This window comes from Oncorhynchus clarkii, chromosome 19, assembly GCF_045791955.1.
Source record: "Oncorhynchus clarkii lewisi isolate Uvic-CL-2024 chromosome 19, UVic_Ocla_1.0, whole genome shotgun sequence".
NCBI classification, from domain to species: Eukaryota; Metazoa; Chordata; class Actinopteri; order Salmoniformes; family Salmonidae; genus Oncorhynchus; species Oncorhynchus clarkii.
The window spans coordinates 51613337-51757515 of record NC_092165.1 but is presented as its reverse complement, the minus strand read 5'-3'; the positions used below and the strand labels follow the sequence as shown (position 1 = coordinate 51757515).

At 42.6% G+C, this 144179-nt stretch overlaps 4 protein-coding genes across 5 annotated transcripts in view; 3 read left to right on the top strand and 1 right to left on the bottom strand.

The window, feature by feature from the left end:
• The window catches only part of LOC139375362 (14-3-3 protein zeta-like), a 15547-nt gene extending 8277 nt beyond the window's left edge, over positions 1-7270 (bottom strand). Inside the window, exons 1-2 of one of the 2 annotated variants that reach the window (XM_071117074.1) lie at positions 7073-7270; positions 5935-6370 (exon numbers count right to left, since the gene is read on the bottom strand). In XM_071117074.1, the coding sequence (XP_070973175.1) occupies positions 5935-6228 (294 nt within the window). In that variant the 5' untranslated portion in view covers positions 6229-6370; positions 7073-7270. Of the gene's footprint in view, positions 1-5934; positions 6371-7056 lie in introns of both variants that reach the window. The other variant, XM_071117075.1, reaches the window with a different exon arrangement.
• Positions 7271-45070: 37800 nt separating this feature from the next.
• Positions 45071-76866, top strand: LOC139374518 (GTPase IMAP family member 8-like). The gene is made up of 6 exons (XM_071115518.1): positions 45071-45081; positions 45323-45464; positions 45560-45751; positions 71928-71943; positions 73460-74167; positions 76082-76866. The coding sequence occupies exons 1-6, from the start codon at positions 45071-45073 to the stop codon at positions 76864-76866; spliced, it is 1854 nt and encodes a 617-aa protein (XP_070971619.1).
• A 2247-nt stretch (positions 76867-79113) lies between these two features.
• Positions 79114-92268, top strand: LOC139374516 (uncharacterized). Its single transcript, XM_071115517.1, has 9 exons — positions 79114-79159; positions 79318-79450; positions 81327-81429; positions 83325-83389; positions 83479-83693; positions 83784-84031; positions 86381-86506; positions 90740-90887; positions 91394-92268. The coding sequence occupies exons 1-9, from the start codon at positions 79114-79116 to the stop codon at positions 91708-91710; spliced, it is 1401 nt and encodes a 466-aa protein (XP_070971618.1). The 3' UTR covers positions 91711-92268.
• Positions 92269-110959: 18691 nt separating this feature from the next.
• Positions 110960-135969, top strand: LOC139375361 (grainyhead-like protein 1 homolog). Its single transcript, XM_071117073.1, has 15 exons — positions 110960-111122; positions 114133-114319; positions 115799-115878; positions 116390-116735; positions 117382-117464; positions 118008-118161; positions 118449-118560; positions 120569-120663; positions 123276-123522; positions 123745-123872; positions 128364-128392; positions 130134-130219; positions 132033-132118; positions 133417-133481; positions 133668-135969. Exons 1-15 carry the CDS (start codon positions 111103-111105, stop codon positions 133780-133782), a joined length of 1833 nt encoding a protein of 610 aa, XP_070973174.1. The 5' UTR covers positions 110960-111102; the 3' UTR covers positions 133783-135969.
• Positions 135970-144179: the final 8210 nt, after the last annotated feature.

Genomic DNA, 144179 nt, shown 5'->3' with positions numbered 1-144179 from the left:
ATGGTTTAAAAATCATATCACTATTATTTCAAATTTATGGGCAATTCACATATATAAATATACACATACAGTGGGGCAAAAAAGTATTTAGTCAGCCAATTGTGCAAGTTCTCCCACTTAAAGATGAGGCCTGTAATTTATCATAGGTACACTTCAACTATGACAGACAAAATTAGAAGAAAAAAAATCCAGAAGATCACATTGTAGGATTTTTAATGAATTTATTTGCAAATTATGGTGGAAAATAAGTATTTGGTCAATAAACAAATTTCTCAATACTTTGTCATTGCCAACAAAGGGTATATAAACAGAGGTCAAATGTTTTCTGTAAGTCTTCACAAGGTTTTCACACACTGTTGCTGGTATTTTGGCCCATTCCTCCATGCAGATCTCCTCTAGAGCAGTAATGTTTTGGGGCTGTTGCTGGGCATCATGGACTTCAACTCCCTCCAAAGATTTTCTATGGAGTTGAGATCTGGAGACTGGCTAGGCCACTCCAGGACCTTGAAATGCTTCTTACGAAGCCACTCCTTCATTGCCCGGGCGGTGTGTTTGGGATCATTGTCATGCTGAAAGACCCAGCCACGTTTCATCTTCAATGCCCTTGCTGATGGAAGGTTTTCACTCAAAATCTCACGATACATGGCCCCATTCATTCTTTCCTTTACACGGATCAGTCGTCCTGATCCCTTTGCAGAAAAACAGCCCCAAAGCATGACGTTTCCACCCCAATGCTTCACAGTAGGTATGGTGTTCTTTGGATGCAACTCAGCATTCTTTGTCCTCCAAACACGACGAGTTGAGTTTTTACCAAAAAGTTATATTTTGGTTTCATCTGACATTCTCCCAATCTTCTTCTGGATCATCCAAATGCTCTATAGCAAACTTCAGACGGGCCTGGACATGTACTGGCTTACGCAGGGGGACACCTCTGGCACTGCAGGATTTGAGTCCCTGGCGGCGTAGTGTGTTACTGATGGTAGGCTTTGTTACTTTGGTCTCAGCTCTCTGCAGGTCATTCACTAGGTCTCCCCGTGTGGTTCTGGGATTTTTGCTCAACGTTCTTGTGATCATTTTGACCCCACGGGGTGAGATCTTGCGTGGAGCCCCAGATCGAGGGAGATTATCAGTGGTCTTGTATGTCTTCCATTTCCTAATAATTGCTCCCACAGTTGATTTCTTCAAACCAAGCTGCCTACCTATTGCAGATTCAGTCTTCCCAGCCTGGTGCAGGTCTACAATTTTGTTTCTGGTGTCCTTTGATAGCTCTTTGGTCTTGGCCATAGTGGAGTTTGGAGTGTGACTGTTTGAGGTTGTGGACAGGTGTCTTTTATACTGATAACAAGTTCAAACAGGTGCCATTAATACAGGTAACAAGTGGAGGACAGAGGAGCATCTTAAAGAAGTTACAGGTCTGTGAGAGCCAGAAATCTTGCTTGTTTGTAGGTGACCAAATACTTATTTTCCACCATAATTTGCAAATAAAAACTCATTTTGTCTGTCATAGTTGAAGTGTATCTATGATGAACATTACAGGCCTCTCATCTTTTTAAGTGGGAGAACTTGCACAATTGGTGGCTGACTACTTTTTTGCCCCACTGTATACAGTACCAGTCAAAAGTTGGGACATACCTACTCATTCAAGGGTTTAGATTTTTACTATTTTCTACATTGTACAATAGTGAAGACATCAAAACTATGAAATAACACACATGGAATCATGTAGTAACCAAAAATGTGCTACACAAATGAAAATTTTATATTTCACATTCTTCAAAAGTAGCCACCCTTTGCCTTGACAGCTTTCACACCTTTGGCATTCACTCAACCAGCTTAATCTGGAACGCTTTTCCAACAGTCTTGAAGGAGTTCCCACATATGCTGAGCACTTGTTGGCTGCTTTTCCTTCACTCTGCGGCATGTATTCATGCATGTATACACTTTAAAAAAATAATAATGTTCTCTAAATAAGTTGTACAATTAAAAGGTCAAATACACTGCATTTCAAACTGTCAGAAATAATCAAATGAATTCAGGGCTCGTAAAATTATACCAAAGCTAAATATAAAAGTCTCCCACAACCATAAGACTAACTTAAGGTAATTATTTTTACAAAATAATTTAATGTGCTTTTTCTGCAATAATCACTGTCTTGGCTTTCTAGTTGGTTTATGAAAATGCCCTTGTTACAAATTTAACCAGAACTATGCATAATGCACATTCACTAATGACAAACAGGCATTATAGAAAATGAAAACAGATCTCAAACCATTTCTCAAGCACAAGCCCACATGCTAGTGAGTATCCAGCAAATCTGGACAGGAATCTTTATATAGTTCAAGTTGAGCAAACATGGATCTATTAGCCAGCTAACAAGGAAGAAAAGTTTAAATGTTATGAACACACCCTTTTGTCCATCTCCAACGGTTTGAACAGCATGCTAGCCTGTCCACATGTTGAAATCAAGTGGCCTACCTTATTTCTCAGAATGAGAAAGAGTTGCAAATTCCTTCTATAAGTTGTATTTTATGCTTATTGTACATTTATAAAATCTCACACTAGACAACTAGTATAACGCCGCGTGACAAACTGAGCATTTATTTTCCAGAATCAATGTTCATTGATACTCTCGTTTTAGTAGTGTCTGCTCTGCTCTCAATGTGAGCAGTTGAGACATAAAAAGGGTATTGTTAGAAAAGGTAACTTCTCTATTAGAGATAATAGATAGTAAAATGTCTCTGATTCTGTTGGCCCAAACCTCAAATAGCGAGTTTGAAACTGCTTGTCAGAGAGGAAGTGATCTCTCATCTTTGTTGTGTGAGTGGCAGGGGCTTGGTGTGTATGTAAACAGAGAGGAAGAGGTAAAGCCCAATGCATTTCTATTGACTTATTTTGGACCTAAGCTTGTCGCCTGCCTTCCCGCCTTTGGGACAAAAACTTCAATTTTTAGGGGCGGAGACATGTGCATCTCGTCATTATATACAGATCTCAGGTATAAATGGGAAGGTGCACACAGCACAGAAGGAGCGAAGGAGAGGAGACCAAAATAACAACATGAGAACAAGTAGACAAACAATTTGTTTTTTTTATAGAATAACATTTCTGCAATCTAGGCATTTGGAATATTGCACAAAATCTCATTTGAATTAATTTGATATCACCCAGCCATAACCCTGGTCTTGACCAACACAGTGCAAGCAGACAGAGTGGGTAAGGCCACAGCAGAGGGCAGCACAGTGTCTGCATGGCTGTGGGCAGCAGAGGAGAGACGGTCCACCATGTCCCTGTCCAGTCTGGCATGATGTCACCTTAGTGGAAAGTGAGTATCACATTATCCAGTCGTCTCGGCCACCAGGCTCACTTCAGCCCAGTGCAGACCAAGCCTGTCAGCTGAAAGTAGACATAGGAATCCCATCCCATAGTGGTTACTTGCATCAGTAGCCAGCCGCTGAGCAGAGGAAACGAGTTGGGGCAAGAGGCGTGAAACACCTTTCTAGGCTGACTCCACCACTCCCTCAGTCAACACCGGCAAGCGGCTGAGTCAGCCTAGAAGGGTGTGTTTCTCTCACACACACACACACACGACAGTGGCGTGTGAAAATAAGTGGGGTAGCTGTAAGGTGTGGTCAGAAAGCGTGACCATCTGTACAGTTTACAACATGACTCATACAGGAAAGGAGGGCAGTAATTCAACCTGAAGTACACCAACCATATCCTACAGTTAACTGCTTATCAGTTATGCCTAGCTACATATGTAGGATTATCCATTGTTTGCTTGCTCCCATGTATAGAGAACCACTATGCATATATGCCACCCAATCTCTGTTGGTGTCCACTCAGATTAGTCAAAGTAAACGACTTCAACCCAATTAGAATGGCAGCGGCAATGGAATGCGGTTTCATAGTTTTGAATATCTCCCTGGCTAGACATTCTAACAGAGAATGGATCCTTCGTCACTCTGCTGCCTTCATATAAAAAATAAAATTTAAAAATAAGTATAGACGTATGACCTTTCATTGTCGCAGCCATAACCGCTAATATGTATAGATAACTGCTGGATTGTGCTCCAGTGTGCTTACAAATGCTGCCCACCTCCCCAAACCCCACACATCCCAGACCTTGTGTCTAAAATCAGAGGCTCAGGGAAATGCTCAACCTCCCAGCTAATCCGGCAGAGATCCTCACTTAATCCACCATCAAGACCAAATAGAAGCCTTGGATTTAGCTGAAAACAATTGTCCCAAAGGAAACAATAACAGATGTAGAAAGTTGCTAGAAAGTTCAAGTCAATAAAAGTCAAATAATTTTACTAAAAACGAATTAAAAAAAAATATTTTCCTGCATGTTTCATGTTTAATAAATCACCGAGCGCCATAGCAATTCGGAGCATCAAATGGGTAGCTAGTTAGGTTAGTGGGGTTGAGAGACGTAGCCTATTGAGCAAACTGGCTATGAACTTCTTCACTTGGCTAGCTTCATTACAACTCATGTGTCAAATGAGACTGATTATGAAAACAGGAGGACACACTCCTCGTTTCAGGCCTGTAAAGGCATGGCTCTCGAACAGCCACCACTGGTGCTCTGCCAGAGCCTACCTCTCAGATTCTGACACACCTTGCTTTGCAGACACACTGGATTGTGACCTTTGTCAGTATGCGCCGTCACGTGGTTAAATCCCATTGTTCATTGTGACAGAATCCCAACAGGAAGGAACCGGGTAAGGGGGTGAAAATACAATACTTCCTTCTCATCAGGAGGCCAGGGGAGATACCCTTTTTAGACTGGAGGAACTCATTGAGGAAACCTGGGCCATGACATTTGACCCATAGTGCATTGAAACAATCTAATGTTAGTCTCTATTTTACAGTAATAGAAATGGGATGTGTGGTCTACTAAATGTTTCAAAATAAATTAATGGTTGGAACTTGGAAGCACTCACTGCTGATAATGAGACCAGAGTTGGGGTCACTTCCATTAATTAATTAAAAAGTCCACAGAAAAAATGCCTACATGTGCAATTCTACCTGAATTGAGAGAATTAAACCCAATCATGGTAGACTGGTCAAACACGAGAGGAAAAGTTGAATAGCTATGCTTTTGTGAAGAAATGGACATCTTTCATCATACAGAATGTATTGTTCACTGTTCAGAGAAGGCATTGCTCTTAATTTTAAAAGACTCGCTTTTCTAAAGGCACATTTATCCAGACATCATAGAGACAAGAATCCTGTAGCACTAGGGCTGGGTGAATTACTGATGCCTCGTGCTTTGCACTGATGCACTCAAATATGCCCCTGGAGGAGCATGAGGTGTGCAGTCCAAAGACCCAACAACAAAACACTTCCCAGACCTAGTGAGACATGACTAATCTACTCCCTACAATATGGACTAGAATTACTGAAATTCTATTTCAAATGAGCTATAAGTTTGTTGTCCAAATAAATTGCCTCATATACATATACAATACAAATCTGACCAATTGTCTGACCAGTGACCACACTTTCCCAGTAGCAACCTGTGAGAGGCAGTGAGAACGAGAAACAGGTGTAGTCAATATCCCGGGTCAGGGTTTCCCAAACTGTTTTTTTTTTTACCAGGTAAGTTGACTGAGACACATTTCCACTTACAGCAACAACCTGGGGAATAGTTACAGGGGTGAGGAAGGGGGATGAAAGAGCCAATTGGAAGCTGGGGATGTTTAGATGGCCATGATGGTATGAGGGCCGGATTGGGAATTTAGCCAGAACAGAGGTTAACACCCCTACTTATTATTTGAATCAGCTGTATAGTGCTTGGGCAAAAAACAAACATGCACCCTGGGGGGCAGCACCAAGTTTGGGAAACCATGTCTTAGGCTACCATACATTAAAATCCACGCCCATTTGATACAGTCAACATTTCCATTCAAATGAAGCTCTACTAGTACTACATACCAGTACATCGTTGCAGATATCTCTCAGCTCGCCCTCCACCTTCTCCCGGTATTCGTTGACCATTGCGAGCTTCTTGTCGCTTCCCCCCGTCTTCTGTCCGATGCTGGAGATGACCCTCCATGCCGACCGCCGTGCTCCGACCACGTTCTTGTATGCGACAGATAGCAGGTTCCTCTCCTCGTTTGACAGCTCGCCCCCCTGTTCCGTTACCTCCTTCATCGAGGCGGCCATGTCATCGTAGCGCTCGGCTTGCTCCGCCAACTTGGCCTTCTGAATAAGCTCCGCTTTATCCATTGTTTATTCTTTAGTGTGTAACCTTAGCTTGATTCGTCACGGACGGGTTAAAAACAATAGGAGTCCAGGAATGCAAGAGGGACTTGAAGATGGCGCTAAACGATAGAGAGTAGCGGATGCTGCGCAGTATTCCACCAAAAACCTGCAAATGTAAAACAGAAGGTTTATGTCACTAAGTCATTTTATTATAGAATACAGAATGTGACCAGAATGTACTGTACCTAGAACCAACATATTATACACTGCAGCCTTTAGAAAATAACCAGATACAGTAGTAATCCAGCTCGCAGAGGTTGTTACACGCGCTGGCAACATACGGATGGTGTGCGCGCGTCCTGCGTGCGTTGACGTGGTATCTGTCAAATTCGATGGGTCGCTAGCTAGTGGAAACGTAACTAGCTTACGCAGAAAGACTCGATGTACTTAGCTTTCTAGTTATCTATAAACTAACCAGTGGTCTCGGTTGCTGACTAACGTTAGTCTTACACTAGAGATAATCAGTTAACAAGCTAACTTACATCCCTGCTTAGGTGGACATTTATTTACCACAAAAACGATGCATCGGTCTTGCTACGGCCAAACAAGTCAGCGGAGCAAATTAGCCAACAACTAGCCATATAATTAACGTTAGTTAACTAACCACCTACGGTAACGTTAGCACACATATTTAACGTTAGTGTAGCTAAAAGCTACTGTAGTTAGCTACTAGCGTTGGGCCACTCCTTTCATTGAAAATGGATTGCTACAAAATAACATTACCATGCCATAAGCTTGATTACAACAGAACAATAATTTACAAATAGAAAACAAAAAATATTTTGAACTGACTTCTGAATATTCTAACCTTCTAAGGTCCCGATTTGTTCCTCCGAATTGATCCGCTGTGAGATTGGTATGAAGCAGAGCAAAAAACAGCAGCCTTGAAATTCAACCAGACATGCTAGATGGAGCAGCTCTATGTGAGAATGATTCTCCAATCACAAATAGACTTTTCTTCCTGTCAACAATCATTTCTAGTAATATTAGCCAGTAGCTATTTAGCGCGGGGAAAGGGGGAGGGAGTTCAGAAATGGGTTCGACTGGCGTGTAGGCTGCGGCTGGGGCCACGGGGTTTCCTCCAATTAGAGCAAGGGAGAAGACGTCACCATTGCCATGGTTATCCTCCATTCCTACCCCCTTTCACAAGTTGTAGCAGCATCAGGGAGGCCCGAGGCGGGCGTGGCACCCACTCATTATAGTGACCGAGATATTCCTATTTTCTCCTCTTGATACCCCTTTCCTTTTCCTAAGGTTTCCTTTTGTGCGTGATCAGCCATCCAACCTTGACCAGATGACCTTTGCTTAGTGCTCACTTAGTGCTCACTTTAATAATATTTTCACTACACAGAACACATTATGCTGGTGATAGGGCACACAGACAGCATGTAGTTTAATTAAAATCTTTGTTACATAGGCCAGAGTATATCAAATATTAATTTGCCTTTAACAATAATGTTTGTACCATGTTTTGTGCTGCTACCATGCTGTGTTGCCACCATGTTGTTGTCATGTTGTGTTGCTGCCTTGCTATGTTGTTGTCTTAGGTCTATCTTTATGTAGTGTTGTGTTGTCTTTCTTGTTGTGATGTGTGTTTTGTCCTATATTTATATATATTTTATTTTATTTGTAATCCCCCGTCCTCACAGGAGGCCATTTGCCTTTTGGTAGGCCATTGTAAATAAGATTTTGTTCTTAACTGACTTGTCTAGTTAAATAAAGGTTAAATAAAAAATTTATTAAATTAACTCAACATTTAATTTCACCCATGGGGAAATGTCCCTGAATCTTGATGGTGATAATTGTTATTCCTTGGATGATCAACTGGCTGGGTCCTCGGCAACCCTTGTGTTCATGTTGTATCCCAGCCATGACACATTGTAGCCCCTAGGTGAAAAGAAGACATCTGCGTCATAATTTGCTGTGATTGCGTAATACTGTGTGGCTTGGTTTGTAAAAATAGCATCACAATTGCAAAAGAGGTCTGCCGATGGGCAAGCAGGACTCAGTGCCCTAACTCCCTCTTATCTCTGGGGTCACATCTCTAGGTCACATGGGAGATCCACCTGTCTACTCAAGTCCTACATCTAGATGCATTCTGATAGCAGATGTCCACAGCTGGATATGCTATTGATAAATATTTCACCCGAGACCAGCTGAACAGGGGGTGTAATCGGGAGAATCCGTTTTCAAATTCAGACCTCATCCTGTGATTTATATTGGTCATATGTTCTTTCCGTGAGGTCGGAGATCAACTGATATTCTCTCTATCTAAAGCTTATCTTCACAACTAATTCCATCACTGTTTACTCAGAAATATAATCAGAATTAGTTTTCCATTGCGACCACTTTCAGCAGCCATTGTGTATGTCTCCGTTGAGTCTGTCTGCCCTGTGGTTTTATTGTCAGATAATTGGCAGGATGCATTAGCTGGACTGAAAGGCTCACAGTCTCTCAGGACGGTCCTGAATGCTCTCACACAGCGTCATGGGAACAGCTCTACAGTGGAAAACAGAGCATCAAAGCCATGTCCGTTCATCATAAAACCTGTGAATTTGTTGACTTTAAAGGGGCAGTGCAGTCAGCAAAGTCGGAGCTAATATTCTCTCTATCTTACAAGCAAAAATTCAACCGTGATGCACCAGTGACTCAGTCAATAAAAAGGTGGTCAGATGAAGCTGATGATGCTAAGCTACAGGACTGTTTTGCTAGCACAGACTGGAACATGTTCCAGGATTCTTCCTATGACATTGAGGAGTACACCACATCAGTCATTGGCTTCATCCATAAGTGAATCGATGGCGTCGTCCCCACACAACCCATACAGAAGCCATGGAACATCTGCACTGAGCTAAAGGCTAGAGCTGCCGCTTTCAAGGAGCGGGACTATAGGACCAAGATCGAATCGCACTACACCGGCTCCGACGCTTGTCGGATGTGACAGGGCTTGCATACCATAACAAACTACAAAGGGAATCACAGCCGAGAGCTGCCCAGTGACACAAGCCTACCAGACGAGCTAAACTACTTCTATGCTCGCTTCGAGGCAAATAACACTGAAACGTGCATGAGAGCACCAGCTGTGTGATCACGCTCTCTGCAGCCAATGTGAGTAAGACCTTTAAAATGGTCAACATTCACATAGCCGCAGGGCCAGACGGATTACCAGGACGTGTACTTCGAGGATGCGCTGACCAACTGTCTTCACTGACATTTTCAACCTCTCCCTGTCCGAGTTTGTAATACCAACATGTTTTAAGCAGACCACCATAGTCCCTGTGCCCAAGAAAACTACGGTAATGACAACCAATCCATAGCACTCACGTCTGTAGCCATGAAGTGCTTTGAAAGGCTGGTCATGGCTCACATCAGCACCATTATCCCAGAAACCCTAGACCCACTCAAATTTGCATATCACCCTAACAGATCGATTTGCACTCCACACTGCCCTTTCATACCTGGACAAAAGGAACCCCTACTGTATGTGAGAATGCTACTCATTGACTACAACTCAGTGTTCAACACCATAGTGCCCTCAAAGCTCATCAATAAGCTAAGGACCCTGGGACTAAACACCTACCTCTGCAACTGGATCCTGGACTTCCTGACGCGTCGCCCCCCAGGTGGTAAGGGTAGGTAACAACACTTCCACCACACTGATCCTCAACACAGGGGCCCCTCAGGGGTGCATGCTCAGTCCCCTCCTGTACTCCCTGTTCACTCATGACTGCACGGCCAGGCACAACTCCAATACCCTCATTAAGTTTGCCGATGGCACAGCAGTGGTAGGCCTGATCACCGACAACGTCGAGACAGTCTATAGGGAGGCGGCCAGAGACCTGGCCGTGTGGTGCCAGGACAAGAACCTCTCCCTCAACATGATCAAGATAAAGGAGATGATTGTGGACTACAGGAAAAGGAGGACCGAGCATGCCCCCATTCTCATCAACGGGGCTGTAGTGGAGCAGGTTGAGAGCTTCAAGTTCCTTGGTGTCCACATCACCAACAAACGAACATGGACCAAGCACACCAAGACAGTTGTGAAGAGGGCACGACAACACCTAATCCCCCTCAGGAGACTGAAAAGATTTGGCATGGATCCTCAGATCCTCAAAAGGTTCTACAGCTGGACAATCACTGCCTGGTATGGCAACTGCTCGGCCTCCGACCGCAAGGCACTACAGAGGGTAGTGAGTACGGCCCAGTACATCACTGGGGCCAAGCTTCCTGCCACCCAGGACCTCTTTACCAGGCGTTGTCAGAGGAAAGCTCCAAAAATTGTCAGACTCCTGCCACCCTAGTCATAGACTGTTCTCTCTGCTACAGCACGGCAAGCGGTACCGGAGCACCAAGTCTCGGTCCAAGAGGCTTTTAAACAGCTTCTACCCCCAAGCCATAAGACTCCTGAACATCTAATCAAATAGCTACCTCTTTTACACAGCGGCTACTCTCTGTTATTATCTATGCATAGTCACTTTAATAACTCTACCTACATGTAGATATTACCTCAATTACCTCGACTAACCGGTGCCCCCTTGAACTTTGCGACCTTTTGCCACATTTCAGGCTTCAAACATAAAGATATAAAACTGTATTTTTTTGTGAAGAATCAACAACAAGTGGGACACAATCATGAAGTGGAACGACATTTATTGGATATTTCAAACTTTTTTAACAAATTAAAAACTGAAAAATTGGGCGTGCAAAATTATTCAGCCCCCTTAAGTTAATACTTTGTAGCGCCACCTTTTGCTGCGATTACAGCTGTAAGTCGCTTGGGGTATGTCTCTATCAGTTTTGCACATCGAGAGACTGACATTTTTTCCCATTCCTCCTTGGAAAACAGCTCGAGCTCAGTGAGGTTGGATGGAGAGCATTTGTGAACAGCAGTTTTCAGTTCTTTCCACAGATTCTCGATTGGATTCAGGTCTGGACTTTGACTTGGCCATTCTAACACCTGGATATGTTTATTTTTGAACCATTCCATTGTAGATTTTGCTTTATGTTTTGGATCATTGTCTTGTTGGAAGACAAATCTCCGTCCCAGTCTCAGGTCTTTTGCAGACTCCATCAGGTTTTCTTCCAGAATGGTCCTGTATTTGGCTCCATCCATCTTCCCATCAATTTTAACCATCTTCCCTGTCCCTGCTGAAGAAAAGCAGGCCCAAACCATGATGCTGCCACCACCATGTTTGACAGTGGGGATGGTGTGTTCAGCTGTGTTGCTTTTACGCCAAACATAACGTTTTGCATTGTTGCCAAAAAGTTCAATTTTGGTTTCATCTGACCAGAGCACCTTCTTCCACATGTTTGGTGTGTCTCCCAGGTGGCTTGTGGCAAACTTTAAACAACACTTTTTATGGATATCTTTAAGAAATGGCTTTCTTCTTGCCACTCTTCCATAAAGGCCAGATTTGTGCAATATACGACTGATTGTTGTCCTATGGACAGAGTCTCCCACCTCAGCTGTAGATCTCTGCAGTTCATCCAGAGTGATCATGGGCCTCTTGGCTGCATCTCTGATCAGTCTTCTCCTTGTATGAGCTGAAAGTTTAGAGGGACGGCCAGGTCTTGGTAGATTTGCAGTGGTCTGATACTCCTTCCATTTCAATATTATCGCTTGCACAGTGCTCCTTGGGATGTTTAAAGCTTGGGAAATCTTTTTGTATCCAAATCCGGCTTTAAACTTCTTCACAGCAGTATCTCGGACCTGCCTGGTGTGTTCCTTGTTCTTCATGATGCTCTCTGCGCTTTTAACGGACCTCTGAGACTATCACAGTGCAGGTGCATTTATACGGAGACTTGATTACACACAGGTGGATTGTATTTATCATCATTAGTCATTTAGGTCAACATTGGATAATTCAGAGATCCTCACTGAACTTCTGGAGAGAGTTTGCTGCACTGAAAGTAAAGGGGCTGAATCATTTTGCACGCCCAATTTTTCAGTTTTTGATTTGTTAAAAAAGTTTGCAATATCCAATAAATGTCGTTCCACTTCATAATTGTGTCCCACTTGTTGTTGATTCTTCACAAAAAAATACAGTTTTATATCTTTATGTTTGAAGCCTGAAATGTGGCAAAAGGTTGCAAAGTTCAAGGGGGCCGAATACTTTCTCAAGGCACTGTATATAGCCTCCACATTGACTCTGTACCGGTACCCCCTGTGTATAGTCTCACTATTGTTATTTTACTGCTGCTCTTTAACTACTTGTTACTTTCATTTTTTATTCTTATTTGTATTTTTGGTTGCATTGTTGGTTAGGGTCTTGTAAGTAAGCATTTCACTGTTGTATTCGGCGCATGTGACTAATACAATTTGATTTGATTTAATGAAGCTATTTCCACACTATGAGGTCAAAATAACACTCTGAAATTGTGAAAATTATGATAATGCCCTTTTAGTGTGAGAGTTTGTGGAAAAAAATGCCTGGAATTTTAGACTGTTCAGGTGGGGTGGAGTTTTTAACCCACCATGACATCTGATTTGATTATTCTGACCAATGACCAGTAATTTTTTATTTGCACATGTATTCTCCAACTTTGAAGGGGTAAGCAGGGTAGACTTTAGAGTCTAGACGATCCTATCCGTCAATCATTGCTGTGTATGTCAGTATATTTAAATTTGTGTCAACACGCCCACGTAATCAGACTGAGCATTTTATTGGCAAAATGAGGCTCAGGAAAATAAATGAAATTATTTTCATGAAATAAACACACACTGTGATTTATTTGACATACAGCAGTGATTTAAAAATACAATTAAAAGTACTGCATGGGGGCTTTAAAGTACACTACTGTGATTTTGTTAGACTGAGACAAGTCTTAGATAGATGTTGAAAGTGTTCTGTGTGTCAGTTCTACTTCTTCATCATGCTCTACTCAGTCCTGACACTTTCGTTGCGATGGATCCTGCAGCAGTCCCTATGAATAGAGCAGGTTTGGATGTGCTTGATTGTTAGAGGGAGAATGGTCTATAGGCTATGCATCAGGGCGATTTTTTTTTTACAGTGGCCTCATATTTTTACAGTGACCTCACATACGGATAAGTCTAATAAATATATATAAAGGTCTGTAATGTCCCCTCACAAGCCCTGTAACTATAGAACCCCAATGGCTATGACTGAACAAACAAGGAAGGATAGTTATGGTATACTTTAATCTCTTTTTTGCCTTGAATCTTGACTAATTTCCCTGTAGATTTGTCTTCGCTTCAAGGGGGTTCATCTGTCCACTGAATGCAGACTTATTCACAACCTATGTGATATTGCAGAGATATGACAGATTTGAGGATGAGTTCATAGACAGTGTAAGGATAACACTTGAATTTGAGCATTTCTGCCTTTCTGGCCCATTTGAACAAATGGTTATCAAACACCTTTACATTCCACTCCGTGAGGAAGCTACCCAAAGGCCATTGAGGGAATAAATAGGAATCAGAGAAGCAGCAGCAATGGTTTCTAAAAGCTTATAGCCGCCTTAAGCACAAAAAACAGCTTTTTGTGAGGCACTAGGTGTGATGGTCAACGGACAATATCCATCTTCAATTTCCCCTTCTTGCATAAATTTCCCCTATCCACCCTCAGCACTTAGTGTGACTGCCACCCTGTCTCACCTCCAGTATGTAAAGTAGAGTAACTGAACAGGCAGGCGTAGGCTTACGTAACTCAGAGTCCCTTGGTTTTGTTTGTCTCTACTGAAACCTACCTGCCATGCAACAGTTCTACTGACTCTCATTCACTACCAGGCCTGCACAGATAGACGGGACGGATATGAATCCAATAAATGGCTAGGCTTGATTGGACCCTGAAAGTGCTAAATCAGAAATGTCCAAGGTAACTTCCATTATTTAGGCCGCTAGAAGCAGTCAGCCTAATAGGGTCTTAGTCATGGCAACCAGTCTCCAATGGCCTGTCCAAAGTGACAGAGAGAGATGGAGGGAGGCAGAGTGAGAGAGAGAGCTCTACGATGCTAGGGAAATCACGATCTTTGGTTTAAGGAGCGCCGAACTGGATGGCCGTCGTTTTGCCAGCTCTGACCCAATTTTGCTATTTTGTGATTCTTTTGGCATTTATTTTTACTATATTTTCACGGAATGTATCCGCCAGAATATCTTATAACCGACAATAACTTTTGAACATCAGATCAGCAATTACTTACCCCAAATTCGGCTTCAACATGGACTTTTACTCAACTGCCCTGGGCACTTTATGGTATTGGAACTAACCCTGTATATAGCTTCTTGCTTTCTTGTGTTCTTCTTATTTTTATTTCTCATGTGTTTTTGTTCTACCTTACGTAATTGTTTTGTACTACATTGATATTAATCACTGCATTGTTGGGTTTAAAGCTTGCTGTAACGAATACTCAGGGAGAAAAAGGTGTAGATTCACGCATTCAAGAGAACAAAGAAACAGGTCTATGTTAAAGAACACAACGAAACAGGTCTATGTTCAAGAACACAACGAAACAGAACACAAGGTGACTAAGAAAATAAATACAGAACCTTACAGTACCCCCCCCCCCTGTTTTTCTGGATTTTTGTTGTTGTTATTCTGTCTCTCACTGTTCAAATATAGACTGATAATTTCTTTGTCAGTGGGCAACGTACAAAATCAGCAGGGGATCAAATACTTTTTTCCCTCACTGTAGTTCTACATTGCCTCATTTTCCGGGATAGATAGGGGGTAAACACGGCCCTTCGGTGGGGACACCCCTGGGAGTAAGTCAATAGCACAGTCCCCTGGGCGATGTGGTGGCAGAGTGGAGGCCTTGATTTTGCTGAAGACATTGCTGTACTGGGCATATTCAGATGGTATGATGGGTGGCACTGCAGAGGCAGAGTCCTCAATGGTGGTGGCTCTGCAGGGTAGGCTGAGACAACTGGTGAAGCAGGTAAAAGTCCCACAATCCAACAAGCCCTCTACATACTTAGTAACCCCCTTCACGGGAGGGGGTTACCCATACTGGGATGGAGATTTGCTTCTGGGAGATATTTAGAAATAAGGAGACGCCTACCTGCATGGCAGCAGAGGGACCCTTCTCATCTCTCTGTGGGGGGCGAACAGGGCAATGGCTGAGTAGATGATCTTTCTCTCCACAGTATAGGCAGAGCCCTTTTTGGATCCGCCTTTGACGTTCGATACACTGGAGAGGAGCATGGGCTCTGGAAGACTCGGACAGGATGACGGAATCATGGAAAGAGAAGGTTTCAGGTTCCTGGGTGGCAGAGTTCTTCGGCGGTCGGCGATGTGGTGGTCGATGGAGATGGACATATGAATGCATTTATTTAAATCCCGAAGGTCCCCTCTACAGGCCAGCTCCGACTGAAGTTCCCTGCTGATCCCTCTTCGGTAAACGGTAAGTAAAGCAGCCTCACTCCATCCACTCCTTGCAGCCATGTTGAGGAACTCAAGGGCATACTCGGCAGCTGAATTGCGTCCTTGTTGAAGATCTATGAGGAGGTCTCCTATAGGACGACCGGAAGGAGAGTGATACCTCTTTGAAGAGGGTGTGGAAATGGGTCTTGGATCCGAGTTCTGTGCTGTTGGCAGTCCATATGGCAGTGGCCCAATCCAAGGCTTTGCCTGTGAGTAGAGACACAACAAAATCCACCCTGGTCTTGTCAGTGGCTCAATGTATTTGCTGCATTGCATCAGAAATCCCTGACGTTTCCCAGGTGAACCGTCATATTTTCCAGGCATGGAAATGAATGAAGGAGTGCTATGGGTTACGATACCTGGCATCGGAGGAGTAGGGATAGGCTGGCGGAGAAGATGGCAGATTTCCTCCATACGCTCCTCTTGCTGGGTTAGGCGCTGCTGTAGCTCCGCTGAATCCATTCAGTTTTTTTGAGTGAGGTATTTGGTAATGAATACTCAGGGAGAAAAAGATGTACAGTTGAAGTCATAAGTTTACATACACTTAGGTTGGAGTCATTAAAACTTGTATTTCAACCACTCCACAAATGTCTTGTTAACAAACTATAGTTTTGGCAAGTCAGTTAGCACATCTAATTTGGGCATGACACAATTCATTTTTCCAACAATTGTTTACAGACAGATTATTTCACTTATAATTCACTGTGTCACAATTCCAGTGGGTCAGAAGTTTACATATACTAAGTTGACTGTGCCTTTAAACAGCTTGGAAAATTCCAGAAAATTATGTCATGTCTTTAGAAACTTCTGATAGGCTAATTGACATAATTTGAGTCAATTGGAGGTGTACCTGTGGATGTATTTCAAGGCCTACCTTCAAACTCAGTGCCTCTTTGCTTGACATCATGGGATAATCTTAACACATGAGCCAAGACCTCAGAAAACATTTTGTAGACTTCCACAAGTCTGTTTCATCCTTGGGAGCAATTTCCAAATGCCTGAAGGTACCACGTTCATCTGTACAAACAACAGTACGCAAGTATAAACACCATGTGACCACGCAGCCGTCATACTGCTCAGGAAGGAGACGCATTCTGTCTCCTAGAGATTAACATACTTTGGTGCGAAAAGCGCAAATCAATCCCAGAACAACAGCAAAGGACCTTGTGAAGATGCTGGAGGAAACAGGTACAAAAGTAACTCTATCCACAGTAAAACGAGTCCTATATCGACATAACCTGAAAGGCCGCTTAGCAAGGAAGAAGCCACTGCTCCAAAACCACCATAAAAAAAACAGACTACGGTTTGCAACTGCACATGGGGACAAAGATCATACTTTTTGTAGAAATGTCCTCTGGTCTGATGAAACAAAAATTGAACTGTTCGGCCATTATGACCATCATTATGTTTGGAGGAAAAGGGGGAGACTTGCAAGCCGAAGAACACCATCCCAACCGTGAAGCACGGGGGTGGCAACATCATGTTGTGGGGGTGCTTTGCTGCAGGAGGGACTGGTGCGCTTAACAAAATAGATGGCATCATGAGGGAGGAAAATTATGTGGATATATTGAAGCAGCATCTGAAGACATCAGTCAGGAAGTTAAAGCTTGGTCGCAAATGAGTCTTCCAAATGGACATTGACCCCAAGCATACTTCAAAAGTTGTGGCAAAATGGCTTAAGGACAACAAAGTCAAGGTATTGGAGTGGCCATCACAAAGCCCTGACCTCACTCTTATAGAAAATGTTTTTGGCAAAACTGAAAAAGTGTGTGTGAGCAAGGAGGCCTGTGGAGGAATGTGCCAGAATTCACCCAGCTTAATGTGGGAAGCTTGTGAAACGTTTGACTCAAGTTACCTGAAACGTTTGACCCAAGTTAATCAATTTAAAAGCAATGCTACCAAATACTAATTGAGTGTATGTAAACTTCTGACCCATTGGGAATGTGATGAAAGAAATAAAAGCTGAAATAAATCATTCTCTCTACTATTATTCTGACATTTCACATTCTTAAAATAAAGTGGTGATCCTAACTGACCTAAGACAGGGAATTTTTACTATGATTAAATGTCAGGAATTGTGAAAAACTGAGTTTAAATGTACATGGCTAAGGTGTATGTAAACTTCCTACTTCAACTGTAGATTCACACGCAGAGCGCGGCAGGAGAAATCAATTAACAAAAATGAAAGACCGGGCTATGTTCAAGAACACAAAGAAACAGGGCTACATTCAAGAAGACAACGAAACAGAACACAAGGTGACTAAGAAAATAAATACAGAACCTTACACTTGCAAGAAAGGCATTTCCCTGTGCGTGACATTAAATCTTGAAACTTAGCTCCTGTTGGAATTGGCTTTAAAATCCCCCAAAACTCCCAATCCTTTACCTCAGATGCAACAAAGGCAGAAAGGTTTGTGAGAATAATGAATAAGGGAAATAATTGAGATTCTGTTGCTCTCAGACTACGTCCATTGAGTTTTATTTTGACTATTTTCCTCTTCACGGTTGACTGCAGCCTAGTGCTTCTACCTACTGCTTCTAATGACTGGGCAGACTGACTCAGACTGTCTGGAGGCTGGCTGGATTCTCTCCTGAAGCCTTTTGGCTCTGTGTGAAGCCTGATGTGGTTTGGGAGAGTCTGTCAAGTGAAAAGGCAAAAAAAACATTCTTTTTTTATTATAATAACAATAATATTCACCCAAACACCTCTATATTGTATTTGTTTATTTATTTATCTTGAAAACTTTTGTCATTTTTAAAGAAATTACTGAGCAGAAAACAGGTAATTACTGCAGCATGATGTGAGAGTCGAGGAGAAACCCAGGCCAAAGTAAACTCTGAGTACTGAGTATAGGTTATATTCAGTAGCTGCAGTATGCATTCATACTGTATGTGTGGGAGTAGGCATAGTATGCTAGGACCATTGTCAAAAGACAGTGACGAGATTTTACGAGGCGCGGACCTTTAGTATGTTGTTTACATAGCGCATAAGTCTATCACACTGTTCATGCTTTGATTAATAACCTGAAAATCCATGTGCAGGTTTACTGAAGATAGATAAGAAGATAAACACCAGCTCAACCCAATGTACACTGAACTAAAATATAAATGCTACATGTAAAGTGTTGGTCCCATGTTTCATGAGCTGAAATAAAAAGTTCCAGATTTTTTTTTCTCCATAAGCACAAAAAGCTTATTTATCTACATTTTCTGGCACAAATTTCAAATCAAGTCAAATTAACGTTTTTTTGTAAATGTGTTTACATCCCTGTTTGTGAGCATTTCTCCTTTGCCAAAATAATCCATCCACCTGACTGGTTTGCCATATCAAGAAGCTGATTAAAGAGCATGATCATTACACTGGTGCTCCTTGTGCTGGGGACAATAAAAGGCCACTTTAAAATGTGCAGTTTTGTCCCACAACACAATGCCACAGATGTCTCAAGCTTTGAGGGAGCGTGCAATTGGCATACTGACTGCAGGAGTGGGCCCGGTTGCCAAGTGAGTGGGCCTATGCCCTCTCATGGCTGCACCCCTGCCCAGTCATGTGAAATCCATAGTTTAGGGCCTAATTTATTTATTTCAATTGGTTGATTTCCTTATTTGAACTGTAACTCAGTAAAATTTTGAAATTGTTGCATGTTGCGTTTGTATTTTTGTTCAGTACACCTAAGGTTTTCAGTGTCAGTGAGAAAGACAAGGGTTGTTTTCGAACACTGGGGGTGGAGTTAGGTGCTGGGCAGACCTACTGTTTCAGTGAATGATGATTGATACGAGATCGGTCTATAGAGAAGTATAGAGTAGTGGGAGGCCTAAAATCTTGACCATTGGTTGTAAATGTTGTATCTTGCCTGAATAAATGGATACCTACATACTGTTGGCAGTATGCCTAGTGTGCAAATTGGCTATGTGTAAGCTAGGGTCCTGCAATCAGGGGTGGAATGAGGAAAATTTACACTGAGAACTCTACAATTTTGAAAAATAAAGTATATGCCTGAGATTTTCAAGTTGGGAATTCTGTTCCCAAACATTCCATTCCCAATTCCACCTCAGACTATAAATCATGAAATCATAGTTGTACTTTGTATAAACAAAGCATTATTTTGTGGACTGCTGTTTCATATCAAAAGTAGTCAATGCTTAATGTACAGTGTGGGTGTTATTCCCCGTCAGGTTAACGACTGGGTAAAGGTGTGGCAGGATAAGTAAGGATATGAGAAAGGGCAATAGGTTTGCTGTAACATGCAAATACAGCAGAATAAGCAAGTTGATTCATGTACAGATGAATGACCAGAAACCAGACAAAAATCAAAGTACAAAACTCTTGTGAAGAAAATGCCTGGGATGGTGTAGGAAAGAGGCCTAAGTCCTCACTCTTGAAAGAATGGTATTGTCAACAAGAAGGTGTAGGTGGAGTGGAAGGAGGAAGTCGTGGCACCAGGAATATAGGTTTAGGATTACTCATTTTCTTGCAGGGCTCAAAGAGCGAAAGGTCAAAATCTTGCAGCATCTTTGTATAGAAAGAGGCTAGTTCCAAACCACTCTGCCAATAACAGCTCGTTTTCAGTTTCCACTTCCCACTCAGACCACTCCCAGACAGCCCTAGCAAAATTCTTGTTTGAGAAATAGTTTTTTGCTTAAAAGCTATTTTTGCCCATTTTAATGGAAATCTAGGTCACACTTTATTTGCATAGTCCAGATACTCCATCTGTATATGCTCTACAGATGGTCATACTATCAACAAGCTATGTGTTGATAAGGAACTGCTTGCTAAGGTTACCGTTATGGCTAGGGTTATGGTTAGCAGATAGTTAGTTGAAATGTTACTGATAGTCTGTACCCTTACAGAAAAAAAACATATGATTTCACATGTGGAAAACACATGACGTCACGTGCTCACATAAGATCACATCGGATCACATGAAAACACAAGGGTAGAGCATCTACAGATGGACTGCCCAAATAAAGTGTTACAGAAATGTATTACAGTAAGGTACTTCATTGTTACCAAGAAATTATTTGATATTGATAGAAAAATGGCTGCATTGGGCCTTTAAACGTTTGACCAAACAAACAAAACACTAGGGCATGGTGATAATCAGCCTTGACCGCAGCCTTCCAATCAGATTTTCAGCACACAGTGTTTTATAATTAAGCATGGCTGTATTGTATTTCCAACTGCGACTAAGAAGGTTGATAAGTTGGTTGAGTCATTGATTGATGCAGATAAGATTTGTTTATCTTCCTCTTATTATGCACTTGTGAAAGTCACATTGATCCTGGCTTAATGTGGCTTAAGTCATATTGATCAGGGGTTAATGTGGGTTAAGTCACATTGATCATGGGTTAATGTGGCTTAAGTCATATTGATCATGGGTTAATGTGGGTTAAGTCATATTGATCATGGGTTAATGTGGCTTAAGTCACATTGATCATGGGTTAATGTGGGTTAAGTCACATTGATCATGGTTTAATGTGGGTTAAGTCACATTGATCATGGGTTAATGTGGGTTAAGTCATATTGATCATGGGATAATGTGGCTTAAGTCATATTGATCATGGGTTAATGTGGGTTAAGTCACATTGATCATGGGTTAATGTGGCTTAAGTCACATTGATCATGGGTTAATGTGGTTAAGTCACATTGATCATGGTTTAATGTGGCTTAAGTCACATTGATCATGGGTTAATGTGGGTTAAGTCACATTGATCATGGGTTAATGTGGGTTAAGTCACATTGATCATGGTTTAATGTTGGTTAAGTCATATTGATCATGGGTTAATGTGGGTTAAGTCACATTGATCATGGGTTAATGTGGGTTAAGTCACATTGATCATGGGTTAATGTGGGTTAAGTCACATTGATCATGGGTTAATGTTGGTTAAGTCATATTGATCATGGGTTAATGTGGGGTAAGTCACATTGATCATGGGTTAATGTGGGTTAAGTCACATTGATCATGGGTTAATGTGGGTTAAGTCACATTGATCATGGGTTAATGTGGGTTAAGTCACATTGATCACGGGTTAATTGAGAATTGTTCCTTTTAGACAGTGGAGTGCCTCTTGTCCACCCCAGTGCTTCCAGTTTATAAATAGTGGCCTTAAATAGGCTGAATAATCCCATGGTGGGAGTTCTACTTTTGAGTTCTCATCTTGGATCTCAGCCAACATTATGGCAACTGTGTGCTGGAATTCATAAAAATTCAGTGTGGTGCTTTATTGCAGAAGAATAGAGTAATGGATTCGACCACTATATTTGTTGTGAAAATGATATTGACTAAGGCATGGGAATGTTCAGGGTAAGAGTTATTAAACTCTTCTCTTGGATGTCTTTGTCCGACACAGTGTATGTACCACAGGAGGTTGGTGGCTTCTTAATTGGGGAGGACGGGCTTGTGGTAATGGCTGGAGCGGAATAGATGGAATGGCATCAAATAAATCAAACATCCTCCTGTGGTATGTACTCATGCACTCGACAGGTCCATCTGGCAGTCCACCTGTGCCAGAGGAGTGTTGATGGAGTGAGCAAGCAGGAGGTGGTCTACACATTGAGGAGGCATGTTTAGGAGGGAAAGCATAGCAATTCGGCCTGTGTGTTCCAGTTCACCACCACTACTGCAATTAAAGCCAATTAAAACGCCCTCAGTCCGGGCCTTCTGTATGACTGGCACCAGGGTGTGTGTGTGTGAGTGTGTTTTGGTGTGTGTCTCTTCATATTGAGACTGACTGGTGGAGAGGACATCATTATTACTCATATTACATTACCCTCCACAGCTGCTTGGGTCTGGGATCTCATTATGAACATAGCAAAACTGAATAGAGCGAGGGAGAGAGAAGGGGGGGGACAGAGAGAGAGACACACAGAGAGATACTGAATAGAGAGAGAAAGAGAGAGAGAGGCATACTGAATAGAGAGAGAAAGAGAGAGAGAGAGGCATACTGGATAGAGAGAGAAAGAGAGCGAGAGAGAGAGAGAGAAATACTGAGTAGAGAGAGGGTGGGGGGGAGAGAGAGAGACTTAATAGAGAGAGAGAGAGACTGAATAGAGAGAGAGAGAGATACTGAATAGTTAAGTGGGATTTTTCTCTCTCTTGGTATTATTGACCTGCTTCCACCACTCCACCCTCCATTAGTCCTTTGATTCACACAAACATAGGCTAATGAGTTTAGCTAATTACTCACCGCTCTATTGTGCAAGAGGTGAAATGATGTGCATTATGCACGCAGTATGTGAAGTAGGTACGTGCATATGAGCTGTATTGTTTGGACTGTGGAGTATGTCAGGCACAGTGGGCACAGTGGGATGCTGTGTTCAGTTTGGTATGCTGAGAGGATACGGTGCAGCAGCACTCTGTCTTGCACTCTTTGATATCCCCCTGACTAGCTTGTGGAATAATGCAGACACAGTGCTCACCAAGTGTACCATTCTATAGAGAGTGTTCTTACACCACACCACTACTCTGTAAAGCCTTTCAATGGAGGTGTGTGTTTGTGAGAGTGTACAACTGGGTTTAGATGCATGACTGTCACTGTATCTACAGTATGGACCCCAGGAAGACCCCAGGGAGAGTAGCTGCAGCTAATGGGGATCCTTAATAAATACAAATGTGCAAGTGCCTGGGATGTTGTTGTGTGTGCAGTGAAAAAGTACCCAACATTCCTACTTGAGTAAAAGTAAAGATACCTTAATAGAAAATTACTTAGTAAAATACATGTAAATGCTAAAATATACTTAAGTATAAAAAATAAATAATTTCAAATTCCTTATATTATGAAAATATATATATATATTTTTTTACGGATAGACCGTGGCACACTCCAACACTCAGACATTTAATGAGTCTGCCAGATTAGAGGCAGTTGGGACGACCAGGGATGTTCACTTGATATGTGCGTGAATTTTGCTATTTTTCCTGTCCTGCTAAGCAAATGTAATGAGTACTTTTGGGTGTCAGGGAAAATGTACAGTGTAAAAGGTGCATCATTTTCTTTAGGAATGTAGTGAAGTAAAAGTATAAGTTGTCAAAAATATAAAGGGAAAAGTAAAGTACAGATATCCCAAAAAACTACTTAAGTAGTACTGTAAAGTATTTTTACTTAGGTACTTTACACCACTGTGTGTGTGTGTATGTGTGTGAGCATGTGCGTGCTTGTGTGTGTGTTATGTATTGAATCATGTGACCTTCACTAAGGTCAGTTGCTTGTGTTTTCTCCCCAGCTTGCTTTTATACCAGCACAGTGGAGAACACTCCTTTGAACAAATGAATAATAACATGGAGGGGATTCAAAAACCAAACACTTGCTTTGCATTAAAGAGGCAGGTTATTGTACTGAGTGTGTTAGAGATGGAGAGGGAGATCATTCAGTCACAGCACAGTGGTTTGAGACCTTGTATGAATACAAATGTATGTTTGGTCCTACCGTAGCTTGGTGTAATGGAAATGTATAGTCGTTCTCAGTGTAACGCTACCCAGAGGCACAAGACAACCTTCAGATAGCTTTAAGATATACGTCCGATAAGAGGCATGCAATGCATCACTGAGACCAGCCAGCCAGCTCAGACTGAGTTTATTGCTATAATGCTTTCATTTGAGGTGCAACAAAAGGGACATTTTGGTTTCTGTGCTAGCTAACTCTGTTAGCATCAGTGATGTCAATTGGCTAGCTTAGCCAGATATCAAAACATACATTCAGAAGGGCATTTTGGGTTTATGGTGAGTAGGCAGCTGTCTAGCACTTATCGGCAATTAGTGGCAATTATTCCCTGCAATTGTTTTATTCGGCTTGTCAATCAAATGTCCCTAACAGGAACATTAACAGGAAGTGAGCTGTTCTTTCCAGCTGCTCTTTCTACCAGATTCCTCGGCGATTGATTGACGTGTCCTTAATAGCTATTTCCTCCCAGCTGACAGGCCAAGACGGAGCCGATCAGAATCCAGGGCCGTGGGCCAACTATAGCACAGTCAACCTTGGGATCTGACTCTTAAAGGCTGTACAAGCGTACGGTCCATAAGTTCAGGTTGCCTTACTCCTCGGTTCTGTTGCTGTCACGCGGAAGAGAGAAAACACATACAGATTCAGTGGGCTGTGTCTATACATAACAATATGCAATCTCAGGTGCATTCATTATGACGTTTTGACCTTTAGGTCTTTATCAGGTGTCACGTGTTAGATGACGTGAATTTAAGCCATGTATTTGAATGGGAGAATATTGATATGCCAAACAGTTAAGTCAGAGAAGCTCTTCCTTTGGTTGGAAGTGGCAAGTGTAGTCTTCATTGACTGAATGCATGATACACATATCCAGCCCACTAAAAGATAGTGTTGAAAGATTCATTGGTCTGGGTTGGTTTTAAGGAAAGAACCTCTCCTCAGTTAAGTATTCCTCCCTTCCTGTCCCAGAGTCTATTTACCCTGCCAGTCTTCATGAATTACGCCTCATGGCTGATAGCGCCTGTGGATTGGTTTTGTTTAATTGTGACTGGTCCGTTTAGCAGAGGATAAATGGCCTCCGAGGCATAAGAAGGGAGGAGATGGAGGAGTCCCCAGAGCGACAGAGGTTAAATGAAAGAGAATGCTCTTATAACACCCTAACAGTCCTCTGTGCCTCGCTGGTAACCTCCTGCTCTGCTTTGCATTGCATTGGTGCTCCTTTAGTGCGCTAGTCTTACAGGGTTACAGGGCATAGTGGTGGCTGCTACTGCACCTCTCTCTCACTCCCTCCCTCTGGTTGGCTGACTCAGCTTCCCTTCCCCCATCCATCCCCCCCTCTTGCCCAAGCACCCTATCACATTCAGACATGTTCAACCTGACTCACATATGTGCACAATAACATACTCTCACAGAGGCAAGTCATGCTATGCGCTGCAAACCATTCTCATTATTTCCATCACTATCCCTATAGAATAATGTGTTATATTTTTCATTATAAACCGGGTCGTTCAAGCCCTGAAAGCTGGTTGGCTGAAAGCTGTGGTATATCAGACCTTATACCACGGGTATGACAAAACATTTATTTTTACTGTTCTAATTATGTTGTCAACCAGTTTATAATAGCAATAAGTCACCTCTGGGTTTGTGGTTCAGTAAATGGCCAATATATCATGGCTAAGGACTTATCCAGGCACTCTGTGTTGCGCCGTGCATAAGAACAGCCCTTAGCCTTGGTATATTGGCCATATACCACACACCCTTGGGCCTTATTGCTTAATTAACGCATCCCTGCTAACACAGACCCCATCGATATATCACACATGCACCCAACACACACACACACACACCAAATCAACACACACACACACACACACACACACACACACACACACACACACACACACACACACACACACACACACACACACACACACACACACACACACTCCAGGGCTTGCAGCTCTGGCTGCCAAGTTTCATTCCACATCATTGCAAAATGGAATAGGAGCTCTGAAGGCCCCTGAGCTGTTTGGGGTAACACACTCCAGCAGAAGTAAATATTCGACTGCATCCCCCTTCACTGTCAATCTGCTCCTGCTGAGCTGCACATAAACATGGCAGAGAGATAGAAGACGGAGAAACAGAGAGGCGGGAGGGAGGATAGAGATGGTGTTGATAAATGACCTTGAGTAAGCAGAGAGAGAGAGAGAGAGAGAGAGAGAGAGAGAGAGAGAGAGAGAGAGAGAGAATAATTAACATTTCCCTTACAACGTAAAAGTACAGAGTGCCTCTGCTTGAAGTTTGACTCTACTCACAAGGTGGTGGATCGGTAATGGCTTCTTATGCGTATATGGTACAATTAACATAACATTTGGTACAATTAACATGGTGCAATTAACATAACATTACCACAGAGACCAGCCAACATTTATATACCAACCACATTTAATTCCCAATCTAAACAAAGCTTTCAACATTCCAACAGGGTAACATTCAAACTGTTGACATTCTTGTTGCTGTTTACCTAATCCGATTTCAGAGCACTCTCGAGTGTGCCAGAGCGCAGAATAACTGATGAATTTACAAACCGCAACCCCGCTGAATATAACCGGTGTCAGTAAACGTCTCTAGATCACATGAAAACAGCCTAACAGCCTAACCAGCTCTGCAAGGAGAATTATCAGAGTGAGATGTTCTCTCATTTGTGTCTGGAAGTAGCTAGCAAGCTAGCCAACTTTAGTTAGTTAGCTTGGGTGCTTGACTGCTGGGGTGAGATCAGAATGCTTGGATCAACCCTACTCCTCGGCCATAGCGTCCAGTGTGCTCTGAATGTACAAACAGACAACACTCTGACAACACTCTACATTTACGAACACCCAGAGCACACTGAATTTAAGAACACAACCCTTATCAGATTTCCCAGTCCATGGAGGTTTTGTGCACAATCAAACCTTCATGGATATGTGTGATTGAAAGTGAGAGTTATGTCTTGCCTCCCTGTAAGGTAGAAAATATAGGGCTATTTTCTCCAGTCTCCATAGACACCAGTCACCTTTTCTGCTTGTGTGATGAGGGACCGTGTTGTGGAGCTGAGTAGTGCCTGATCCCTTTATTGTGTCGTTTTGTATCCGTACATCTGGAACTCGCAAACATATACAGCACATACATGGATGTTGTATAGTATGCATGTAATACATATGTCATATACATATATGTAAATATACTACATACTATACAACTTCCACTCAACACAATACCCATAACACCACAGAGTCAGGTATCAGCTTCCATAATGGTGACTGTGTATTGCATGCTTGTGTGCTTGTGCAGTAATATGTTTCTGGGCATCAACAGAATATCTGTATTCATACATTCCACTCCATTGCTGATGAGCGCAAGTCTAACGGTGGTGTGTTTGACCAGCCAGAGCATATGACCAGTACAGGCTACGCACCAACATAAACCTCCAGGCTACATGGAACCACATCTCCAATCTGTCACAGGCCTGCTATTGTAGTCGAAGGTCATTGTGTGGTCAGGCTGACTCAATGCCAAGTGATTGGACTACACAGTGGTCAATAGGGGAGCTGGGGAGGTGCAGGTGCCAAACCGGCCAAACCAATGCCGCAAATCAATGAGGCTTGCGTGTTTGTTGTCCTGTGTTGATTGAGAGTGGCATGCAGTGCGTCAGAGGTTGGGACTGAGTTTAGAGAATATGACCACCAACGCTGCAGGGACAGTTTTTGTGAGAATAATAGGATTTGTTATTGGCATACAGACATTGCAAGAACGAAAGCAGATAAATGTGACTGATAAGTGGTGCAGCGGTCTAAGGCACTGCATCTCAGGGCAAGATGTGTCACTAAAGTCTCTGGTTCGTATCCAGGCTGTATCACATCTGGCAGTGATTGGGAGTACCATAGTGCGACGCACAATTGGCACAGCATCATCCGGGTTTGGCCGGGGTAGACCGTCATTGTAAATAAGAATTTGTTCTTAACTGACTTGCCTAGTTAAATAAAGTTTTAAAAAATACACGTGAGAATCAAACCCTGGAACTCCAACCAACTAAGCCATCTAAATCACACCAGTGCAATGTTTGTGCAGAGGTATCAAATGGGCTAGATGATGCAGAGGGATAAAAATGGAATATCTTCCTGTTGGAAAGAGGCTGCTTAGAAGAGAAGGTCTGAGAGTAATGCTGGGAAAACTAAGGAAGGAATAAACCATGTAATAACTCAGTGTTCTGCAGAGTGTGGAGGAGGAGAGCGCTGTTACACAACAAGTAGGCATCCATTCCTCCCACCCAGGGACAGGCTGCTAGGTTTGCCTGCATGCATTACTGCTGTGTGTAGGTTGGAGTGGCTCTCTTGCTCACCCTCTGTCTATCTATGCTTTCTTTCCTCTCACTGCCTCTTTTCCCTCGACCGGTACACACTTTCAAACAGGCGACTTGTATTGGGAGAGGTTAGAGTTATGCAAGATCTCTCCCTCTCTCTCTCTCTCCCTCTCTCTCTCTCTCTCTCTCGTTCTCTCTCTCTGGGATCCCAATGTCATTCAGCAGCGACACACCCAAATACTGTGGAGGCAGCCAGCTGTCAAAGAAATCACACTGAGCTTCAGATCAACTCCTGCTTCAACCTGTAAAGCCGTAACATTTAAGACAGGAATGTAACTTAACAGGCAAGTAATAGAAGCACCAACTAAGTAATGGAAGCTTCAGGTGACAAAACATTTGGCTTGAGAGGGAAACAGATTTCTCCCAAAGGGAACAACATAAGGACATTTCCCTTAGAGGAAATGAAGTCAATGCATAAATATGTCACAGCTGTATAATCTGTCAGATTCACTGGCATACAGGAGCACTCAGGATTGGTTTGAAAGAAGCACAGATTCCTACCAAGTATAGTGTCTTTCCTGTGGTTGACATGAGGCAAGCCAACCAATGTGTAGTGTAGGATATCATCTATCCATTAGATTTACAGTTATGAGGGAGCAACGAAAGCCCTTCCTATGAAGTAGGAGTAAGTTACCAACAGACACTGATTTAGTTAGCTTTTCTATCTACCCTAACATGGAGTCACCCTGGACATGTCTTGGCTTATGCAGGGTGGTGCCTGGTGCACCACTGGCTGGCTGCTGAGCCACGCCCTTCAGCTGAGTCACCACAGCAATTGGTTGTTACATGTTTTAATACCCTTATATAGTTCTGTGTATTTAATCATTACTGTTGTAACTACAGTATTCATGCTTTTTTCCCTCAGTACTATATGATTTGATTTGAATGAACTCCATTAGTATTTTCTACGTCAATCATTTCTAGAACCTTGTGAGGAAATTCCGCCCACATAGCTTCCTTCAGTCTGGCTCTAATCATGAAGGGGCCACGCCTAGCCATTGAGAGAGCATTACCGACCACAACTATGACTGATGAGGATGCCTATGAACTCACCACAGGTAAACCAAACCACAGGGTGGGGCCCGTTGCGTGTCATGTGGTTTACTCTATAGCTTTAGTAACTTTCCATCTGGACTTACTCATGTACCAGTCTACTGCTATGAGATTTCTGACACACAGTGGACACCATGGTGGCAGCACTGCAGTGAATTTAAATAGGTATGGGTGGACCTTATCATTATCAGTCTGATTATACTGGAGGGGGGGGGGGTCATACATACATACATAAGTCACACAAACACCTGCAGACCCACACTGGCATGTTTTTCTATTTTTCTATTTTTACTTCACCTTTATTTAACAAGGTTGGCAAGTTGAGAACAAGTTCTCATTTACAATTGCGACCTGGCCAAGATAAAAGCAAAGCAGTTTGACACATACAACAACAAAGAGTTACACATGGAGTAAAACAAACATACAGTCAATAATACTGTAGAAAAATAAGTCTATATACAATGTGGGCAAATAAGGTGAGATAAGGGAGGTAAAGGAAATAAATAGGTCATGGTGGTGAAGTCAATACAATATAGCAATTAAAACACTGGAATGGTAGATTTGACAGTAGATGAGCGTGCAAAGTACAAATACTGGGGTGCAAAGGAGCAAAATAAATACATTTATAGATGGGCTATTTATAGATGGGCTATGTACAGGTGCAGTGATTTGTGAGCTGCTCTGACAGCTGGTGCTTAAAGCTAGTGAGGGAGATAAGTATTTCCAGTGTCAGAGATGTTTGTAGTTCGTTCCAGTCAATGGCAGTAGGGTAATCTCCACTATGATGAAAAGCGTGCTAGTCTGAAAAAGTCTGGATGCCCTCATGGCAGCTGCACATACACTGTGGTATTTTACATGTTTATTTAACTAGGCAAGTCAGTTAAGAACAAATTCTTAATTACAATGACAGCCTACCCCGGCCAAACTCAGACGACACTGGGTCAATTGTGCACCGTCCTATGGAACTCCCAATCACAGCCAGATGTGATGCAGCCTGGATTCAAACCAGGGACTGCAGTGACACCTCTTGCACTGAGATGCAGTGCCTTAGACTGCTGTGCCACTCGGGAGCCCCATGTAGGCCTGTCTAAGACCGCACCCAGGGGTCTCTACAACTGCAGTAATCTTGCCTAAAATATGCCACCAGCAAAGGGTTTTTGCCAGGTCAGGCTGTCCCCTTGTAGCCTGGACCCAGATCTGTTTGTGCTGTCTTGCAAACTCCTATGGTAATTGTCATGTTGCAAGACAGCACAAACAGAGCTGGAATTAGGCTAGTCCCTGCTTTTCTAAGCATACATCTTGAGCTGTCTGCATCCTCCTGACTGGTGTTTTTTTTTTTTCAGAAACTAAATATACTTCTCTGCATCTCTGCTAAAATCTGGGTAAAAGATTGAAAGGAATGTGAGTCTTATTCAGTAGTACATTTCATTATTGCTTTCTTTTCTAAAGTTTACCAACCTTGGCAGCAGGCATGCCAGCTAAGATAATTAGACAAGCTAGCTACTCTAACTTGATTGATAGCTTGAAATGGGGGTCATCACTAGTTACCAGAGGCACAAAGTCATAAACCCCGCCTATTTCTAAAATGTGTCTTCTTAAACTTAACCCTAACATGAACTCTAACCTTAACCAAACTGTATGACTAACCCTAACCTTAAAACCAAAAAACTATTTTTGTTTTCATTAATTTTTACAATATAGGCAATTTTGTCTTTGTAGCTGGGGTATCTAGGAGAAACCATAAAATGGCTTCTTGGTATCATGTAATGAGGTAGGGAGACTGGGAACCAATCTGGGCTAGCTAGAGCCAACTTCATACACTTGCTAGGTGGCTAGGAGTATTACAGAGAAACAACAACCAAAAATTAAACAAAAATAGTATTATTTCTTCACTATTATTATTATTATAATATTTTTTTTACAGGTCAAATCTGAGGGGGCACGTGCCCCTGTTCCCTCTATGGACATGAAGCCTCTGAGTCCCTCTGAAGGGGATGATGTCACCATATACTGTAGGTCATGACCTGTATTAGTTGGAACCAGAGCTCGTCTGTGTGTGTGTGTGTGTGTGTGTGTCTGTGTGTGTGTGTGTGTGTGTGTGTGTGTGTGTGTGTGTGTGTGTGTGTGTGTGTGTGTGTGTGTGTGTGTGTGTGTGTGTGTGTGTGTGTGTGTGTGTGTATGTGTGTGTGTGTGTCTGCGCACATGCAGGCACGTGTGTACGCATATGTGAGTGTGTGAGTCACGAGGTGGATTGTGACAGTGTCTTTGGCTCTGGGATGATCAGGCAGAAAATACAAACTGGAATCAATTGTATAATAATAATAATAATAATTTGGGGATGCTTATATTTGTCCTGTTACACACAGTGAGTATTGAAAATGTGTTTATTGCATATCCCAACTCCCTCTGAGACAGCCAGGGTCACCATTGTTAGGCATGGATTCCTCAACAGAGGCATACCATAGTTCTAACCCATACATTACAATCTCAACTAATTACCACCCTGTGACATTTAGTCCATGGTTTATAAATCATGCTAGCCATTTATCTCACTAGAATACAAGCACGGCCTGTGGAGCTAACCACATTGCATGATAGCTTAGCTACAAAGCTAGTGCACGTATGCCATGGCACTGCATTGTAATTTGCCTGGAACAAATGAAATGGTTTGGGTCCTGGGGTTAATTATTGGACGGATGAGTTATTAACTGTGGTTAGCAGGCGAGGGTCGGGGAGGTGATTGGAAGACAGCAAAGCAGAGGCACGGTAACGCATACTGTAATTGGGCAGTGTGTTGATTTCTAATGATGCTGGTTAGCGGGGTAGCAATCTGATGTCGTTGGAGATGTTTTATTTACTGAAAGGGAATTGGAGAGAGGGAGGGTGAGAAAGAGAGAGAGAGAGAGAGAGAGAGAGAGAGAGAGAGAGAGAAAGGGTTTTTTGAGAAGGATACTACATAGAAGCATGGGATGGCAAGGACAACAAAAAAAGCCCCTTGTGGGAGGAACAAGGCAATCATGAGTTTCCATCCCCGGGCCCCGTGGCCCATCCCCCAGCCCGCCTCACCAACTGACTGTCATCACTGTCTTTTCTGGGTTATGCTGTATGCCTGGGGGGGTACAGATCAGCACACAGATAGACTTAGCATCCAGCAGTGCCCTCCCTGCTAGCCTGAGTTAGTCTGAGAAATGGTAGCTACTGCAGCCCTTTCTGGTCTGTTGTTCTGAGACTAATTGTATTAGCATTGATAGCTGAAAGGCCTGTATATATTATGTCTGAACTTGACCAATTCCTTTTAGGTTAGTGATTGTGAAGGAAAGGAAATGAGGCGAGAAAGCTTTGAACGGACATCCCCTATTCTATTTCAATGTAAGAGACTGCCATGTGGTCAAAGTCTTTGACCCCTATTAGGACATAGCAGCCCCATAGCAGACTCTTACATAGAAATAGAATGAGAATGTTCAAAAGATTCTACTGAGGTCTCTTCTTTATACACTTTAGCATCCTCTCTGATTATAGGTACATGGAGTTATCTCAAACTGCACCACCCTTTGATGTAAAGGATGTCCCACTGCTTGCTTAGCGAGTACCGTTTACACCTGATTCAGCTCATACCGAGGTTCGAACTCAGGACCTCTGTCTCGCAGACACACCTAGGCCTAACTGCTTAGCTTTCTACCCAAATCAAATCAAAGTTTATTGGTCGCGTACACAGATTTGAAGATGATATCACAGGTGCAGTGAAATGCTTGTGTTTCTAGCTCCAACAGTGCAGTAATACCTAGCAATACAAAACAATGAGCACATAATCCATGTATATAATGATGGTGGGTATAGACAGTATGGACAGTATATGAAAAGAAAGATGTGTACAGCAGTAGTTATATAGGGTGAGCCATGACTGGTCCTGCCGTACATACCTACACATACATCACCTGACACAGGCCTCCTAATTGTCCCTAGAATTTCTAAACAAACAGCTGGAGGCAGGGCTTTCTCCTATAGAGCTCCATTTTTATGGAATGGTCTGCCTACCCATGTGAGAGACACAAACTCGGTCTCAACCTTTAAGTCTTTACTGAAGACTCATCTCTTCCGTGGGTCATATGATTGAGTGTAGTCTGGCCCAGGAGTGGGAAGGTGAACGGAAAGGCTCTGGAGCAACATGCCCTTGCTGTCTCTGCCTGGTCGGTTCCCCTCTCTCCACTGGGATTCTCTGCCTCTAACCCTATTACAGGGGCTGAGTCACTGGCTTACTGGTGCTCTTTCATGCTGTCCCTAGGAGGGGTGCGTCACTTGAGTGGGTTGAGTCACTGACGTGATCTTCCTGTCTGGGTTGGCAACCTCCTTTGGGTTGTGCCATGGCGGAGATCTTTGTGGGCTATACTCGGCCTTGTCTCAGGATGGTATGTTGGTGGTTGAAGATATCCCTCTAGTGGTGTGGGGGCTGTGCTTTGGCAAAGTGGGTGGGGTTATATCCTTCCTGTTTGGCCCTGTCCGGGGGTATCATTGGATGGGGCCACAGTGTCTCCTGACCCCTCCTGTCTCAGCCTCCAGTATTTATGCTGCAGTAGTTTATGTGTCGGGGGGCTAGGGTCAGTTTGTTATATCTGGAGTACTTCTCCTGTCTTATCCGGTGTCCTGTGGGAATTTAAGTATGCTCTCTAATTCTCTCTTTCTCTCGGGGGACCTGAGCCCTAGAACCATGCCTCAGGACTACCTGGCATGATGACTCCTTGCTGTCCACAGTCCACCTGGCTGTGCTGCTGCTCCAGTTTCAACTGTTCTGCTTGCGGCTATGGAATCCTGACCTGTTCACCGGACGTACTACCTGTACCAGACCTGCTGTTTTCAACTCTCTAGAGACCGCAGGAGTGGTAGAGATACTCTTAATGATCTGCTATGAAAAGCCAACTGACATTTACTCCTGAGGTGCTGACTTGCTGCACCCTCGACAACTACTGTGATTATTATTATTTGACCATGCTGGTCATTTATGAACATTTGAACATCTTGGCCATGTTCTGTTATAATCTCCACCCGGCACAGCCAGAAGAGGACTGGCCACCCCTCATAGCCTGGTTCCTCTCTAGGTTTCTTCCTAGGTTTTGGCCTTTCTAGGGAGTTTTTCCTAGCCACCGTGCTTCTACACCTGCATTGCTTGCTGTTTGGGGTTTTAGGCTGGGTTTCTGTACAGCACTTTGAGATATCAGCTGATGTATGAAGGGCTATATAAATACATTTGATTTGATTTGATGACTAGAATACAGTATATACATATGTAAACAGGATGTAAACATTATTAAAGTGACCAGTCTTCCATGCCTATGTACATAGGGCAACAGTCTCTAAGGTCCAGGGTAGAGTACCAGGTGGAATTCGACTAGTAACAGTGGCTAAGGTTCAGGGCAGGGTACTGGACGGAGGTTGACTAGTGGTGAATGTTTAACAGTCTAATGGCCTGGAGATAGATGTTTTTCAGTCTCTCTGTCCCAGCTTTGACTTACCTGTAATGTCTCCTCCTTCTAGATGGTAGTGAGTTGAACAGGCTGTGGCTCGAGTGGCTGAGGTCCTTGATGATCTTCTTGACCTTCCTGTGACACCAGGTGATGGAGGGCAGGCAGTGTTGGGCTGACCGCACCACCCTCTAGAGAGCCATGCGATTGTGGACGGTGTAATTGCCGTACCAGCCCGACAGGATGCTCTCAATGGTGCATCTGTAGAAGTTCATGAGGGTCTTAGGGGCCAAGCCAAATTTCTTCAGCCTCCTGAGGTTGAAGAGGCACTGTTACACCTTTTTCACCACACTAGCTGTGTGAAGGGACCATTTCAGGTCTTCAGTGAGGAACTTGAAGCTTTTGACCCTCTCCAGTGTGGCCCTGTCTTTGTAGTCCACGATCAGCTCCTTCGTTTTGTTGACTTTCAGGTTATTTTCCTGGAATCACTCCGCTAGGACTCTCACCTCCTCCCTGTAGGCCGTCTCGTCATTGTTGGTAATCAGGCCTACTACCACTGTTGTGTCGTCAAATTTGATGATTGAGTTGGGGACATGCATGCCCATGCAGTTATGGGTGAACAGGAAGTACAGGAGGGGGCTCAGCAGGAATACACATTTCAGTTGAAGGCGTTCAGTTGTACAACTGACTAGGTATCCCCCTTTCCCTTTCCCTAATGCACCCTTGTGGGGCCCTCATGTTGAGGATCAGCGTGGCAGATGTGTTGTGCCTACCTTCACCACTTGGGGTTGTCCTGGCAAGAAGTCCATGACCCACACATCTCTGTGTTCAGTCTACCCACCCAACACTTCTCTATTAACCCACACATCTCTGTGTTCAGTCTACCCACCCAACACTTCTCTATTAACCCACACATCTCTGTGTTCAGTCTACCCACCCAACACTTCTCTATTAACCCACACATCTCTGTGTTCAGTCTACCCACCCAACACTTCTCTATTAACCCACACATCTCTGTGTTCAGTCTACCCACCCAACACTTCTCTATTAACCCACACATCTCTGTGTTTAGTCTACCCACCCAACACTTCTCTATTAACCCACACATCTCTGTGTTCAGTCTACCCACCCAACACTTCTCTATTAACTCACACATCTCTGTGTTAAATTCTACCCACCCACTGACATTTGTCTGCGATAGCCCATAGGAAGAGCTGGGATTGTTATGTAAGGGGGAACTATTTGAAAGTAACAAGGCCCACTTCAAATGAAGTGTTGCCATCTACCCCATTGTGGTTCTGACACACTTCCTCTGTAGAGCATACAGTATGTGGGGGTGGCCCACAACTCTCTCTCTCTCTCTCTCTTTCTGTCTCTGCATCGCCATCTCTCATCTTTCTGTCTTTTCCTCACCTCCCTCTCTTTCTGTTTATCTCCTCTCCATCTCTTTCTCTGTTCTCTCAATATCCCACTCTCTCTGTCACCCTCTCTGCCTGTGACGGCAAGAAACAGTGTTCTTGTTACCATAGCAATGCAACGCTGACCAGCCTACGCCTGCTTTTGTCATGTAACTGAAGACTGCTCGGTTCCTAAATCATACAGACTTGATGAGGCTAAACCGTAAAAGCTTCTCATGCTTTATCCCTAACATACTTTTATAAGCACATTTTTGTATGTATCCTTTTCGTTTAGAAACTGCATATATACAGTGAAGCAGATTTCACGATGATAGAGTGCAGAGATTTTCCTGGCATCCAGACCTTATGAACCTAATACAGTGAAGCAGATTTCACGATGATAGAGTGCAGAGATTTTCCTGGCATCCAGACCTTATGAACCTAATACAGTGAAGCAGATTTCACGATGATAGAGTGCAGAGATTTTCCTGGCATCCAGACCTTATGAACCTAATACAGTGAAGCAGATTTCACGATGATAGAGTGCAGAGATTTTCCTGGCATCCAGACCTTATGAACCTAATACAGTGAATGTATATTTCAGTTGTTGAATATCTGACCTACCCAATATAAAGCTAACATCAAACCATTACATCATCATGGAAAGGACATCCCACAAAGGAAATGGGATCTTCCTGGAGACAATACGACATGAGGAAGAAGAGGAGGAACACTGCAGTGACCAGAAATAACATGGAAAATATGATGTGAAACTGTGACGTCAGGAAACAGGAATTTCCCTGACATAGAATAAGCCTAGTCCTAGACTAAAGGCCATCCTCAATTGATGTTTTCTATTGATACCACTTTTTAGTCCAGCACTAGACTTCATCTGTGTCTGGGAGAACCGGCCCTTAGACTCCCAGACCTTTCCAATCCGTATTTTTTCACACACAGGTTTGCCCTGCCAATAAAGCACCAAAGCAGAAAGCTCAGTGTGTAGTATCCAACGAAGGCTCATTGGAGGAGCTACAGGAGGACAGGCTCATTGTAATGGCTGGAATGGAATAAATGGAACAAGTCAAAGATGTGGTTTCTATATGTTTGATGTGTTTGATACCATTCCATTAATTCCATCCAGCCATAACAATGAGCCTGTCCTCCTATAGATCCTCCCACCATATCCAACACTATGACATATTATCTTACTGTAAGACCATGGTCTCTGCATATCCCTGTTGACATTGGACCATGGAATATGACTATGGAAAATACAGTTAACTGCCAAAATAAAGGAAATACTTAAGTAAATGAGGGATACAACATATATTGAAAGCAAATGCTTCCACACAGGTGTGATTCCTGAGTTAATAAAGCTTAGGGTCAGGTATAAAATGCCCAGTTGCCCATTATTTTGGCTACCATGGCTAGAAGAAGAGATCTCAGTGACTTTGAAAGAGGGATCTCAAAGGAGCCTAGGTTGTGTGTGTGTGTGTGTGTGTGTGTGTGTGTGTGTGTGTGTGTGTGTGTCAGTCACCAGATGTCAACCCAATTTAACACTTATTGTGTGGAAATTCTGGAGAGGCACCATCAACAAAACACCAAATGATGGAATTTCTCGTACCTCCAATAGAGTTACAGACACTTGTAGAATCTAAGCCAAGGTGCATTGAAGCTGTTCTGGTGGCTCGTGGTGGCCCAATTCCCTATTAAGACACGTTGTTGGTGTTTCCTTTATTTTGCCAGTTACCTGTAAATGTAGCTAAGGGGTGAAGATGGAAAACAGTAAGGGCTATTTACTCTTTTGACTCGATTATGATGAATGATTTTCCTCCACAGTCAGGAAGTGTTGACATTTTATATTCTGTCTCAAAGCTAGGTGTAACTTCACTAAAGGCTGAGGAGCACAAGCATTGGGTCGTATTTTAAAACAGGATCCCATCCTTAGGGCGTGTTCTGCTATGATGACCATAGCCGGACCTCCCCTCCCCGGACCTCCCCTCCCCTCCCCTCCCTTCCCTTCCCCTCCCCTCCCCTCCCCTCCCCTCCCCTCCCCTCCCCTCCCCTCCCCTCCCCTCCCCTCCCCTCCCTCTGTCACCTGACACTGTGCCAAAAGTGGAACCTTCAATGTGAACATGGAGAAGAAGGGCTCTTAGCAAACACTGTACACCAGCTTCCATTCAAAATGGAACAGGAATCTAACCATCATTTTATGACAAAACACATAGTTCCCCATCAATGAGCAGCAGACTTTATATTGTAGCTTTCCCATTACAAATGATTCAATGACCTTTCATTTGTCATGGCATTTTTGCAGTCTTCCCTTAGATGTCACAGTGCAGCCAAAACAAGATGACATGTTGTAATTATTCAGTTCTATGTATCAATTCCACCTGTGTATTTTCTGTAAGTACTGCATTTATTTCACCTTTATTTAACCAGGTAGGCTAGTTGAGATTTACAACTGCAACCTGACCAAGATAAAGAATAGCAGTGTGAACAGACAACAACACAGAGTTACACATGGAGTAAACAATAAACAAGTCAATAACACAGTAAAAAAAATGAGAAAAAAAAGAGTCTATTTACATTGTGTGTAAAAGGCATGAGGAGGTAGGCGAATAATTACAATTTAGCAGATTAACACTGGAGTGATAAATTATCAGATGATCATGTGCAGGTAGAGATACTGGTGTGCAAAAGAGCAGAAAAGTAAATAAATAAAAACAACATGGGGATGATGTAGGTAAATTTGGTGGGCTATTTACCGATGGACTCCAACTTCAGCGATTTTTGCAATTCGTTAAAGTCACAAGCAGCAGAGAACTGGAAGGAAAGGCGGCCAAATGAGGTGTTGGCTTTAGGGATGATCAGTGAGATACACCTGCTGGAGCGCGTGCTACGGGTGGATGTTGCCATCGTGACCAGTGAACTGAGATAAGGCGGAGCTTTACCTAGCATGGACTTGTAGATGACCTGGAGCCAGTGGGTCTGGCGATGAATATGTAGCGAGAGCCAGCCGACTATCGCAGTGGTGGGTGGTATAAGGTGCTTTAGTAACAAAACGTATGGCACTGTGATAAACTGCATCCAGTTTGCTGAGTAGAGTATTGGAAGCTGTTTTGTAGATGACATCGCCGAAGTCGAGGATCGGTAGGATAGTCAGCTTTACTAGGGTAAGTTTGGCGGCGTGAGTGAAGGAGGCTTTGTTGTGAAATAGAAAGCCGACTCTAGATTTGATTTTAGATTGGAGATATTTGATATGAGTCTAGAAGGAGAGTTTACAGTCTAGCCAGACACCTAGGTACTTATAGATGTCGGAACCATCCCGGGTGGTGATGCTAGTCGGGCGTGCGGGTGCAGGCAGCGAACGGTTGAAAAGCATGCATTTGGTTTTACTAGCGTTTAAGAGCAGTTGGAGGCCACAGAAGGAGTGTTGTATGGCATTGAAGCTCGTTTGGAGGTTAGATAGCACAGTGTCCAAGGAAGGGCCAGAAGTATACAGAATGGTGTTGTCTGCGTAGAGGTGAATCAGGGAATCGCCCGCAGCAAGAGCAACATCATTGATATATACAGAGAAAAGAGTCGACCTGAGAATTTAACCCTGTGGCACCCCCATAGAGACTGCCAGAGGACCGGACAACATTGCATCTCTGGCTCTGTGCAGTGGGTCACTCAGTCACTCACTGTTGTCATGGAGACGAAGGCAGGAGGAAAACACACTGACATGCTGACTGGCATCCCTGAGTCAACCTCAAAATGTGAGGTCATGTGTTCTGTAGAGAGGGGGAGGAAGGGAGAGGGAGAGAGAATGAGAGAAGGAGAGAGATTGAGAGAGTTCATGCTGACAGGTCAGTGCTCCGGCCAACACCGGGGATTCGCCCACCCGTTGTCGGCCAGCTGTGATATCTGTGATACACGAGCACGAGCACGCGCACGCGCACACACACACACACACACACACACACACACACACACACACACACACACACACACACACACACACACACACTGAGGAGGTTGGGGATGGATAGGAGGAAGAGGGAGTGTTTTGGCCTTTGGTATTTTCTGCATCCTAGTCAGAGAATGTGTTCCATACCATCAGCCTTGCTTTTATAGTCTCAGCCTAGTTCCACTCCCCAAAGTCAGCTGAAACATGGCTCAAGGAGAAATGTGGTTGACAGCAAAGAAATAGGATATTTCCAGAGCAGAAAAATTATAACTGACTACTCCACCAAGTGATATTATGAGCCATATTCTGTGTTGATACTACCAATGGTATTACAGTTACAACAGAGGCACATACTGTATATCTATTTTACACTATTGTTGTCATGGCAACGTGTTTTTGCTGTTCTGAGAATAGATAAATGAGCAATCCCTTTACATTTTCATAGGATGAACATATTACAATTCCGTCCTATGTCACTGGCAGTGGCCACAACAAATTGAAAGCAAACAAAAACAGAGTGCAGTGGTTTCCTTGACGACCAGCAGTATGCTGCTGTTACAAGTGGGCAGAGACTAACAGAGGAGTCCTCAGAGAAATGGAGGGGAATTAAAGAGCAACATCTGTGTGTGTATGTGCGTGCGCATGAGGGTGTGTGTGTCTTCATGTGCGTTTTGTCAGTGTATGTACTGCGTGCATATGTGCATGTGAAATATCCATGTGTGGGTGTATGTGTGTTTTGTATGTGTACCTACAGATGTAGGATCTTAACTTGATCACTCTTTTGGTGATGAGGATTTTGTGTAAAGTGTAATATATTTGATTTTTAAAAAAGCTTCTTGAGTTTAATTTCCACTTAGAAAATTCAGACTTGATTTGCCCTAGTGAAAAATGTATCAACCCCCTATAAAAAAATGCATTAATTATAATCCACATGATAATTTAAATTTCCTTTTGCTGCAGGATGATTTTCCTGCTGAAGCAAACTGGCTCATATATCTGTAGGTGCGCATGTGAATGTGTTTGTATGAGTGTTTGGTTGTATGAAATTGATCTCAAGCTTGGAATTCTTGGATGAATCCTCCAAACCATCCCTTAGACAAAAACGCCAGGAAGAGGCAACATATCTATTTACCATGACACCTCTGGGTGAGGATATCCAGATTGTTTAACAGTCACATGTAAAGGGTTGCAGGTTTGATTGCAGGGTACAGTGAAATTCTTAGGCTCCGAGCTCCAACATGCAGGACTAAGTGAAATAAAATGAGGAAAATGGTAATAAAAAGAACAGTAGAAATAGCACTATATACATCATAACAACTGTGGCAGTGATGACTAAATACATGTCCATTGGGGTAGAGGCAGAGTACAGATTGTTGAGGGGTTGTGGGGGACTGGCCATAGGGGGAGTAGCAGGGGGGAGGGGGGTAGAGGCAGAGTACAGATTGTTGAGGGGTTGTGGGGGAATGGCCATAGGGGGAGTAGCAGGGGGGTAGCTGATTAATCAAATCAAATTTCATTAGTCACATGCGCCGAATACAACAGGTGTAGAGCTTACACTGAAATGCTTACATATGAGCCCCTAAACAACAATGCCATTTCAAAAAATACAGATAAGAATAAACTATCAAAGTAACAAGTAATTAAAGAGCAGCAGTGAAATAACCACAGCGAGACTATATACAGGGGAGTAACGATACAGAGTCAAGGTGAGGGGGCACCGGTTATTTGAGGTAGTATGTACATGTACAGCTGAAGTCGGAAGTTTACAGACACTTAGGTTGGAGTTATTAAAACTCGTTTTTCAACCACTCCACAAATGTCTTGTTAACAAACTATAGTTTTGGCAGGTCGGTTAGGACATCTACTTTGTGCATGACACAAGTCATTTTCCCAACAATTGTTTACAGACAGATTATTTTACTTATAATTCACTGTATCATAATTACAGTGGGTCAGAAGTTTACATACACTAAGTTGACTGTGCCTTTAAACAGCTTGGAAAATTCCAGAAAATTATTTAATGGCTTTAGAAGCTTCTGATAGACTAATTGACATAATTTGAGTCAATTGTAGGTGTACCTATGGATGTATTTCAAGGCCTACCTTCAAACTCAGTGCCTCTTTGCTTGACATCATTGGAAATCAAAAGAAAATCAGCCAAGACCTCAGAATTTGTTTTTGTAGACCTCCACAAGTCTGGTTCATCCTGAACGTACCACGTTCATCTGTACAAACAATAGTACGCAAGTATAAACAGCCATCATACCGCTCAGGAAGAAGACACGTTCTGTCTCCTAGAGATGAACGTGCTTTGGTGCGAAAAATGCAAATCAATCCCAGATCAACAGCAAAGGACCTTGTGAAGATGCTGGAGGAAACAGGTACAAAAGTTTCTATATCCACATTAAAACTAGTCCTACAGTTGAAGTCGAAAGTTTACATACACCTTAGCCAACTACATTTAAACTCAGTTTTTCATCATTCCTGGCATTTAATCTGAGTTAACATTGCCTGTCTTAGGTCAATTAGGATCACCACTTTATATTAAGAATGTGAAATGTCAGAATAAAAACAGAGTGGCAGTGATGTAAAGAGGGTGTAAGGTGTGGGGGGGCACTGCAAATGGGTTGCCATTCCTAGTAACATTTCCCAGTCAGTTAGGATCACCACTTTATTTTAAGAATTTGAAATGTCAGACTAGGAGTCTTATGGTTTGGGGGAAGAAGTTGTTTAGAAGCTTCTTGGACCTAGACTTGGTGCTCCAGTACCGCTTGCCGTACGGTAGCAGAGAGAACAGTCTATGACTTGGGTGGCTGGAGTCTTTGTCCATTTTTAGGACCTCCCTCTGACACCGCTTGGTATAGAGGTCCTGGATGGCAGGAAGCTTGGCCCCAGTGATGTACTGGGCTGTTTGCTCTACCCTCTGCAGTGCCTTGTGGTCAGAGTCTGAGCAGTTGCCATACCAGGCAGTGATGCAACCATGCTATTGATGGTGCAGCTGTAGAACCTTTTGAGGATCTGAGGACCAATGCCAAATCTTTTCTGTCTCCTGAGGGGGAATAGGTTTTGTCACGCCCTCTTCACAACTGTCTCTGTGTGCTTTGACAATATTCGTTTGTTGGTGATGTGGACACCAAGGAACTTGAAGCTCTCAACCTGCTCTACTGCAGCACCGTCAATGAGAATGGGGGCATGCTCGGTCCTTCTTTTGCTGTAGTCCACAATCATCTCCTTTGTCTTGATCACGTTGAGGGAGAGGTTGTTGTCCTGCACCACACGACCAGGTCTCTGACCTCCTCCCCATAGGCTGTCTTGTCGTTGTCGGTGATCAGGCCTACCACTGTTGTGTCAACTGCAAACTTAATTATGGTGTTGGAGTCGTGCCTGGCCGTGCAGTCATGAGTGAACAGGGAGTACAGGAGGGGACTGAGCATGCACCCCTGAGGGGCCCCTGCGTTGAGGATCAGAGTGGTGAATGTTTTGTTACCTACCCTTACCACCTGGGGGCTGCCCGTCAGGAAGTCCAGGATCCAGTTGCAGATGGAGGTGTTTAGTCCCAGGGTCCTTAGCTTATTGGTGAGCGTTGAGAGCACTATGGTGTTGAATGCTGAGCTGTAGTCAATGAATAGCATTCGCACATAAGTGTACCTTTTGTCCAGGTGGGAGAGGGCAGTGTGGAGTGCAATGGGGATTGCATCATCTGTGGATCTGTTGGGGCGGTATGCTAATTGGAGTGGGTCTAGGGTTTCTGGGATGATGGTGTTGTTGTGAGCCATGACCAACCTTTGAAGGCACTTCAACGTGAGTGCTAAGGCACTCAGACGTGAGTGCTAAGGGTCGGTAGTCGTTTAGGCAGGTTACCTTAGTGTTCCTGGGCACAGGGACTATGGTGATCTACTTAAAACATGTTGGTCTTACAGACTTGGACAGGGAGAGATTGAAAATGTCAGTGAAGACACTGGCTAGTTGGTCAGAGCATGCTCGCAGTACACGTCCTGGTAATCCTTCTGGCCCTGCGGCCTTGTGAATGTTGACCTGTTTGAAGGTCTCACATCGACTGCGGAGAGTGTGATCACAGTCTTATGGAACAGCTGGTGCTCTCATGCATGTTTCAGTGTTATTTGCCTCGAAGCGAGCATAGAAGTAGTTTAGCACGTCTGGTAGGCTCGTGTCACTGGGCAGCTCTCGGCTGTGCTTCCCCGTGTAGTCTATAATGGTTTGCAAGCCCTGCCATATTGGACGAGCGTCAGAGCCGGTGTAGTACGATTCGATCTTAGTCCTGTATTGATGCTTGCCTGTTTGATAATTTGTCGGAGGGCATAGCGGGATCTCTTCAAAGCTTCCGGGTTAGAGTCCCACTCCTTGAAAGGGGCAGCTCTAGCCTTTAGCTCAGTGCGGATGCTGCCTGTAATCCATGGCTTCTGGTTGGGGTATGTACGTACAGTCACTGTGGGGACGACTTCATTGATGCATTTATCGATGAAGCCAATGACTGATGTGATGTACTCCTCAATGCTATCGGTGGAATCCCGGAACATATTCCAGTCTGTGCTAGCAAAACAGTCCTATCGCTTAGCATCTGTTTCATCTGACCACTTTTTCATTGATCTAGTCACTGGTGCCTCCTGCTTTAATTTTTGCTTGTAAGCAGGAATCAGGAGACCATCAGGCTGCTATTCAGCAGCCTGATGGTCTGAAGGTAGAAACTATTGGCCAGTCTTCCAGTTTTCTCCATGTCGCTCCTGTACTGACCGTGTCTGAGTGATGGAAGCAGGGAACAGGGCATGGCTCGGGTGGCTGGGGTCCCTAATGATCTTCTTGGTCTTCTTGTGACACCTGGTGTTGTAGGTCCTGGAGGGCAGGCAGTTTGCACCCACCCGGCTACGCGTATCACCCTCTGAAGCAACTTGCGGTCCGCGGTGGTGGAGTTGCTGTACCAGGCTGTGATGCAGCCCGACAGTATGCTCTCAATGGTGCTCCTGTAGAACCCTGTATACCCAAGACTGCGTGGCCTCATACAGTTCCAACTGCATCATCAAGTTTGCTGACGACACGACAGGCCTGATTACCAACAACGACAAGATGACCTACAGGGAGGAGGTAGACACTCTGTCAGCATGGTTCCAGGTAAACAACCTCTCCCTCAACGTCAGCAAAGCGAAGGAGCTGATTGTGGACTTCACGAAGAACATGGCTGGACAAACCCCTGTCCTCAACAACAGGGCCCCATGGAGACGGTCAATAACTTCGAAATCCTCGGCATACACACCTCAGAGAAGCTGGATGCTGATGAAATTTGGCCAAGGTTCCTTGGGCACAGGCCAAATTTCATCAGCATCCTGAGGTTGAAGAGTAACTGTTGTGTCTTCTTCACCACAGTGTCCGTGTGCTTTGACCATTTCAGCTTCTCTGAGGTGAATAATTTTGCACGCCCAATTTTTCAGTTTTTGATTTGTTAAAAAAGTTTGAAATATCCAATAAATGTCGTTCCACTTCATGATTGTGTCCCACTTGTTGTTGATTCTTCACAAAAAAATACAGTTTTATATCTTTATGTTTGAAGCCTGACATGTGGCAAAAGGTCGCAAAGTTCAAGGGGGCCGAATACTTTCGCAAGGCACTGTACATACGTAGTCAGTGGAGACCGTGAGTATGTAGCCCACGTTGTCATAGTGTGGCGTTGGTGACCGCGATGTAGCTGGCTTTCTTTTTGTAATCCATGATCGTTAGGAGCCCTTGCCACATACGCCTTGTGTAGGAACCACTGAATTGCTCCTCCACTTTGTCCCTTTACTTGTGTTATGCCATCTCAATCAATCTGTGTAGGTCGTATTTGTACTGTTTAACCAAGATCCTCGCTCTGAGTTCATCAAGTTTGTTCATTAATGATTGAACATTGGCAGGTAGTATGTTCAGTAAAGGAGGACTGGTCGCCCGGCGTCTTCATCTCACTAAGACGCCGCCACATCTGCCTAGCCGTCGGCGTCTTTGCACATGGAAGGAAGGAGTGATGTTGATGCTTGACTTCCTGTTCACATATCCTTTTTCCTGTTTTCTGATGGTTTTCCTTCTCCATCTGTGTGTGTGAGCATGTGCCTGCGTCAGTGTGTGTGTAAATCTCACTGCAGCTGCCCAACCCTTACCAGCTGTGCTCAGGCACTGCGAGAGAGAGAGAGAGAGCGAGAGAGAGAGAGAGAGAGAGAGAGAGAGAGAGCTGTGTCTCAGCAGCCCACTGTTTGACAGCTAGCTGCTGCCACCTCTCTCTCCCTGGCCACAAGCCACAGTATGGCGCTTCGGCTGCACCCTGCCACACCGCTTCTCTTCTCTTCCCACCTACAGGAATTGAGGAAAGCAAGGGAAATGATCCCTCGTAAATCCCGATAGAGGCTTGTTCAAGTTAACCAAGCTGATTATTGAAATAGAAAGGCTAAATTGTAATCAAAGACCATATTTTCATATGGGTAAGCGGACCATACTGTAATGTAGCTTTGCTATGTGTGAATGCTTCCTCAGTGTAGTGCCCTTCAAACACAGAGATGAATCATAGAGCCCAGGGTGTTAGCATTGCCAATTAGCATGCTAGCAGTGCCTCTGCTCTCTGCTCTGTTTGTGGTTGTAAGTGCAATGAATCCAGCTTTCTCCTGTGATCTGACCTGTGGAGACATAAATCAATATCATTATCAATCAATAGATCAATATTCTCCTCCTTTCAAAAGATGAAAGGCTGTGTAAGAAGGAAATGTATGACGAGAGGTAGCCCAGTCTGATCAGCAGCACATTAGCATTGAGCAGGAGGCTAGCTTCAACAGTGGTGATGAAAATTGTGAAATATTCATGAGTGTGTGCGTGCGTGTGTGCACTTGGGTTGGTGTGTGTGTGTGTGTGTCAGTGTCTGTGTGGTCCCTCCAGAAAGGTTTGAAACTCACCATAAAACCATCCTCCTCTCAACAGTCCCTATCTGTTCTATGAGAAATTTAACTACAAATAAAAGCAACACAGAAATGTCCCGGCCGAACAAGAGGCCTCATATCAAACTATGTATTTTACTGTATGAGGAATGGATGGTCAGTCACAGCTTGACATGGATCTCCATAGAAAAAGAGGCCTTATAGGAAGACATTTGCATGACAATATTGGGTCATTTTATAGTTGTAATGTCACATGCACAAGTACAGTGAAATGCCTTTCTTGCAAGCTCTCACCCCAACAATGCAGTAATCAATAACAATGTAATACTAAAAATAACAAGTTAGAACAAAAACACACAAGATATAAAAATAAGAAATAAGAAGAACACGATAAAGTAAGTAAGCATACTATATACAGAGTCAGTTCTAGTACCATATTTACAATGTGCAGGGATACTGGAGTGACAGAGATAGATAGAGATAGATACAGTATCTGTCACGTGTGCTCCCTCTCCGGCCTCTAGGTCACCAGGCTGATCGTTATGGCTCCTGTCACCATTGTTACACGCACCTGCTCGTCATCAGACTCACCTGGACTGCATTACTTCCCTGATTGCCTTCCCTATATATGTCACTCCCTTTGGTTCCTTCCCCAGGCGTCATTGTTTCTGTTTCTGTGTCATGTCTGTGTGTTTGTGTTTCTTGTTTTGTATTTAGTTGTGTTTATTTATTAAAACACTCACTCCCTGAACTTGCTTTCCGACTCTCAGCGCACTCGTTACAATATCGCCTTGATTTAGGACAGACACTTTAAAACCTTTCTCATGATTGTATTTTTTCACTGTCCTTTTTGCCATTATGAATGTGTTATTCAATGTGTTCCTATGGGTTTTTAGTAGTAAAGGCCAAAATCAAAAAATGTTTTAATATACATTTTTAAATATTATTGTAGAGTTTTATTTGTAGTACTTTTAGCCTACAATATTTAGAGTCACAGTCAATGTCTATTTCAATTGAAATAATGTATAATTCCTTATGAGCTTTGGAACAATGTTGTTCCAAGCGAAGTCGTAGCGCTGCCGTAGGCCTGAAACACACTCATGATTGTGGCTTTAATATTTGTGGAAATTCTTCAAAATTGGTGGACAATGAAAGCATGATATAAACAGTGGCGTGTATTCATGTATGCCAAGGGAAGCCAGGCTTCCTCAAATAAAATAATGTATATTTTGTCTCGCTCTGTGTTTTCATAATTTTCCAGCCTGGAAAATTTGAAAGTGGCTGAATGTCACTGGTGAAATCCTCCGAACGAGGGAAACAGCATCCCTCTGTCTCAGTATGTGTAGACCATGTATCTGATGCTGTCTGGACAGGGAAACAGCATCCCTCTGTCTCAGTATGTGTAGACCATGTATCTGACGCTGTCTGGACAGAGAAACAGCATCCCTCTGTCTCAGTATGTGTAGACCATGTATCTGATGCTGTCTGGACAGGGAAACAGCATCTCTCTGTCTCAGTATGTGTAGACCATGTATCTGATGCTGTCTGGACAGGGAAACAGCATCTCTCTGTCTCAGTATGTGTAGACCATGTATCTGATGCTGTCTGGACAGGGAAACAGCATCTCTCTGTCTCAGTATGTGTAGTCCATGTATCTGATGCTGTCTGGACAGGGAAACAGCATCCCTCTGTCTCAGTATGTGTAGACCATGTATCTGATGCTGTCTGGACAGGGAAACAGCACCCCTCTGTCTCAGTATGTGTAGACCATGTATCTGATGCTTTCTGGACAGGGAAACAGCATCTCTCTGTCTCAGTATGTGTAGACCATGTATCTGATGCTGTCTGGACAGGGAAACAGCACCCCTCTGTCTCAGTATGTGTAGACCATGTATCTGATGCTGTCTGGACAGGGAAACAGCACCCCTCTGTCTCAGTATGTGTAGACCATGTATCTGATGCTGTCTGGACAGGGAAACAGCATCTCCCTGTCTCAGTATGTGTAGACCATGTATCTGATGCTGTCTGGACAGGGAAACAGCACCCCTCTGTCTCAGTATGTGTAGACCATGTATCTGATGCTGTCTGGACAGGGAAACAGCATCTCTCTGTCTCAGTATGTGTAGACCATGTATCTGATGCTGTCTGGACAGGGAAACAGCGCCCCTCTGTCTCAGTATGTGTAGACCATGTATCTGATGCTGTCTGGACAGGGAAACAGCATCCCTCTGTCTCAGTATGTGTAGACCATGTATCTGATGCTGTCTGGACAGGGAAACAGCACCCCTCTGTCTCAGTATGTGTAGACCATGTATCTGATGCTGTCTGGACAGGGAAACAGCACCCTTCTGTCTCAGTATGTGTAGACCATGTATCTGATGCTGTCTGGACAGGGAAACAGCTCCCCCTCTGTCTCAGTATGTGTAGTCCATGTATCTGATGCTGTCTGAACAGGGAAACAGCATCCCTCTGTCTCAGTATGTGTAGACCATGTATCTGACGCTGTCTGGACAGGGAAACAGCATCTCTCTGTCTCAGTATGTGTAGACCATGTATCTGATGCTGTCTGGACAGGGAAACAGCGCCCCTCTGTCTCAGTATGTGTAGACCATGTATCTGATGCTGTCTGGACAGGGAAACAGCGCCCCTCTGTCTCAGTATGTGTAGACCATGTATCTGATGCTGTTTGGACAGGGAAACAGCACCCCTCTGTCTCAGTATGTGTAGACCATGTATCTGATGCTGTCTGGACAGGGAAACAGCATCCCTCTGTCTCAGTATGTGTAGACCATGTATCTGATGCTGTCTGGACAGGGAAACAGCGCCCCTCTGTCTCAGTATGTGTAGACCATGTATCTGATGCTGTCTGAACAGGGAAACAGCATCCCTCTGTCTCAGTATGTGTAGACCATGTATCTGATGCTGTCTGGACAGGGAAACAGCATCCCTCTGTCTCAGTATGTGTAGACCATGTATCTGATGCTGTCTGGACAGTGAAACAGCATCCCTCTGTCTCAGTATGTGTAGACCATGTATCTGATGCTGTCTGGACAGTGAAACAGCATCCCTCTGTCTCAGTATGTGTAGACCATGTATCTGATGCTGTCTGGACAGTGAAACAGCATCCCTCTGTCTCAGTATGTGTAGACCATGTATCTGATGCTGTCTGGACAGGGAAACAGCATCCCTCTTTCTCAGTATGTGTAGACCATGTATCTGATGCTGTCTGGACAGTGAAACAGCATCCCTCTGTCTCAGTATGTTTAGACCATGTATCTGATGCTGTCTGGACAGGGAAACAGCATCTCTCTGTCTCAGTATGTGCAGACCATGTATCTGATGCTGTCTGGACAGGGAAACAGCATCCCTCTGTCTCAGTATGTGTAGACCATGTATCTGATGCTGTCTGGACAGTGAAACAGCATCCCTCTGTCTCAGTATGTGTAGACCATGTATCTGATGCTGTCTGGACAGTGAAACAGCATCCCTCTGTCTCAGTATGTGTAGACCATGTATCTGATGCTGTCTGGACAGGGAAACAGCATCCCTCTGTCTCAGTATGTGTAGACCATGTATCTGATGCTGTCTGGACAGTGAAACAGCATCCCTCTGTCTCAGTATGTGTAGACCATGTATCTGATGCTGTCTGGACAGTGAAACAGCATCCCTCTGTCTCAGTATGTGTAGACCATGTATCTGATGCTGTCTGGACAGTGAAACAGCATCCCTCTGTCTCAGTATGTGTAGACCATGTATCTGATGCTGTCTGGACCAAAAGAGTGTAACATGTTGCAGCCGTAGCATTTGATTGATTGATGCCAGCAAGCATTTGGCCTCCCTTGATAAAACAATTATAAAATCATTTGCCAATCAGCTTTGAGTTGAGCTCAACTGTGGGTTGTCCTGGTGCAACAAAACGCCCCCAAGGGAGGCCAGATTGGATTTGGCTTCAGACCAATCAACTATCTAACTTAGCTTGTTCTGTGATTCATTGTTGCCCATGCAAGGAAATTAGGATAGCAAGCATTTTAGCTAGGTAGCCTATGACAACAAAAAATAAAAGTGTACTGTATGACAGAGCCATAGACCGTTTAGCCAGCATGAAAGAGAAGAGGATGGCATCAACTAGTCTACAAGTAAGGTGAGTCAACAAATGTTTATACTTGCACGCACACACACACAAACAGACAGAAATCAGTACCATGGACAGCCACATGTTTTTGTTGATTTCACGTTGAATTCATGCTAGTTGACAACTCAACCAAATGTAAATCAAAACTAGACGTTGAACTGACGTCTGTGCCCAGTGGCTTCCTCCTGTAGTTCTCGGCAGTATTAGCTCATCCATCAGTTCCTGTAAATGCAGGGTTACAACAGAGAAGTAAAATGATGATGCAGAAGAGAACCAATACAAAGTCAACAAAAACCTGGGTGGAAAGTCCAAACCAAGGGGAACCAGTGAAATTATGGAGACAGCAGAAGTAGTGAAAGGCAGCACAATGACATATAAGCTCTTTACCCACAACTGTGAGTATTTTGTTACTAACCTCAGGTAAGCATATGGCACTATGATTGGAGGAATATTCTACTGATGTTGTAATGTTTTGCCTAGAGAGACACTCCTTATGGGTATTTTCTCTGTATATTTTTCCCTTTAGGCAGATGACACTGCTTTTAGCAACAGCAGGAGGTCTAGGCCAAGTGTATGGTCCCACAGTTATTGCTACTGGTGTCTCTGCTCCTGGAGCTATTCGTTCTAGCCAAGTAAGGCAATAGGTCTCTTTGGCCTTGTATGAATCCAAGAAGAAATATCAGTGATAAAAATGCCCTTTCATAACAAAAAGTTAGTTTGGTCATTTTCCTGCATAGCAAATATATAGTTTATTATTACTTTATAAATTAAAACATATTATTAAATAAACACTAATCTTTCATTGTTCTAGACTCTAGATACAAAAATGACTTTTTGTATGTATATAATATAATTTTCTTTAAAAGTAAAAGCACACTCTGGACCAGGTGTGGTCCACAGCGGTTGGGCACTTCTGGTATTATTTGGTTTTACTCTGGGTCCCTGGTACTTTGATATGCTAAAAGTTAGATATTCCACATGACTGATTCTCCAAGTTAGAATCAGTCCCTGATTAAGGGAGGATGGAAAACCAGCAGCACCCACAAGGACTGGACTTATCCACGTTAGATATGTTACTTATCAACTGAACTGAAACAGGTAATCAGTTTAGTTCTTTACTTCACTTTGCTACCAAGGTACAGAGGAGGGTTGTCTCATGGATGCTTCTCAACCCTAGTCATCCATAGTCCTTAAATGGACATTTAGCTGAACACTTAAAAAAAGACTGATAATAAGCAATGAAAAACCTCAGGTTGTTTCACTCTGTTTCTACAGAGAGTGACACATATAACATCCTTTCAAATTACAAATAAATAATGTTTTCGTGCCATTATGGGAGGGTGGAGGTGGGCAAAAATAACACATAGTGTATCATATTCTCACTGTGTGTACTGTGCAGAGTCATTGTTTTGGCTACAACTATGATCAGTGAACAGCCTACTAGTCCGGTAACATCAGTCAGGTGTGTGTTTTTCTGAGAAGAGCTCTTTTTGATCAGATATTATTTGCGCAGAAAATAGAAAACATATTATGTAATTTGCTTTGCTTGTCTATCATCTTAAACTCCGTGTGTAACTGTGAGATGAGAAAAGTCTTCAAATGTTTTAACAATTGAATTGATCTATTTTAAGAAAGCATCTTGTAAAGGCACTTGTATTTAGCCTTTGAATTTATTTCAGTGTATTTATTGTGTTCTGATTGGCTGAAAGCCATGGTATATCAGAACGTATACCACGGGTATGACAAAACATTTAGTTTTACTGCTCTAATTACATTGGTAACAAGTTTATAATAGCAATAAGGCTCCTCTGGGGTTTGCACTGTAATTCATATCATAGGCCTAATAGTACAGTAGAGCTCTGTTTACTTGCACACAATATAGCTGGATCTTCTCATCCTGCCCCTAGGGGTCCACCGTCCTGCAGTGCCCCAACCCACTACAACCCACTCAGCTTTAGGATCTTAGTGAAACATGAGTTATTGGTTTCAGGTTTGTTAGGCCAAGGCCAGAGTGACAACCAATAGTACAGCAGACCTCCAAGGCCAGGACTGAGCAACTTAGCGGTAGGGATTGCCTAAATAGGTACAGTGGCTTGCGAAAGTATTCACCCCCTTGGCATTTTTCCTATTTTGTTGCCTTACAACGTGGAATAAAAATGGATTTTTGGGGTTTTGTATCATTTGATTTACACAACATGCCGACCACATTGAAGATGCAACATTTGTTTTACTGTGAAACAAACAAGAAATAAGACAAAAAAAACAGAACTTGAGCGTGCATAACTATTCACCCCCCCAAAGTCAAAACTTTGTAGAGCCACCCTTCGCAGCAATTACAGCTGCAAGTGTCTTGGGGTATGTCTCTATAAGCTTGGCACATCTAGCGACTGGGATTTTTGCCAATTCTTCAAGGCAAAACTGCTCCAGCTCCTTCAGGTTGGAAGGTTTACGCTGGTGTACAGCAATCTTTAAGTCATACCACAGATTCTCAATTGGATTGAGGTCTGGGCTTTGACTAGGCCATTCCAAGATATGTAAATGTTTCCCCTTAAACCACTCAAGTGTTTCTTTAGCAGTATGCATAGGGTCATTGTCCTACTGGAAGGTGAACCTCCGTCCCAGTCTCAAATCTCTGGAAGACTGAAACATCCATCATTCCTTCAATTCTGACCAGTTTCCCAGTCCCAGCCGATGAAAAACATCCCATTACATATGTTTTATGGAGTCTCCCACATGCCTTTTGGCGAATACCTAATGTGTTTGCTTATTTTCTTCTTTAAGCAATGTTTTTTTTTCTGGCCACATCCTTTACGGATGTGCCCAGCTCTGGAGTGTATGGCTTAAAGTGGTCCTATGGACAGATACTCCAATCTCCGCTGTGGAGCTTTGCAGCTCCTTCAGGGTTATCTCTGGTCTCTTTCTTGCCTCTCTGATTAATGCCGTCCTTGCCTGGTCTGTGAGTTTTGGTGGGCGGCCCTCTCTTGGCAGGTTATATAGGATTTAATAGTGCTCCGTGGGACGTTCAAAGTTTTGGATATTTTTTTATAACCCAACCCTGATCTGTACTTCTCCACAACTTTGTCCCTGACCTGTTTGGAGCGCTCCTTGGTCTTCATGGGGCCGCTTGCTTGGTGGTGCCCCTTGCTTGGTGGTGTTGCAGACTCTGGGGCTTTTCAGAACAGGTGTGTGTATATATATATATATATATATATATATATATATATATATATATATATACACAAAGACCATGTGACAGATCATGTGACACTTAGAATGCACACCGGTGGACTTTATTTAAGTAATTATGTGACTTCTGAAGGTAATTGGTTGCACCAGATCTTATTTAGGGGCTTCATAGCAAAGGAGGTGAATACATATGCACACACCACTTTTCCGGTTTTTATTTTTTAGAATTTTTTGAAACATGTTATTTTTTTCATTGCACTTCACCAATTTGTAATATTGTGTGTATGTCCATTACATGAAATCCACATAAAAATCCATTTAAATTACAGGTTGTAATGCAACAAAATAGGAAAAACTCCAAGGGGGTGAATACTTTTGAATGGCACTAGTACATTCTATGGATGGTCTTAAACTGCAGTCATTTATGTCTGAGATTATATGAACACGACTGGGCATTCAAACATATCTGTATCCATTCATCATCATCAGTAGTGGCTCCCAGGTCTTCCTCACATTTTGATTTTTTATGTTTTGTGTCATCGTGAAAAGCAAATCAACCTTACAGTTTGGAAATCAACTTTAGAGGTTTGTCAGACTATTTGAAGCTTCTGGCTTGTCCAGTATTGGCTGCACGGATAGAATAAAGTGAATAAAAGTTCACTTCAGTGCCGCACCAGAATGCTCTTCCCTGGTTGCCTGACCCTGCTGAGACCCCTGTCACCATCTGATCCTGCTCAGATGAGGCATGATGAAGAATTACCTTGGTGTACATTTATACATTATATTTTCCAAGAATAGAATCAAGTGTTAAATTATTGAAATGACCATTATTCCCAGACTGTAGCCTACCCATCAACTCAAGATGGAATTTTGTATCTATTAACTGATTGTTATAATATACTGCAAAATAAACCTGAGCTCCATTGACTGGTCTTCCCTGGCTGTCTGACCCTGCAGGGACACCTGTCACCATCTGATCCTGCTAAGACATGTTGAGTATAGTGTTGTGTACTAACTGTGCATCATGACAGTGAAGCCTGTAGAGTTGTTCATACAGTTTCAGTGTAAAAAGTCAGGAATTAGTTAGGGAAACTATCATATCAATAACGTTACATTGATGTACTGACTGTGATTGGGGCAAAAAATGATATCTAGCATCAGCCAACTTTTGGCTAGCTCTAATGGTACATCAACTGGAGGAAACAAGTCAAGTTCCTTTACTGCTGTTGAAACGGAACAAAAAAAAGTCTACAAAACATTTCCATACACACAACAGCTGTTAGACACTGCTACTTGACAGATAGCTGGAGGCTAGAGCTAAACTGGCTGTGGTAGCTACTAGCTAGCTAGCTAGTTCATTCACTTCAGACAGAACTTCAGTAGAGAGGGGATGAAACACTAGCTAAAGTTACATGTCAGTTACACTACTAGCTCAGCACCGGGAATAAATACTTGTTTTTTCTGTTAAATTAAACTGCAGTTACCTTGCCAGCTATATCAGTCAGTTAAGAGTACACCGTTTTTGCTCCACTTGCTTTTACAAATCAGAGAAAAAGCACAACACACAGACAACAGCTGCCTTTGTTCTCACGCTCTGTGGTGTCTGCTTGCCTAAATCCAGCCGTCTGAAACCACCAAACTGCCTGGTCCTAAATCCAGCCGTCTGAAGCCACCAAACTGCCTGGTCCTAAATCCAGCCGTCTGAAGCCACCAAACTGCCTGGTCCTAAATCCAGCAGTCTGAAACCACCAAACTGCCTGGTCCTAAATCCAGCCGTCTGAAACCACCAAACTGCCTGGTCCTAAATCCAGCCGTCTGAAACCACCAAACTGCCTGGTCCTAAATCCAGCCGTCTGAAGCCACCAAACTGCCTGGTCCTAAATCCAGCAGTCTGAAACCACCAAACTGCTTGGTCCTAAATCCAGCAGTCTGAAGCCACCAAACTGCCTGGTCCTAAATCCAGCAGTCTGAAACCACCAAACTGCCTGGTCCTAAATCCAGCAGTCTGAAACCACCAAACTGCCTGGTCCTAAATCCAGCAGTCTGAAACCACCAAACTGCCTGGTCCTAAATCCAGCAGTCTGAAACCACCAAACTGCCTGGTCCTAAATCCAGCAGTCTGAAGCCACCAAACTGCCTGGTCCTAAATCCAGCAGTCTGAAACCACCAAACTGCCTGGTCCTAAATCCAGCAGTCTGAAGCCACCAAACTGCCTGGTCCTAAATCCAGCAGTCTGAAACCACCAAACTGCCTGGTCCTAAATCCAGCAGTCTGAAGCCACCAAACAGCCTGGTCCTAAATCCAGCAGTCTGAAGCCACCAAACTGCCTGGTCCTAAATCCAGCAGTCTGAAGCCACCAAACTGCCTGGTCCTAAATCCAGCAGTCTGAAACCACCAAACTGCCTGGTCTGAAAGCACACCGATGCCGCTTTTTGTATCCCAATGGAATGATTCAACTGGGGGGGACAAACATTTCAAGAAGGGGGGGTAATTTCCCCCCCGTCCCTAGGGAAAGTTGCTCCCCTGTTTTTCCATGACTTTATTGTCTCAAGATTTGTTCCAAGTATGTTAAAGCACTGCTGAATTTTCTGGTAAAGCAGCCTGACTGTATTCTTTCTATGAAAAATCCATATGAACAAAGTGAGTGTTGTCTTATGTCTTGGTTGTCTGCCTTCTTTAGTTTGTTTCTGAGATGTACAGAGTCCATTACTCTAGCACTGTGTCATATTGTAGATTAACAAGCTGGTTTAAAAATAATTGTTTATTGAAAACAAGTATTTAAATAAATTCAGAGGATTGTTGATGCATGTGTATGCATCAACTCTCCTCCCTGTAGTGAACATGTCATGATGTGAAACCAAAGGCAGAGAGAGCATGTATAGTATTTCCTGAGTTTTAAAAAATGAATGGAAGTATGGAGCCAGTTTTGCGCCTACCTAAAATAATTTCTACCACAACAACACTGATTGTAATGAAAGCAGTCTGAAGTCAGGTCTTCCTGTAGGGGATTGTGTCATAGAGTTGGATGGGATGGGCCACAGAGGTAAATGCTGTTCCACATCTATTTTACTTTCACTTACTCGTTTTGTAGAATGTCTGTAGAGACGGTATGTCATGTATTCTTTATCTTTTAGAGTTTTTATTTAGTATTTGTTGGGAACCAGTAGGAAAATTATTTTTATCATAAACAATCAAATATATTTTAAACAGTTAATTGTAGGCATTAGTCCGCTAGTCCAGTATGTGACAACTATATTATGTTCACTCTACGTAGAGAGCTATCTCTCCCATAGTTATTATTTTCAGGCTATGAAAATGTTTCTCAACTTTAAATTACTCATTATTTTGTTAAGTGTTTGATTAATAATGATGAGAGGGAAAATTAAGACAAGACAACTTATGTTTATCAAAGTAAGACTATGATAAGAACTGACTAGGGTACTGTGCAACAACAGGAAGTTGGACTCCAGATCATACCTGCTTCTCATTTGCTCATCTGCAGAAACTACTTGACCCTCTGTGTGTAAGTTCAGCTGTGTATTTTATTTTTGTTGGTTGTTTTGCTCAATAGTTTCTGTGAATTAACAGAAGAACCTTATTAGGCCCCTTGAGTCTTAAGTTCCAGTCTGTAAAACAGCCAGGTGGCGCCATTTAGCCTTCAGATAGACTCTCCATACAGCACCCAGCCTTGTGTCATATGCAGTCTATGCCTTCTTTTCTGTCACGTGCTGACAGGCGGCAGGTCAAATCTATAGGCTCTCTTTCTGTTTTATAAACCACTGTGTCCTCATGAGGATGTACTGGACACATACTGTATCTTATCAGAAGGGTGTTTTTGAGAAAACATGAGAAAATAATATTAAATCATTTTCCTATCCGATCTACTTCAGCTGCAGGAGTAAATGACAGTTCCAGGCTGGAGGGAGGCAGAAGGAGAGAAAGAGATGCAAAAATGGCTGCCAGTGGATTACACACACCGTCAGGTAATATCTACAAATTAAACATAAATATTTTTATTTATTTTGTAGTCATCAAATGATGAATGGGAAATTCAGATTAGGAGCTTGGGATCACTGGGTGTAGAGACACACGGATGCCGACTATGCCCAATCTTACTGCAGATGATTCCAGAGGACATAAAGTAGCTCTTGACTATAATCGTCAAAGGAGAGTAGATGATGAATGGAAAGTGTCTGAGATAGTTAGTTTCCTACAGAGGAAGGTTCAGAGTAGGGAGAGAGTAGGGCTGTTACAGTGACCTTATTACCGCCACACCGGCGGTCACGAATCATGATGGCAGTCAAATTCCATGTGACCGTTTAGTCACGGTAATTAGGCTTCTCTGATGCTTTTCATTAGTAGCCTACCAAACTTGCTAACTGCCTGGTACTCATCACTCTATTGTCCCTCTAATCACTAATCACTGTCCCTCTAATCACTGTCCCTCTAATCACTCTGACATCAATGGAAATCTAATCGAAAATCTAATCAAAAACTTAATGAGAGCCCATTTCCATAGACTACGTAATTGTGTGAGAAAACAAAGTTTGATGACCTCTAATAAAAATAGGAGGACCTCATCAGCTTTCTATAGGCTAGGCCTACTATATTTATTTCTCAACTTTTTAAAATATTAACCACATTGCTTCGCTTTACAACATTAGTAGAGCCTCCCTGCCTGGCATGAAAATCAACCACGGGTAAAGCGTCCCTCATTCGCTATTTAAGTGCATAGATGACATGTATTTTTCCCCATACCCCTGTTCGGAAACAGGTGCATGAAAATGGTCCATTCTATATCAAAACTAATTTCACAAATATATTACTTAGTACACTCTACCAGTCAAAAGATTTAGAACACCTACTCATTCAAGGTTTTTTCTTTATTTTTTAAACTATTTTCTACATTATAGAATAATAGTGAAGACATCAAAACTATGAAATAACACATATGACATCAAATGTTGAACAAATCAAAACATATTTTATATTTGAGATTCTTCAAATAGCCACATTGATGACCGCTTTGCACACTCTTGGCATTCAGCTTCACTTAGAATCCTTTTCCAACCGTCTTGAAAAGTTTCCACATATGCTGAGCACTGGTTGGCTGTTTTTCCTTCACTCTATGGTCCGACTCATCCCAAACCATCTCAATTTGGATGAGTCGGGGGATGAGTAGGTGATCTAAAACTTTTGACCTGTAGTGTATATAAAGACAACATTAAATTAAGAAAAGTCTGATGGGTGACGATATTAGCCTATCACTTGTGAAGGATGTTTTATCACTTGTGAATGATGTCCAGCTTGTGAGGTAAGGCAAGAAAAGCCTTTTTTTGCAACTTATACAAATCATGCAAAGAGAAACTGAAGAAGATGGGAAGATGCTTTGTGTGTTTAGTACAGAAACTCATGGCAAAATATAAGTCAAAGAAGGGCCATGTGTAAAATGTGGAAGCAGACAACAGTTTGCTGTGTGACCCGGTAACAAGAGTGAGGTGCAAACTCTCACTGTTTCTGAAGATGATGAGGTTTCCTCACTTATTCCCTATTCAGTGACGATGAAACCAGATGGACAGAACACATTGTTGATATAAACTGCAAAGGCATGGGGGAGGGCCCATTGGGTAGGAAGATAGCTCTTGCTTCCTAGATGGGGGCAGTCAGAGAAAATTCCCTGATGAAAAAAAGACCAGCATACATTTCTAGCTGGTGCATGCTGGTCTATGCTGGTCAGTGCAGGTCTGATGCTGGTCAAACCTTTCTGATGCCATTCCATTCGCTCCGTCATGGCTATTATTTTGAGCCGTCCTCCCCTCAGCTATGCTCAGGGGCCTGATTGGTGTAACATTTTTGCCCCAGCCCCAGCTAACACACCTGACTTCAATAATCAACTAATCATGATCATCAGTTGGGGAATACAATTAGTTTAATCTGTTGTGTTTCCTAGGGATGGGGGAAAGGTGTGACACAACTCCATCCCCCGAGAACTGGGCTGCGTTCCATACACTTAAAAGACACACCCTCTCCCCTCAGCCTTCAAATTAAGTGGACACATCTGATGACGTACCAGGACGTCTGACGTGTTTACACTTGCAGGGCAAAATTAATTCTGAAATTCATCACTCATTCGACCTGCGATGATTGTGATTTCAGCCACCGGTAACTTGTGTGTGCTTTATATGTGCTACAGTCAATTATGAGTGCATGTCTACTTATATTAACTACAGTACATGTAACATTTCCACACGCATATTATCTAGTAAGAAAACAATAACTTAACACTCAAAAGAGTTACGTGCATTATCACATAGCGCAGCGTGTACTTTGTTCTTGGGGATTTCAAACATGTTCTCAAATGCAATTGAAATGGCAGCAGCGGTATGAGAACCAGCATATTCTTGAGCATGCAATATGGCTTTCCTTAGTACAAAATCCTGGTCGACCCACTGTGCTGTCAGACTCCGCATGCTCATGGGGCTGACATCGCTGGTCCAAATGTCAGTCGTGAAGCTTAAAGCAGTGATGCCCATAGCAAGTAGCTCATAGATGTGCTTTTCAACAATACAGTGTAACTCCGGTAGGTCAATATCTGAAAAATAGCGCCTTCTTGATCCACCAGTCGGTGAAAGCCAACATCATCCACTGCAGAGAACAGTTGATTGTCAAGGCCAATGAATTCAATTATCTTGGCATTAATGGATTTCACCTTTGATGATCATGAGGAAGGTGAGGGATCAGCCTCACCTTTAGTGAAAACATCATTCTTTGGGGATGCTTTTCTGCAAAGGGGACAGGACGACTGCACCGTATTGAGGGGAGGATGGATGGGGCCATGAATCGCGAAATCTTGGCCAACAACCTCCTTACCTCAGTAAGAGCATTGAAGATGTGTCGTGGCTGGGTCTTCCAGCATGACAACGACCAGAAACACACAGCCAGGGCAACTAAGGAGTGGCTCCGTAAGAAGCATCTCAAGGTCCTGGAGTAGCCTAGCCAGTCTCCAGGCCTGAACCCAATAGAAAATCTTTGGAGGGAGCAGAAAGTCCGTATTGCCCAGCGACAGCCCCAAAACCTGAAGGATCTGGAGAAGGTCTGTATGGAGGTGTGGGCCAAAATCCCTGCTGCAGTGTGTGCAAACCTGGTCAAGAACTACAGGAAACGTATGATCTCTGTAATTGCAAACAAAGGTTTCTGTACCAAATACTAAGTTCTGCTTTTCTGATGTATCAAATGCATATGTCATGCAATAAAATGCAAATTAATTACTTAACAATCATTCAATGTGATTTTCTGGATTTTTGTTTTAGATTCTGTCTTTAATAGTTGAAGTGTACCTATGATAAAAATTACAGACCTCTACATGCTTTGTAAGTAGGAAAACCTGCAAAATCTGCAGTGTATCAAATACTTGTTCTCCCCACTGTATATATTTATATATATATTTTATAATATAGTCTATAGTCTTTGTCTCTCAAAATCATTGCAACGTGGTTAACCTTAAAAATCATTCCGTTGCACTTGAAACATTCCCACAGTGAATGGCTAAGCCTGCTATACTATGAAACCACACACTATTGCAGAGACTTTGATATTACCGGCTGCAATTTGTCACGATCGTTATGAAGATGAGACCAAGGTGCAGCATGAATAGAGTTCCACATATCTTTAATGAACTGAAACTCAACAAAACAACCAAACGAAACGTGAAGCTATACGAATAGTGCAGACAGGCAACTAAACATAGAACAAGATCCCACAACAGAAAGTGGGAAACAGGGCTGCCTAAATATGATCCCCAATTAGAGACAATGATAAACAGCTGTCTCTGATTGGGAACCATATCAGGCCAACATAGAAATACAAACCCCTAGACCTACAACAACCCTAGACATACAAAACCCTAGACACACAAAACCCTAGACATACAAAACCCTAGACATACAACATTAGAGTACCCACCCTAGTCACACCCTGACCTAACCAAAATATATAGAAAACAGAGATATCTAAGGTCAGGGCGTGACAGTACCTGAACCTATACGGGAGGGTCCGGGTGGGCATCTACCTTCGGTGGCGGCTCCGGTTCTGGACGCAGCCCCCCCTCCTTACGCTGATCCCTCCGCTTTTGTGGAACCGGACCGTGGATCATCGCTGTAGGCTCTCGACTGCGGATCGTCACCTGAGACCCCGGACCGGGGAACCGTCGCCGGAGACCCCGGACCGGGGACCGGCGCACTGGAGGCCTGATGCGTGGGACCAGTACTGGTGGTACCGGGCTGATGACATGCACCTCAGGGCGAGTGCGGGGAGGAGGCACAGGACGTACTGGACTGTGGAGGCGCACTGGAGGTCTGATGCGTGGTGCCGGCACTGGTGGTACCGGGCTGGGGACATGCACCTCAGGGCGAGTGCAAGGAGCAGGAACAGGACGTACTGGACTGTGGAGGCGCACTGGAGCATAGAGCAGGCACAATGCGTCCTGGCTGGATGCTCACTTGAGCCCGGCAAGTGCAGGGCGCTAGCACAGGACGCACTGGGCTGTGCAGACTCACCGGAGACACAGTACGCAGACCTGGCGCAGGATATCCAAGGAGGTGTACTGGAGACCAGGAGCGCTGAGCCGGCACCATCTGTCCTGGCTGGATGCCCATTCTAGCCCGGCAAATGCGAGGAGCTGGAATAGAGCGCACCGGGCTATGAATGCGAACTGGGTCCTGCTCCATCCAGAATCTCTTCCCAGGTCCATTCCTCCTGAACACGCTGCTTGGTCCTTTGTTGGTGGGATCTTCTGTCACGATCGTTATAAAGATGAGACCAAGGCGCAGCGTGAGTAGAGTTCCACATATTTTTAATGAACTGAAAGCCACAACAGAAAGTGGGAAACAGGGCTGCCTAAATATGATCCCCAATCAGGCCAACATAGAAATACAAACCCCCTAGACCTACAACAACCCTAGACATACAAAACCCTAGACATACAAAACCCTAGACATACAACACTAGAGTACCCACCCTAGTCACACTCTGACCTAACCAAAATATATAGAAAACAGAGATATCTAAGGTCAGGGCGTGACACAATTGATATGGTGAAAACAATGTGTGGGGAGGCAGAGGCACAGAAACTCACATCAATACCTTTGTCAGATAACACTGAAACCAAGAATTGATGCTATAACCAATCAAGAGGAACTCTAACTGAACAACTCAAAAACTCCTCACCTTATGCTCTACAAATGGACGTAAGCTGTGAGGGCCGAGATGCCTATTCATTGACTTTTGTTTGCTATATATGTCAGGGGATGCTATTCACAAGGACATATTGTTCTGTCTCACGATTTCCAAGCATGAAACGTCACAAGAGATGTTCAGTGTGCTGCGTGGCTATATTGACGAAAAACAGATTCCATGGGATCGAATGGTGGGCTTTTGCACAGATGAGGGTCCATCTATGGTGGGACAGCGGGCAGGCCTCTGCACTCTGGTTATGAATGTGTCTCCTTCTGCCATATGGAAGCATTGTATGATACACCCACTGAGCTATAATGGATACACTGAGAGCAACTCAAAAAAGCTGAGTGCAGAACTCAGAGATATGCAGCAAGTAACTTTGATTGTAAACTACATCATGCATGCTTGTTCTCAAAACTATGTAGAGATATGGGATCAGAACATGACAATGTTCTATTTCACACCGAGGCTTGATGGTAACCGAGGGGGAGTGTTGTAAAGATTTCTTTAATTAAGAGAGGAACAGACTAAATCAAATTTTATTGGTCACATACACAGTAGATGTTGTTGCGGGTGTAGCGAAATTATTGTGTTGCTAGCTCCAACAGTGCAGTAGTATCCAACAGTGCAGTAGTATCTAAAAAAAAATTCACAACAATACACACAAATCTAAAAGTAAAAATAAGATATCGCGCTATTGTAACGATGTACGCTGAGATTCGGGAATCTGTTTTTTTCTAAAGCATTATTCACCTCGTATTCGGAATCCCCCAACAGTAGCTAGCCAGCTCACTAGCTACTAGCTACTAGTGAGCTAACCACTGCTAGTGGTCATCAGCTAACCTCTAGCTCGGATAGCTCTCGCCAGTTTGAACAACGTGACTCAAACCAGAGCATACCGGACATATTTTCTCTCCATTTCCCCGGATTCCTACTGCAAGCTCTGGACATTTTCACCTAGATCTTCGCAGCTAGCTAGCTGCTATCAGAGTACTGGCTAACGTCGGTCCCGGAGCAAGCACCAATTAGCCTGGAGCTAGCCCATGCTAGGCCCTTTCTCCCAGCTAGCTAAAAGAGGCCCATCAGCCACTCCTGGGCTACAATACCTGGACCCGTTCTTCTGCCGGTACTGGGCACGGAACGACTGGACTACGACGTAATCTGCTCGAGGGGGTACTCAACTGTCCTCTACATCGCTCCCACCCCTGAATGCCCATCCGATAGCCGGGTCCCGCTAGCTGCTAGCTGTCTAGAGCATATTGGACTGTTAGCTGTATAGATCTATCAGCCAATTTCTTGGGCCATTATACCTATTTTGCCAATTGGACATGGACCCCTCTGCTACTCGGAACCATACTAATCCATCACGACTGGTCTATTGACGTCACCGCACACGGAGGCCAAAACAGACTTTCCTCCATCGAGACGTCCCTCTAAGGCCCTTCTGCTAGCTTGCTAGCACCGGTATGCTAGCTTGTTAGCCCCGGCCTGCTAGCTGTCTGAATCGCTCCAGCCAGCCCAACCACTCACTGGATCCCTATTGATCACCCGGCTACGCATGCCTCTCCCTAATATCAATATGCCTTGTCCATTACTGTCCTGGTTAGTGATTATTGTCTTATTTCAATGTAGAGCCTCTAGCCCTGCTCAATATGCCTACCATTTAATTCCACCTCCCACATATGAGGTGACATCACCTGGTTTAAACGTCTCTAGAGACAATATCTCTCTCATTATTACTCAATGCCTAGGTTTACCTCCAATGTACTCACATCCTACCTTACCTCTGTCTGTACATTATGCCTTGAATCTATTCTCTCACGCCCAGAAACCTGCTCCTTTTACTCTCTGCTCTGAACGCACTAAACGACCAGTTCTGATAGCCTTTAGCCGTACCCTCATCCTACTCCTCCTCTGTTCCTCTGGTGATGTAGAGGTTAATCCAGACCCTGCAGTGCCTAGCTCCACTCCTATTCCCCAGGTGCTCTCATTTGTTGACTTCTGTAACCGTAAAAGCCTTGGTTTCATGCATGTTAAATAAGCATGCCCCATTCAAAAAATGTTGAACCAGGAACAGATATAGCCCTTGGTTCTCTCCAGACCTTACTGCCCTTGACCAGCACAAAAACATCCTGTGGCGTTCTGCATTAGCATCGATGTTAAAGGAATTATAACAATTCCTATATGTATTCATTAACCAATTCCATTTAAATCACTGTCTGTTTCTAAGAATTTGTAAGATCCTTATTTGCATAAAATGGACAGAGACCAGTCTACCAAAATTAGCCAATAGCATTTATTCTCGAAAGCGCTGGTCATAGAACCATGTACAACAGTTTATATATCACATATGACGTCATGGGTTTTAAAATGTCTCTCCTCCTCTCGACCAGGACAAAGCAGGTTCAAAAGTTCATTCCAACTCACTAGCGCACATACATGACACACTATATCTGGATTAACTCCTGAAGTCTCACCATAGTTTATTACCACTTAGCAGACAGTTCCAGGTAAGGAAAACCTGGAGGGGCTCTCGCTGTCTTATTTTATCGCCACAGAGTTATATCTGAGTCGGTTCAAACATAGGTTAAGGACTCTCTTTGCTTACTTTAGACACAGACATACATTCCTTCTTCCACAATGGTTATCATTTCCAATTACCCCTTATCCATGCTACATAACCTCTTTCTTATGAACTAACATTATAAATCAGATATAGTAAAACAGGGTAGAGTTGAATTAGTTATAGTTCTATTTAAATGTACACATTGTTTAGTCATTATTCATAAAATTCCTAACAATCAAACAGCCCCCGTGATATGCAATTTTTCAGGGAAGTTGGGAACAAATATACACAGGCAGTTAGGAAATCTAAGGCTAGCTTTTTCAAGCAGAAATTTGCATCCTGTAGCACAAACTCAAAAAAGTTCTGGGACACTGTAAAGTCCATGGAGAATAAGAGCACCTCCTCCCAGCTGCTCACTGCACTAGGCTAGGAAACAGTGTCACCACCAATAAATCCATTATACTTGAGAATTTCAGTAAGCATTTTTCTACGTCTGGTCATGCTTTCCACCTGGCTACCCCTACACCGGTCAACAGCCCTGCGCTCCACCCACAGCAACGCACCCAAACCTCCCCCACTTCTCCTTCACCCAAATCCAGATAGCTGATGTTCTGAAAGAGCTGCAAAATCTGGACCCGACAAATCAGTCGGGCTAGAAAATCTGGACCCTCTCTTTCTAAAATTATCTGCCGAAATTGTTGCAACCCCTATTACTAGCCTGTTCAACCTCTCTTTCGTATAGTCTGAGATTCCCATAGATTGAAAAGCTGCCATGGAGTCAGCAGGATGCAACTGAGCTCAATTTTGAGTCTCATAGCAAAGGGTCTGAATACTTATGTAAATAAGGTGTTTCTGTTTATAATTATAATACATTTACAAAAATTCCTTTAAACCTGTTTTCGCTCAGTATTGTGTGTAGATTGTTGAGAAAAAAAATGTTTAATCAATTTTAGAATAAGGCTGCAATGTAACAAAATGTGGAACAAGTCAAGGGCTCTGAATACTTTCTGAATGCACTGGTGCTACTTCAGTATCGCTCTTTAGAAATTGTTTAAAGATCTTTCAATTTACAACACATTCCATTGGGATGAATGTAGCCTGTAATATGTTTTCATTATAGGGGAAGAAAATACAAAATAAATGGTATTCTAAGACAACAACAACATCTCAGTCAGGTCTAATATAAAAATGTATGTAAAATACCTTACAGCTTTAAGATCTTTGCTACTTTGTTTTAATCCATGTTCAACATGAACTAGTCCCAAGCTTCTACTGCACTGGAATTGGGATAATTTGCTTAAAGACCCAGTGCAGTATTTGTATGAATTAATCCCCATCAGCTGCTGCCAAGGCAGGAAATTTAATATCATGAAATATTTGAAACGGTACATACAGTGCCTTGCGAAACTATTCGGCCCCCTTAAACTTTGCGACCTTTTGCCACATTTCAGGCTTCAAACATAAAGATATAAAACTGTATTGTTTTGTGAAGAATCAACAACAAGTGGGACACAATCATGAAGTGGAACAACATTTATTGGATATTTCAAACTTTTTTAACAAATCAAAAACTGAAAAATTGGGTGTGCAAAATTATTCAGCCCCTTTACTTTCAGTGCAGCAAACTCTCTCCAGAAGTTCAGTGAGGATCTCTGAATGATCCAATGTTGACCTAAATGACTAATGATGATAAATACAATCCACCTGTGTGTAATCAAGTCTCCGTATAAATGCACCTGCACTGTGATAGTCTCAGAGGTCTGTTAAAAGCGCAGAGAGCATCATGAAGAACAAGGAACACACCAGGCAGGTCCGAGATACTGTTGTGAAGAAGTTTAAAGCCGGATTTGGATACAAAAAGATTTCCCAAGCTTTAAACATCCCAAGGAGCACTGTGCAAGAGATAATATTGAAATGGAAGGAGCATCAGACCACTGCAAATCTACCAAGACCTGGCCGTCCCTCTAAACTTTCAGCTCATACAAGGAGAAGACTGATCAGAGATGCAGCCAAGAGGCCCATGATCACTCTGGATGAACTGCAGAGATCTACAGCTGAGGTGGGAGACTCTGTCCATAGGACAACAATCAGTTGTATATTGCACAAATCTGGCCTTTATGGAAGAGTGGCAAGAAGAAAGCCATTTCTTAAAGATATCCATAAAAAGTGTAGTTTAAAGTTTGCCACAAGCCACCTGGGAGACACACCAAACATGTGGAAGAAGGTGCTCTGGTCAGATGAAACCAAAATTGAACTTTTTGGCAACAATGCAAAACGTTATGTTTGGCGTAAAAGCAACACAGCTCATCACCCTGAACACACCATCCCCACTGTCAAACATGGTGGTGGCAGCATCATGGTTTGGGCCTGCTTTTCTTCAGCAGGGACAGGGAAGATGGTTAAAATTGATGGGAAGATGGATGGAGCCAAATACAGGACCATTCTGGAAGAAAACCTGATGGAGTCTGCAAAAGACCTGAGACTGGGACGGAGATTTGTCTTCCAACAAGACAATGATCCAAAACATAATGCAAAATCTACAATGGAATGGTTCAAAAATAAACATATCCAGGTGTTAGAATGGCCAAGTCAAAGTCCAGACCTGAATCCAATCGAGATTTTGTGGAAAGAACTGAAAACTGCTGTTCACAAATGCTCTCCATCCAACCTCACTGAGCTCGAGCTGTTTTGCAAGGAGGAATGGGAAAAAATGTCAGTCTCTCGATGTGCAAAACTGATAGAGACATACCCCAAGCGACTTACAGCTGTAATCGCAGCAAAAGGTGGCGCTACAAAGTATTAACTTAAGGGGGCTGAATAATTTTGCACGCCCAATTTTTCAGTTTTTGATTTGTTAAAAAAGTTTGAAATATCCAATAAATGTCGTTCCACTTCATGATTGTGTCCCACTTGTTGTTGATTCTTCACAAAAAAAATACAGTTTTATATCTTTATGTTTGAAGCCTGAAATATGGCAAAAGGTCGCAAAGTTCAAGGGGGCCGAATACTTTCGCAAGGCACTGTAACTGCCTTATTGTTGCTGGAGCCCAGGAAGGCAACCTGCCTAGGCAAGGCAGCAGCTTCTCTTCCTGGGGTCCAGCCACATTGAGGCAGTTATGTTCAGTTTAAAATATTTCCTGACATTACATTTTATAACATTTTTCACAACACATTAAGCCACTACTCTACTATCACATATTTACAATACAAAATCCATGTGCAGCCTGTGTAGAGTGCATGCATATCATGTGTATGTGCAGTCAAAAACGTGTGTTTTATATATTTAAGCTGATCAATTTCAGCCTTTTATTCTTTATTTCTTTTGCTTGTTTTGGTGGGATGGAGTTTTGGCCTGCCTGGCAACATCACCAGGCGGTATAAGTTAATAGACCAATATCAAAGAGCGTTTCAAACATCTCTGCCAATAACAACTAGTTTTCAGGTTACATATCCCTCGCACCAAACAATGTTACGATGAACTGACAACATAAGCTTTCGTAAGATAGTGACAAATCTACAACGTCAAAAAACCATTTTGGTTGGTACAATGTAAGTTGTCATGGTCAAAACATATTTCTCCTCCACATGCTCTGCCAGGCACCTATCTTCATCAATCAGGTTTGTGCACAGTTGAATAAAAAACTTACAAGACAGAATATTGCATTGAAAATCAGAGCAAGCTAACGTTAGATAGCTAGCTACATACTGTACTCGTTCACTACGTTCCCTCCTACATCCTTCCATCAACCTAAGCTAGATGATTCTTGCAAAAAATAAAATTGAAAATTGAAAAAGGCAGTTGAGAATTAGACGTAGATGTAGTAGATGTATTTCTCCATGGAGTGCAGAGGCAGTATGGTTGCTGTCCTTTCAGCACCACAAGCCTGTCACATTTGATGTGACACTGTTGTTGTTGATAGTGTGATAGTGGTGTTGGGCTGCCATAGGTGTTGGGTTGGGCGTTGGGCTGCCAGTGTGTTGTTTGTTTTGCAGGTCACATTATTTTTGCTGTGTGTCACATGTTGTGTCCATGCCGGCGTGGAAGTATATGTGTGTGTAATAGGACTGCTCCTTCTCACTTCATTTGACCTGTCCTCGTGATGAATTCCTCGCTCCTCCCTATCCATGACTGGCCTACCTTATCAGTGACTGAAACCAGACTGTTGCCCTTTTCCTCCCTCCTTAGGATCCATGAGATTTAACAATAACATGTTAGACAGAATGTAAACTTCCTGCACTCCCCCTTGTCTCTCAGTAACTTTCAATACACCTAGTTCTTATCCACCCTCCATTGACCCCAACATTTACATTCCGTTGGTCTCTGGGTAGAAAAATCTAGCTAGCACAGCCAGCCATTGGCTACGCATTCAGAAGCTGGACAGAAGGTCTATGTCATAGAGCTTGCCAGTTTGTAGTCCTAAAACCCAGATATTTGTTACCTCTGGTTCATTCAGGCATTTCTATGGTGAAAATGACTGGGAAAAGAGTAGGATTTTGGGATAAACCCCGAAACTAAGGTCTGAGGGTAACACGGACTTAGGAGATCTTATAAATTGTGTTCTATGAGATAACATCAGTCAGTTACATGACCTTTATAAATTATGAAGCCTTTATGTGCTTTTTAAAATGACATAAATGCTTCAAAATTCACAAAATGTGATGTTAGTTGATGAAGATTATCTCATCGAACAAAACAGATCTCCTAAGCCTGTGTTTACCATAGACCTTACTTTCAGCATTCATCGAAAAATTCTATAAAAACTAATGAAAAAAAACATTAATTTGGCCATAGGCTAAGTCCAATGAACCATGGCAAAGATGTTACCAACAAAAAGACGCCATTACTAGTGCTCTATATTCAACCGTATTAGAGCAGAATTTTGGAGTGACAGTAGAATGAACCAATCACATTTTGACTTGCAGTGGGTAGCACCATTAAAAACAGTGATGTCTCTCGACCGCTGTTATCAAGTTCAAGGTGGATGTTTTTGCTAATTTGTTAGCATCACCCTTTTCAAGATTAACATTCAAATATAGTTTACAAATTATCATAATCTGGTGAGTGGCACAGTTTTTTGCTGCAGCTCGCTTGCTGTTAGCTAGCTATCTCTTAGAAAAACAATGACTGAAACATCGTTGCATTTACACTAGATCACCGGTTAGTGTGATGAACATGATAAAATATATTTACAATGGGAAGTAATAGCTGGTTTGTTAATTTCATTTTGGAAATGAAATGGTTGTACTTTTGTATTGTTCTGATTTCATGGGGCCTACTGGAGTGAATGGGCTGCTTATTCCTTATATTCAATGCTGTACGTGACTGCTGTCGCCTGTGTATCAGCTGTGTCTATGTGTTTGACCAAAACTGGCTCTCCTTTAGCACAATGGAGTGCACAGGTAGAAGCCAGTCACCTTTGATGTGACACTGTTGTTGTTGATAGAGGTGTTAGGCTACCATAGGTTGTGTAAACAGTGTGTTTTTAGTTTTAGCTGGTCGCATTATTTTATGCTGTGTGTCACATGTTGTGTCCATGCCGGTTCTGTTTCTGTGTGTTCGGCAGCCAGAAGCACAGCCAGGTCTGTTTGTTTCATTCATAATATAATTAAAAACTATTGCTCCTCCTTCACTAGAACTAGAATGGTCTGAAAACAAAAGATATGTTGGGTGCATTAAGTGATGATATGCTTTCTGTTATTTTCTTGTTTGATACAATGTGTTGGAACATTTCTGGTCCGTCTGAAGGCATAGTCACATTTCACCACTGCATACCACAGTGCCTTGCGAAAGTATTCACCCCCTTGGCATTCTTCCTTTTTTGTTGCCTTACAAACACCCTAAAAATATATATTTTAAAAGGTTGTATCATTTGATTTACACAACATGCCTACCACTTTGAAGATGCAAAGTCAATACTTTGTAGAGCCACCTTTGCAGCAATTACAGCAAATATGTGTCTATAAGCTTGGCACATCTAGCCACTTGGATTTTTGCCCATTCTTCAAGGCAAAACTGCTCCAGCTCCTTCAAGTTGGATGGGTTCCGCTGGTATACAGCCATTTTGAAAACATACTACAGATTCTCATTTTTTTTTTTTCAAATTTTTTTTTTACCCCCTTTTTCTCCCCAATCTCGTGGTATCCAATTGTTAGTAATTACTATCTTGTCTCATCGCTACAACTCCCGTACGGGCTCGGGAGAGACGAAGGTCGAAAGCCATGCGTCCTCCGAAACACAACCCAAAAAAGCCCCACTGCTTCTTAACACAGCTGCTATGAAAGTGAACTGTATCTGTTAAAAAAACTTTTCTTAAACGGAGCAAACGGAATGAAATGGGGATAAACATACCTTGATCTGTCCAATAGAAACTCTTCTTTGCAACAGTTGGACTAATGATTGCACCCTAGATGCAGGTAAGAGTGTCCAAGGCGGTATTGAATGTGTCACTGTCATTAATTCAGTGGATCCTGTTACAAGTGAAAAGGCTACCAGGCCTTGCGAGGATTGGAGCAGTGGCCGTGGCATAATCCCAATTCTACTGGAGCTGAATATTCAGTCTATGGCAAGAAGTTCCTCTCCACTGGCAGCTGTTCTCCTCCCTTGACACGCTTTCCTCAGTATTATTTGATTGGTATGCCTTTATAGGCCAGAGATGATAGGAATGTGAATATTATGTGATACCTTGATGTGATTATGAGTACTTGTGCTAATGATAAAACTGAGATGATGTAACCATGTTGTGCTTGTTGTCAGCAGTGATTGTCCAGAGCGCTTGGAGCTGAAGATGTCTCGAATGTACCTAAAAATCTGTTACAGAAAATACAATGTATTTTGGTATCTGATATCTGACTGATCATTCCCATGCTCCACTCCTTGATGTAAATAACCTGTGCATTGCTAGTTTACTTCAGAGGACCTCACCTATGAAAAGGTGACGTAGTATCGGCTACAGGAATCTTTATTTGTGGTTAAATCCTCCATGTTACAATGGCATATGAGGAATATTATAATGGACACTTTATACAGAGTAAAAATGTACCTCTTTCATTGTGAACAGGGGAAAATAATCTCTCCCGCTCTCTCTCTCTCTGTCAGGTGACTCCCTCCATCTCTCAGAGTTAAGGATTGTGCTGCTGGGGTACAGAGGAGGATCTGGGAAGAGTTCAGCAGGAAACACCATACTGGGCAGAGAGGCATTTGACCTGAAGACAACTGCTCAGTGTGTGAAGAGACAGGGAGAAGTAGCAGGGAGGCAGGTCACTGTCATCGACACTCCTGGCTGGTGGAAGAATCTTCCTGTAGAAAGGACTCCTGAGCTGGTTAAACAGGAGATTTTGCTCAGTGTGTCTCTGTGTCCCCCAGGACCCCACACATTCCTCCTTGTCATATCTCTGGGGTTTTTATACACGGAGGAAGACAGAAGAGCAGTAGAGGAACACTTGACCCTTCTCTGTGAGACGGTCTGGAGTCACACTATAGTGCTGTTTACCCGTGGGGACTGTCTAGGAGACACAACCATTGAGCAGCACATCGAGAGTGAAGGGGAGGCCCTCAAGTGGCTTGTTGAGAAATGTGGGAACAGGTATCATATCCTCAACAATGAGAACAGAGGGGATGTCACTGAGGTCACAGAACTGCTGGAGAAGATAGAAGAGATGGTGGTAGGAAACAGAGGAGGACATTTTGAGATAAAGAGGGAGCTACTAGAGAAGATAGAAGTTTGGAGGAGAAAAAAGGAAGACAAAGCTAAAGAGCTGTGCATGAGGGTAAAGAAACAGAGAGAGATCCATAGAACATTTATAGGTGAGTTTTCTGTTCATGGTTTATTTTTCAAACTGCTTGGCAGGAATAAAAGCACTAGACAATTGTAATTGACAGTATACATTTTAATTCTCATCAGGACACATATTTTCCTAATTATAGATGGACCCACTCTCCATGACTTTTTCCAAATTTGTGGGGTTAAAATTAAAATGAATTTAATTGTAATTAGAAACACCTTACAGCAGTGAGTCTTTTTGGGTATGTCTAAGAGCTGTGCACACCTGTATTGTGCAATATTTGCCCCTTATTCTTTTTTAAACGATTCAAGCTTTGTGAAGTTTGTTGTGGATCATTGCTAGACAACCATTTTCTTGCCATAGGTTTTAAAGCAAATTTAAGTCAAAACTGTAAATAGGAAACTCAGGAACATTCAATGTCGTCTTTGTAATTAACTCCAGTGTAAATTTGGCCTTGTGTTTTAGGGTTATTGTTTTCCTGAAAGGTAAATTTGTCTCCCAGTGCCTGTTGGAAAGCAGACTGAACCAGGTTTTCCTTTAGGATTTTGCCTGTGCTTAGCTACATTCTGTTTTCTTTTTATCCTGAAAAACTCCCCAGTCCTTGCCGACGATAAGCATACCCATAACATAATACAGCCACCACCATGCTTGAAAATATGGAGAGTGGTACGCAGTGATGTGTTGTGCTGGATTTGCCCCAAACATAACACTTTGTATTCAGGACAAAATGTTAATTCCTTTGCCAAATGTTTTGCAGTATTGCTTTAGTGTCTTGTTGCAAACTGGATGCAATGTTTTGGAATATGTTTTATTCTGTACAGGCTTCCTTCTATTCACCCCATTATTTAACTCAATATTTTGGAGTAACTACAATGTTGTTGATTCATCCTCAGTTTTCTCTTATCACAGCCATTAAACTGTGCAACTGTTTTAAAATCACCATTATGGTGAAATTCCTAAGCAGTTTCCTTCCTCTCTGGCAACTGACTTAGGAAAGACACCTTTATCTTTGTATTGATACACCATCCAAAGCTAACTTCATGCTCAAAGAGATATTCAGTGTCAGCTCTTTTTTTATTTATATATGTTTTTATCTACCAATCGGTGCCCTTTTTGTGAGGCATTGTAAAACCTCCCTGGTCTTTAAATCTGTGCTCGAATTCATTACTCAATTGAAGAACCTTACAGATAATTGTGTATTTATTTATATTTAACTAGGCAAATCAGTTAAGAACAAATTCTCATTTTCAATGACGGCCTAGGAACAGTGGGTTAACTGTCTTTGAGTCCATGCAACTTATTATGTGACTTAAGCACATTTTTTACTCGTGAACCTATTTATGACTTGCCATAAAAAAGTGGTTGAACAATTTTTGACTGAAGACATTTCAGCTTTTAATTTTTTTTGAATTTGTAAAAATGTCTAAAAACAAAATTCCACTTTGACATTATGGGGTATTGTGTAGATCTTGCTATTATGTGGAGCTCCCGTGTGGAACGGTGGTCTAAGGCACAGCATTTCAGTGCTAGAGGTGACTGTCACAACCAGCTGTGATTTAGAACAATTGGCCCAGCGTTGATAGGGTTAGGCCGTCATTGTAAATAACTATTTGTTCTTAACTGACTTGCCTAGTTAAATATATATGTATTTTAAAGATCAGTGACAATACATCTCAATTTAATACATGTTATATTCAGGCTGTAAAGAAGTGATGTGAATACTTTCTGAAGGCACTGAACATGCATCAACCGCTGACATTATTTTTAACTTAATACGAGTAACCCAATTTTTGAAACTTCTCTTCAGATTAGCTGTGTTAAAATGGATATGTTTTGAAAATTCTTTTGAAAATTGCATCCTACAATGTCGTCTATGTTTTCATAATGCTCCCAAATCACATGTTCAGATAAATAAAAGCTGTGTTCTCTCTGACAGGTGACTCACTCCAGCTCTCAGAGCTGAGGATTGTGCTGCTGGGATCCAGAGATGCTGGGAAGAGTTCAGCAGGAAACACCATCCTGGGCAGAGAGGAGTTTGACCTGAGGACAGCCGCTCAGTGTGTGAAGAGACAGGGAGAAGTAGCAGGGAGGCAGGTCACTGTGGTCGACACTCCTGGCTGGTGGAAGAATCTCCCTGTAGAGTACACTCCTGAGCTGGTTAAACAGGAGATTGTGTTCAGTGCGTCTTTGTGTCCCCCAGGACCCCACACTGTCTTCCTGGTCATTCGGGTGGACGTTTCGTTCAAAGAAGAAGAGACAAATGCTGCAGAGGACCACCTGGAGCTTCTCAGTGAGAGAGTCTGGAGTCACACTATAGTGCTGTTCACCCATGGGGACTGTCTGGGAGACACAACCATTGAGCACCATATTCAGAGAGAAGGGAAGGCCCTCCAGTGGCTTGTTGAGAAATGTGGGAACAGATTTCATGTCCTCAACAATAACAACAGTGGTGATGCCACTCAGGTCACAGAGCTGCTGGAGAAGATAGATGAGTTGGTGGCAGCCAACAGTGGAGATGTGTTTTACCCTGAAAGAGATTGTAAAGAAGGAATGAATTTGATACCTGAGGAGATGTTTGAGAAACCATCTTTGCCATTAAAGGGAGCTCACTCTCTTCTGAGTAGTAAGTATGGTACTCTGAAAGTACCTTTAAATCTCAAGCGTGCTACAATGTTCTTGTTTGGCTACCCTCAATTTAAAAAGGTTAGTTTACCAACTTAGAGGTGCACATATGTTTACAAAAGGATCATGTTTTTTTTTTTAAATCAAGATTCCAGTCACACTGGAAAAATAAATAACATTTAAACAAAATAAATGCTACAGTCCACTTTCCTTCTGTTATTAACATTATTCATAAACCTGAACCAAACACCATCATAGTGTGGGAACAGTATAGCTTATTTCTTTAGTCTAAAATGTTGGGGGAGGGGTGCCGGGGCTGCTAACCTGACATATGGAATTGCTTTAAGATGGTCATACTATGGATCATTTAGCAATTTGATTTAGAATTTTAGGACCCCTTTAGGTATTAAATAAAAACTATATATTATTTTTGGATATAAAATATTGATTTTGGCCTTTTACTACTAAAGCCCATAGAAACACATTGAAAAACACATTAATAAATGGCAAAAAGGACAGTAAAAAATACAATCATAAGAAACAAGATGTTGAAGTGTCTGTCCTAAATCTAGAAGATATAAAAAAACTTAAGAAATATATATCATTTTCTTTTTGTACACATATTTAACCCCTTTTTTTGGGTAGGCACAAAATTACCTTCATACTTCAATTAGTTTTTTAAAACGGGTACCGGTTACCTTCAGACAAGTCCGTCACACTTGTGGGGGTCGTAGCGCAAAACAGAGAACACCATAATGTTTGTTAGAATCTCCACTTTCCACAGTGCGGTCCCAGTTTGTAGCTCAAACGGTTTGGACACTACCAAACAGAAGTTGGCACATCGACGGTACCGACTTCAAATGATTCTTCTGATATTTGTGGGGTCAAAATGGTTGGTAGGATGTCTCATGGTTTGACAAACACCGCTCTAGCTCTGCCACCTTTCACCACAGATGTCTCATGGTCTGACAAACACCGCTCTAGCTCTGCCACCTTTCACCACAGATGTCTCATGGTCTGACAAACACCGCTCTAGCTCTGCCACCTTTCACCACAGATGTCTCATGGTCTGACAAACACCGCTCTAGCTCTGCCACCTTTCACCACAGATGCGGAAGTGCGACACTGGTGGATGCAGTGGATTGAGACGCATCCAACGCAAAAACATATCTCTGGAGATACACCACCGTTCAAAAGTTTGGGTTCACTTAGAAATGTCCTTGTTTTAGAAAGAAAGGCACATTTCTTCTGTCCATTAAAATACATTGAATTGATCATAAATACAGTGTAGACATTTTTAATGTTGTAAATGAGTATTGTAGCTGGAAACGTTTGATTTTATGGAATATCTACATAGGCGTACAGAGGCCCATTATCAGCAACCATCACTGTGTTCCAATGGCAAGCTGTGTTAGCTAATCCAAGTTGATCATTTTAAAAGACTAATGGATCATTAGAAAACCATTTTGCAATTATGTTAGCACAGCTGAAAACTGTTGTACTGATTCAAGAATCAATAAAACTGGCATTTTTTAGACTAGTTGAGTATCTGGAGCATTAGGATTTGTGGGTTCGATTACAGAAATTGCCAAGAAACTGAAGATCTCGTACAGCGCTGTGTACTACTCCCTTCACAGAACAGCGCAAACTAGCTCTAACCAGAATAGAAAGAGGAGTGGGAGACCCCAGTGCACAACTGAGCAAGAGGACAAGTACATTAGAGTGTCTATTTTGAGAAACAGACACCTCACAAGTCCTCAACTGGCAGCTTCATTAAATAGTACCCGCAAAAAATTGTCTGAACGTCAACAGTTAAGAGGCGACTCCGGGAGTTCCTCTGTCCAGTTTCTGTGTTCTTTTGCCCATCTTAATCTTTTATTTTTATTGGCCAGTCTGAGATAGGGCTTTTTCTTTGCAAATTTGCCTAGAAGGCCAGCATCGCGGAGTCTCCTATTCACTGTTGACGTTGAGACTGGTGTAGACCCCAAACTTTTGAACAGTAGTGTATCTAGCTTAAACTGATGAATTATGATGGGGATTGTTTTGTTATGTAATTTATATTGCAATATAACATTTAAGCAAAATTAAACAAAATCCTAGAGACCACTTTTCTTCTGTTATTAACATTAGTCATGAAACTGAGCCATCCACCATCATAGTGTAGATATCAGCATTGCTTATTTATTTCGAATCTAAGACATTTGGAGAGAGGAAATTGATGGGGATTTGTTTGTTATGTAATTTAGCAATCGACTCTAGGAGGTTATCTACATGATGCAAGCATTGTTTTGTTCTACAGTGAGTGGAGGCAGCAGAACCGAGACTGGATATGATGGTTCAGACCAGATGTCTGGGATTGGATCTGTAGCTGAATCTCTGCTGAGGCTAGTGGGTAGGATGTTACAGTTCTTCCCTGAGAATACAGTTTTATCTAAATACAAATAAAGTGTTGAATGTGTTTATCATTCACCAAGCAAGAAAAAGTAATGGATTGTAGTGTACTTAAGCCTAATCTAAGTATTATAGTTCTCTTGTTGTGATGTTGTCCAGTACCTGGAGATGACATATCTGATACCCAGTCTCTGAGAAGCTCTGTGTACAGCTCCCAGACATCAGAACCAGTATGTGAGCACAACTCTGGATCAAAGAGTTCTAGAGAAAAATCCAGCTTGGATGTCATGAGGTAGGCACTGTTGTCTGAGGCTCCGCTTCTCCCTCACAAAACATTTTCTATAATAATCAGATCTACTGAGGATGTAACAAGCTGTACACATTCACACATTATTGCACATACACACTAGTAGCATGTCAATGTACACTACCGGTGAGAAGTTTTAGAACACCTACTCATTCAAGGGTTTTTCTTTATTTTTACTATTTTCTACATTTTAGAATAATAGCGAAGACTTAAACTATGAAATAACATATGTAGAAACAAAAAGAATTAAACAAATCAAAATATATTTTATATTTGAGATTCTTCAAATAGCCACACTTTGCCTTGATGACAGCTTTGCACACTCTTGGCATTTTCTCAACCAGCTTCACCTGGAATACTTTAACAACAGTCTTGAAGGAGTTCCCATATACACTGAGCACTTGTTGGCTGCTTTTCCTTCACTCTGTGGTCCGACTCATCCCAAACCATCTCAATTTGGTTGAGGTTGGGGGATTGTGGAGACCAGGCCATTTGATGCAGCACTCCATCACTCTCCTTCTTGGTCAAATAGCCCTTACACAGCCTGGAGGTGTGTTGGGTCATTGTCCTGTTGAAAAACAAATGATAGTCCCACTAAGCACAAACCAGATGGGATGGTATGTCACTGCACTATGCTGTGGTAGCCATGTGGGTTAAGTGTGCCTTGAATTCTAAATAAATCACTGACAGTGTCACCAGCAAAGCACCCCCACACCATCACACCTCCTCCTCCATGCTTTATGGTGGGAAAAACACATGCGAAGATCATCCGTTCACCCACAGCGCGTCTCACTAAGACACGGCGGTTGGAACCAAAAATCGCCAATTTGGACTCATCAGACCAAAGGACAGATTTCCACCGGTCTAATGTCCATTGCTCGTGTTTCTTGGTCCAAGCACGTCTTTTCTTCTTGTTGGTGTCCTTTAGTAGTGGTTTCTTTGCAGCATTTCGACCATGAAGGCCTGATTCACACAGTCTCCTCTGAACAGTTGATGTTGAGATGTGTCTGTTACTTGAACTCTGTGAAGCATTTATTTGGGCTGCAATTTCTGAGGTTGGCAACTCTAATGAACTCATCCTCCGCAGCAGAGGTAAAGCTGGGTCTTCCAATCCTGTGGGTGTCCTCATGAGACAGTTTCATCATAGCGCTTGACTGCACTTGAAGATACTTTCAAAGTTCTTGAAATGTTCCATATTGACTGACCTTCATGTCTTAAAGTAATGATGGACTGTCGTTTCTCTTTGAATACTTGAGCTGTTCTTTTCATAATATGGACTTGGTCTTTTACCAAATAGGGCTATCTTCTGTATACCCCCCTTACCTTGTCATCACATCTGATTGGCTCAAACACATCAAGAAGGAAATAAATTCCACAAATTAACTTTAGAAGGCAAACCTGTGAATTTAAATGCGTTCCAGGTGACTACTTCATGAAGCTGGTTGAGAGAATGGCAAGAGTGTGCAAAGCTGTCATCAATGCAACGGGTGTCTATTTGAAGAATCTCAAATATAAAATATATTTTAATTGGCTTAACACTTTTTTGGTTACTACATGATTCCATATCAGTTATTTCATAGTTTTGATGTCTTCACTATTGTTCGAAAATAGTATAAATAAATAAATAACCTTGGAATGAGAAGGTGTTCTGAAACTTTTGACCGGTAGTGAATATTAACAAAAATGCTGAAAAATGTACTGAAGATGCAAGAGTGGGGAGGTTGACATCAAGGCTACTGTTGCACTAGCGGAAACCTTCAGAGCTTTCTTCATCTCTGTCAGTTTTCTATTGTAGCATGCAACAATGGATACACTCATTCTCTATTTCCCTGCCCTAACTAACCCTGTTCTCTGAATATAGTTTTGTACTCAGAAGAATCTTTTGTAGTCAGAAGAATCCATGCACCAGTGATGCATCAAACCATGAATCTGAACACAGCTCTACGTCTACACCAGCGGAACGTGTAAGTAGAGTAATCTATCAATGCCTCAGTGTTTCAGTTCAACTCTATTAAAGATTCTCAATACTCACAGTTTGAATTTTGTAGGACAGTCAGTATTTTAAAGTACTTAAATGTTTTCTCTCCTCAAATGTTGTGTAGTGTCAAGTTTGTATCCCTCAGTTGTGTAGAATAGATCCAGCTATATGCCTCAATAATTAATAATAATAAAATAAGCCACTGTCTTAATTCATAACTACAGAAGTATATTCCTTTCATATGGTATTCAGGCATGTAGTTGGATCTGCTCAAGTTAATTTATTTTTTAAATGTTTTTATTTAACCCTAACGACACTGGGCCAATTGTGTGCCCCCCTATGGGGCTCTCAATCATGGCCGGTTGTGATACAGCCTGGAAACAAACCAAGGTCTGTAGTGACACCTCGAGCACTGAGATGCAGTGCCTTAGACCGCTGCGCCAGTCGGGAGCCCTTAAAACTATCATCATGTTGACATTAGACCACGTTTCAGGTCCTGAGCGCCACTCGGGACCACTCACAACTATCATCATGTTGACATTAGACCACGTTTCAGGTCCTGAGCGCCACTCGGGACCACTCACAACTATCATCATGTTGACATTAGACCACGTTTCAGGTCCTGAGCGCCACTCGGGACCACTCACAACTATCATCATGTTGACATTAGACCACGTTTCAGGTCCTGAGCGCCACTCGGGACCACTCACAACTATCATCATGTTGACATTAGACCACGTTTCAGGTCCTGAGCGCCACTCGGGATCACTCACAACCATCATCATGTTGACATTAGACCACGTTTCAGGTCCTGAGCGCCACTCGGGACCACTCACAACTATCATCATGTTGACATTAGACCACGTTTCAGGTCCTGAGCGCCACTCGGGACCACTCACAATTATCATCATGTTGATATTAGACCACGTTTCAGGTCCTGAGCGCCACTCGGGACCACTCACAACTATCATCATGTTGACATTAGACCACGTTTCAGGTCCTGAGCGCCACTCGGGATCACTCACAACCATCATCATGTTGACATTAGACCACGTTTCAGGTCCTGAGCGCCACTCGGGACCACTCACAACTATCATCATGTTGACATTAGACCACTTTTCAGGTCCTGAGCGCCACTCGGGATCACTCACAACTATCATCATGTTGACATTAGACCACGTTTCAGGTCCTGAGCGCCACTCGGGACCACTCACAACTATCATCATGTTGACATTAGACCACGTTTCAGGTCCTGAGCGCCACTCGGGACCACTCACAACTATCATCATGTTGACATTAGACCACGTTTCAGGTCCTGAGCGCCACTCGGGACCACTCACAACTATCATCATGTTGATATTAGACCACGTTTCAGATCTTGAAATATCTGACAAACATTTTGTAGTGAACTATCACTTTAAAGGGTTAATCTGCAGATACTACAGTACATAGATTTTTTTTTACATACTATAAATGAATGATATGTACCCATTGTGTCTTAACGAATATCATTTAGAAAGGCCTCATGAGCTTAGATCTGTAATACTCCATCAGAACCCAAAATATAAGCTTGTTTTACTCCAATGTTTATAAACAAAATAAATGTAAACAAACACTGTATAGCCTCAAAGCATGGTTGAAACAATAATTTTGATATCATGGATGGTCAGTCCTTGCATCCATAGCTCTGTCTATGAATTAAAGAGTGGTTACATTTCTCCAGCCTCGTCCCTTAGCTTTCTATCGAAACAGTGGTGGGGAAAGAGATTTGTTATTATTTCAACTGCAGATTGTGCCTTTAAGAGGACTGCAGGGCAGATCGAAGGTTGTCTAGTTGTTTCTACAAGACTGCTGATTTGGTGTTTTCAATCTGCATTTCAGACACTTGCTGTTGTGACAAAATTAACACCTGAAACATCCACAGGATTTACAGAAACGTCATGCAGGTAACAATGTATTGCTGATAACATTAATATATTTGATTCAGAGAATTTGTGTTAATTATTGTAACTAATAATTGTCCTATGTGCTCCAGGCTCCAGTGCTCCCATGCAGGTCTGTTCCAGTGCAGTTTGACAGGGCTGGTGTTTCTGATGAAGAGGGAGGGGGAAGTGCTGTACAGAACTGTCCAATGGGATGAGAATCTCCTGCACTCCACAGGCCAGACTCCTGCAGGACCGCTGTTCAGTATTGAGTGTCTTCAGGGGTCTGTCTGTCAGCTACATCTCCCACACTGTGAGATTCTCTCTGGTGAGTTACACACCACTCACAACTATCATCATGATAACCAATACAACAGCCAATACAACAGTGGATGAGTAAGATATATTTATTTTGCAGGAGAGGGTCTTGATTCCCTGTCTGTGGCCCATGTTACTGGTGACAGTGTGGAGGTTTTACCACCACTGAGGGTGACTGACACACACGTAGTGGTGAACATCACAGACCTCTCCTTGTGGGGCCTGGTCAGAATGTTTAGACCCTTCCTCTCGATCAAGGGACAGGTGTTGCCTTTCCTCCAATCATTCGGCCATCCTCAGTCAGTTCTGAATGTAATCGTTCTGCCATCGAATGTGCCCCTTAATGAGGTACAAATCCATGCACTATCAAAACATGTCTTGTCATGTATTTTAGAACTGTGGTGCTTACCTAAAAATGTATGCAAAAAATAATGATATCATAAAAAAATACAATGTTATTATACAGTTGAAGTGGGAAGTTTACAAACTCGTTTTTCAACCACTCCACAAATTTCTTGTTAACAAACTATAGTTTGTTTACTTTGTGCATGACAAAAGTCATTTTTCTAACAATTGTTTGCAGACAGAATAATTCACTGTGTCACAATTCCAGGGGGTCAATAGTTTACATACAATAAGTTGACTGTGCATTTACTCTGTTTGGAAAATTCCAGAAAATGATGTCATGGCTTTAGAAGCTTCTGATAGGCTAATTGACATCATTTGAGTCAATTGGAGGTGTCCCCGTGGATATATTTCAAGGCCTACCTTCAAACTCAGTGCCTCTTTGCTTGACATCATAGGAAACTCAAAATAAATCAGCCAAGACCTCAGAAAAAAAATTGTAGACCTCCACAAGTCTGGTTCATCCCTGGGAGCAATTTCCAAATGCCTGAAGGTACCACGTTCATCTGTACAAACAATAGTACGCAAGTATAAACACCATGGGACCACGCAGCTGTCATACTGCTCAGGAAGGAGATGCGTTCTGTCTCCTAGAGATGAACGTACTTTGGTGCAAAAAGTGCAAATCAATCTCAGAACAACAGCAAAGGACCTTGTGAAGATGCTGGAGGAAACAGGTACAAATGTATCTATATCCACAGTAAAAATGAGTCCTATATCGACATAACCTGAAAGGCCGCTCAGCAAGGAAGAAGCCACTGCTCCAAAACCGCCATAAAAAAGCCAGACTACGGTTTGCAACTGCACATGTGGACAAAAATCCTACTTTTTGTAGAAATGTCCTCTGGTCTGATGAAACAAAAATAGAAATGTTTGGCCATAATGACCATCGTTATGTTTGGAGGAAAAAGGGGGAGGCTTGCAAGCCGAAGAACACATCCCAACAGTGAAGCATAGTGGTGGCAGCATCATGTTGTGGGGGTGCTTTGCTGCAGGAGGGACTGGTGCACTTCACAAAATAGATGGCATCATGAGGATGGAAAATTGTATGGATATATTGAAGCAACATCTCAAGACATCAGGAAGTTAAAGCTTGGTCGCAAATGGGTCTTCCAAATGGACAATGACCCCAAGCATACTTCCAAAGTTGTGGCAAAATGGCTTAAGGACAACAAAGTCAAGGTATTGGAGTGGCCATCACAAAGCCCTGACCTCAATCCTATAGAAAATGTGTGGTCAGAACTGAAAAGGCGTGTGCGAGCAAGTGTAACGGATATAAAACGGCTAGCTTAGTTAGTGGTGCGCGCTAAATAGCGTTTCAATCGGTGACGTCACTTGCTCTGAGACCTTGAAGTAGTTGTGGAGCGATGGGTAACGATGCTTCGTGGGTGTCAGTTGTTGACGTGTGCAGAAGGTCCCTGGTTCGCACCCGGGTATGGGCGAGGGACGGTCTAAACTTATACTGTTACATTGATGCTGTTGACCCGGATTACTGGTTGCTGCGGGAAAAGGAGGAGGTCAAAAGGGTGGTGAGTGAAACGGCTAGCTTAGTTAGCGGTGCGCGCTAAATAGCGTTTCAATTGGTGACGTCACTTGCTCTGAGACCTTGAAGTAGTTGTTCCCCTTGCTCTGCAAGGGCCGTGGCTTTTGTGGAGCGATGGGTAACGATGCTTCGTGGGTGTCAGTTGTTGATGTGTGCAGAAGGTCCCTGGTTCGCGCCCGGGTATGGGCGAGGGGACGGTCTAAAGTTATACTGTTACACAAGGAGGCCTACAAACGTGACCCATTTACACCAGCTCTGTCAGGTGGAATGGGCCACAATTCACCCAACTTATTGTGGAAAGCTTGTGGAAGGCTACTCAACTTTTGACCCATGTTAAACTATTTAAAGGCAATGCTATCAAATACTAATTGAGTGTGTGTAAACCCACTGGGAATGTGATGAAAGAAATAAAAGCTGAAATAAATAATTCTCTCTACTATTATTCTGACTTCACATTCTTAAAATAAAGTGGTGATCCTAACTGACCTAAGACAGGGAATTTTTACTGTTATTAAATGTCAGGAATTGTGAAAAACTGACTTTAAATGTATTTGGCTGAGGTGTATGTAAACTTCCGACTTCAACTGTATATGGCTTTCCTTTTGACAGGAAATGGTGTAACTTTGTTCAACTTCAAAAAGTTTATTTTTTCTTCTTAACATGGTTCAACACAAAACATTTAGGTAGTGTTCAATTCCCCCTTTAGGTCTTCATGTCCTCATTGATCATCATCTGTTAATCTGTGGCAGGTGAAGCAACAACAAACAGGGAACACTTACATACCGGTCTGTTCGGACTGCACTCTGAGTCGAGGGGAAAAATACAGTCTCTCCTGTGATCTGAAGAAGATACAGGACATCTACCCTAAAGCTAAGGTGAATGATGTTGTTTACTGATGATGTCACATACTGATGATGATATCGCATAGTGATGATGATGTCACATAGTGATGATGATGTCACATAGTGATGATGACATCACATTGTGCCAGATGTACACTCATGGCTGGCTCCGGCCGCCCGCCCGCCCACCTATCAATCAATCAATCAATCAAATGTATTTATAAAGCCCTTTTTACATCAGCCGATGTCACAAAGTGCTATACAGAAACCTAGCCTCAAACCCCAAATGTAGATACACGGTGGCTAGGAAAAACTAGAACCAAGGAAGAAACCTAGAGATGAACCAGGCTCTGGTGGGCAAAACATTTTAGTGGTCCCCCTCGTAACAGCGAAGAGAAATTTAAGCTAAATTAATTTCCTGCAATTTTGCACATTTTGCCATGGGCTGGAGATGCATTTTATTTCATGCAATTCTACTCATTTTTCAAAGGGTCAGAGAGAATAATTTTTCAGTTTTACTGCTAATTTCCTGCAATTCTACCCATTTTGCCATGACTTATACAATGTTTATGATATCTGAATGAGAGGGACTATCAAAATCAATGGGGGCCTCCTAGAGGTCAGGGCACCTGGGTACGTGCCCTGCGTGAACGGTCGGTATTCGGCCATGATTACTACAAGTTTTGATAGCTGGATAGACTCATTTAACAGTCTAAAAATGATTAGCTGACATGGCTGATTGAGTGACTGTCAGTGACTGACAGAAGAGAAATTGCTGATGCACAACCACATTTCGAACTTGCACCTTGTGTATTCTACTATTTTAACTCTCAACAGTAAGTTGCTTGGGGTTTATTCCTGCGGCCAACCCTATGTACAATGATAACTAAACATTGTCCATTCATGCTAATAATTACCTCACGTTGCTGAGGTGTCACATAACCTATAAGTTGTATAGACGGCTTGTTCTATACCAGGTAGACTCCAGGTATTCCCAAACTGCGGTATGCGCAATGCCGTCGGGGGTACGCCAAATAAAAATGTGATTCACATAAAAATAAAAAAACGTACAATTTTCACAGTCCATTTATATTTTCCAACGGGGCTATACATTTGGGTGAGTTTTTTTTCTCGCCTGAGTGGCCTCGTTTCACTGCCAAATTTTTATTAAACCCTCTAGTGTTCAGCGAAATAACACAATGTGAAATACAGGGAGCCTGGTCAAATAATTCACATCCAATCACATTAACCGTTACTCTCTAGTGGGAATTCCACTAACGGTCCATATGTAGCCAAAAGTAGCTGCTGCTCATTCCGTTTGCTCGAAAATTGATAAATGGTTTTAAAAAGAAAGGCCTACGTCCATAGAGACTCATACCAGCTCTACTGGTAGTACTGCTACTACCAGCAGTACTACACCTGCACCTGTCGAAGACACAAGTTGTTCTGCTTCCACAAGCACATCCAATGCTAGCATCAGTAATTCTGCATTTGTTGTTAGCCCGGCTAGCATGGACACTGACAGTTGTGAATCTGATGCAGCCTAAGAGCTACTGCCCCCTTACCCGGGAAAGCACTGAACAACAGACAGGGACGTTGGGCCATCGAAGAGGCACAAATATGATGAGAACTACATTGATTTGGGGTTCACTTATATTGGGAGTAGTGTCTTTCCTCAAAAGTACTATCTCACAACTCGATGAAACCTTCACTCTTGCTCAGACATTTAGAAACAAAACATGCCAATTTCAAAAATAAGCCACAGGAGGTTTTTTTGGCGAGAATTAAGATGACTTTTGAGTAGTAAGACATGTATAAAAAGCAACAGATACCATTAATAAGAAGGGGCTAGAAGCGTATTATATGGTGAGCTACCGAGTGGCTAGGACAGGCAAGTCCCATACTATTGTGGAGGACTTACTTCTTCCTGCTGCCGCAGTTATGGCTGGGACAATACTGGGGGAAAAGACAGGAGATGTTATGAAACAATTACTGCTTCGCATACAAGCCAGTGAATTCTATGCGTTACAGCTGGATGAGTCAACAGACGTGGCAGACCTGGCACAGCTCCTGGTATATGTCCGTTACGTTTATGGGGGGTCAATTAAGGAAGACATCATCTTCTGCAAACCACTGGAAACCAGGACAGCAGGAGAGGATTTAAAAATATTTAAAAAATCAGGATTTTTTTGTTTTGAAATTTCCCCCCCAATTTTGTGGTATCCAATTGTTTTTAGTAGCTACTATCTTGTCCCCCCAATTTTGTGGTATCCAATTGTTTTTAGTAGCTACTATCTTGTCTCATCGCTACAACTCCCGTACGGGCTCGGGAGAGACAAAGGTTGAAAGTCATGCGTCCTCCGATACACAACCCAACCAAGCCGCACTGCTTCTTAACACAGCGCGCATCCAACCCGGAAGACAGCCGCACCAATGTGTCGGAGGAAACACCGTGCACCTGGCAACCTTGGTTAGAGCGCACTGCGCCCTGCCCGCCACAGGAGTCGCTGGTGCGCGATGAGACAAGGATTTCCCTACCGGCCAAACCCTCGCTAACCCGGACCTCCCGGTCGCGGCCGGTTGCGACAGAGCCTGGGCTTAGAGTATATTTTTTAAATACTGGACAGCTTTGTGGCATCAAATGGACTTTGGTGGTCAAGATATGTTGGTATCTGTACTCATGGCGCAAAGCCATGACAGGGAGACATAGTGGAGTGGTAAGGCGCGTGCAAGCAGTTCCTCCCAACGCCACTTGGGTACACTGCAGCATCCACCGAAACCTCTTGCTGCCAAAGGAATGCCTGGCAGCTTGAAAGACGTTTTGGACACTACAGTGAAAATGGTTAACTTTGTTAAAGCAAGGCCCCTGAACTCTCATGTATTTTCTGCACTATGCAATGATATAGGCAGTGACCATGTAACGCTTTTACAACATACAGAAGTGCGCTGGTTATCAAGGGGCAAAGTATTGACACGTTTCTTTACTGACCATAATTTTCACTTGTCTAACCGCTTGCATGATGACGAGTTTTTCAAATGACAGGCCTATCTGGATGATGTTTTTTCTCACCTGAATGATCTGAATCTAGGATTACAGGGAATTTCTGCAACTATAATCAATGTGTGGGACAAAATTGAGGCTATGATTAAGAAGTTGGAGCTCTTCTCGGTCTGCATTAACAAGGACAACACACAGGTCTTTCCATCATTGTATGATTTTTTTGTGTGCAAATTAACTCAAGCTTACGGACAATGTCAAATGTGATATAGAAAAGCACCTGAGTGAGTTGGGTGCACAATTACGCAGGTCCTTTCCCGAAACGGAAGACACAAACCACTGGATTCGTTATCCCTTTCATGCCCTGCCTCTAGTCCACTTACCGATATCTGAACAAGAGAGCCTCATCAAAATTGCAACAAGCAGTTCTGTGAAAATTTAATTTAATCAGAAGCCACTGCCAGATTTCTGGATTGGGCTGCGGTCAGAGTATCTTGCCTTGGTAAATTGCACTGTTAAGACACTGATGCCCTTTGCAACCACGTACCTATGTGAGAGTGGATTCTCGGCCCTCACTAGCATGAAAACTAAATACAGGCATAGACTGAGTGTGGAAAATTATTTAAGACTGAGACTCCAATACAACCCAACATTGCAGAGTTGTGTGCATCCTATCAAGCACACCTTCTCATTAACCTGTGGTGAGTTATTCACAATTTTTGATGAACAAATAAAGTTTTATATGTAAGTTGGCTAAATAAAGAGCAAAACTATTGATTAGCATTGTATTATTATTTGTGCCCTAGTTCTACAAGAGCTCTTTGTCACTTCCCACATGTCGGGTTGTGACAAAAACTCACACTCATTCTTACGTTTAATAAATGTATTGCATAGTGTGTGTGTGTGGCAGGCTTACAATGATGGCAAAAAACAACATTTGAGAGTGAGCTGACCCTGGTACGCAGCTGGAGGTTGAATGTTTGAAGGGGTACGGGACTCTAAAAAGTTTGAGAACCACAGTTCTATACAACTCTGTTAGTGGTTATTGCTCCTCTCCTAATATAGGAAACACACCAGAGCAACGAATGTCCGAGTGCCTTTGAGTAGAATAAGTTTTAACACAGCAGTGACACCAAGCGATAGGACGGTCACACGCTGCTTTTTAGCTGTTCATCATTGTGGTGTGTCTGATATACAAGGAAAAGGTTTGATAACAGCACAAGTATAATTTACAATGTAGTCTAATCTACTGTCACTTTGTGTTTCAGCGTATTCAGATTTACTGGGACTATGGTCCAAACTACCACCCCACCTTTCAGGTGTTCCTGAACCCGGACACAGAACATGTAGAGCTGAGACTTCTGGAAAGAGGGGCTGATGGAGATGAGGTGTGGGCAGGACGTGTCCTTCTGCCAGGTAAAACTATACAATTATTATTTAAATTAAAACCTTAAAATACCTGAGCCACAATGTCCACAGTACTGCTGGTTCGTCTTTTCTCACTGGTTGACTACCATTGAGATTTCTCTAACATTGTGTTCAGTGGGCACAACAGGACAAAACATACTTGGAAACTTGAACTTGTCCAATAAGGAACACTCATTTTTGGTTTTTCAGTAAAAAAATAACATTTAGCAAACATAAACTCAACTGAACATGGTAAAGGTGCCCGATATCTAAATTAGTTCTAAGATGAAAGATGAAATCCAGCTGTGTTTGGGACCTCAAGGTCTGTATATGTATATCTGTTTTCTTTAATCCCAACCACCATTCCCACCTTACTGTGGACTCATCTGTGATGTGTTTGGATTAGTGATGTTAGAAGGGATTTTCTCCTGCTGCACCGTGCTCGTAAACACTGGTGTTGCACAGCATACATAATTGTATACAGAGGTTCATGTCTTTGTTTTCCCGACTCCCAGGTGCTGTGTTAGTGGGAAGGGATCAGGCTGAGAACAGTCACAGTGATCCTGCAGAGAAGCAACTGCATTCTGTACGAAAGGACTTTGTGGATCGTGTGTCAAAGTCGGTTGTTGACGATCTGCTGGATGGACTTCTGCAACAAAAAGTGATTAATAACCATGAAATGGAGACAGTAAAAGTGATCCCTGAGAGGGCAGAGAAGGCCCGGGAAGTCATTGACACGGTGCTGAGGAAAGGAGACGTTTCATGTTTAATAATGAAAAGCCTTCTGATTGAACTGGACCCCTTCTTATGCAAAACGCTTGGCTTCCACTGAAACATGTTAGAGTGTGAGGCATTGATGAGCATGGCCAATGATGTCTGTGTTCAATGATACAATTGGTCTGTAGTTTGCATATTGAGCTAAATCTATTTAGATTATTTTGGAATTAGTGTATTAGGCTGATCACTTCTCTATCATTCAACATAACCTCAATATACAATGTATTGGGCTTTCTTCAATAAGCCCAACATGTTGGATTTCAGGTTACAGTGTGAATAGTGTATATAGTGTCAAGTTGAATCATTATAAATTCACAGATGAATTGCACTTTTTCTATTTTTGTTTTGTCTGTATTTGATTTTATGTCCTTTCTGTGCTTGATGACATACAGTATTTTAATATAGAGACACAAACCATCTAATTTTATTGTACTGGACAGTCAACTTCTCATTCCACTATAACATGTAACGTAAACTAGTGCCAATACCATGCAGTCACACATTCCATGACATGATAATCACCTCCATGATAATGATTTGATTTGATTGATATTTTAATAACAATAGCTATCATTTTGACTGTACATAGCAATTAAGTAAAATACTGATGACCATTTTGAAGAAATAGGGGGGGTTATTGAACTTGTATCAAAAAATATATTTATAATTATTAGATTGTAATTGATTTGATTATATCTGTATTAATTTCCTTTGTTTTCAAATAATAATAAATAAAGAAGATATTAAACCTAGCAATCATTGATCAGAATTGTCAGGGTTGATCTCTATAGTGAAACACCTATTTCATTTCTGGTAGTCTAACACAATCAACATGTAATGAAGTGTAAACACAAACACTGTTTTACACACCAATTACGCCTCATTAGTGTTCATGGGACACCAATATAATCACAACGTGTTGATGGGGCGGCAGGGTAGCCTAGTGCTTAGAGTGTTGGACTAGTAACTGGAAGGTTGGAAGTTCAAACCCCTGAGCTGACAAGGAACAAATCTGTTGTTCTGCCCCTGAACAGACAGTTAACCCACTGTTCCTAGGCCGTCATTGAAAATAAAAATTTGTTCTTAACTGACTTGCCTGGTAAAATAAATCAAATAAGACCAGGTAGCATTGTAACTCCTCACTTCACTTTAACAAGGCACAGAGTAGGGTTCACTGATGCTTCTCATTAATAGTCCTTAAATGGTCAAAATAAATGCAAGGAGAGGCATCTGCCGAAGTCGTTGCCTCTCCTTGTTCGGGCGGTGCTCGGTGGTCGACGTCACCGGTCTTCTAGCCATCATTGATCCATTTTCCATTGTTTTTTGTCTTGTCTTCCTACACATCTGGTTCCAATCTCATTCATTACCTGTTGTGTATTTAACCCTCTGTTTCCCATCATGTCTTTGTCAGAGATTGTTTTATGTTCAGTTTCGTGTTGTTTGTATTTGGTGCGTGACGGGTCCTCGTACCCAATTTGTTTCATTTGTATCTATGGTTTTGGGGTTATGTTTTGTTTTATTAAATTACTCCATTTTACCAAGTTAAATTCTCCTGCGCCTGACTTCCCTGCCACCTATACACACGATTATGACAATGAGACAGTAATTCATAGTTCACAGCACAGAATAAATACTGTACTTTGGAAATGTATTTGTTTTTGCCACAACTTCATGTGCAGACTCATAAACCACTGCTTAGTTTAATAATTCCCTTGTCGTGATGTTTTTGTTATGTTCCGTAGCGACTAGACATGGCATATCTTACAACCAGTCTCTGGGAACCTCTGAAGACGCCTCCCTGTTATTAGGATCAGTATCTGTAGGCCAGTTTACGTTTATGCCAATAAGGCCTAGAATGACTTACTGCTGGGATTGTATGAGATAGGCACAGGCTCTGATTCTCCCCTGAAAATAATGTCATAATCATATCTATTGAGGAAGTAACAAGCTGTAAATATTCAGCTCCCACCCTACCATGTCAAAATGTCAGTTTGATACTGTGTACAACAATGGATACACTAAATCTCCATCTCACTAACCTAACCTTGCTCACTGAACATAGACAGAAGACTCTGAATCTGTCCACAGCTCTACTTCCACATCAGAGGTAAGCAGATCACAGTGACCATATTACTGTGGTAGTAATGGATTAAACACACGTAGTGGTGAACATCACAGACCTCTCCTTGTGGGGCCTGGTCAGAATGTTTAGACCCTTCCTCTCGATCAAGGGACAGGTGTTGCCTTTCCTCCAATCATTCGGCCATCCTCAGTCAGTTCTGAATGTAATCGTCCTGCCATCAAATGTGCCCCTCAATGAGGTACAGACCAAATCCATGCGCTAACCAGAACATGTCTTGTCATGTATTTTAGAACTGTTGTGCTTACCTAAAGAAGACTGCAAAATAACTAAATATTTTTTATATTTTTTATACTTGGCCTTCCTTTAGGCAGGAAATGGCCTGAGAGGGGCTGATGGAGATGAGGTGTGGGCAGGACGTGTCTTTCTGCAAGGTAAAACCATACAATTATTCTGTTATTTCACTCAGGCGGTAGTAGGTAAACTCCATTAAAAATAAATAAATGTGCAACTGAATGCCCAACTGAATATGGTTGAGGTATCTAATATCTGAATGAATCCCTGATTCAATGGGAAGGATGCGATCCAGCAGGGTTTTGGACCTCAACGCCTGTATTTGAGCAGAGGGTCTCTAAATCTAACCAACCACCATTCGGACCTTACTGTGGCCTTACAGTATCTATAATGTGAATTCGCTGGTGGTGGAATTGTAGAAGGGTTCGCTGCTGCACCCCTAACGTAAATACTGGTTTGGCACAGTGTTTATTCAGACCTAGGTCAAACACATATGTGAAATACTTGAGCTGTGCTTCATTTAGTTTGCGTAGATAACTGCTGAATGTCGGGCTGAGACCAATCAGATGGTTTCAGCAGAAGATCTGCGCTCTGTGAGGACTGATTTTGTAGATGGAGTGTCAATACCTGTGCTCGAAAGTCTATTGGACAGACTTCTGCAACAGAAAGTCTGCAGTAAACTTGAAACGGAGAAAGGGAAGGTGATTCTTGAGAAGGCAGTGAAGGCACATGAAGTCATTGACAATCCTGTCCAATAATGAAAAGCCTTCTGGTTGAACTGGACCCCTTCGTTTGCATAACACTTGGCTTCCACTGAAACATGTTGGAGTGTGAGGCATTGATGAGCATGGCCAATGATGTCTGTGTTCAATGATACAATTGGTCTGTAGTTTGCATATTGAGTGAAATCTATTGCCAATTCACCTTATTAACACTGCGTCCATTAATAATTTAACAACGTTCATTTTACAACGTTAAAATGTTTTAACGTGATAAGATGTTGAAACCAATGCAAAAACCTTTGTAAAGTGTGACCTGTAGATAAAACAAATGATTCACACCTACACATGATTTGGGATAGTGAGAAGAACAATGCAATCACATTGTCATTGTCATGTGTGCTGATATTAACTGATATGTCAATGTATTATTCACCTGCACTAGCTGTCTATGTTAGAACATTAAGCTGTGAATAAGGCCTATCCCGTAGTCATCATATTCTGTTTGACATGAAAATCCCGTCAATGATTAGATACGACGCAATTTAAGTTTCATTCATTTTTTTATTTTTTTTTAAATTTCACCTTTATTTAACCAGGTAGGCTAGTTGAGAACAAGTTCTCATTTACAACTGCAACCTGGCCAAGATAAAGCAAAGCAGTGCAACATAAACAACAGCACAGACTCACACATGAAATAAACAAACATACATTCAATAATACAATAGAAAAAGTATATATTAATAATAGCTAATCATTTTGATTGTGTATAGTATTTTAGTCAAATACAAAAATGAATTTATTTTTGTTAACATGATATGGTGCTTTATTTGAATTTGTATCAACCATATTTTCAATGATTAGATTGTCGTCGATTGATCATCTCTTAATTAATTTTGTTTAATTTTTCTCTCAAAACTACAATAAAGAGGATAAGATAAAACATTTCCTGAGGAGAAGCTTATGACAATAGGTGAAGAGAACATGGACATGTACAGGAGATGAGTGCATGTAGATTTACTGTACATCAGTCCAAACCTAACACATCTTTTTCTTCTTGTTGCATATCCTTTTACACAGATTCTGCAACTACGACCCCTGGCGTCCATCGTATGTCACTACTCCTCTATTAGGCTTGTTCCTTTAGTACCTGTAGTATATATACATTGGTCTATAGACTACTCAACTGCAGTTCACTTGTTATCTCATCCGGTCATTGGATTAATCAATTCATACATTTTTTAAAGGGTCAAGCAATATTACGTGGAATTCCCCTATTGTTATAGGACTCCTAGTTTGGGGACCACCGATTTAGAATTGGCACTTGGAACTGGCTTAATCTACACAAGTTAACCCTCTTTTTGAGGGACCAGTCAGCAACATTCCAGGGACCAATACCAGTCCATGTACCGGGGGTTGAAGACCACTGAATGAAGATAGCACTTCACTTGGAATTGGTGGCAGTTGGACTAACCTCTACCTTTGTGAAGTGCAGGGATTTCTATCTGCTCCAGCCAGGGATGGGACGAAGCCTAGCTGTCTGTCAGGGTTAACTTACTACAGGTATTACAGGTGCAGCTCTGTTAATAACAGACTCTAACCCAAGGATAGAGACACTCATTAATAACATTTTACTGCAGCGGGCTAAATCAGGGCCAAACAGAGTGTTTCTTGGTAGTCTTAAACAAATCTAGCCTACCTGGTTACTTTGAAACAAAAGTATACACCTCCCACACATGGTTATGGACTTAAAAACAAGAACACAACTGTACTGAGTCAGATATAGAGTTGAAATGTATTACATTTTGAGTTTGTATTCCAATATTACACTTTACAGACATCACAGAAGACTGAAATATAGAAACACCAGATTTTTGGCGTTTTTTCTATTTTTATTAAGTTTGTTAATTATTTAAAACATTAATAACATTCCACCCATGAGGCCACTAAATGGCGATTGGGTCATTTGACTGTTAATGAGAATGTCATTACAGCATTCTAACAAAAATAGGTTTGTTGAGTTCATTAGTTAAGTGTTTACACGCACGCACACACACACACACGCACACACACACACACACACACACACACACACACACACACACACACACACACACACACACACACACACACACACACACACACACACACACACACACGCACGCACGCACGCACACACATGCACACACACACACACACACAATCCACTGTAACCATCTGTAACACACCCTTATGTCTGCATCAGCCCTGCAGGGTTAGAGGCCTGGCTCAGGTTCAAGTCATACTCATGTTTCTCTCTGACTGTTGCCTCGCGCTAAGTGAATGCGTTGTCCTGACATTTCTATCCAAACCTTTTTCACTTCAGATTAGCATTAAATCTAATCCCTTATAAAGGTCCTATGTACCAGAGGGATTTCAGGCCAGTTTGACAGGAGTTAATTAGATGACAGTGCAGGAACAGTAAAACATATTATTAAATCAAAATAAAAAAATCTAATCACATTTTATTTGTCACATTCGCCGAACACAACCCAGTACGTACTACACTCTGTAGTGTCTTGCGGTCTGAGGCGGAGCAGTTGCCATACCTGGCTGTGATGCAACCAGTCAGGATGCTCTCGATGGTGCAACTGTAGAAATGTTTGAGGATCCGAAGACCCAAGCCAAATCTTTTCAGTCTCCTGAGGAGGAATAGGCATTGTTGTGTCCTCTTCATGACTGTCTTGGTGTGTTTGGGCCATGGTAGTTTGTTGGTGATGAGGACACCAAGGAACTGGAAGCTCTCAGACCTGCTCCACTACAGCCCCGTCGATGAGAATGGGGACGCGCTCGATGGGAGGAGAAAAAAGAAAGCAGTTTAACTTGATTAGTCATCAAAAAGTCACACAAGTTGTTTGTTTGTCTAAACACAATCAATATGAAAGGTCAAAGGTCATCTTCCTGGTTCATTATTAGGGCCTGGGGTTCTTCCTTGTTCCATGGACTCTAGTCTAGTTCCTCGTTTTTCAGAGGATGGGGAAAATGATGATGCAATATGGACAAGGCTATGTCTCATCTTAGGAATTCTTCCTAGTAATTCTGCCTCGTCCTAGAATTCCCAGGGATTGTGGAAAAAATTCCCAAACTGAAATAATGCCATGAGACATGGGCTGTTGATAGTTATGTACGGGATAACACCTGACTTCACTGAAACATTTAGTCTGTTGAGAACCAAGTGACACCTCGTCCTCACTCGGTCTAAACCACACTATTATGTTAAGGGATGAGTGGTTAGGGCCTCTATAAAAGCCCTTAATGAGGATGTGATTTAGCTCTCTGCCCTTTTGACAGTTGCTTTCTTCACTGTGTTACACCCAAATGGGAGGCAATAGACAGAGAGAAAAGGATAGATAACTTTTGGAGAGCTGTTGTGGTTCCTTTCTCTCTATGTGTAGATGACAGTAATCAACCTGCTGAGTTTGGCTGTGGTACAACAGAAACTTAGCTAGGCTTGTTCCTACCTGCCCAGAGAGCCTATGCTGACTGGATCTAGTGTGTTCTCTCTCTCCTGCATCCCGCCCCTCTCCAGACACACTCACACACACACTCTCCAGACACGCTCACACATACACGCATGCAAACGAACAAGGAAGTACAAACATGCAGCTGTGATCAGGCCTCCAGTGTGTGTGTGTGTGTGTGTGTGGGGGGGGGGTTAATGGGGTTAATGGTATTGGGGTTAATGGTATTGGGGGGGTACATTGTGGGACAGGGAACAACCAAAGTCCCCATCCTTTATCACACCCTCTTTGTGAAATTAATAAGGACTGCTTCTGGCAACAACAACAAAAAATGTATCTCTCCTTGTAGGCTTCTGCTGCTGTTACCTTTCATTCACCTCAGCCCAGACTCTGTGGCGTTGACTGACTGACTGACCAAAGTGTGATTCCCATTGAGACTTGTAGACCTGGGAATGGTTCTCTTCTTGATTTGATTGGCATGTGAGCCCCACAATGAAAGTGGATGTAAAGCAGAGGTAAAGTCTGTAAAGTAACTTTGGAAGCAGGAAACATGTTGATTGCAGACATATTAGACTTCATTAATTGGTTTGACGTTGTTCAAATGTCTTATGTTTCAGCTGTAAACTAAACAGGCTTCAATGTTTCTTAAAATGGTTTCTGAGAAAACAGTCACAGAGGGAATCTGCATAGGACTCTCTGAAAGCAAAAGAGAAATGTTGCAACACCTACACCAACAGTTGGAGATTGGAATCCCAGGCCAATCACAGTCAAAAGTAAGAGAATGACTTCCTCTAAGATAATTTCAGGTTTCCTCACAAATACATGCACAGCACACACACACAAATGTATTTGACAAAATGTGATTGGTGTGAAAAAGAGGGCTAACCGGACGAGACAGGGTGAACGTGTTTGGTGGCCTCCCACGCTTACCTGACACAAACTTCCCTGAACACAAACATTCCCTAACACAAACATTCCCTTACACAAACCTTCCTTTACACAAACCTTCCCTTATACAAACTTCCCTGAACACAAACATTCCCTAACACAAACATTCCCTTACACAAACCTTCCTTTACACAAACCTTCCCTTACACAAACCTTCCTTTACACAAACCTTCCCTAACACAAACATTCCCGTACACAAACCTTCCTTTACACAAACCTTCCCTAACACAAACCTTCCTGAACACAAACCTTCCTGAACACAATCCTTCCCTAACACAAACATTCCCTAACTCAAACCTCACCTCAGTAAAGCATTTTTGTATTAATATATACAGTAAGTATACAGTACCAGTCATAAGTTTGTACACATCTACTCATTCAAGGGTGTTTCTTTATTTGTACTATTTTCTACATTGTAGAATAATAGTGAAGACCTCAAAACTATGAAATAACACATATGGAATCATGTAGTAACCAAAAAAGTGTTGAACAAATCAAAATATATTTGTGATGTTAGATTATTTGAAGTAGCCACCCTTTTCCTTGATGACAGCCTTGCACACTCTTGGCATTCTCTCAACCAGCTTCACCTGGAATGATTTTCCAACAGTCTTTTCTTTTCCTTCACTTTGCAGTCCAACTCATCCCAACTCATCCCAAATCATCTAAATTGAGTGAGGTTGGGTGATTGTGGAGGCCAGATCATCTGATGCAGCACTCCATCACTCTCCTTCTTGGTCAAATAGCCCGTACAAAGCCTGGAAGTGTGATGGGTCATTTTCCTGTTGAAAAACAAATGATAGTCCCACTAAGCGCAAACCAGATGGGATGGCATATCGCTGCAGAATGCTGTGGTAGCCATGCTGGTTAAGTGTGCCTTGAATTCTAAATAAATCACAGACCGTGTCACCAGCAAAGCACACCCCCACCATCACACCTCCTCCTCCATGCTTCACGGTGGCAACCACACATGCAGACATCATCCGTTCACCGACTCGTTGTCTCACAAAGACACGGCAGTTGGAACCAAAATCTCAAATTTGGACTCATCAGACCAAAGGACAGATTTCCACCGGTCTAATGTCCATTGCTCGTGTTTCTTGGTCCAAGCACGTCTTTTCTTCTTGTTGGTGTCCTTTAGTAGTGGTTTCTTTGCAGCATTTCGACCATGAAGGCCTGATTCACACAGTCTCCTCTGAACAGTTGATGTTGAGATGTGTCTGTTACTTGAACTCTGTGAAGCATTTATTTGGGCTGCAATTTTTGAGGCTGGTAACTCTAATGAACTTATCCTCTGCAGCAGAGGTAACTCGGGGTCTTCCTTTCCTGTGGCGGTCCTCATGAGAGTCAGTTTCATCATAGTGCTTGATGGTGTTTGCGACTGCACTTGAAGAAACTTTCAAAGTTCTTGAAATGTTCCGTATTGATTGACCTTTACGTCTTAAAGTAATGATGGACTGTTGTTTCTCTTTGCTTATTTGAGCTGTTCTTTACATAGCATGGACTTGGTCTTTTACCAAGCAGGTTCATCTTCTGTATACCACCTCTACCTTGTTAAAAACACAGCTGACAGGCTCAAATGCATTAAGAAGGAATTCAATTACACAAATGATCTTTTAACAAGGCCCATCTGTTAATTGTTATGCATTCCAGGTGACTACCTCGTGAAGCTTGTTGAGAGAAAGTCAAGAGTGTGCAAAGCTGTCATCAAGGCTAAGGGTGGCTACACAAACATAAAATATGTTGTGATTTGTTTAACACTTTTTTGGTTACTACATGATTCCATATGTGTAATTTCATAGTTTTGATGTCTTCACTATTATTCTACAATGTAGAAAATAGTATAAATAAAGGTGTGCCCAAACTTTTGTCTGGTACTGCATATATATACTACATGACCAAAGTATGTGGATACCTGTTCGTCGAACATCTCATTCCAAAATCATGGGAATTAATATGGAGTTGGTCCCCCCTTTGCTGCTATAACAGCCTCCACTCTTCTGGGAATACTTTCCACTAGATGTTGGAACATTGCTTGCTTCCATTCAGCCATAAGAGCATTAGTGAGGTCGGGCACTGATGTTGGGCAATTAGGCCTGGCTCTCAGTCGGCGTTCCAATTCATTTCAACAGTGTTCGATGGGGTTGAGATCAGGACTCTGTGCAGGCCAGTCAAGTTCTTCCACACTGATCTCGACAAACCCTTTCTGTATGAACCTCACTTTGTGCCCAGGGGCATTGTCATGCTGAAACAGGAAAGGGTCTTCTCCAAACTGTTGCCACCAAAGTTGGAAGCACATCATTGTATGCTGTAGCGTTAAGATTTCCCTTCACTCAATCTAAGGGGCCTATCCCGAACCATGAAAAAACAGCCTCAGACCATTATTCCTTCTCCACCGAACTTTACAGTTGGCACTATGCATTGGCACAGGTAGCGTTCTCCTGGCATCCGCCAATCCCAGATTTGTCCGTCGGACTACCAGATGGTGAAGTGTGATTCATCACTCCAGAGAACGTGTTTCCACAGCTCCATAGTCAAATGGCGGCAAGCTTTACATCACTCCAACTGACGCTTGGCATTGCGCATGATGATCCTAGTGCGGCTGCTTGGCAATGGAAACCCAATTCATGAAGCTCCCGATGAACAGTTATTATGCTGACGTTGCTTCCAGAGGCAGTTTGGAACTCTGTAGTAAGTGTTGCAACCGAGGACAGGCAATTTTTACCCGGTACGCGCTTCAGCATTCAGTGGTCCCATTTTATGAGCTTGTGCGGCCTACCACTTCGCGGTTGAGCCGTTGTTGCTACTAGATGTTTCCACTTCACAATAACAGCACTTACAGTTGACCGGGGCAGCTCTAGCAGGGCAGACATTTGAAAAACTGACGGTGACGGTGCCACATTGAAAGTCACTGAGATCTTCAGTAAGGCCATTCTACTGCCAATGTTTGTCTATGGAGATTGCATGGCTGTGTTCTTGATTTTATACACCTGTCATCAACGGGTGTGACTGAAATAGTCGAATCCACTCATTTGAAGGGGTGTCCACATACTTTTTTATGTATAGTGTATATATATTATTTTCTATATACTTTTCCGCCCATACCCTACCATCCCTAGCCTGATTGGGGTAAACTAACGGACAACAATAATTATACTGCTACTTACAGCACTTCGCTCACATCATCGGTACATAGTAGTTAAATAATTATACATATATTCCTATTTTCCTCTTTCTGCAAGTGCTGGATTTTCACCCACAGCGGCCAATCCACCGTTAATTGTGATCTTAACGCCAACCCTCTGGTGTCCACAGATTAACCCATCTTTCACAGTATAACTCCAACCCTCCCATGTCCACAGATTAACCCATCTTTCACAGTATAACTCCAATCCCCCCCATGTCCACAGATTAACCCATCTTTCCCAGTATAACGCCAACCCTCCGGTGTCCACAGATAATTTTGCACGCCCAATTTTTCAGTTTTTGATTTGTTAAAAAAGTTTGAAATATCCAATAAATGTCGTTCCACTTCATGATTGTGTCCCACTTGTTGTTGATTCTTCACAAAAAAATACAGTTTTATATCTTTATGTTTGAAGCCTGAAATGTGGCAAAAGGTCGCAAAGTTCAAGGGGGCCGAATACTTTCGCAAGGCACTGTATATAATAATTATACAGTAAATGCCATTTAGCTGACACTTTTATCCAAAGCGATTTACAGTCATGAATTTATATTTTTGAGTAGGACTAGGCACAGACAAGTCAAATACAAGTACTGCTGTAATAGTATCCCAAACATACGTATGTTTATATTGTAATGACCTATGGTTAACTGGACTGTAGCTCATTTAAATAGAGTTACTGTTGTCACTGTATATAACAGACTTTCACAGTTTGATTATATTGTGTAAAATCCTGCATGTGTCAATATTTGATGAGTTTACTTTCTCATAGTATTGTTTAGCCTACTACATTCTTATAAAAAAAGGGTTCCAAAAGGTATCTTCGGTTGTCCACATAGGAGAACCCTTTTTGGTTCCAGATAGAACCCTTTTGGCTTCCATGTAGAACCCTCTATGGATAGGGTTCTACATGGATAGGGTTCTACATGGATCTCAAAAAGGTTCTACCTGCAACCAAAAAGAGTTCTTCAAAGGGTTCTCGTATGGGAACAGCCGGAGATCCCTTTTAGGTTCTAGATAGCACCTTTTTTTCTAAGAGTCTAGTCCCTGAACAAACAATGTAATCCATTGGTGGTGTGGACCGGCACTCTGAATCATAACGTTATAAAGTCTTGGTAAACGGCCCTTCCAACAGGATTCTGATCAACATAACCATCACAATATCATACTGGTCCTATGGGACCTGTGCCAGATTTAAGATGACTCCATAGAGGTTGGTAACGTCATTTTAGTCAGTTGAGTGCCACGTTAGCTTCCACACAGGGTACAGTGAAGAGCTGGTCTGGGGTGGGTGATGATGGTGGTGGGGTTAGTATACAGGCCTGTCTCCCAGTATTTGCACTGTAAGCATAGAGAGCAGTGTGATAACATCTAAACCGAGCCTCAGCAAAACACCTCCTCAACTCATCCTGATCCATGTGCCCTGGCCTAGTCATCATGTTTGTATGCTGCAACTCTCTGTGTTATGTCCCCCTGGCAAAACATGCAGTCGTGTATGGGGATATTGTGCATAGATGACTAATATGGTTCACTTGAACAGCTTTTCCTCCCTGTGTTTTATCTAATTCTACGTGCATGTGTTTCCTCCCTGTGTTTTATCTAATTCAACGTGCATGTGCTTGGCGTTCCTTTATGCCTTTCCTATCTATTATCGGCTACCCTCTCAGTCTTCAGGCTATTGGATACATACCATGTGCCATTATTTGTGTGTGTGTTTGTCTTAAGAATAGAGTATGTTATCAAAAAAGTCATTTTTGGAAGAGGGTGTTTTAATTTGTCATCTTTACCTTACTACTTTGTCATCTTTACCTCGCTTGACTGTTTCTATGAGGACTACTGGTCTGATAGAAACCTTCAAATAGGTGTACCGTTGCTTGGTTCAAATAGGATATAAAGGATACCTCTTCAAACAGTATCTCCTCCTCACCTCGAAAAAAAACCACTTCACCAGCACTTGCACTTGGAAATAAGCATTTTCTATGCCTGTGATATGTGGTTGTCCCACTTAGCTATCTTCAGATGAATGCAGTAACTGTAAGTCGCTTTGGATAGAGCGTCTGCTAAATGACTCAAATGTACAATGTAAGAAACTCCATTAAATACTCATATTCATGTTTACTTAGTTTCATCAAGGTATTACAAGAAAAGTGACATCCACAATCATGTGCGCGGGACAACATAACATAATTCACTCACCACGGAATAAGGCTCAGCTGAGACATGCGCTAACAAGCCTGGATAAGAGGATTCATTTGCATGTCATTTTCATGAGATCCTGGTTAGTTGGAGAGTGCCTGGAGTGTAGAGCAGGCTGTTAGTACCAACTGTCAGGGATTCCAGGATGAACCAACGGAAAAGGGGATGTGAGAGTGAACAGGATAAGAGGCTTTGCCAGCACAAAACAGACATATTATTCCAAACCCAGTAAATATATAGACAGTTTAGAACAGTTAGAGATCTGGAGATCAGGAAGAGTTGCTAACCTGTTGGAAACCACAGACAAATGCTTGAGGAGCTGATGTTATTGCTGATTTCACAAAGACCACACTGACTGAGCTTTGTTGCTTAGACAGACTCAAGTCCAGGCAATTCCCAATGAGACACTGAAAGCTTATAATCTATGTCAATGCTTTATGTTTTAAACAAAACTATATGTTCCTAGTTGAAGCTTTGAATGGATTGTAAGTTATCCTCAGTATTTAGAGCTCTTTTAGAATGCATGGTAATATAATACAGAAATGAATATCAGGTTGATTTGGTAGTGGTCATAAAACAAGTAATCAGCCACAGATCTGGTGATTTTGATTTGGTCTGTATGTTCAACATACATTATGTATTGTAATCATAGGAAACAGAAAAAGAGCCGTGTAGCTCACCACGTGTCTCTCTTCACCAAACAAGATGGCATCATACATCCTGATGGTTCAGTTGTTTTGCTCAAAGCATGCTTTATCAAAGCTTGCCAAGACTTAGTCCTTGGAAACTATTTGAAAGTCTTGAAAAGAAAGAGACGCTCTCTGTCACTTCCTGGTTATAGCCTAGTAACTAGTAGTACTATATACTAAGCAATATTCAGGGAGACGTGAGTTGTTCCTCACCACAGTCATGTCATTTTGGGGAAAACTCAGGGCCCAAGTTCTAATGAACGCATTGTGTCTGATGCTCAACGGAATTTAGGCTAAGATATGTCATCGAAATCATTCTTCATTGGTGTTGGTCTTCATTGGTGTTGGAAACAGTAGGGTAATAGTCGGATTCTATATTTCAAATATAATGTCGCAAGGTAAGATCACCTTATAGGTAACCATACTCTCTTGAAGAGTCCTATAGGTTGATCCCATGGGTTTGTCCTGCCTATTTGCTGCATACGTACTTCCAGTCTAGTCTACATGCTATACTATTTAGTCAACACCCAGTGTATTTACGGCCTAATCTCCCGACCTGGCTGCATGGCGAGTACTCCCAACTCCCTCCCTGCCTGTATCCCTACCCTCTGGCTCTGCATGTCCCGAGTGCAAACAAAAACACGTCTCTCAGGAGAAGCAGGCCAGGAGCCCTTCCAACGGGATAGATCAACAATAAAACAGGACGTGTGTGTGCTTGTGGGTGTTGGTGTGTGGGTGTGTGTGTGCATGTGTGTGTGTGTGTGTGTGGGGGGGGGGGGGGGTTGCCTCTATCAGCATGTTTTGATAAACTTTGCATCTTGCTGATAGCATCTCCAAAGCTCCTCAGACTAAGAACTGCTGTTTATTTTCCCCCTGTGTGTTTCTTTTTCATTTGATCTGCGTTAAAGCTGGGTATTAAAGATTAGTGGTCCATGTAAATGCCATACTGCATGGAGCCAACTGCATGGACTTGGTCTTTTACCAAATAGGGCTCTCCTCTGTATACCAACCCTACCTTGTCACAATGCAACTGATTGGCTAAAACGCATTGAAAATGAAATAAATTTCACAAATTAACTTTTAACAAGGCCCACCTGTTAATTGAAATGCATTCCAGGTGACTACCTCATAATGCTGGTTGAGAGAATGCCAAGAGTGTGCAAAGCTGTCATCAAGGCAAAGGGTGCTACTTAGAAGAATCTAAAATCTAAAAAAGATTTGGATTTGTTTAACACTTTTTTGGTTACTACATGATTCCATATGTGGTATTTCATGGTTTTCATGTCCTCACTATTATTCTACAATGTAGTAAAAATAAAGAAACACTCTTGAATGAGTAGGTGTCCAAACTTTTGACTGGTACTGTATGTTTAAGCAATAAAGTCAGAGGAGGTGTGGTATATGGCCAATATACCACGGCAAGGGCTGTTCTTACGCACAACACAATGCGGAGTGCTAGGACACAGCCCTTAGCCGTGGTATATTGGCCATATATCACAAACTCCCAAGGTACCTAATCGCTATTATACACTGTTTACCAACGAAATTAGAGCAGTAAAGACATTTTTTTGTCATACCCATGGTATACAGTCTGATATACCACGACTTTCAGACAATCAGCATTCAACACTCGAACCACCCAGTTTATAATGACATTTAAATTTTTTACAAACATTGGACCAGCTTATATTTTGGGTTCTGATGGGGTACAACAATTGAACTAAGCTCCTGTGGCATTTATCCATAGCCTATTATAATATGCTAAGCATTCTGAGTTGTGGGAGGATCTTTCTTAATTTTAGGCTCAAAAGAAGTGTATCATTCTCTTACATCAGACTGGCCTCTTTATATTCCACTGTTTTGTATTTTGTACCCATAATGCTCATTGACTTGACACTCCAAAGTATTATTAAATAAAGCCCTGAGTGATTACTTCTACCAGGTTTCATTGAGTAGGCCTAAGAAACGGAATGCTATTTACATTTGCTAAATCAAAAATATCATCCTGCCAACGCTACTATGACCTCAATGAAGACAATAGTTTAAACAATTCTTTCATTATTGTGTCATAATTTATCCCATGATGACGTCACTCCCGCACCCCTCTAGCCTTATGAAAGGGACGCTTCTAAAAGTCATTCATAGTCCGCAGGAGGGGTTAGACTGGCCGGGTAACATACCTGACCTAACTGCCCCGTTCCGGTTCTCCCGACGGACCCCTGCTTAAATAAAAGATGGGCTTTCAACTAAAACTGTTATGACTTTGACTTTTTATTATTAGATGTTTTATAAGAGTTTTAGGCAGTTGAGTTAATAATAAATAAGTAGATAATAGCCTAATCGGTTAGGGACATACATATACAATTTTAAATAATGAATAATTGTATGCCTATCTATTCCTTACAAATAAATAAATACATTAAAACAATTTTATATTTAAAACATTGACACATTCAATCATCAACAGTCAAGTCAGATGGATTGCACCATAATGATTTAGTTTGCGCTCATTTACAGTATAAGTCCATCATTTGGGGCGGCAGGGTGGTTAGAGCATTGGACTAGTAACTGGAAGGTTGCAAGTTCAAATCCCCGAGTTGACAAGGTACAAAACTGTTGTTCTGCCCCTGAACAGGCAGTTAACCCACTGTTCCTAGGCTGTCATTGAAAATAAGAATTTGTTCTCAACTGACTTGCCTAGTTAAATAAAGGTGAAATAAAAAATTATTGGTCCAACCATTGTAGGCAAATCACTATAGCTATAATATTGCACAACATTAACAGACACAGGAATATAAATTAAAAAGGCTATTAGTTGATAGAGGATAATTTAGTAAGTAGTAAGTAGTAGTAGTAAGGTTCTCAGTCAGCTGTCTGAATTGACCTAGAAGCACCAAAACATCACATTTAACGTTTAAGAACATTTTGGAGATTGTTCCACAGATAAGGTGCAGGAAATCTAAAAACTGATTCACCTAACTCCGTAGAGAAATGTTCCTGGATTAACCATCCCTGAGACCGGGTGTGGTAACTCGTATGTCTTTTAGGTACAGTGGGACTTGTTGTAAAAAGGCTTTATAAATTAAAACATATAGCAATGTAGCAACCTAGTAACATAAAAGAGGGCCAACTAACTTTCTGCTAGAGAACGCAGTGATGAGTTTTGGAATCAAAAGAAGGGCATCGCCCTCTTACATGTCGCTGCCCACTTTATATTCTGCTGTGTTTTGTATATTTGTTCATTTTCCCGGTTCTTGTTTTTGGAATGGCACGTTTACTGTGGCAGATTCAGCTGTCTTAATGCAAACGTATATAGGCCCATTTTGAATCTGTAGAATGACTGCTACCATAACCAATTGACTGAACATTCCAAATTACCATGGTAATTATGCATCACAAACGTTGTTATATTTATTTCTATGGTGAAGGGCCTTCTAAGGTCTAGGACAAGCCAGTCATTTTTGCAACCAAATTATTTTACTGTGCCTGGTCACACACAGACTTTTATGGTCACACAAAGTGCAACAGGTGTATTCAAAATGAGTACACTAATAATTATTTCATGGCCCCAGTTGCATTTGCAAAAAAAATGTTTCTGTATGAAATCAGTGAGCAAAATAACCATAGATAACCATAGTTGACAATGGCTTTTACTAGGCAAAAATACATTGTATTTCTATGGTTGCAGTCCTCAAAGATGGAATTGCATTGAATCAAATTAATCAGATCCAATGATTTACCGCCCATAGTAGGCCTAAGTTATATTCTTCAAGAATAAATGAGTGCATATTGTTAATTTATAAATCCCAAAATTTCAGCTATGTAGCAACTAATGATTCTAGTTTATGCAAAGCACATACAAATTAGAATTGCTGGCAATCATGTTGCTTGTCTTATATTTTACATTTTTGTTATTTAACAGACAGTCTATCCAGAGCGAGTTACAGGAGATAAGTGCCTTGCTCAAGGCAGGTGTTTCAGCCTAGCTCAGTGCTTTCTGTGGTTGTGGGGCAAGCCAGCAGAAGATAGGAGCATTGCACCGTGATTATGCAGTGTTCTGTCACTCATGGGGACACTACGTCATCGCCTTGTTTAAGTCCTTAGTAAGGGTAGACATCCAAAATGTCAGCCCTTTGGGTCCTGCATAGAGTTATACTACAAGTGTCCTTCCAAGAAATCTCAAGGTCATTGGCCACAGATAAAATGACTCAAATCCCATTATGTGCAAAGTAGCATTGAAAGGACTGATCAGTCATCATCATGAATCAAGTGAACAATATACTGGGAAATCCTTTTTAATCCTTGTCATGTGAAGAGAAATAATGAAGAGAAATTATCGATAAAACGTATCGGTGCACATCGGCCATTGGTCATAAACATTACACAACAAGTTGGAAATCGCAAATTCAACAATGAGTGGTTTGGATAGAATCGGTGACAGTGGCTAACTGCAAGCATTGCAACTGGGAAATCGGGAATAAATGAGCTCAAAATACATTTTGAACGGTCATCCAACTTGGAATTGTAAATCCTTTCTCTTTCTTTGATGACAAAATTTGCCCACGGAGGACCGCTGCGCCAACTTCCTGTTCAAGTGAGCACATCACAAAAAGGTGAGCCCAAAAATGTCTTATATGCTGCTACATAAATGATGCAATATGCCAGGGAGACATGTATACAGTAGCTAAGAAAGTAATACTAAGTGAATGTTGTATGTAGTAAGCTGTTAGTAGCCCATGTGCCTCACCCTAATAATTTGGTCTATTTTCACCTTGCAATTTTGGCTAATGTTACTGTTCTGACTTGGTGGTGCACATGGAGTCAATAACCTGTTTTTGAGAAATGTCATAATCTAATATTGTAAGAGCTTCATTGTCTGCTTACATGCCTCATTTATTTATCTAATGGTTCTGACTTGGTGTACAGGGAAATACTTTAAGAGCAGCCCATGTTCTGCATTCTGTCGCTGTACATTTCAAAAGTGCTGAACACGTATTGACTACGTCTGTTTTAGCTCGCTCATTAATGTCGTAATCGAATTTACAGAATGCCTCTTATCTGTTCATCATTCCCTTATGCCATAGTTTGTACATCTCAATTGTCAGTAGAAACCACATTTGTTTCAGAAAGTCAGCCATATCAGCTATGTGTTTTAAAAAGGCAATAATCGAGGCTGAATGAATTGTTTCGTTGCCAGACGTGGCTCCGCTGATAGCCATGTGTAGCAGTGGTATAGTGCATTTTATGTATTGTTTAGTGTTGTGTTGTGTAGTGGCTTTGCTGGCATGCGTCCCACTTTCTTTCTTTTTTTGCCCCACCAAGGTTTACATGCTAAAATCGCCACTGTCTAGAACTACACAATTACTAAACATTTACTTATTTTGAAATTTAATAAACCATTTAAAAACGTTTTTGTTTTGTTTGCCCCACCAAGATTTACATACAAAAGTCGCCACTGAGTGTGAGACGATTATTTACGCCTGCTACATTAGGTTACCCGTCATTCTGTCACAGTCCCATGTCACTGTCATCCTCATTGGCTCATGCTCTGGCTTCTAACCAAGCCCACAGGTAGACCAACACAAAGTACCAACACATGTTATTGACTATTGGGCTCCGCCCCTTACCTCGTTGTAGCCTAATCCAATCCCATGCCCTGTCACAGGTAAAACCGGCCACATATTCTCACTCTACACTCCAAAAGCGAGAAAAGCCGACAAAACCCGTTCGTTCAGAGACACCGTTGCCGTGGCCCTCATCGTGCTTGAGTTTTTCTGGTGAAAGTAGACCGATCGGATTTACAGTACCAACTAGAAAGTCCAGTTCCACCAACCGAGATGTCACAGGATCATGACAAGTAAGTGTTTTTAGTCACCACTGCAAGTCCAGCAGAACCAACGTGTTGAGCTCTAACAGTTTATTGAAGTTTGGTGCAAAATGACCAATGGATATTTTTTTAGGTGGTTTACCCGCGCAGGTGGATTCTAACGGAGTTTCCTGGACTGTGGGAAAGTTAACTTTTGTCCTGCCAGGCAAAACGAGTATGATCCAATCTCCTTATTTATTGTGCTTAGTGATTCAATCTCTATTTATCGTGTTTAGGATCCGTGTGAGCGCCGTTTGGGGTTCATAGCTACAAGCGCTGTTTCTCTGGTCGGGTTCCAGCCTGCACAGCACAGGTGTATATCTCGCCACCTGTCGTGCTAGTTCAGGCGCCTGTTCCGAGTAACGTTCTGCCAACCCGTGTGTTATTGATGGGCGGTTCATTATTTGATTTGGCTCACAGTTATGTGGTTAGACTTTATTTTGTTTGTCGAAGATATTCGTCTTAACCCCCCCCCCCATATTATTTTCCTAGTTGAGGTTTGAAATGTGTTATCTGATGCCCTAATCCATGGTTGTAATGGCATATCTAATCGAACATGGTACTTGAATCGAAAGAATATCATACTTTTTTGTAGGATTTTTATCTTTGCTCCAGAGTGATAATGTGTGAATGTATTTTGTCCGTTTTTGAGGGCAATGACAAGGAGACTGTTGACTCCAGTGAAATCGTACACCTTTTAGGCGTTGGCCCCTTTAGTCAGAGGAACAATGTAAGCAAGATTTTCTCCGTTGTGTTGTAGACACAGTCACTGGACGAATAATTCATGTTGACATAATTATTTAATTGATTGAGATAGTCAATACGAAAATATTGTATTAAGAAAATTGATTATAATATTCACAAATAGGCCCTTGTTAAAGAAAAATTATACAATGATAAAGACGGGCTTTTTCGTTTTCTTTTCTTAATCTCATAATTTTAAAACGTTTAATGTAGGCCTTACTGCATAGGCCAGCCTGTTTCACGCGATATCAAAATACGGTGTGAGGCACATGGGTTTCTCTCTCTTCAACCTTTCAGGAAAAACAATTTAGGCTGTTTTTATTCAGTATCTAATTTAATGATTTTTTCCACATTGAAAACTTTTAGCTATCCTCTTTTGTTTTACAGTGGATTACATATCATCCAATTTTTCTTGGGGGGTGGGGGAATGCGGTGAATAACGGATCTATCGGGTTGCAAATCCCTAACGCCCCAATTCGACATTTTGTGAATGAAACAATTAGATATTGGATTACTAATAATACGTTTGCCTTGACCATACCGAAAAAAATAATCTGCTGTAGCAACTATAGCTTGGAAACCATCCTTACATTCTGTTTGTGCCACTCTGGAGACGCTTTTGTGTGAATTGAGGACAGAAAATGTATATGTCTCTTATCACACACTAGCCTCTATAGCATTTTGTTTGTTCATTTAAGAGAGTAGATTTAAGGAATTAAACAAAACAAGGCGTGTCTTTATGTCTAAGATGTCATCATTGCTTGCACTTTAAATATTGTGCTAAAAATTAAACCTCAAAGGTTCTGTTTGTGATTCAGTTAAAAACAAAGGCAAACTATTTATTAAAACAGTATTTGTGTGATCATCATACACATGTATATAACATAGAATTACACCATGCCTGTTAACCTACATTCAAATCACTGAAATAATACAATCTAATTGTTCAATAATGTAGTGCTTGTGGGCTATGTAACACTCTCTCACATTCTATGCAATACATCTTGGTAAAAATTAATTATAGGTACCAAAAATGTTGTTATTGTAATAATGGACCCTTTCTCTAATACGTAGAATCACCAATCCTGTATGCTCACTCCTATGTTCTCAAGGTAGATAAAGTTTTGTTCCTTGTACGTAATCGACCATGACTGACTGACTGTCTGATACAGTACAGAGAGGATGACTGATTCTCTTTGGCATTGAGTCAGTTAAGGGCCTATGATTATGATGATGACGATGATTGTTCCAAACAGGTTCTTTAAAAATAAAACAACAACCCAGTCATATAAACTCTGGAATGTTGTACTAGATCCCTCCCTGGAGACAACAGACAGGTAACCAATAGGAAACACTTAACAGTAGACAGGTAACCAATAGGAAACGCTTAACAGCAGACAGGTAACCAATAGGTAGCCAATAGGAAACACTTAACAGCATACAGGTAACCATTAGTAAACGCTTAACAGCAGACAGGTAACCAATAGGTAGCCAATAGGAAACACTTAACTGAAGACAGGTAACCAATAGGAAACACTTAACAGTAGACAAGTAACCATTAGGAAACACTTAACAGCAGACAGATAACCATTAGGAAAAGCTTAACAGCAGACAGGTAACCAATAGGAAACACTTAACAGCAGACAGATAACCAATAGGAAACACTTAACAGCAGACAAGTAACCAATAGGAAACACTTAACAGCAGACAGGTAACCAATAGGAAACACTTAACAGCAGACAGGTAACCAATAGGAAACACTTAACAGCAGACAGGTAGAGCATCTTTTCTCTCACAGGTAGCTGAGATTTGTTGCACAATCGACTTTCTTGTACAACAGGTCAGGAAGATAAAGAGTGATGTTGTTGATATCTCCAACCTGTTCGTCGGTTGTGAACAATGCAGTGATTGTTGCTCTGACTGTCTGTTGATTTATGTGCTGTCAGTCTGGCCTATCCATCTGATGTGAGTGACTCCCTGTCTGAATCTGAAGTGAACCAGTTAGAGAAACAGGACCATATTAACTAAATATTTATAACTCAGTCCATCTTTTGTGTGTAGCTTATAATTATGCAGCTCCTGGTTTTGACATACACTATATCTAGCTAGCACATGTTACTTTCCTTCAAGAAATGTGTCACTGCACTCCTGCTAACATGTCTCTCTCTCTCTTTCTCTCTCTCTTTCTTTCTCTCTCTCTCTCTTTTTTTCTCTCCCTTCTCTGTCTCTTCTCCCTTCTCTTTCTCCCCCTCCCCAGTAAGAGGCCGGTCCTGTTGTTGCAGAATGAGCCCAGCTACGGTCAGCGTCGGCCCTACACCAACGAAGACGAGGCGTGGAAGTCGTTCCTGGAGAACCCCCTGACGGCCGCCACCAAGGCAATGATGAGCATCAACGGGGACGAGGACAGCGCCGCTGCCCTGGGCATGCTCTACGACTACTACAAGGTAACACAGGACCCAGGCTGGTCGACTACAGGCTGGTATGCCTGCTACAAGGTAACACAGGACCCAGGCTGGTCGACTACAGGCGGGTATGCCTGCTACAAGGTAACACAGGACCCAGGCTGGTCGACTACAGGCTGGTATGACTACTACAAGGTCACACAGGACCCAGGCTGGTCGACTACAGGCTGGTATGACTACTACAAGGTAACACAGGACCCAGGCTGGTCGACTACAGGCTGGTATGACTACTACAAGGTCACACAGGACCCAGGCTGGTCGACTACAGGCTGGTATGACTACTACAAGGTAACACAGGACCCAGGCTGGTCGACTACAGGCTGGTATGACTACTACAAGGTCACACAGGACCCAGGCTGGTCGACTACAGGCTGGTATGACTACTACAAGGTAACACAGGACCCAGGCTGGTCGACTACAGGCTGGTATGCCTGCTACAAGGTAACACAGGACCCAGGCTGGTCGAATACAGGCTGGTATGACTATTACAAGGTAACACAGGACCCAGGCTGGTCGAATACAGGCTGGTATGCCTGCTACAGGGTAACACAGGACCCAGGCTGGTCGAATACAGGCTGGTATGACTATTACAAGGTGGCCGAAAAAAACAAGAATCGGATGAGTTATTACTGATAGAGGAGCCATGTTCACTCACAGTTATTACTGATACAGGAGCCATGTTACTGATACAGGAGCCATGTTCACTCACAGTTATTACTGATACAGGAGCCATGTTCACCCACAGTTATTACTGATACAGGAGCCATGTTACTGATACAGGAGCCATGTTCACTCACAGTTATTACTGATACAGGAGCCATGTTCACTCACAGTTATTACTGATACAGGAGCCATGTTCACTCACAGTTATTACTGATACAGGAGCCATGTTCACTCACAGTTATTACTGATACAGGAGCCATGTTCACTCACAGTTATTACTGATACAGGAGCCATGTTCACTCACAGTTATTACTGATACAGGAGCCATGTTCACTCACAGTTATTACTGATACAGGAGCCATGTTCACCCACAGTCATTACTGATACAGGAGCCATGTTCACCCACAGTCATTACTGATATAGGAGCCATGTTCACTCACAGTTATTACTGATACAGGAGCCATGTTCACTCACAGTTATTACTGATACAGGAGCCATGTTCACTCACAGTTATTACTGATACAGGAGCCATGTTCACCCACAGTCATTACTGATACAGGAGCCATGTTTACCCACAGTCATTACTGATATAGGAGCCATGTTCACCCACAGGTGTTGCGACACTGTTCCACAACAATCCGAGCCATATAGATCGACAGCGTTGGAGAAACTAATTGAATGAGGTAGCTTTACTTCTTGCATCTGTGAAACAGCAAAAACTAGTAGTGTTGCCTATGTAGACATGCTTCTATTGGATGTGGTCAGACTCACAGCGGCTGTGTTTACCTTCCCATGCAGGTGCCCAGAGAGAAGAGAACAATATCCCAGACCAAGACAGAGTCAATGGGCTCTGATGTGGATCCCAACAAAAGGTCCATGTAGGTAGAACATCCCTTTACAAACCACTGGGGAGGGCAAATGTGCTGTGTGTGCATGTGTGCATTTATAGGAACTACTAGGAATTTAGAAGTGAGAGGAATACAGGTCCTCCACACACCTCACCACACCTCGCTACACCTTACCTTACCACACCTCACCACATCTCACCTCACTACACCTTACCTCACCTTGCCACACCTCACCTCACCACACCTCACTACACCTTACCTTACCACACCTCACCTCACTACACCTCACCACACCTCACTACACCTTACCTCACCTTGCCACACCACACCTCACCTCACCTCACCTTGCCACACCACACCACACCTCACCTCACCTCCACACACCTCACCACACCTCGCTACACCTTACCTCACCACACCTCACTACACCTTACCTCACCTTGCCACACCATACCTCACCTCACCTCACCGTTGGTTTGGTCCTTGTGATATTTCATCATAAACTTACATTTTACCTGCCGTGTTTTTTGTTTTTCTTCAGGCACTTGATGGCCCCCCTGCAGGAAGCTTCCGTGGCGTCAGTGGAGAGCAGGATCCAGTTCCTGAAGGGCCCCATCAACATCCTGCTGCCCAACCAGCTAACTGGCCAGGACAACAAGAGAGGGGTCCTTTTCCCCTCCCCGGACACCACTGTCACAGTCTCCATCGCCCCCAACTACCCCAACGTCAAGATGGAGGTGCCCTCCCACAGCTTCCACTGTGCCGAGTCCGACAGCCACACGGCAGAGTTCGCCAGGCAGCTCACACACAGCCAGTTCAGCCCTAGTACCCAGCCCCGTACCCCCGACTCCACCTTCCCAGAGACCTACAAGGATGGTTCCCAAGAGGTGTGGACACAACAACAGGAATCCAATAGCCTCTTCTCTAGTCTAAAACCCTCACCACCCTCCTCCACACCCCCTCTCTCAGATCTCTCTCTCCAGTCAGACAATAACCCTTTCACCTGAGCCTCTGCAGCTTACAACAGTGGGTCTCAGCCCTCCCTGTTTTTATTTGAACATTCCAAAATAGCAGACCAGTGTGTTATTATGCCATTGTCTGGCCCACACAATAAAGTGCTGTACTATTTCCCCCCTTCAATAGCCCAGGCCTTTATCTCTCCTCTCTCTCCATTTAACCTGGAGGGGGATTACCTTGGAAAGGGATAACCCAACACAACCCCCTTCACACGGGGAGAAGAGGAAGGAGTGAGGGGAGGAGAGAGGGAGGGTAGGATGGGAAGTGGTTTGTTTCCACTTCAGTGAGAGAGAGCAAGAGAGAGAGAGAGAGAGAGTGTAACATAGAAAAAGAATGGTAGAGATGCAGCGAGACAGTGTAAGAAAGAAAGAAACACTAAGAGAGAGAGAGAGAGAGAGAGAGGGCTCCCTATACTCCCTGTAACCCCTGAGAGCGCTAGCTACAACCCTTGCCATGGATGCTTGTCTAAATCCAGACCCTCTCTCCCCACTTCTCTGTCCTCTTTGTGTGCCACAGGTGTTCTCCTTCCCAGGGGATCTCCAGTTACGCATGGCCTCCATCTCGACAGAGGAATGCAGCGTGTTTGACACCGTGCCGGGGTAAGCCCTCCAGCCCGGCGCCTGCCCGCTGTCGCTCGCACCCCGCCATTCAGCCCCTGATAGGAGAATAACCTCATTCAGTCAGCAGATTCCCTCATGTTTAAAAGCTACAATGCCAAACGTAATGTTATCAGGGGCTCAGTGACACTACGAGGATTCGGGGTCACAATCTAACCAATGGGAAGGGACTGATGAGGGTGGTCTTATTCAAGGGGTGACATTTGCAATGTATTTCAGATGTGGAAAATATAGATCATCAATATTTGCATACGGTATTTTCATAAATACTGAAACACATCTAGATTGTTTAGAATAAAGATAGATACCAGATAAACATCAGCTGAATACTAGATACATCACTTTTTCCATCTCTAGGCCTTCTCTTTCCCTAGCCTGAAATCCAGGCCTGTTTTGTGCCAAACATATGACACGGAGTACAAGGAGTGGAATGTCAGCACAAAGCAGGTCTGGATTTCAGGCTACTCTTTCAAATACAAATGTAGCCTACTGTGGTTTTGTCACTAATATTTATTTCCTGATTAGGAATCATTTTGAGTACACCCTGGATGCTTCCAAGTCGCTGCGTCAGAAGACAGGTGACGGTACCATGACGTACCTGAACAAGGGCCAGTTCTACCCCATCAGCCTCAGGGAGATCGACAACAGCAAGCTGCGGCACCCCATCAGCAAAGTCAGGGTAAGACCACACCACCAAGCTAGTTAGTTGTTCTACAGTAGTTCATGGTCAATAACAGAAAACTTTTAGATTGGTCCTTGTCTGTAACTAAATATGTGCAGATAATTTGGCTAGGTCTCTCATGTTAAAGATACATTTTTTGACAGAATAAACAGAGAAATCTTAGGCTAGTTGGTAGCTATCATGCTAATAGTAGCTAATGTACTAACAAGTAGGAACTTGTTAAGTGGAATGTGTCAGTTAAGCTAGCATGATTGATGGCCCTGGGGTTGTGTGCACCATTTCAGAGTGTGGTGATGGTGGTGTTCGGAGAGGAGAAGTGCAGAGACGACCAGCTGAAGCACTGGAAGTACTGGCACTCCAGACAGCACACAGCCAAACAGAGGTGTCTTGATATTGGTAAGAGCCTATGTTACTGAAACCTACATGGAACACTAGTCCTCACAAACTCTTGAAGAAGATGCTACACCAAGACATGAAGCCTAGTTTACGGTGCAAAGCACAAGTTAGTACAAGTTTTCAACTGTTATTATCTAAAGCGAGGAAAGACAAAAAACTGTCTAAAACATGAGTTGATTTACCCTTTAAGATTGTTCATGAAGCTTAGATGTTTTATTTCCTCTGGGGAAATAACAGGTGCAAACTTCACATTACAAACGCTTATTAAATCAGGCCATAGTTTTTATGTCACATAAAGTCACCAGAAGTTCTGCCTGAATGGTTCCGAATACATTTCATCATATTTACCTGACACTCTTCTTACCATACCATCCTGCGCTGTCACGAGTCACTGTTGGTTCCTGAGTTGTTGTGCAACAGTCACCCTCCATCTCCTCCCCCGTGTCACATGCTGTCTCTGTCTCAGCTCAACTCTCATGACCTAGAAGGAGAAGCAGCCAGCTAGCCAAAGGAGCCAGGCAGACAGACCCACCCAATGAGCCAAAACCTCTATGCCACCTTAAATAAATAACTTAGTAGAAGATCTAGGATGATCACGTCCCTCTTGTCCATATACTCTTATTCTAAAAGGGAAAAATTATCCTGGATCTGATTGGTTGAACCTTAACAAATCTCTTTAGAATAATACACATGATTGGATGAAGGAGGGTGATAATTGTGGATATGAGACAAGGCCAGCTGTCCTCCTATTTACATTTACTTCACCACATTCCTAAATAAATTAATGTACTTTTTACTCCACACATTTTCCCTGACACCCAAAAGTACTCATTACATTTGGAATGCTTAGCACACAGAACAATTGTCAAATTCACGCACTTATCAAGAGAACATCCCTAGTCATCCCTACTGCCTCTGATCTGGCAGACTCTCTAAACACAAATGCTTAGTTTGTAAATGATGTGTGAGTGTTGGAGTGTGCCCCTGACTATCCGTAAAATGTGCTGTCTGGTTTGTTTCGTATAAAGAATTTTAAATTATTTATACTTTTACTTTTGATACTTAAGTATATTTTAGCAATTACATTTACATTTGAAACTTAAGTATTTTTAAAACCAAATACTTTTAGACTTTTACTCAAGTAGTATTTTACTGGATGACTTTTGCTTGAATCGTTTTCTATTAAGGTATCTATACTTTCACTTAAGTATGACAATTGGGTACTTTTTCCACCACTGCCTATTTGTTAATGATACCTGTGTCAACTGAGCTTCATGGTGGCTCCCTGTCGGGACAATACGGCAGCCTAATTCTCTGGAGGTAGACTGATCAATCTTACTCTGCACGCACATACTGTGAAAGGAGAACTTGGTTCTGCTTGACAGAGGAAAGTGTATTGTCTCACTTGCAGTCTGACTTTGATGGAAGGACTGTGGGCGAAAGGTGACCATTGAGACAACCTGCTTGCTTTCGATTAAAGTAGTCAGTCAGCAACGTGCCCTACTAAAACAGTGTGGTTTCTGGCATAGGGGTAGAGGCCTATTAAGGGACTTTGATGGGATTGGTCAGAACCTAAAGTTTGGAGGCAAGTGCCTCAATTTGGCATAGGGAAAACGTTTTCTGAAGATTTAGACTCATAGTACAGCAACGCAAGACTACGAGACCAATACCACGGAGCAAGCTTTTTAAGCCGCACCTTTTGAGGACAAAAAGCTTGTTTGTTTATCAAACATCTAAGATGTGGGATGAGACCTCACCAGGGTGGGAGCACATTCTCAATGGTTGTATCTGATACAAGCTACTGACCTTCACTTCATTCTTATGCAAGGCTTCTAAAACCTTTAATTCAGCCCAGTCCTAATAATGATAATAATAATACTAATAAAATAGCCTTCCACCTCTCCATAGTTAGCCACCGCCGCCCTTATCTTAGCACCCTCTCTTCATTGAATGTCTTATGTCAGTGCAAACTGTACTAACAGTCCATTATGTGTTTCATGGTTCCCAGCTGACTACAAAGAGAGCTTCAACACAATCAGCAACATTGAGGAGATCTCCTACAACGCCATCTCCTTCACCTGGGACATCAATGAGGAGGCCAAGGTGAGGTATAGGAAGCGTACCTTTTGGTATGAGGAATCAGAGAGAAAAGGTGAAGAGAGATGGAAAGATAGTTGTAAGCCTAGTTGTTTATCCCTAGAACACGTGATGATGCCAAGTGTTTCTGGAGGATTCGGGTCATCTGATCACAACTTCCTCATTAACATTCTGTGTAAATGTGGCTGAAGATTCTTCCAAAAATAGACTGCCTTCCCTTGCTCTGTAGGTTAGGGTGTGTTTTGGCCATCACAGAAAAGGTGTCAGGTGATGCAAACCAATTTGTCAGCAAGCGATCGTCACACGCTTTGTCCTTTGTTTTCTTCTAAATGCCTATTATGGAAAGTGGTCCTTCGAGTTTTGATCGAAAAATAAAGACATTTATTGTCCATTGGGGAGTAAGGGGAGTTTTCCCAGTGTTTTGGGTCCTTTGGTTGCTTAGAGACCATAGTGAATAGGTACATGTGTAGGTGTTTGTCTGCCGTCGAGGCCCCATTCTAAACTCGTTCTACGTCACACCAATTGCTGAGCTAAAGTGATGCACGTACAAGGGAGGCCTAAGGATCTAGGACTTGCCTACTGCCTAACAATGGGAGTTGGAATGAGGAAACGCGGCAGGGGGGCAGAACTGGATTTGACAGCTAGCAATGGAATCCCGTCCGACCGGATACGAGGTGACAGACATAATCCACCGTCCCTGACCAGTTTGTTGGGTTGTGAGGGATGGCGTCAACAGACAATCTCACAGACGCTTTAGCTTGCGCTTTATGTTCATGGGGTGCTATGACACTGCTACTGTTGACTGTTGTACTGTTAGCCTGGGATGCACAAACAGACTAACAGCTAGACAGTTCATCTATCCCTTCCATCTCCTTGCTCTTTGGTTTTCACTGAGACACACACACACACACACACACACACACACACACACACACACACACACACACACACACACACACACACACACACATGCATACATATAACCAGAGTGTGGATCTTCTCATCTCATGACCTGAGGCCTGTGTCCATAGGACCGAGGACTTCCATCCTTGTGTTTGTACTGTGTATAATCACCTGTGTCTGTTTGTTAGAACCACAGATGAGGCAGGTGTAAGGTGTCACACTAAGGATGGTTTTTTGTGTGTGTGTGTGTGTGTGTGTGTGTGTGTGTGTGTGTGTGTGTGTGTGCAAGATGCTTTACCTTCCCTCGCTGTGTCCCCTGATGATTTAATAACTTAGGCACACACAGTTTACTCAGAAGGAGGAAATGAAGCAAGGAAATGAAACAAGGCAGAGTAGGAGCAGCCTTTCTCAAATGTTGACGCGCTTTGGGCTTCTTGACAAAACACTCTGCAATGATCATGAGAATAGAGCATTATACGATGAGATCCTCTTTACTGAAGATGAGCAATTGCAAAAACGTTGAAATGCAACATACTTGCATCCGTAGCTCGTGAAACTATGTTGCACCATACATGACTTTACGTGAAGTTAGCAACATAGTTTCTTGCCACATTGGGTAACCAGCAGGCTATTTGATTAAACCAAGGATCTAATTTAGAAAACCAGTTACATTCTGCTTAAAATGAACTGCAAAAACTAGTTACTAAATAGTTACTAGGTGACTATTCCAAAAAATGAACAGTTCAGTCTAACTACATCAAATCTGTGCAACTTGCAGTAAAGGTTTTTCAGTATAGTGGTTATATGTTAAGTAAGCATATTGAAATAGTTATTTCTCTAGAAAGCGATCTATTGAAATAGCTTTCCGCAATCTTGTTTTAATGGTTGGCAGTAGAACTAAGAGTCAACATGTAATTACCACTCTCTGCCAAAAGAGGGAGACACACACCAGTTCAGTGAAGACGGCATGTACATAACAAGGAACCAGACAAAGAGATCCTTTGCGCCTGAGAATTCAGTGGGAATGCTCTTGAATAACTATGATCTAATTTACTGGGAATGGAACATCAGTTAATGACAAAGAATGGAATTAACATTTTACCCATTTGCATTATTATTATAATTTTATTTCAAAAATCTATTTTTTTTTTTAATCTAACCTTCATTTAACTAGGCAAGTCAGTTAAGAACAAATTATTATTTACAACGACGACCTACCCCGGCCAAACCCGGACGATGCAGGGCCAATTGTGCGCCGCTCTATGGGACTCCCAATCACGGCCGGATGTGATACAGCCTGGATACGAACCAGGGACTATAGTGACGCCTCTTACATTGAGATGCAGTGCCTATATTCTGTATCCAAAATATATAAACACGGTATATGCCTGAAGTGTAAGATACAATACACTGTGCACAATCACTATAATGTTTAACATAGAGGCAATGGAACACATCTCTTTTGTTAATGTATCAAACTCCCCCTCCTCCTCCTCCCTTCTGTCCGCCCCATCCTCCTATGAGCCAGTCAAGAACCACCTCCTATGTAATTCCAATTTGCATGTTATGTGTTGCTATGCACAGTTTTAATGTACCTGAATTACTCCACAAACAAAATTTTAAAAACAAAGTCATAAATCTTGCTCCTCCTCTTCCGCCTTCATCATCCTCTTCCTCCTCTTCCTCATTTTCCTTCTCCTCTTCCTCCTCCTCAGATCTTCATCTCGGTCAACTGTCTGAGCACAGACTTCTCTTCCCAGAAGGGTGTGAAAGGCCTACCCCTGAACCTGCAGATAGACACCTACAGCTACAACAACCGCAGCAACAAGCCCATCCACCGGGCCTTCTGCCAGATCAAGGTGTTCTGTGACAAGGGAGCTGAGAGGAAGATCAGAGACGAGGAGAAGAAGCAGTCCCGTAGGAAGGGCAAGAGCACCGACCTCAACACCAGTCTGGGATCATGTGAGTTCACACACACACACACACACACACACACACACACACACACACATACACACACACACACACACACACACATACACACACACACACACACACACAGTCAAAGCATGTGTATACGCGCACATTTTGTGCTATATTTTTTGTGATCACACACACACACGTCTATCTTGCAATGATGCACATCAACTAATCTCATTATTTGTCATTTTTGCCCCTCCATAGATGTGGACGTTAAAGTCCCTTTCCTTCAGAAGCGTAATGATGTCACAACCTTTAAGATGATGTCTGACTTTGAGACCCAGCCGGTTCTCTTTATCCCTGACATCCACTTCTCCATCTTCCAGCGCCATGTGAGTACCTGGCCCCTAAACACTGACATGTGGTCAGTTTTTCATTTGACCCTCTAAAGGTTAAGGTTAGGACTTGGGGAGGGTAAGCTGATCCTAGATCTGTGTCTAAGGGTCAGCATTATGGGCCAGGTCACGGAAGACAGGGTTATGCAGAGTATAGCTACCACATAAATCATGTTAATCAGCGGTACCTGTGACATTCAAACTGATATAAAAACACAGTTTGGTTTTCCTAGTATAGTGTAGTTGTGGTGATAAGGCTGTTATCAGATTCATTGGAACAAAATGATAAACCCCAACCCTTTTTGGAATGCATTCTGCAAAAACATAAAAAATAAAAAAATCAGTGTTTTTATCTATGTACACTACCTTTCAAAAGTTTGGGGTCACTTAGAAATGTCCTTGTTTTTGAAAGAAAAGAGAGACCCATTATCAGCAACCATGTGTTCCAATGGCACGTTGTGTTAGCTAATTTAAGTTAAAATTTTAAAAGGCTAACTGATCATTAGAAAACCCTTCCGCAATTATGTTAGCACAGTTGAAACTGTTGTCTGATTAAAGAAGCAATAAAACTGGCCTTCTTTAGACTAGTTGAGTATCTGGAGCATCAGCATTTGTGGGTTCAATTATAGGCTCAGAATGGCCAGAAACAAATAACTTTCTTCTGAAACTTGTCAGTCTATTCTTGTTCTGAGAAATGAAGGCTATTCCATGCGAGAAATTGCCAAGAAACTGAAGATCTCATACAACGCTGTGTACTACTCCCTTTGCAGAACAGCACAATATTCCATTGGAACAGAGGAGTGATGGTTGCTGATAATGGGCCCCTGTACGCCTATGTAGATATTCCATCAAAAATATAAATAAAATCTGCTGTTTCCAGCTACAATAGTCATTTACGACATCAACAATGTCTACACTGTATTTCTGATCAATGTGATGCTCTTTTAATGGACAAAAAAAGAATATTTAAAAAACAAGGACATTTCTAAGTGACCCCAAACTTTTGAACAGTAGTGTATATTTGCACAAGTGGTTAACAACAGCCATACATTTAGATGACATAGTATATTAAGATAATATACCGTACTTGGTGCTGATTCAATCATTAAAACCTTATCAAAGGGCATTTGAATGCAACTTCAACCAGCCTCTGACTACCAAAGAGTCCAGTCCACCCTCTCCGTGTCTCTTTCAGACTTCTAAAGAGCCACTCATTCTGGCAGTCCTTCACTAAATACCAGGAGTTCTTTAGAGAGTGGATATCCCTTAAGGCAATCTTACTTTGGGGTGTAGGGGCTTTTGCCTATTGTTAATAGATGAATTAGAGACCAAACCCTAGTGTTTGAAGTCTAAGCCCTGAACACCATTGATGTCCAGTGCGTTATGAGGGATCAGAGTTAAGACAGAAATTTCAGAAATGTTCCCAGAAATTACAGAAATCCTGGTTGAAATGGTTTATTTTGGAACTCTACATTTATTTTATTTTATTACCTTTATTTAACTAGGCAAGTCAGTTAAGAACAAATTCTTATTTTCAATGGGTTAACTGCCTGTTCAGGGGCAGAACAACAGATTGGTACCTTGTCAACTCAAGGATTGAACTTGCAACCTTTCAGTTACTAGTCCAACGCTCTAACCACTAGGCTACCCTGCCGCCCAACAGCGATGTGCTATGTCTATGCCATGTTATGACCTTGTATAGCCCGCCCAGCACTCCTCATGACAGTCATTCCTCTCCAGCTGGTTGGGCCAGGTGACGGGTCATTCCTCTCCAGCTGGTTGGGCCAGGTGACGGGTCAATCCTCTCCAGCTGGTTGGGCCAGGTGACGGGTCAATCCTCTCCAGCTGGTTGGGCCAGGTGACGGGTCATTCCTCTCCAGCTGGTTGGGCCAGGTGACTGGTCATTCCTCTCCAGCTGGTTGGGCCAGGTGACTGGTCATTCCTCTCCAGCTGGTTGGGCCAGGTGACTGGTCATTCCTCTCCAGCTGGTTGGGCCAGGTGACTGGTCCCAAACCCCCACACTCTGTCAGTCGCCGCCTGCAGAGTGGTGTTCTCTGGGATGTATATATGATCACCAGCAGCTCAAGCAGCTCTTTCTGTTTTCAAGACCTATTAGAAAGAACGGACTAGTCGACTGGTGCCTGGCCAATGTCAGTGTAACTTTGTCACTATGAGATCAGATGGTTTGTCCCAAATGGCACCCTATTTACTATGTAGTGCAGTACACTACTGTTGACCATAGCCCTATGGGCCTCAGTCAAAAGTAGTGCATCTATTTCATATATAGTGCACTACTTTTGACAAGGGCCAAGAAGTAGTGCACTATATAGGGAGCCATTTCAGACACAACCATATCATTTGTTTTTACCTTTATTTAACTAGTCTAGTCAGTTAAGAACAAATTCTTATTTTCAACGACAGCCTAGGAACAGTGGGTTAACTGCCTGTTCAGGGGCAGAACAACAGATTTGTACCTTGTCAGCTCTGGGATTTGATCTTGCAACCTTTCAGTTACTAGTCCAACACTCTAACCACCAGGCTAACTTGGTCACACCTTATGTGGTTCCTGGCTGGTAAACAGTTTCAACTCCTACTCAGGACAAGGTGCAGGTCAAGGTGACTAAAACATACAGTGTAGACCTGCCAATTGGACAGGATACTGTAATCATGTAATATCATGGGATCGGGGGTTGGTTATATAACCTGGGAGGTTCCAGTGCCATATGATAGGTGGAGATGTCCTTGGGATAGATCCAAAGGTTTCTAGGTGTGTGAGTCAAATTATCTTACACGGTGCTTCAACAAATCCAAACATGTTTGGAATCACTCTCATATGCGTGAATATCTCATCATTTCAATATCATTGATTATGGAAGCCCAGTGGTTTCTTAATACGGCACCTAATGCAGTATGTCTAGAGTAGACTGCACCTGTTGCACTTGTGACTTGGCTTGATGCGAAGGGGACAGGAGACAGAGGGGAGTGTAGCACACGTCTGTCTACGTGTGGTATGTCAGGTCTCTCTCTCCATTCCCCAACAACACACCTCTTCCTGGCACTAGCAGTGCTCCTAGCCACCCCTGGACTCTGAACCCTCCTTGGCTTAGCAGTGTGATATCACATGGCCCTCAGGGTGGTTGCTGGAAGCCTAGAGTGAAATATTTTCCCTAGACTTGGAAGATGGGTAGACAGTTGTTTTAATTCATCCCTGTGGCTCTGTAGAAAGTTAACTTTGACTGCCCCCTGTTGGCCACAGTGGCACCAGGGTCCGTTCATGAGGTTTGCGTATTTGAAAATATTATTGCTACAGAAAACGAACATGAGTGTTTCACATTGGACAAGTCCAGGTAGTCCCTCCCTGTTTCAGTCCATTTGGTGCATAATGAACATGACCCAGCTGAGCTGACTGAGTTCTCTGGTTTCTGGGCCACATGGCGTTGCTGACATGCAGGGTGGACTGAGCTGAAAATAAACCTTTACTGTTTACCATTCTGATCCAGCCTGGAAGGAAAGTGTTTATTTTTACACACGATTGGCATACAATGGCAACCCAGTAAATCTCTAGCCCTCCTATCAGTTAGTGATTAGCAGGGGGACTTGGTTTTCTCTGAGAATTGACTATTGATTTGGCCTGGTCCAGGTGTTTAGTACATGCTCCTTAACTACATAGTGGAGTAGTACACACTAACAACCTGGACCAGAGCTAATATTGATTATTCATTCCACAATTCCTCCTAAAATATGGACACTGCTTAGTTACAACACACGACTGCACTCTGTTACCTGTGAATGTGTTTAGTATTGATAAGACAATCAATGAAGGTATGGAAACCATGTTGGAAGGCAAGTGGGCCAATTAAATGTATCCTTTCAACCAGGTCAGAGGGCGAGTGGGCCAATTAAATGTATCCTTCTAACCAGGTCAGAGGGCGAGTGGGCCAATTAAATGTATCCTTCTAACCAGGTCAGAGGGCGAGTGGGCCAATTAAATGTATCCTTCTAATCAGGTCAGAGGGCGAGTGGGCCAATTGAATGTATCCTTCTAACCAGGTCAGAGGGCGAGTGGGCCAATTAAATGTATCCTTCTAACCAGGTTGCACTTATCTTGTGCTGCAAGAATGGCCTTTAGGATTTATGAATCGAAAGTGTTACTCAAAATAATCTGAACTGCTTATTACAGTAATAAATTAAAGCATGCTCTCATGTTGAGGGGAAAATATTTAAATCATATCCAAAACACTGTCATCAGTTTTGATTTAAGAGGTCCCTTAGGATTGTTGACACGGCCCACAAAGAATAGACCTGTTCCATATTAGATCAAATGACCTCTTTCATATGAATGACTGTGTTTTTTCACCCTTAACCCATATCATTCCCTCCCCTCATTCTCTGTTCTCTTTCTCCCTCTTCACCCTCTTTCTCCCTCTTCACCCTCTTTCTCCCTCTTCTCTCTCTTTCTCCCTCCATTCTCTCTCTTTCTCCATGCAGCCCTTCTCACAAGAAGATGGAGAGGAAAGGTGAGTTCCTGGAAACATTGACTTCACGCTAATTAGTTTTATTGGACAAGTAGATGGAAAAGGGCTGGAGTAAATAAAGTATGGCCACTCATATGGTAGCTGTTCGACCGAGACAACCTTTAGCTCTTCCAGTTTCCACCTTCAGCTCTTCCAGTTTCCACCTTCAGCTCTTCCAGTGTCAACCTTTAGCTCTTCCAGTGTCAACCTTTAGCTCTTCCAGTGTCAACCTTTAGCTCTTCCAGTTTCCACCTTTAGCTCTTTCAGTTTCCACCTTTAGCTCTTTCAGTTTCCAGCTTTAGCTCTTTCAGTTTCCACCTTTAGCTCTTTCAGTTTCCACCTTTAGCTCCTCCAGTTTCCACCTTTAGCTCTTTCAGTTTCCACCTTTAGCTCCTCCAGTTTCCACCTTTAGCTCTTCCAGTTTCCACCTTTAGCTCTTTCAGTTTCCACCTTTAGCTCTTCCAGTTTCCACCTTTAGCTCGTCCAGCTTCCACCTTTAGCTCGTCCAGTTTCCACCTTTAGCTCGTCCAGTTTCAACCTTTAGCTTTTCCAGTGTCAATCTTTATCTCTTCCAGTTTCCACCTTTAGCTCATCCAGTTTCCACCTTTAGCTCATCCAGTTTCCACCTTTAGCTCTTCCAGTTTCAACCTTTAGCTCTTTCAGTTTCAACCTTTAGCTCTTCCAGTTTCCACCTTTAGCTCTTCCAGTTTCCACCTTTAGCTCTTCCAGTTTCAACCTTTAGCTCTTTCAGTTTCAACCTTTAGCTCTTTCAGTTTCAACCTTTAGCTCTTCCAGTTTCCACCTTTAGTTCTTCCAGTTTCAACCTTTATCTCTTCCAGTTTCCACCTTTAGCTCTTCCAGTTTCCACCTTTAGCTCTTCCAGTGTCAACCTTTATCTCTTCCAGTTTCCACCTTTAGTTCTTCCAGTTTTCACCTTTAGCTCTTCCAGTTTCCACCTTTAGCTCGTCCAGCTTCCACCTTTAGCTCGTCCAGTTTCCACCTTTAGCTCGTCCAGTTTCAACCTTTAGCTTTTCCAGTGTCAATCTTTATCTCTTCCAGTTTCCACCTTTAGCTCATCCAGTTTCCACCTTTAGCTCATCCAGTTTCCACCTTTAGCTCTTCCAGTTTCAACCTTTAGCTCTTTCAGTTTCAACCTTTAGCTCTTCCAGTTTCCACCTTTAGCTCTTCCAGTTTCCACCTTTAGCTCTTCCAGTTTCAACCTTTAGCTCTTTCAGTTTCAACCTTTAGCTCTTTCAGTTTCAACCTTTAGCTCTTCCAGTTTCCACCTTTAGCTCTTCCAGTTTCCACCTTTAGCTCTTCCAGTTTCAACCTTTAGCTCTTCCAGTTTCCACCTTTAGCTCTTCCAGTTTCAACCTTTAGCTACACCAGTTACTTCTAAGAAAGACCCTGAGAGCTGTTTGTGTCATGGTCTATTACATAGTTGTTAGGGTTGTTAGAGTGGTTGTTAGGGTGGCTGTTAGGGTGGTTGTTAGAGTGGTTGTTAGGGTTGTTAGGGTGGTTGTTAGGGTTGTTAGGGTGGTTGTTAGGGTTGTTAGGTTGGTTGTTAGGGTTGTTAGGGCCTTCCTGCTATTTCTCTGGGAGAGGGCCTCATAGGCTTAACTGGAGTGTGTGTGTGTGTGTGTGTGTGTGTGTGTGTGTGTGTGTGTGTGTGTGTGTGCATACGTGAGTGTCTGTGTGAGTGCATAAGCGCTCTAAACCAATCTGTCGTGTGTGTCCATTGCAGTTCGGGCATGAAGAGATCGCTCTACGCCGAGGATGAGTTTGGTTCACCTTCCAATAAGCTGGCCAGAATGGACAAGCCCAAGAAAGGTATGACGTGTGTGTGTGCCCGCCCCGCCCATGCGCTGTGTATACACTACTGATAAGGTCACTGTCTAACACGAAACCAGAGAGATGGCTAGGTATGGAGAGGGAGGAGTATGTGTGTTATGGCTTGCCTTGAAGGCCACCAACACCCCATCACACACAAATCAAATCAAATGTATTTATATAGCCCTTCGTACATCAGATGATATCTCAAAGTGCTGTACAGAAACCCAGCCTAAAACCCCAAACAGCAAGCAATGCAGGTGTAGAAGCACGGTGGCTAGGAAAAACTCCCTAGAAAGGCCAAAACCTAGGAAGAAACCTAGAGAGGAACCAGGCTATGAGGGGTGGCCAGTCCTCTTCTGGCTGTGCCGGGTGGAGATTATAACAGAACATGGCCAAGATGTTCAAATGTTCATAAATGACCAGCATGGTCAAATAATAGGTCTGGGACAGGTAGCATGTCCGGTGAACAAGTCAAGATTCCATAGCCGCAGGCAGAACAGTTGAAACTGGAGTAGCAGTACGGCCAGGTGGACTGGGGACAGCAAGGAGTCATCATGCTAGGTAGTCCTGAGGCATGGTCCTAGGGCTCAGGTCTTCCGAGAGAGAGAAAGAAAGAGAGAAAGAGAGAATTAGAGAGTGCATACTTAAATTCACACAGGACACCTGATAAGACAGGAGAAGTACTCCAGATATAATAAACTGACCCTAGCCCCTCGACACATAAAATACTGCAGCATAAATACAGCCGGTTGTGATACAGCCTGGCTCGAACCAGGGTGTCTGTAGTAACGTCAGAAACCGTCTCAGGAAAGCTCATCTCCGTTCTCGTTGTCCTCACCAGGGTCTTGACCTGACTGCAGTTTAGCGTCGTAACCGACTTCAGTGGATAAATGCTCACCTTCCATGGCCACTGGCACGCTGTAGCAGTTTGCTCTTCACGGATGAATCTGGGTTTCCACTGTACCCGGCAGATGCCAGACCACATGTATGGCATCGTGTGGGCGAGCAGTTTGCTGATGTCAACGTTGTGAACAGAGTGCCCCATGGTGGCAGTGGGGTTATGGTATGGGCAGGCATAAGCAATTAACACAATTTCATTTCATAGATGGCAATTTGATTGTTGGCATGCTCTGGATCGACATGTACGACAGTGTTCCAGTTCCCGCCGATAACCAACAACTTCACACAGCCATTGAAGAGCAGTGGGACAACATTACACAGGCCAAAATCAACAGCCTGATCAACTCTATGCAAAGGAGATGTCTCGCTGCATGAAGCAAATGGTAGTCACACCAGATACTGACTGGTTCTGATCCAAGCCCCTGGGGTATCTGTGATCAACAGACGCATATCTGTATTCCCATGTGAAATCAATAGATTAGGGCCTCATGAATTTATTTCCATTGACTGATTTTCTTTATGAACTGTAACTCAGTAGCCTACCGGTTAAGAACGTTGGGTCAGTAACCGAAAGGTTACTTGTTCGAATCCCAGAGCTGACTAGGTGAAAAATCTGACCATGTACCTTTGAGCAAGGCACTAAACCCTAGTTGCTCTGGATAAGAGCGTCTGCTAAAATTGTGTTTATATTGCAGCAGTGTGCATGTGTGTGTCACTATGCTGTGTCAGGTATTGGCCACATGAGACTGGGACATAGTGAGATGCTCAGATGTCCAAACCCACATCAAGGGCTTCACCACTGTTAGTTTCAGCAGAAAAGATATCTGACATTGCCAAGTTAATGTGTGTGTGTGTGTGTGTGTGTGTGTGATCAATATGTCTCACTGCACGCCTCCTCTCTCCTGTGTAGTTCTGCTGTACGTGCGTAGGGAGACAGAGGAGGTGTTTGATGCGGTCATGCTGAAGAACCCAACAATGAACGGGCTGGTGGAAGCAGTAAGTTCTTACTGAAATATGAACAGGAAATTAACACTGCCAGACATATGGTGTCCGTTATGGGAGGCTGGTCCCATTGCATCCCTCCAGTGACACGGTGGGTGGCACTGTTTGTGACACGGCCCACTCTGCCACACAGACTCCTCTATCCTGCAATTACCCATGTCCACTATCTTTCTCTCTCAGCTTGATGCTAATTCAAGTAGAGGGACAGACTGAGAGAGTGAAAGAGAATGAGAAAGGAGGACAGAGGCATTACCATGTGTAGGGTCTCCGCTTCTCCGTATAGTCATTCAGCCTTCCCATCACGTGGGGGTGCTGTGGTTCTGATCAGGGGGGTCTGTCTGTCTGGCTTAGTGCATTAAGACAAAGGGGACAGAGGACATCCCTGAGGACAACATGGGCTGTGGCTGTGGGGAAACTAGACATGGGTCTCCAACCGCCTCCGTAACAGGCCAAATGAGTCATGACAGGACTGGACCTTGCCTCTCAACAGGCCAAATGAGTCGTGACAGGACTGGACCTGGCCTCTCAACAGGCCAAATGAGTCATGACAGGACTGGACCTTGCCTCTCAACAAACCAAATGAGTCATGACAGGACGGGACCTGGCCTCTCATCAGGCCAAATGAGTCATGACAGGACTGGACCTGGCCTCTCAACAGGCCAAATTAGTCGTGTCAGGACTGGACCTGGCCTCTCAACAGGCCAAATGAGTCATGACAGGACTGGACCTGGCCTCTCAACAGGCCAAATGAGTCATGACAGGACTGGAACTGGCCTCTCAACAGACCAAATGAGTCATGACAGGACTGGGCCTGGCCTCTCAACAGGCCAAATGAGTCATGACAGGACTGGACCTGGCCTCTCAACAGGCCAAATGAGTCATGACAGGACTGGACCTGACCTCTCAACAGGCCAAATGAGTCGTGACAGGACTGGACCTGGCCTCTCAACAGGCCAAATGAGTCATGACAGGACTGGACCTGGCCTCTCAACAGGCCAAATGAGTCATGACAGGACTGGACCTGGCCTCTCAACAGGCCAAATGAGTCATGACAGGACTGAACCTGGCCTCTTAGTTTCTCTGGGAGGGAAGTGTGAAGAGCTGGGGAGAAAATGTGGGCAAAGATACCGCACACCTCTCTTTTCTTTCCGGGTTGAATTCAGATTGTGTTTAATGTCTGCCATTCGACCTGAGTAATTGTTAGAGTGGTGTATTGTATATTTCATTTCCATTCTCTTCTTTCAAAAGAGAGACTACTGTATTACAAGCCTTTGTTGCTCCACTTCTTCTAGATATCTGAGAAATACAACGTGCCGCTCCAGAAAGTGGGGAAAGTCTACAAGAAATGCAAGAAAGGGTAAGTTGTTCTCATCAACGGTAAATCTATTTACCATGATTTAAGAATTCTACAACAAGTAAAAGTTATATTTGTGAAGAATCAGGCCTTTTATGTATTTTACACAACATAAGACTCTGGCCATAGAAATGTAATGATTTTATTTTATTACTGTGATACTGACATTTCTATCTGTCCCTCTGTTAGGATTCTAGTCAACATGGATGACAACATCATCAAACACTATTCCAACGAAGACACCTTCCAGATCTCTATGGAGGAGCTAGGGGGCATTTATAAACTCACCCTGACTGAAATCTGATTGGCCCAAAGGGAGGGGTGGGGAGTGATTGACATTATCACCGCTCAGTCCGCAAAGAGTGTGGCGATAGGGCAGCTTGTAAAGTTGTTGTAAATGTAAAGACTCTTAGTTTACAGATACACATGGCATTGGCCCAGGCATCAAAAATGGACAGAATGTCTCAGACATTAGCTGTATCTACAGTCCACTAGCCTGGTCCCAGATCTGTTGTTAGGCTTACCAATGATCATCACATTGTTTTGAGACAGCATAGACAGATCTGGGACCAGGTTTAAACTGTCCACCTGTCTGAGAGTCTGTGTTCTTCTTTATTTGTGATGTCACTAATCCAAGTTACAAAGCCACTGCTCTTATGCCACGATGACATTCTGTTGATGGCTTGATGTAGACTTTTCATACTTTTTTGATACTTTTGTATTTAAGAATTGAGTCTGACAAGAAGTCCTCTTAGCTATGTCTTATAGGTATGCTGAGGCCATTTGAGAATCTTTGTTTATTTGTGTGGCGTGTCTCTCAGTATCTTTGTGTTGTATATGGTATAAGTGAAAGCATCAGTCTAATAGTGCATTGCTTTTGGCATTAGCGTCATAGTGATCTGGAGATGCATGCAATCGTTTAGCCTGGTCCTCGATCTGTTTGGTCTGTCTTGCCAATTCATGTGGGGATTGTCAAGCCAGACAAGGCAAGACAGTGAAAACACAACTATCCTTATGCCTCAGGCTGCATTATATCTGCCCCCTTGGAAAGGGTTGTCACTAGTTACCACAGCCACAAAGTCCAAATTGGCTATATTGTAAAATTAATGAAAACTAAAATGCAGCTTTTTGGTCTTAATTTAAGGTTAGGGTTAGGAATAAGGTTAGCTTTGTGGTTAGGGTTAGGAATAAGGTTAGCTGTGTGGTTAGGGTTAAGGTTACGGTTCGGGTAAGGTTTAAAATCAGATTTTAAAGAAGAGAAATTGTAGAAATAGCCTGGGTTTAGCCATAACTATGACTATGTGGTAACTAGTGACGAACCTCGGAATGCCATAGTACTGAAGACAGATCTTAATCTATTAAATTAGGATATCTGTTAGGATATCTATTAGGATATTTCGCACACAAGGTGAGTGCAAACGCGTATTGTAAATAGAGAGGATGGATTGGCCTGGTTGGCTTACTCACTGTATTGATACTAAACATCCTGGCAGTATTTAGTATGTATGTAATGTACACACTACCACAGTCTGGCAGTTAGTATGATATAATCTGTGTTTGTTGCTACTGTATGTGTGTTTTGAGAATGAGCATGTAATGTATGTGTGTGTCATATGGATTCTGGATAGAAGGGAGAGCAGACATTTTCCCTCATACTGCTTTAGCATATGGCCTCTTCATAAGTATTACATGTCAAAAAATTGTAATAAGATACAAATGTATCAACCCTTCTGTCACTCAGCTATGGTGTGAATAGGATTCAGACCACAGGAGGCTGCTGAGGGGAGGACGGCTCATAATAATGGCCAGAACAGAGCAAATGGAATGACATCGAACAACTGGAAACGTTTAATGTATTTGATACCATTCTACTGATTCCACTCCAGTCAATACCATGAGCTTGTTCTCCCCAGTTAAGGTGCCACCAACCTCCTGTGATTGACTATTAGTCTATTAGTACAAAGGAAGTGCAATAAGGCAGTCATTGAAGCTCAAACACATTCAGATGGACAGATTTTCCCTTTATTTTCATACACATATCAGACACAGTAACAGTGTGATAACATGACATTTGTGTCCATTTGAAAAATGTGGGGGACATTGTTTTCCTTGTGTACCTTCACAGCTCCTCTTTGCACCAGAGTAGCAAAGTGATGCTCCAGCGCTTATGTATAATGTCAGCCAGTAGTTTTAAAAGTAGTGCTCACCAGCCAAAACCTGTTCCCGGATATTGTCCACTATGTTATCCGTTTCGCATGATAAGTTACGCCCTGCAACAATAACAAAATGCTTTAAAATGTTTTATTCATATGATATGTTAAGTGGTTAATATCCCGGATTGTATCTTTAATGTCTATATATTTATTATGAGAATGGGAAAAAGGGTATTTTTTACCATATACACTGAACAAAAATATAAATGCAACATGCAACGTGTTGGTTTTCATGAGCTGAAATAAAAGATCCCAGATATTTTCCATATGCACAAAAAGCTTATTCCTCTAAAATGTTTTGCACAAATTTGTTTACATCCCTGTGAGTGAGCATTTCTATTTTGCCAAGATAATCCATCCACCTGACAGGTGTGGCATATCAAGGAGCTGATTAAACAGCATGATCATTACACAGGTGCATCTTGTGCTGGGGACAATTAAAGACCACTCTAAAATGTGCAGTTTTATCACACAATAAAATGCCACAGATGTCTCAAGTTTTGAGGGAGCGTGCAATTGGCATGCTGACTGCAAGAATGTCCACCAGAGCTGTTGCCAGATAATTGAATGTTCATTTCTCTACCATAAGCCGCCTCCAACGTATTTCTAGAGAATTTGGCAGGACACCAAACAGGCCTCACAACCGCAGACCACGTGTATGGCTTCGTGTGGGCGAGCGGTTTGCTAATGTCAACGTTGTGAACAGAGTGCCCCATGGTGCGGTTATGGTATGGGCAGGCATAAGCTATGGATAACAAACACATATGCATTTTATCAATGGCAATTTGAATGCACAGAGATACTGTACCGAGATCCTGAGGCCCGTTGTCGTACCATTCATCCGCCGTCATGACATCATTTTTCAGCATGATATTGTACAGCCCCATGTCACAAGGATCAGTACACAATTCCTGGAAGCTGAAAATGTCCCAGTTATTCCATGGCCTGCATACTTACCAGACATGTCACCCATTGAGCATGTTTGGGATGCTCAGGATCGTCATGTACGTTCCAGTTCCCGCCAATATCCAGCAACTTAGCCCAGCCACTCCACAGGCTACAATCAACAGCCTGATCAACTCTGTGTGAAGGAGATGTGTCGCGCTGCATGAGGCAAATGGTGGTCACACCAGATACTGACTGGTTTTCTGATCCACACCCCTACCTTTTTTTATGTATCTGTGACCAACAGATGCATATCTGTATTCCCAGTCATGTGAAATCCATAGATTAGGGAGTAATGAATTTTCCAATTGAGTGATTTCCTTATATGAACTGTAACTCAGTAAAATTATTTAAATTGTTGCCTGTTGCATTTATATTTTTGTTCAGTATATATACTGTATACATTGAGTGTACAAAACATTATGAACACGTGCTCGTTCCATGACAGACTAACCAGGTGAATCCAGGTGAAAGCTATGATCCACTTTAAATCAGTGTAGATGAAGGGGAATAGACAGGTTAAAGAATGATTTTTAAGCCTTGAGACAATTGAGACATGGGTTTTGTGTGTGCCATTCAGAGGGTTAAATGGGCAAGGCAAAAGATTAGTGCCTTTGAACGGGGTATGGTAATAGGTGCCAGGCGCACCGATTTGTGCCAAGAAGTGCAACCGTTTCCTGTGTGTATCAAGAATGGTCCACCACCCAAAGGACATCCAGCCAACTTCACACAACCGTCAGAAGCATTGAAGTCAACATGGGCCAACATGCCTGAAAAACGCTTTTGACACCTTGTAGAGTCCATGCCTAAGGGAGGGGGGGCATAACGCAATATCAGGAAGGTGTTCTTAATATTTTATATATATATATATATATACACAGTATATATATATATATATATATATATATATATATATATACAGTGCCATGCGAAAGTATTCGTCCCCCTTGAACTTTGCGACCTTTTTCCACATTTCAGGCTTCAAACATAAAGATATAAAACTGTATTTTTTTGTGAAGAATCAACAACAAGTGGGACACAATCATGAAGTGGAACGACATTTATTGGATATTTTAAACTTTTTTAACAAATCAAAAACTGAAAAATTGGGCGTGCAAAATTATTCAGCCCCTTTACTTTCAGTGCAGCAAACTCTCTCCAGAAGTTCAGTGAGGATCTCTGAATGATCCAATGTTGACCCAAATGACTAATGATGATAAATACAATCCACCTGTGTGTAATCAAGTCTCCGTATAAATGCACCTGCACTGTGATAGTCTCAGAGGTCCGTTAAAAGTGCAGACAGCATCATGAAGAACAAGAAACACACCAGGCAGGTCCGAGATACTGTTGTGAAGAGGTTTAAAGCCGGATTTGGATACAAAAAGATTTCCCAAGCGTTAAACATCCCAAGGAGCACTGTGCAAGCGATAATATTGAAATGGAAGGAGTATCAGACCACTGCAAATCTACCAAGACCTGGCCGTCCCTCTAAACTTTCAGCTCATACAAGGAGAAGACTGATCAGAGATGCAGCCAAGAGGCCCATGATCACTCTGGATGAACTGCAGAGATCTACAGCTGAGGTGGGAGACTCTGTCCATTGGACAACAATCAGTCGTATATTGCACAAATCTGGCCTTTATGGAAGAGTGGCAAGAAGAAAGCCATTTCTTAAAGATATCCATAAAAAGTGTTGTTTAAAGTTTGCCACAAGCCACCTGGGAGACACACCAAACATGTGGAAGAAGGTACTCTGGTCAGATGAAACCAAAATTGAACTTTTTGGCAACAATGCAAAACGTTATGTTTGGCGTAAAAGCAACACAGCTCATAAGCCTGAACACACCATCCCCACTGTCAAACATGGTGGTGGCAGCATCATGGTTTGGGCCTGATTTTCTTCAGCAGGGACAGGGAAGATGGTTAAAATTGATGGGAAGATGGATGGAGCCAAATACAGGACCATTCTGGAAGAAAACCTGATGGAGTCTGCAAAAGACCTGAGACTGGGACGGAGATTTGTCTTCCAACAAGACAATGATCCAAAACATAAAGCAAAATCTACAATGGAATGGTTCAAAATCTGTGGAAAGAACTGAAAACTGCTGTTCACAAATGCTCTCCATCCAACCTCACTGAGCTCGAGCTGTTTTGCAAGGAGGAATGGGAAAAAAATTCAGTCTCTCGATGTGCAAAACTGATAGAGACATACCCCAAGCGACTTACAGCTGTAATCGCAGCAAAAGGTGGCGCTACAAAGTATTAATTTAAGGGGGCTGAATAATTTTGCACGCCCAATTTTTCAGTTTTTTATTTGTTAAAAAAGTTTGAAATATCCAATAAATGTCGTGCCACTTCATGATTGTGTCCCACTTGTTGTTGATTCTTCACAAAAAAATACAGTTTTATATCTTTATGTTTGAAGCCTGAAATGTGGCAAAAGGTCGCAAAGTTCAAGGGGGCCGAATACTTTCGCAAGGCACTGTATATATATATATATATATGTAAGGCTCCGGGTGTCGTGGGTGTGGAGTCAAATGCAGGAGACAGAGAGTTCAATGCTGTGCGTATTTTAATAGCACCAACGCACCACAGGGTGCTCACAAAAGTTACGTTCCCAAACACAGGGAATCAAAATGTACAATGGAAAAAATCACGACCAGGCACTAACACGTACCTCTTACAACAGAACCGAAGGTTACACTGAAATAATCCCGCACAACAACCAAGCGGGCCGGCTGTCTAATAAAGACAAACTAATTAAACATAAACAGGTGCTATCACTAAACATTCAAGGAGGGGGAGGACAATCAGTGGCAGCTAATAGGCCGGTGACGACGACCGCCGAGCGCCACCCGCCCGGGAAGGGGAAACACCCTCGGTCGGACTCGTGACAATATATATATACAGTACCAGTCAAAAGTTTGGATACACCTACTCATTCAAGGGTTTTTCTTTATTTTTTACTATTTTCTACATTGTAGAATAACAGTGAAGACATCAAAACTATGAAATAACATGCATGCAATCATGCAGTAACCAAAAAAGTGTTAAAGAAGTCAAAATATATTTAATATTTTAGATTCTTCAAAGTAGCCACTCTTTGCCTTGATGACAGCTTGGCACACTCTTGGCATCCTCTCAACCATATTCATGTGGTAGTCACCTGGAATGTTTTCCAACAGTCTTGAAGGAGTTCCCACATATGCTGGCCACTTGTTGGCTGCTTTTCCTTCACTTTGCGGTCCAACTCATTCCAAATCGGGTGATTGTGGAGGCCAGGTCATCTGATGCAGCACTCCATCACTCTCCTTCTTGGTCAAATAGCCCTTACACAGCCTGGAGGTGTGTTGGGTCATTGTCCTGTTGAAAAACAAATGATAGTCCCACTAAGCACAAACCAGATGGGATGGTGTATCACTGCAGAATGCGGAGGTAGCCATGTTAGTTAAGTGTGCCCTCAATACAAAATAAATCACAGATAGTGTCAACAGCAAAGCACCCCCACACCATCACACCTTCTCCATGCTTCATGGTGGGAACCACACATACGGAGATCGTACTTTCAACTACTCTGCTTCTCACAAAGACACAGCGGTTGGAACCAAAAATCTCAAATTTGGAATCATCAGACCAAAGGACAGATTTCCACCAGTCTAATGTCCATTACTTGTGTTTATTGGCCCAAGCAAGTCTCTTCATATTATTGGTGTCCTTTAGTAGTGCTTTCTTTGCAGCAATTCTACCATGAAGGCCTGATTCACGCAGTCTACTCTGAACAGTTGATGTTGAGATGTGTCTATTACTTAAACTCTGTGAAGCAGTTATTTGGGCTGCACTCTGAGGTGCAGTTAACTCTAATCAACTTATCCTCTGCAGCAGAGGTAAATCTGCAAATCTGCAGAGGTAAATCCTTTGCTGTGGCGGTCCTCATGAGAGCCAGTTTCATCATAACGCTTGATGGTTTTTGCTACTGCACTTGGAGAAACTTTCAAAGTTCTTGAAATGTTCCGTATTGACTGACCTTCATGGCTTAAAGTAATGATGGACTTTCATTTCTCTTGCTTATTTCAGCTGTTTTTGCCATAATATGTACTTGGCCTTTTACCAAATAGAGATATCTTCTGTATACCAAGCCTACCTTGTCACAATGCAACTGATTGGCTAAAATGCATTAAGAAGGGAAGAAATTCCACAAATGTACTTTCTAAAAGGCACACCTGTTAATTGAAATGCATTCCAGGTGACTATCTCATGAAGCTGGTTGAGAGAATCCGAAGCGTGTGCAACGCTGTCGTCAAGGCAAAGGGTGGCTACTTTGAAGAATCTCAAATATAAAATATATTTTGATTTGTTTCACACTATTTTGGTTACTACATGATTCCATATGTGTTATTTCGTAGTTTTGATGTCTTCAGTATTATTCTATGATGTAAAAAATAGTCAAATAAAGAAAAACCCTTGAATGAGTAGGTGTGTCCAAACCTTTGACTGGTAGTGTACCTATATAGTGCCTTCGGAAAGTATTAAGACCCCTTGATTTTTTCCACCTTTTGTTATGTTACAGCCCTATTCTAAGAAGGATCATATAAAATGTAAAACATCTTTATCAATCTACACACAATACCACATAATGACAACATAAAAACAGGTTTTTAGAAATTCTTGCAAAAAAAATGAAATAACTTATTTACATAAGTATTCAGATTATTTGCTATAAGACTTGAAATTGAGCTCAGGTGCATCCTGTTTCCAATGATCATCCTCGAGATGTTTCTACAACTGAATTGGAGTCCACCTGTGGTCAATTCAATTGATTGGACATGATTTGGAAAGGTACACATCTGTCTTTATAACGTCCCACAGTTGACAGCGCATGTCAGAGCAAAAACCAAGCCATGAGGTCGAAGAAATTGCCAGCAGAGCTCTGAGACAGGATTGTGTTGAGGCACAGATCTGGGGAATAGTACCAAAACATTTCTGCAGCATTGAAGGTCCCCAAGAACACAGTGGCCTCCATCATTCCTAAATGGAAGAAGTTTGGAACCACCAAGACTCTTCCTAGAGGTGGCCGCCCGGCCAAACTCCGAAAACACACTGATGCCCTCAAATGGACTTGCCATCCTAGCCTCTCTCTCTGCCTGTCCACACAAAATATATAGTGGTAAGGTATTGTTTGATATAGTGCGTCCAGACCAACCAGACTGGTTTATATTTGGTACTATTTTCAGACATGTTAGGCTAGAGAAAGTGCAGCAGAGAAATAGGCACACAAAGGCAACTATCACTGTCACATTAGCATTACTGTAGATATTATTCAGTACAGGGGTTCCCCTTAAATGAGCAGGCCAATGTCGGTTGGTATTGTTGAGTGGTTCGTCCTCTAATTACCAGGGAGCCAGAACCCTCGAAAGATAAACTAAATGTAGTTTTTTCTTTTGAGGGTTTATCTTTGAGGGTTCTGGCTCCCTGGTAATTAGAGGACGAACCACTCAACAATACCAACCGACATTGGCCTGCTCATTTAAGGGGAACCCCTGTACTGAATAATATCTACAGTAATGCTAATGTGACAGTGATAGTTGCCTTTGTGTACAACGTGACTCAGACCAGAACATACCGGACCTATTTTTCTCTCCATATCCCCGGATATTTCAACCGCAAGCTCTGGACATTTATACCTGGATCTCGCAGCTAGCTAGCTGCTATCCGTGTGACTATTGTCTTACGTCGATCCCGGAGCAAACATCAATTATTCCAGAGCTAGCCAGCTGAAGAGGTCCATCAGCCACTCCTGGGATACAATCACCTATCCGGACCCGTTTTACTGCCGATGCGGTGACCCACCGGGCCTTCACGACTGGACTACCGACGTTATCTGCCCGAGGGAGTTATCCAACTGGCCCCTCCATCGTGACGTTACCTGAACGCCCATCTGCGGCCCACTAATCGTCAGCTGTCTTATTGGCTGCTATCTGAATAGGTCTATCGGACAATTTTTCTTGGGTCACTATAACTATATCTATTTTGCCAATTGGATTGATCCCCTCTACCACACGGAACCCAACTAATCTACCGACGGAAACGCACGAGGTGGCTAAAAACAGACCTCCATCCTATGCTAGCTTGCTACCGATGGCCTGGCTAGCTGTCTGAATCGCCGTGACCCCAACCAACCTCACAACTCACTGGACCCTTATGATGACTCGACTAAGCATGCCTCTCCTTAATGTCAATATGCCTTGTCCATTGCTGTTCTGGTTAGTGTTTATTGGCTTATTTCACTGTAGAGCCTCTAGCCCTGCTCATTATACCTTATCCAACCTTTCAGTTCCACCACCCACACATGCGATGACATCACCTGGTTTCAATGATGTTTCTAGAGACAATATCTCTTTCATCATCACTCAATACCTAGGTTTACCTCCACTGTATTCACATCCTACCATACCTTTGTCTGTACATTATACCTTGAAGCTATTTTATCGCCCCCAGAAACCTCCTTTTACTCTCTGTTCCGGATGTTCTAGACGACCAATTCTCATAGCTTTTAGCCGTACCCTTATCCTACTCCTCCTCTGTTCCTCTGGTGATGTAGAGGTGAATCCAGGCCCTGCAGTGTCTAGCTCCACTCCTATTCCCCAGGCGCTCTCTTTTGATTGCTTCTGTAACCGTAATAGCCTTGGTTTCATGCATGTTAACATTAGAAGCCTCCTCCCTAAGTTTGTTTTATTCACTAGCACACTCTGCCAACCCGGATGTTCTAGCCGTGTCGGAATCCTGGCTTAGGAAGACCACCAAAAATTCTGAAATCTTCATCCCTAACTACAACATTTTCAGACAAGATAGAACGGCCAAAGGGGGCAGTGTTGCAATCTACTGCAAAGATAGCCTGCAGAGTTCTGTCCTACTATCCAGGTCTGTACACAAACAATTTGAACTTCTAATTTTAAAAATCCACCTCTCTAAAAACAAGTCTCTCACTGTTGCCGCATGCTATAGACCACCCTCTGCCCCCAGCTGTGCTCTGGACACCATATGTGAACTGATTGCCCCCCATCTATCTTCAGAGCTCGTGCTGCTAGGCGACCTAAACTGGAACATGCTTAACACCCCAGCCATCCTACAATCTAAGCTTGATGCCCTCAATCTCACACAAATTATCAATGAACCTACCAGGTACCACCCCAAAACCGTAAACACGGGCACCCTCATGGATATCATCCTAACCAACTTGCCCCCTAAATACACATCTGCTGTTTTCAACCAAAATCTCAGCGATCACTGCCTCATTGCATGCATCCGCAATGGGTCAGCGGTCAAACGACCTCCACTCATCACTGTCAACGCTCCCTGAAACACTTCAGCGAGCAGGCCTTTCTAATCGACCTGGCCGGGGTATCCTGGAAGGATATTGATCTCATCCCGTCAGTAGAGGATGCCTGGTTATTTTAAAAAAATGCCTTCCTCGCATCTTAAATAAGCATGCCCCATTCAAGAAATTTAGAAACAGGAACAGATATAGCCCTTGGTTCTCTCC

Coding starts and splice junctions, on each gene's coding strand:
- LOC139375361 (XM_071117073.1), top strand. CDS start 111,103: ATGTCACAGGATCATGACAA. Junction 118,162..118,448: donor ACCCCATCAGCAAAGTCAGG/GTAAGACCACAC, acceptor GCACCATTTCAG/AGTGTGGTGATGGTGGTGTT. Junction 128,393..130,133: donor CAAGAAGATGGAGAGGAAAG/GTGAGTTCCTGG, acceptor TGTCCATTGCAG/TTCGGGCATGAAGAGATCGC.
- LOC139374516 (XM_071115517.1), top strand. CDS start 79,114: ATGTCTGGGATTGGATCTGTAGCTGAATCTCTGCTGAGGCTAGTGG. Junction 79,451..81,326: donor TCCAGCTTGGATGTCATGAG/GTAGGCACTGTT, acceptor CTCTGAATATAG/TTTTGTACTCAGAAGAATCT. Junction 84,032..86,380: donor CGAATGTGCCCCTTAATGAG/GTACAAATCCAT, acceptor AATCTGTGGCAG/GTGAAGCAACAACAAACAGG.
- LOC139374518 (XM_071115518.1), top strand. Junction 45,465..45,559: donor CTCTGTCAGCATGGTTCCAG/GTAAACAACCTC, acceptor CCTCAACAACAG/GGCCCCATGGAGACGGTCAA. Junction 74,168..76,081: donor GATCCATAGAACATTTATAG/GTGAGTTTTCTG, acceptor TCTCTCTGACAG/GTGACTCACTCCAGCTCTCA.